The sequence below is a fragment of the Aythya ferina genome (genome assembly GCF_964211825.1).
Source record: "Aythya ferina genome assembly, chromosome: 2".
Taxonomy (NCBI): Eukaryota; Metazoa; Chordata; class Aves; order Anseriformes; family Anatidae; genus Aythya; species Aythya ferina.
Genome location: NC_140297.1, coordinates 116,696,390 through 116,840,568, shown reverse-complemented (window position 1 = coordinate 116,840,568; position 144,179 = coordinate 116,696,390). Strand labels below are relative to the sequence as shown.

Below are 144,179 nucleotides of genomic sequence, written 5' to 3'. Positions count from 1 at the left end.
CTTCTCATTAAATATATATATATATATATAAAATAAAACTTGGAAAAAAAATATAATGAAGAGAATGAAACTGATAAAAGCTCTACTGTAGTTTTCACACAAAAAATGATTGAATAAGCAGAGTCTTTGTCCTGTAAAGGAGACAACTTAAGGTGTTTACTTTGTGAGGAAAAAATATGAATGGCTGTTCTTTATTTCATTCAAGTCAGGAATGGAGCCATCAAATCAAATTTAGTGTGAACAAAATCAAAACAAAAGGAAATGATTCTTCATGCAAAATAAAGAAAATCTCTGAAATATCTCCCTAAAGATGATAAGGGTGTATATATATATATAAAAAAAATGGATTCAAAATAAAGCTTCAGAAGTTTTTAGAAGAAAGATCAGTAAAGATTATACTATAGACAAACTACTCAGAAATGTCAACAGAGATGATCTGTTTTCCCAGAAAAATGAAAATATTTTTTACCTTAGTAAAGTAAACCTAAGAAATATATTTAGGTTTTCAGACAAATATTAACATCTTTTTGTCTTAAAATAATTTGGAGGTGTAGGCAGAGTATTTCAGATGCACAGTCACAAAGCTTTGAGAAAATTCATGATCCAGTGTTGTCTGACTCATCTGGGATATAAGCTTTTTGGCTGACCTGTCTCTTATGATCCATCACAGTACTTCTTTACGAACACGGTAATATGAGAACATAAAGACTTTCTACAAACCAGTTTTCCAGAAGGGACTGCCAAAACAAGGGACATTGATATGTATTTCTTTTTCTATAAAATATTTTATTTATGTTAATGTCAGTTTTCTGATTTTTGTGTGAAAAATTGTGATTTATGTTGTTTAAATCCTTGAAGGGAGCTAAAGAGAAACATGATCATGGCTGCCTCCTCCAGCCCCAGACCACTCTTGTCCATCTTCTGGGACCCAGCACAATGCCTGGGGTCACTGTCAAGCTGGGTCCCTGTCAGTCTGAGTCCCCTTCTACAATTGCAATTATGTCTCCAGGTATCATTATTGTAGTTGGAACCTAATTAGACTGTCTTTTTGGATATTCATTTTTCCAGTGTCCCTTCTACTTACAATAGATGTGCTGTTTTTTTTGTCAGGGAGATCCTAACATCTGATCTCTTTCCTATTCCTCAACCTCTTCCTTGTTCTGCCATCTCCCTCAAGCCTTGATCCCTAAATGGTGCTTGAGCCCTTACATAAGCAGCTGCTAATATTGTTGCATTTTGTTTCCTTGTTCTTAGTTTCTTCTGTTCATTCTCTTTCTTTACGATCTCCTCCCTGTAGTTGTATACTTTATATAAATCTCAATCAATTGAGATTGATTGTCAGGTAATCCCTGACATCCCATCTACCTTCTGGAACTTTCTTCTAATATCAGGTGCTGATTACCCCACAAATAAAGTGATAGAGGTCATGCTATTAGCCTCATCCTTTGGGTTCAGATCTGTCCATTTCGAGCCACCTAGCACGATCTTTCATAAAAAGCAGACAGATCCTCAGTTTTACCTTGCACCTCTTGGTATAACTTGGCAAGGTTCTTTGGTCGAGATATTCCATACTTAATTACATGCAAGATTAGCTGCTGATATTGCTTAATCATTAATCTCCCTGCATTTGTATTTGGGTTCCAGTTGGGTTCCTGTGTTGGCATAAATTGCCCCTGACCATCTCTAGCATTCTGCTTCTTAGTCTCTTTTCCTGCTTTTTCCTTAACAGAATCACAGAATTGTCTAGGTTGGAAGAGACCTCCAAGATCACCTAGTCCAACCTCTGACCTAACACTAGCCAGTCATCCACTAAACCATATCACTAAGCTTTACATCTAAACATCTTTTAAAACCTCCAGGGATGGGAACTCAACCACTTCCATGGGCAGCCCATTCCAATGCCTAGCAATCCTTTCGGTAAAGAAGTTTTTCCTAATATCCAACCTAAATCCCCCCTGGCGCAACTTTAGCTCATTCCCCCTTGTCCTGTCAAGAAACCTGAGAAACCTTTCTCTTTTCTTCTGGAGTGAATAAATTAGCAAACAATACTTGAATATCCTGCCAATCTGGGTTATGATTTTCAATAATCATCCTAAAGGATCAATAGGATCATTTTATAAAACGAACCTAAAGGATCATTTTATCAGGATTATCTCAATAGGACCCTCCAGATTGCCTCCGGTTCATTAGGTCTGATGTTGTAAATGGTACTTTTACATATAATAGTGATCCATCTGGCCCTACTGCCAGACGAAAAGGGGCTGAGATTACAGGATGCTGTTGTGCTTGAGTCTTTCCTGACACTAGGCTAAAGGTTGCATTACCCTCGTCTAAGCCACTCGTAACACTCTCTCCATCAGGAGCCACCAGCATCCAAACATCCTTTTCTTCATCCTGTAGCTTCACACATCTTTTCCTATGCCGCATGTGGAACAACATTGTGAAGGCTTCTTTATATCATCCATCTGTTGAGGAATGGTTAAGTGAGGTGGGACATGTGAATGTGGGGCAATTGGCAGGCAATAAGCTAATAAAGTACCGTACTTAGCTTACATGGATCTGGGCACGTACGCAGGTGGCTGAGAGCCAATCAGGATCAAGAACACGATGCCCTTAGGCGATTGGATAGACCCCCTGGGGCAGGACGGTAGCAACTGCATAGCGCGGGAAAGTGTTAGCCAATCCTAAGTTTAGTTTAAGAATGTTTACGAGTTTCGGAATAGATAAAAGGCGACTGAGCTATCCATTAAAGTTGAAGTTCACTGTTCACTCATATTGAGCGTCTGTGTCTTCCTCCCGTTGACAACAAATGGCGCCCGAACAGGGACAGATCTGAACGGGAACAGGGACTCGGCTGGAGTTGAACCTGCGAGCCACGGTTGGACGGGATACGGGGACCGGTCCTGCAACGCAGCTCAGGAGGTGAAAAGGATTAAAAATTGTCGAATCCCCGCACCCGAGGCCTGAAAGGCGAAAGGGACGAAAACTTCGAATCCCCGCACCCGCAGCTCGGAAAGGGAGTCCTCGCACCCGGGACGAGCCCATAGAGGGTCCCGCCGGAACGCGCCACCGAGGTCTTGCAAAGGCTGCAACGGTACCGACGCATATAAAGGTATGGAGAGGCAAGCGGCGTATGATTTGCTCAAATGCTTTTTAGAAAAGCGAAGCACACAGTGTATATATTGTAAAAAGGAATTGCCAGAGTTATTAGCTTGTGGGGTAGCTAAGGGTTGTTTTTTAAATCCTGATATGGTGTTTGAACAAGCAGAGTGGAGGAAGTTCGGGGACAAACTATTTGATGAGGTGATTAGTGATAACAAGGTGGCGAGAAAATTAACGAAGCCATGGAGGGCGGTAACTAATGCATTAGCAACACACCAAGCTGAACAAAAAATAGCTGCTGCCATAACAGAGCAATTAGGATCATCCAGTCAGAATGGGGGGACTTCTGCTGCTTCCTCTACTCAACAAAGAGCTGAGGAACAGTCTTACCCCTCTCCACCATCATATAGAACAGTTATAATTCCACAGGGGACCTCGGGTGGCTGGGAAACGTCTGTACCCGTATCAGGGGAAGAAGAACCTTCACAGCCACCGACAGCCCCACCCGCACAATTAGAGAATGGAGAAAGGGTGGGTGGGGAATCGGGAACAAATTCATTTTCGACAAATCCATTTAAATCCAATTTACAGGGTAGGGAGGAACCATTCGGGTTGTTTATCGATCGAGTAGCAAATGCAATACAAGCCGCGGGAGTTCCCGATTATCTTAAAAGCACTATATTAAAGCAATGTGCACTCCAAAATTGTAACCCTTCAACTCGAAGTATATTAGCTACATTGCCGAGTACTTGGACAATAGAGGAAGGATTGGAAAGAATGTCTCAGGTACCTGTAGGTCCACAGGCTATGTTAGTAAAAGCAGTAAAACAATTAGGTGACAACATGAACGAGCAGTCTAAAGTGCCTGCCGCCCTTGCACCTTTGCAAACCCCCGGAGGACGTTCTAATGGCCGAGGATCGGCACCGCAGCGCCGTTGTTTTCGGTGTGGTATTGCGGGACACATCAGACGGGAGTGTAAAACAGAATCAGTGTGGTGCCAGAACTGTCAATCAAATACTCATAGCACTTCGGCATGCCGACGAGGTGCGTCGGGAAACGGCCGGAGCAGCGGGAAGAGCCGCCCCGCGACGACACAAAAAGCGGCTTTTGCGACAACGGCAGCAACAGCACCGGCACCATCTGCAGCGGCTCCCTCTTTCTCCGACCAGCCACCAGAGGGAGCCCCGGCCTGGATTGGGCAACAGTAGTCGATGTGACTTTATTGGATTCGAGACCCACCAGGGTAAGGACAGGAGTTTTTGGACCAATTATTATTAATGGTGAACCTGTGGGAGCTCTATTAATAGGGAGATCGTCTGCCACTGTGAATGGATTACAAATATTAATTGGACTTATTGATAAGGACTACCTTGGGGAAATACAAGTTATGGTTTCTGCAATGTTCCCTCCAATTCATGTGCCGCAGGGCACAAAAATAGCACAATTAATCCCATTGCCTCATCTTGCTGAATCGTTAGCACCAGAATCTGGAAAGTATCGAGGACAGGGAGCATTTGGCTCCACGGGAAAAGTGGTGCTATTGACACTTGGTATGCGTCAAAGACCCCGACAAAAGGTCGCTGTGTGCTTAAAGGATGAGAAAATACAAATTGAGGCATTGTTGGATACTGGTGCTGATGTATCGATAATTAGCACAAAAGATTGGCCGTCACATTGGCCTACATTTGAGTCTAGTGCCACGGTATCAGGAGTAGGAGGTATGATTCTTGCTCGTTGATCACCAGTGCTGCAATGGACAATAGGTGATATGGTGGTAAATTGCAGTGTATCCATCTTATCACTGCCTGAGGGAGTACAAGCGTTAATAGGGCGAGATATCCTTGCCCAAATGGGAGCGGTTCTCACAACAAATCATCAAAATTTTTAGGTGTGGCCATTGCTCGGACTTTCCCAATCCCACTTAAATGGAAAACTGATGAACCTGTGTGGGTTGAACAGTGGCCACTAAAACGGGAAAGTCTTTTACATGCTCATAAATTAGTACAGGAACAGTATCAACAAGGGCATCTGAGACTGTCAACAAGCCCTTGGAATACTCCGGTTTTTGTGATTCCCAAAAAATCAGGGAAATACCGTTTGCTACACGACTTACGAGCAGTTAATAGTCAAATGTGTGCTATGGGAGCACTGCAACCTGGGTTACCTAATCCTGCTATGATACCAGAAGGGTGGAAATTGTTAATTGTAGATCTTAAAGACTGCTTTTTTACAATTGCATTACATGAAAATGATAAACAGAGGTTTGCTTTTACACTCCCTGCCATAAACTGTGAAGGGCCTTGTCAGAGATTTGAGTGGACTGTATTACCTCAGGGCATGCGTAATTCACCTGCTTTATGTCAGCTCTATGTCGATGCGGCACTTCAACCAATTCGCCGCGCATGGCCCAAAACGATAATTTACCATTACATGGACGATATTTTGCTAGCCCAGAAGGAGATATTTTCCCTGCAACAGAAAAATGCTCTGGCAGCTGCTCTTAAACAAACGGGACTGGTAATTGCACCAGAAAAAATTCAGGAGGCAAGCCCCTGGAAGTACTTGGGGTGGAAAATTACAGATTCCACTATTCAGCCTCAGAAACTTACCATCCAATCGAACATCAAAACCCTCAATGATGCTCAAAAACTGCTAGGAGATTTACAATGGATTAGGCCAGTGGTTGGAATTCCAAATGAACTGTTGAATTCCCTTCGGCCATTATTAAAAGGAACCAACCCTGCCACAAAGGTAACATTATCAGAAAAACAGTCAGAAATATTACAACAAATTGCATCATTGATTACAACGCGTGTCACACATCGATGCATACCCGACAGGCCACTCGATCTTACTATTCTGTGTGGTCCGCAATACTTGATGGGTGCTATCACACAGCAAAAAATAAAAACGGGGGAGACGGGAGTGGAAACTGTGGTATTGGAATGGATAGCTCCCCCATTGCAACCCCGAAGAACAGTTCAAGATGTGTTATTCTTAAATGTCCAGGTGTTTTGTGTTTATTGTGTTATTTGAAAGTATTTATGTAAGGGTAAGGTTTTAAAACAAAGTGTTGCAAGTCACTTCACGAGGAACACAATGAGAGGCAATACTTGTTTGTTTGCTTATCATTCTAAATTATATTCTTGTGGTATGATTGAGGTTGTGGTATGATTGAGAGTTGGATGTGCCAGAGGCCTCTGGGTGTGCAAGTGTGCTCTGGGTGTACAAGTGTGATCTGAGTGTGCAAGTGTGCTGTGTACTGTGTTAGTGAGAGCGCATTTATTGCCATAGTACAGGCTGAAATCATAGGAAATTAGTCATTGTGTGAAGTAGCCACTTGGAGAAACTTAAGGGAACGTACTGTTTAAAACTTTTTGATCGTACTGAGTCAATGCACAAATCTATTACTTTCTTGAAAGAGCACATGAGAAAGAGTCAATATGGTATCAATCCTTTCCATCAATGGTTCACTGGTTTGTTTGAAACAGTGCATAGATGCTTACTGGGATTGATCAAGGAGGGACTGAGGATTTTGTTTGCTGTGGTGTCAATCATCATTGCATGTAGTTGTAGGGTTACTTGCAAAAATGTTATAAAATGTTATAGAGATTTTGAAGTGGTGCCGGAAGTGGGTGCCCGGTGGATCACTGCAAAGCGGACTGAAGCAGCTTTGGAGTCTGCACGCGCCGAGGACGACCAGGAAGAGGTTCCTGATAGTTATTCTGACGGTGACGTGGGCTGTGGCACCTCGATGACTATCAAGAGCAGCCTTTAACCACCATCAAGTGATTGGGTTTGGGTGTGTTACTATTGAGTTGTTGCTTACTATTAATTGTGTTGCCATTGAGTGCTTACAGTAATTGTAGTGTTATTAGGGTTAAGTTGTATAGTTGTGTTATGTTATGTATTTGACATCTGATGTAAAACCAGCCCTTGAAGAAAAGTCACCAAGAAAGGATAACAGCGACCATGGCTGAATTAATGAAGCAAGGGACTTTGGTTATGTTATCAGTTATAATAATGGCTGGACATGGTAATGCCATCTTAGGGAAAATTGACCCTCAGCAGAATATATGGGTCACCTGGGCTAATCAGTCTGGACAGAGCTCGTTCTGTTCAGTTAGTTAAAGAGGGACTTCGGTTTCTACTTATAGTTATATTGATTATCATTGCTGCATATGTAATCTTTAACTGCCTAACTAAAAAACTTGAGCAACTCACACAGAAGGTGTTTGTTGAGCAAAATAAAAACGGGGGAATTGTTGAGGAATGGTTAAGTGAGGTGGGACATGTGAATGTGGGGCAATTGGCAGGCAATAAGCTAATAAAGTACCGTACTTAGCTTACATGGATCTGGGCACGTACGCAGGTGGCTGAGAGCCAATCAGGATCAAGAACACGATGCCCTTAGGCGATTGGATAGACCCCCTGGGGCAGGACGGTAGCAACTGCATAGCGCGGGAAAGTGTTAGCCAATCCTAAGTTTAGTTTAAGAATGTTTACGAGTTTCGGAATAGATAAAAGGCGACTGAGCTATCCATTAAAGTTGAAGTTCACTGTTCACTCATATTGAGCGTCTGTGTCTTCCTCCCGTCGACAACATCCATCATTATCATTACATTAGAATCTGAAGTCAATAATATACATTTCTTTTGAGTCTCATGATCATTACTCAAAGTAAAGAATTCATCCACATAAGGTACCTCATCCCATTTACCTAACCTTCGACTAAATAAATAAATAAATAAATCAGCTGTATATAAATCAAAGTCTTGTTTTCAGGCTACTTTTCTTCTTTGTCCAGTTTGTACATCAGCCACCAAAGATTACAATATTCAATTATTTTTCTTTTTGTCAGGGGATCCCCTCAAAACTCATTCCAATGTTTTAAAACACAACCCAAAGGGGACTGACGGGATATTATAGATCCTTGGAAACCCCTATCTTTATTTAAAAAGAATATTTTCAACCAAAATTTCATATCATCAGAATACCTATTCCCAAAATTTACCTGTGCACGCATATATACACGTACCATATACTCCAGTTGTCACAGTCAAGTACTTATGATTACCAATTAACCAAGATAAGCAACATCTCCTACAAGCATTGCACCATTGTGTCGCTTACCCACTGTGGCTCAGAGAGAATACTCAGAGTCCCCGATCAAAAGGTCAGTGCGCACTGGAGTCTGGAGAGCAGAGTCTCCCTTCCAGCAGGTGGTAAGTTGATCCTGGTAAGGCTTTACGGCTGTCCCATCCAGGTCACCAAAATCTTATATGAAAAAGTGGATCCTTTTACCTAATGTGCAATTATCCAAAAATCCAATTCATACACTCCAGAGAGATATTGCTTTTATTGAAGCCTGGGTGCTCTGTGGATTCTCCTCAAATTGTGCTCTGTGTGTTTGGCAAATAGCACGTCTGTGCATAGATAATGTTCAGTGGACTTGGATGCACCCTATTGGACATGCTTGAGCTCCTGGTCTTGGTACAGAGAAGATCAAATAAGCACAATGGGGATCACAGTATGGTGATCCTGCCATAGTTCACAGTATGGTGAAACTGCTCCTGCATGAACCCTTGATAAAAACAGGCAAAACCAGCAGGCCTGTGATCTCTTAGAATGGATGCTCTTTAGTGGTTCCTGCATCCCTACTTTTGTGCCTCCACTTGGGTGCTGCTTTGGGCATCCCCCAGTTTATAATGAGAATGAACCTACTCTTTGCATTTTATACATTAGTCTGTGGTTGTTCCTGCCACCTACCTGTACTGACTCACACAAATACTTACCTCTAAGGAGGATCATTCCAACCTTAGAACAGATGACAGACATTTTGCAGTGTATTCCAAAGCCATATGATAATTTTCCATTAGCAATCTTTAAAGATATTAACTCATTACACCTTGACCAGATACCCTTAATGGACAGGATGCTCTCCTTCTGTGTACCTGTAGAAAATCTTTCTTAGAAAACAAGTCCTTCTCCAATAAGTTCTGTCTTATATCTTGGCAACATGTAGAAGTTAGACTAAGCAAGACCTTAGAAAATCCATGTGAAATTAAAATGTTTAATTATTTAGTTATGGGAATAGCTATATTCTGTTGTAAACTGAACTGATATGACTTTTAAAGCTTTATTTTCAAACGGAAGTGAAAGTATTCAGTGATGATATTTTTCTGTTGCTGCCTTTTGTGTTTCGATGGATTTCTCTGTTGTCATTGGATGCATCCATCATTAACACACAGAAACAGAGCAAGTAAAAATTGATTTCACACTTGATATGCAACTACAAATCATCAAACTAGATTTAAATACAAGTTCCCTAATAATGTTTAAATAAGTCAAACTGAAAATTCAGTCAACAAGTATAGCCATACATTTAAGGGGAAAGAAGATTTTTTTTTTTTTTAAAAAAAAAGAAAAAAAGATGTGTTTCAAATCATGAACAATTAACCTTCATATAAAAAAATAAATGGTAAGCAAAAATATCCCTCACAATGCATAACTAACCCTTACTTAAGACTTGCATACAACAGCATTTCACAAATTGTAAGTCAAGCAAATGGAAGAAAACTATTGTCAAGTAAACTAGCAACGAGATGAGATGTAATATAATTTTCTGTTGACTTCAATAAATCAACAGATTTAGGTGAATTTTTACATAGACAATATTTGGAGGTAAAGGTCAGAACTTTTATATGAAATTGCTTGTCACAGAAGTGTAACAATAAATAAATAAATACAGGAGGAAAATCCATGGTGGTGTGTTTTTTTTATTATTATTAAAAATACACTCCTTTTACTTTTTACCTCCTGTCATAGCTGTGTTCCCCACTGCCAGAAGCAGAATGGCTGACATAGCTATAATTAATAGGATTTTCTTCTGTGCTCTTGTTCTTTAGAACAAAGGAACCACAAGGAAGAAAATAGAGAAAGTAAAATAATTGACTGACCAATCTGTTGTGCCAGAAGAACCCACAGTTGAGCTCTATTACTATAAGTACATTCACTGAATACTTTTACAGTCTCTAACTGAAAATGCATAAACATGTAAATAGTGAAATGTGGCATTTGTATGATTCGTCTGAAAGATATGACATGGAAATTCATCAATAGATTAAACAAAATAGATGTAGAAGCTAATAAATAGAAATTAGCGAATGGAAGATAATTTATATCTGCCCATCACCTGAAAATGCATCATCAGCTATCTATAACTTTAATTGATTAAACCTCCACAGCTGTGATGTGATTCACCAAATAAATACCTACAGTGAAGGAAGACTCAGTGGGCATGGGAAAGGGGGATGTGAACATGAATAATCACATCACAATAACTCAGGGAGTAACTGACCACAGCTGTTGCAATGAAGCTGACTTTACCAATACAAAGGGGAGCAGAGGGGAACCTTTGTTTCAGGTGAACAGCTATCAACAATTGAAGGGATCAGCTACAGGTGTAAATGTTTCTCCTTGAGGTGGTTAGGAGAATATGAATGTCTCCCTGAGTATAGGGGCAGTAAATATGTGGCTCAGCCCAACAAACAGTATAAAAACTAAATGAAAAAAAAGCATTCTGTGTAGGGGAGTGTAACAGCAGGCTTCAGTCCAGGGATGTATTGTTGATGATTGGAATGACTGGCATCATGATGGTGAGTATATAGAGACCAGTAACAGGAATCATATTTGTGCTAGGGTATAGCTATGTATTTTGATTGCTGTATTGTGTTTGTATAGTGATTGCAGTATATTACTTTGCCACTCTCCCAAATAGGAAAAAAAATTCTTCTAAAGGGTAAACTTGGTATCACTGATTACATTCTCTGTGAATGATATATCTGAGAGAACCTGGTTAGAGGAGATTAGACACTGACAGTTACTAGCATTTTACAATGTTCTCTGGGTTGAAAGGCTATCACTTATGGATTGAGAGATTATTGTCTATATGCTCAAAAACTATTTTAAAGACATACATGAATTCAAATAAGATAATGTTATTATGAAAAATGACTGGTATCACAGGTTATATCATCAGTTAATAGTACTTAGTTCTGGGAAATACTGAAAGTTGTATTTAAAAATCATGTAATCAAGAATCTGATTCTGTAGTCACTGATCCTGTGTGTTAGGGTGATGCAAAACACACCATAGAACCAGACAAAGCTTTTTCTAGACTGCAGTAAGGTGTTTAAGTTCTATTTGTCCTAACTGAAATCAGTGCCCCATGAGAGGGAGAGCCTATACCGTATTACACTTCTGTGCTTCCCTGGTTTAAAAACACTCTCATTGTGGATACCTTTTCTCTTAGAAAGGCAGATAGTGGAGCATGAAACACCATCTTGGACAAAGATGCTGTCCTGCACTGTGGCATTAAGTGCATAGGCTTAATGAGATGAAAGATGTTGAAGAATGGCCTCAGGAAGGGAATCTTGCTGAAGCTGCCCATGAACTTCAGTGGACACTGGCTCAGATGCTGACACATAATGTTGTGCTGCATACTCTCTCAACCAACTAAAACAGGCTACATTTTCTAATGGATCTCTTTGTCAATAGACAAAAATATTTTTTGAAAAAAATAAGGGCCTACCCTGCTTGAAAAGGATCCAGTACAGAAATAAACAGTTGTAATTACTTTCTTGGATCTTATAACTGTGGTCTGATCACACTCACTAGGCTTATTCTTTCTTCTTCCAGGAGGCTGTCAAGTATTTTATACCAGGTTCATGTGAGGGAGCACTGACTGATTAAGAACATTACATGCTCTTCTCTGTAAGTTTTGTTTGTGTTTTCCAGGGGTGAGAGGAGCCTGACCATTCATGTTTTATCATACAGCTGTGTTTTTATTGATATCCCAATATGTTTTTTATGCTTCTCTTCAAATAGGAAATTGCTTACATAAATCATTATACATTTAGAAGGCTACTAACTGGTACCAACTCATTTGTGCACGTTGCAGACTATTGTGTTAGTGTTTGATCTGACAAGAGAAGCTTTGAGTCTCTGAAGCAGCTGCTTGTTAGGAACAACCATAGCAATGTTATAAATGAAGTCTCAACTCAATCTGAATTTAGTAATATTTATTAAAGGTATAAAAGGCAAATAAACAGCGCTGGGTATGCGGGGAGTCTATGCTCCACCAACACGCACAAACGAACATCAAATATTCTAAATATATAGAACATTGCTTTTACATACTAAATCAAAGTATGCCTATACAATCAGAAAAGGTAACAAACAATCCTTTAAGTTCCATGACTTAACAAGTCTCCATTTTCCATTCCTTTTGAACAATATGTCTTGCTTTAAGTTGTCAAGCAACTCGGCCTTCAGGCCTTATGTATCCCGTTCTTCCTTGATCGAAGAAAAGCATATCCATCTCCTTTTCAAGGCTAATAGGGCCTGGGTCAAAAGGTACATCCGAGTCACTAGGTGGCAGCTTTACCCCCTGCCCCATGATCCCCTGCTCCTGCATGGGCTCCTCTCCATGGGATGCAGCTCAGGCCCGGGGGCTCTCCACAGGCCGCAGCATCCTCCAGGCCATATGCACCTGCTCCACTGGGGGCTCCTCCACAGGCTGCAGCGTGGAGATCTGCTCCATGTGGGACCCATGGGCTGCAGGGGGACAGCCTGCTCCACCAGGAGCCTCTCCACAGGCCCCAGAGGAACTTCAGCTCTGTGTCTGGAGCACCTCCTGCCCTTCCTTTGCTTACCTTGGGGTCTGCAGGGCTGTTTTGAACTCCTCACTCACCTGGTTTCTGCTGAACAGCATTTTTTTCCTTTTCTTAGATATGCTCTCAGAGGTGCAAACAACATCACTTACTGGCTTGGCTCTAGGCAGCAGTGTGTCTCTTTGGAGCTGGTTAAAATTGGCCCTTATTTAACAGGGGTCAGCTTCTGAATTCTTCTCACAGAAGCCACTCCTGCAGTCCCCACACTACCAAAACTTTGCCACGTAAACCCACTACAAGCTCCCAGAAAGATGATGCCTTAAATCCTGGGGTTTAATGGAGGGGAAGTAGAGTTACTCTGGCCCCTCAGGTACTCCTGTTGGCCTGTGCACAGGGAACAGACAGAGTGAGCTCTGTAAGATTCAAGCCACCTTTTCTCTCTCCTGTCAGCTAAGGGACACTTAAAAGTGGTCCCCAAACCTGCGGCTACTTCCCAGACACCAAGTAGAGAGCAGAGCTCACTGAAGAGCTCCTGCCTGAAATATGCTCAGGCTGCTTCCCTGCATATCTCCCTGACAGGAAGAGGAGAAAAGGAGGCTTTCCCTTCCCATTCCCCAGAAAAAATGAGCCCATGGTGAGGGCTGGACTGGACAAAGTGTTCACTGGGACCAGTGCAACCAAGCAGTGTCAGCAGCAGTGTCAACCACAGTGGGGCACTGCTCCCCACCACAGGAGCTGTTGTCTTTGTGCCCTTAGTGATCAGTGTGGCTCTTTGCTTTGTAGGGTGTTTCCTTTCATAGTTTGACCTCTGTCCTTTGAACAATTTCCTGTCTATCTTACATTTTCCTGTTGGTAGTCTACACGCAGTATGAGTATACTAAGAATTATGATATAAAATGTCATTTGGATATATAGCTTAATAATGCTAATGATCCAATTCATTTCTGTTTGTTAATAATCATCCACTGTTCATTCTAACATGATGTGGTGTTTCTTTTATCCAGTTTTCATTAGGCTCTGATAGACTTTCTGAAGACGTGCACGTATTATCAGTCATATGTCACAAGTGCTGGTGTACTTCTGCACAGATGTGAGAGCTACAAGGAATACTTTGAGTTATAGAAAATAACATAACTGATCGGGACACACCACACCATCCTATTTTGAGTCACAGATGTAATAGCTGGAGACATTGTCCTTGACAGTTCAGGATAATTTTATACGAATTAAAAGAAGCATTCTAGTTAGAGGGATAAAATTTAGCCAACAACATTTCCTTCCTACCTTCAAATACACATAGAGGTATTTTCTGCCAATAAGTATTTGCAGTATTACATTACTACTTTTTTAGCTTCTTCACTGGAAATCAGAAATAGCTATGCTTCAATGATGGTAGATGACATGATGTTTGAGTTTTATAAGTTGCCTTGGGGTCCCGTGAATGAGAACTTTATAAAATGTCAAAAAAAAAATCTCCTAGCTATTTGGGCATTTAAGAGTAATAGGACTCTATTAACATTTGTAGAATATTATTCAGTATTTTTTTAATCTTTGTTTATTCTTCAAATCAGTGGTTGTTTTTTTTTGTTTGTTTGTTTTGTTTTTTTTAGGGTTTCTGCTATCTTTCTTCAGCCCAAAGGACTATTAAAATTATCCATTAGTGAAACAGCAATATCCTCTGTGATCTACTACATATCAGAAGAAATGGGTGGCTGTGATTATAGTAGAAACATTACATGAAAAAATTGCCAAAAATATGTTAATGTGCTAATTCTGAATTATATTCCAGAATTCTATGAAGATAAATGTATATTTTGTGTGTGTGTGTAAGACTTTTGTCTAGACTAGAAAGAGAGGCATTAAAAAGTTGTAAGTATATTTTAATTGAGAGCTGTTTTTAAAAGTGTTAGTATCTAAATACTGAAACCTTCAAAAGCAATTTCAGTGCCTACCAAAACAGATTCTAATGTTTATATTGATTGTATTGGGATGAGAGGGGATGCTTGCAAAAGGAGATTTAATAGATCTAAGAACAATAAAGTGAAGTTTCAACATGAACAGGCAAACTAAAAGCAATGCTATTTCAACCAGTTTTTCAACAAGTGTAAATATATTTACAAACATTCAACCCTTTTGCTGTTCTATCACATTTTCTTTATTTAAAATTGTTTATAGAATTACACCATATGAATAGTTTTTATCTGCTGATTTTGGATTAATCATTTACTGAGACCATTGGAAAGCAGAGTTTGTCAATACTAACAGTGGTATTTTTATTCTCCTGAATAGATAATTGTGAATTTTAGAATCATGCTTTAAATACTTATTCCTCAGTATTTTTTCCAGTCTGGATGAAGCAGGTAGGGATAGACGTAATATAGAGATGAACAAATAATGATCATTGTGTTGTACCAAAGTAGCACTGTCACTGTGGAGTAATTTTAAGGAGTTATTTACCTTAAACAGTCATGTAAAGGAGGAAATGAGGAGATAAATCACTTAATTAAGTTTTGTGAACTATTGTGAATACAGTAGAGTTTAGACTTCATGCATGAAGATATATTCACGCATGAAATATATCCACATAGTGTTGTTATAAACACAAAGTAAAATATATTATGGTTCCTCAGGTTTAAATAAAGGCTACATTGGCATGAAGCAAATAGAATAGAATCTTATAGCAAACGTATTTTTATTATTATTTATTTATTTATTTTTGAATAAGTGAGATTTAGTGGCTGTAAAATATTATTTGTATTTGAAAGGATGCATAGGTGTGTTTCCTTATACTAAAGATGAGCTGGACTATGTGCTTTTCTTGAATTTATGGAATAAACTACAATTTTGCTGTAGTCCTCAGCTGGCTTATATTAAAATAAATATTAATAGAATAAACCTTCTGTGCACATCTGCAAAAGGCAAAGAAAAATTACTTTATTTAATATATGAGAATGATGTGGTATGCCTAAAATCATAGCTTGTTGTGAATGCATAATTACCCTAAGTAAAGTACAGATGATCTATAAATTATATGTTCATGCCACAGAACAGCTTGTGGTTTTGCTGTTTAAGATGGGCGTGTGACTGTGAAAAGGGGACTGGCAGCTGTAAAACTGAACATTATTTCCCACTAAGTCCATGAAGCTGGTGAGGTTCCAGTAATCTGAGAGCAAACCCAACCCACATTATTTTGTCCTTGCAAAAAGGCCTTTCTTCACAGCTGACAGCAGAACTGACACCTGTCAGATCTGCTGTGGGATCTGTGGTCTGCACCAGGTGAAGTTGCTCCTGGTACTTTATCCTCCTGTTCTTATTGACTGACGCAGATGCTTTGGCAGTTAGCCCAAGAGATGAATGCTGCAGGCCTGAAAGGGCATAAAACTTAAGAGAAGTACTGCCAACTTGCTCCTGCCTCCGTTTGTATCTTAGATTGGAGCAAAGTCTGTGCAGTCCATCTTGGTTCACTTTTCTGTGGAACCTCAAGGGTTATTACTTAGCCCCAGGGGTTGTTCTACCTAATGTTTCTTTTATTTCTAGTCTTTGCTTCTCCTCTGTTAACTACTATACTACAATCTTATTATTTTCCATGAACATCATAAAGCATTTGGGAGGGCAGATGATATAAAGTGCAATGAAAAAATTGTGATACAGCAGCTCCATCTGCATAGCACAGTGAAGAATAGGAACAGATGTGTAGCACAAGCACATTAATGCTGAGGACCCAGTGTCCATGCTGTGTGTGTGTCAGGGGAATTTATACTGAACTATGTCTATTCTGATCCCATGGACTGTATGTTCGTTTGTCTCACTCATCAAGGTGAGTAGAAGAAATAGGATGGTGGAAAAAGAAGATTCAATGGAAGAACAAAGAGCTTTCACAAGAAACAGATTATGTTGATGACATGTAGCTAAGCAAGCTAAAGATCCACGCCTCAGCTTCTGAACTCCTGCTTCCAGGCATTCACCAATCACATTTATAGTCGGGTGTCCTGTAATAGATTAAGGAAAAACTAAACTCTTCAAAATGAGTATAGTTTAATCTTCATTTCAAATATAATTTTTCTGACTACTATGTTGGTCCAGTTGCCTCAGGGGGCACTTTAATATTAATTTCCAGGAAAGTAAACTAAAGAGTCTTTCCTATTTTGGCAAAATAGTTTTACTGAATGTCTCATGTGGCGGGAGTCATCTTTAATTGCTCAACATCTCTCTTTTTCTATTGTAGTTATGTTCAAGCTTGTCCATACCTGAGTTATTGTAGAGAGAAATTTCGCAATTGTTGTTCTTTGAGAATCCTTATTGTCATAGCAATTTTGATGAGAACAAATTAAATCATGTTGGTAAAACATGTTTGGACAGTGAGAGGAAACTGCCTTGTAGCCACAGAACAATATTCAGTAATAGTGATGATAGTAATTCCAGTGAAGTAGGAAACCTCATGAGCAGTTTTATGAAGCTCAGCTTCCTTTTTAAAACAGGTTGCATTACCAAAATAGAGACTGAAAATCAAGTCAATGTAAATCAGATATTTGTACTTCTTCTGATGGGTGTATAGGTAGAAGCAATACTTTTAAATGTATTTCTCTTCTCTTCCCTTTTTTTCAGAAATTTTCTTCAGCTAGAAATTCTAGCATTTTGAAGAAGTTGCTGAAATATGTGTTTTCTCTACTCATTCTCTCTCATAGCTTTTTTCTTTCCTGTGTTTGCCTGGAAAGGAAATGGGAGTGTCATTAAAATCTAAAAGAAAAACTAATTAGAAATACTGCTTTGAGAAATTGAGTTTTTATTTCAGAACATGAACAAGATTAAGTTCCTTCCATAAATGTGAATAATTGTAAGGATTATATATATATGTAAAGTGATATATATATGTGTATATATATATATATAAACTCAAAGATGTGGTCAGTATAATATTACTTTAAAAAAAAAAAAAATTGGCTTGAAAATTGTTTACAACAACTCATATTCACATGACCATCACCTACATTTAAGCTAACCACTTTTGATAAGTGCCTTCTGCCTTGATTTAAACTGCTTTTAATATTCTCTTCATTCTTCATATGATGCTATCAGTTACTCCAGATTCTGCACCTACAATGTCATCAAAAGTTTTCTGTGCTTCCCTAGTAAGTTGTTTACCAGTTCCTGCACAGCTATAGACTGACAAGTTGATCCAGAAAAACAAACCCTGTTTTCCATGTGCATTTGAGTTTCACAGCCTGGGGTAGATATGACCTTGACTTAAATGATATCAACAATTTGTCACTTGTTTATTTTATAGTATTAAACCCATCTCCATTCTGCTTTACTGCAATGAACCTGTCTTTCTATGCAGAAGCCACAGATAAATATGGTAGCTGTTGCTGGAGGCAACTAGAAAAATATTAAATCACCATGTAGCCACTCTAAATTTAATGAAATGTGGCAAGAATCCCTTGAAGAACCAGTCTCCAGGTGGAGACCAGTGATGAGTGGCATCTGTCATCTTTGTCAGCGACATGGACTTTGAGTGCACCCTCAGCAAGTTTGCTGACAACAAGGTGGGTAGTGTGGTCGATGCTGCAGGGAGGGGATGCCATACAGAGGGACCTGGACAGGCTTGGGCCCCTGTGAACATCATGAAGTTCAACAAGGCCAAGTGCAAGGTCTTGCACCTCAGTAAGTGCTATTCCAAACAGAAACAGGATGAGAATGGATTGAGAGCAGCCCTGAGGAGAAGTGGGTACGATGGTTGAAAAATTGGACGTGAACTGGCGATGTACATTTGCAGCTCAGGAAGCCAATTGTATCCTAGTTAGCATCAGAAGAAGTGTGACCAGCAGGCCATGGGAGGTGATTCTCTCCCCCTACTCTGTTTTTGTGAGGCCCCATATAAAGTACTGTATTCAACTCTGGGACCCCCACCACAAGAAGGACATGAATCTTTCCATGAGTTCAGAGGAGGATCAAAGGGATGATCAGAGGGCTGGAGCACCTCTCCTATGAAGTTGGATTTGTTCAGCCTGGAGAAGAGAAGGCCCTGAGGAGACCTTAAAGCAGCCTTCTAGTACCCAATGGGGGCCTACAGAAAAGCTGAGGAGGGACTCTTTTTTAGGGAGTGTAGGGATAGGACAAGGGGAAATGGCTTTAAACTAGAAGAGGTTAGATTTAAATTAGATATAAGGAAGAAATTCCCTTCTATGAGGGTAGTGAAGCACTGGAACCGGTTGCTCAGAAAAGTTGTGGATGCCCCATTCCTGGAAGTGTTCAAGATCAGGTTGGATGGGGTCCTGAGCAACTTGGTCTAGTGGTAGGTGACCATGCCCATGATAGGGGGGTTGGAACTAGATGATCTTTTAGGTCCCTTCCAACCCAAAGTATTCTATGGTTCTATGATTCTGTGCAATATTCATATAGAGATAATTTCTTGCTGTGTCAGGCAGAAGAAAATGGTTTATAGTAGATACCAGATCTTTCATTCCTTAGACAAGTTGCTGGGTCATAGAGTTCCTACATTGGGCAACAGTGGCACAGTCATAGGAGCATTATCTACGTCGACATTTTGCTCTGGAGCATTTTGAAGTGAATGTCCCAGTCATCCCCACTTACTGCATACTGATGCAGTTCTCAGACCAGTTTTGGTACCAACAGACTGGATTTGTTTAGGAGGAAACTCAATCCAAAGCCCTGCTCTCTGTGTTCATCAAACGTGCTCATCGCCCTTAATGGCGATAGGAAGCTTCAACTAGAGAGCAGCCCTTTGAATAGCAACTAATCACAGGAAAGGGTACATTCAGGTCAAGCAACCAGGCTAAATCTTTACTGAGGTCACCTGAAACCACCCTGACCATCTTCAATGTATAAGCAGAAGCCTCAGTACCAAGTGCTTTAACCTGCTGAATCAGTATTAGTGTGCGATGTTATTTGATAACATAGATGTAGCCTGAGATTCCTACAGACCCTTCTGGATTAGTCTTCTGGGCTCTGGTCTCCTTGTTGTGGAGCGAACAAGGAGATACTTGAAAATGCACCTTATGCTAGCAATTTCCAGTGCTGTCTTGCAATGGCCTAGCTGCTGGATTATAAATGAGATTTACAAAAGGGAGGGATTGTTTGTAACCAAACAGATTTATGCAGAAGAAAAATAATTTCCATACTCTACTTCTACATCACTTCAGCTTTGTCCTGCAATAATTAACTTGTTCCACATTTTACTTGTGCAAAAAGTTTTTTTTCTTTTTTCTCGTTATGATGCTTATTTATCAGTGTTCTCTCTGACTCATTCTCTTTAAATCAAATTGTATGGAAATGCTTGTTAAGGCATAAATGTAGAATGATTTGCCTATTTATGTTGCAATGTTCATCACAGTACAGGGCACAGACAGAAAATAAATATTCTATATTTTCCAAGATGGATGTGTTGACAATCAGTTGTTATTCCAGTACTGAAAAGAGTCAATTAATATGTTTATCTTTTATCTAAATTTCAGTGCAGCATAACACATTGATACACTGTGATTTGATCAATGTCTAAGCAATGTTGTTTCTTTTCTTTAAGACTGGCTTTTACAGTGTTTCTATTCTAATCATGTTCCTACCATTAATGAAACCTACCATTAATGAAACCAGCTGGCAGTTGTAGCTGTGGTCCTTGTAAACAATAGCAGTGCTTCACTAATGGTTTCATGCACAAATCACAGGGCGGAGAGTTTTCGGTCAATCAAGTCTCTGTACCCACAGATCTTTATGTACATAAATGCGTGTGAAACTGAAGTCACTGCCTGACACTTTGTTACGAGGCTACAGTGGGAAACAACCACTGCTTCCAGGATCAGCTGTTTAGACGGATTATGTCTTTAAATCAAATTGTGCTTTTCCACCACAATAACAACTGCTCAAATTGTAGTTTATTTTGTTACAATGCCTACCCTGCTTTCTTTCTAACACAAGCAAATGCCTCGGAACTACTCAGCTTGACAAATATTTACAGGGAGGTACATCCTCCCTGCTAAACTCACATCAAGCAGGTTTCATCCTGTCTATCTATTTTCTTCCTCTTTTGCATAGGTATTAAGATGTGTGTGTATATATCTCTCCCCCCTTCCCCCCCCCCCCCCCCCCCCCCCCAAAAAAAAAAATAGGAAGGCATAGAAAACACATTCCAAAATTTGTGTTTGTCAGAAGAATGGAATTGTGGTTTACTCCAACAAACTGTCAAAGGAGACTTTAGTGTCAAATGACATTCAGAAGTGAGTTCCAGCCTTGCTGTAACTTTACCGAATTTCAGAAAATATAGTGCTGCATTTCTGGCAGGTATGCAATGCATTGCTGGCTGGCCATGCTCTTCCTTGGGCAGCATTGCTTTTCTCTGAAAACCTATTTCCAGAAACACAATGCAGGCCTGGCATGTTCTCCTGGACTTTGCACCTCCTGCTGTAGCTCAGCAACCAGGGATAGCTTGCCAGGACACTGAGCTGAGAATGGTGTGGAGATGCACACCCTTGCTGCAAGGAAGGATGCCAGAAATGAGCCAGATATTGCTGCTAGAAACTCTCATTCCTGCCAACAGGTCATACTTGAATGAGAGTTTCAATTGGCCTGTTCTCTCACACACTTCCTATCTGAATAAATGAGTACTATCAAAGGAGTAGTTAGGAGCACTTTTGTAAGCGTTTGATTGGATACTTAGAAAGAAATGCATGTTTCTCCAAAAGTGATGGCTCAGAGATCTTTCGTGTTGTTTTTATACTTTATTCTGATACAGGAAAATAAAATAACAAACAAAGGGCATCAATCCAAGCAGAAATCAAAATAAACTTTGGCAAAATGATATAATTTCAAGGAGAATGGTTAGGCAACTCTCAGTGTTTACACCTGACCATTCAATTATGGGCAAGACTTATAAATGAACAAATACACATCTATTTGTAACATCATCTGGTCACCATTTTTTCTGGTAAGAAAACCAGGCTTTCTTTTTTCCTGATAATCACGTTACAGACTGGTGTGATCCATGCTATACGGTCATCAGTACACAAAAAAAATAAGATTGAATATAGCTGTCTTAAGAAACAATATCATTAGGTAGAAGAACATAATTAGATAGAAAAATAGTTGTCTTTTTTGTACTGAATCTATACTGCACACAAAGCTTCATCTTTATCAATATGTATCTTTCTCCCATATAATTTCTTTAGGATAGATAAAAACAATAATGCTAACACTGCAGAGTGAATAGCTGTCTCATTATGTTACCTCACATAATGTTATGATCTTCAAATTTTCATTTTGATATTTCTATTTCCTTCATCGTTTTTAAAGTGTAAAAGATTGTGTTGTATAAATGCTTCCTGGCTTTTTGAAGCACTGTGACTCTGTAGTTGTCGCTGTCATCAGGTTATTTCAAGTTGTGAAGAAACAACTAAAAAATTACTTTCAGTGACATATACAGCCACTGATCATCAGCAAAGGCCCTTTTGTGTTACTAGAGAATTTAATAGTGGCATGGGAAAATTGTGTATCCTTTGTTTATCATCTAAAGGCTTTCTGTGTTTGCTGCATGTTAGTGTTGTATGTTTTTTTTCCCCTTTTTTGTTGCTGATGTAGTGACGGATTGAGCTGTGCACAAAACAAAACCCAAGTTATATCACAAAAACCATGTGTTAGGGTGGCAAGGAAAAGTTGCCAGCTGCTTTTGTGTTCCAGCGCAGAGGTGGAGCATAAAACTTCATCACATACTCCTTGATCTGGTAAAATTATAGCCTCTTTAAAGTGGGAAGAAAGACTTTGGTCTTTATGGATCTATTTGATCTGTTAAAACATTTATGTGATAAGTTTGTAGTGGCTTGGTTGTAGTTATTTGAAATGGCTTAATTACAGGGTTATCCAGCAAAGCTACCTGTACTTAAAGAATTGCACAATGCTTCCTTGTTTGCCCAAGAATGCTTTCAGCCACTGAAGCAGATGAAGATTGTGTGCCTTGAAAATGTAAATTGTTGGGTTCAGATGGAAGTTTTTTTTGTTGTTGTTGTTGTTCGTTTGTTTGTTGTTGTTTTTCCCTAAGAGCCTAATTACTTTTAGTTCAAAAATATAATGCTTTCTTAGAAAGTGATAATTAAAAATAAATAAATAAATAAAAACTGTCTCCTCACACACACACAGTCAACCTGCTCAAAAGTTCTGATATCTGTAGTTTTTTAAATAAAATCTTGCTTATCTACTAGGGATTAATTTGCTAAGGGTTGTGTGTTTGGATATTGGATAAAACATGGTCATATCTGTCATATTTGATCAAATAGTGTCTGATTTCCATTCTGCAGATAACTTGTTCATTTTCTGATGGGTAGTATGTAAGGGATGATTTGTGAAGCATATTTCATGTAATAGTCCTGGAGGTTGACCAGGGCTTTTTCCTTTCAATTGTCACTGTAACCATGGGCCTTATAACTGAAGTTAGATACACAGGTGAGATTCATCCAACCAATGAGAAGCCTTTGTTTCTAGTTTAAATGAATCAAGGCCAAAACTCTCTTAGTAGTCTAAATCTCTGCTAACTATACATTCACTGCAGGATAATTACTTCATTTGCTTATGCTAAATTACTTGTTGTTTGCTTAAAGTCCCTGCACTGCCTTTCCTGGTGTGCAGGTAGCCCACACAAATGCAGATAGCACAGGAGCTGAACTGGAATACAAGTAGAAGAAGAGAGGGTAAACTGCAACAGAAATGTTTAGCATATGAAAAGGACAAGCCTTTTGGGAGATAAGAGATTATACTAATATATACAGAGAGGCATGTCCCCAGGTGAGAGCTGAGAACAAAGAAAGCAAGGGGGAAGAGAGAAATAGGGTAAGAAGGGAATCTAGAGGCTAAAGCTAAAGAGGAGAAGTCCTAAATTAGCATGAGGAGTCTGTGCTCAGAGAACAGAACAAATTATTCTGGGAGTTGTTTGAAGCTAGTACTTTGGGATTGCAGACTTCTTTAAGGCACTTGCTGATGGAAAGCCATTGTGTACAGAGTTTTCAGTGTATTCCGGCTAATAGAAGACCAGCAGATGTTTGAAAACTGTACAAAACAACATATTGCTTCTGTACATCTCCTTGCTTAGTTTTGCTCACCATCAATATTATATGGGCAGATTTTAATCTGGAAAATCTGATTTATACATATAAACTTTGTGTGTGTGTGTCTGTGTTTGGTATTTAATGCCACAAATTTGTCTGAAGACATTACAGATTTCAGAGGTTTAAGTGAATATTCATGTTTTTCCACTTGAAGTGCCGCATGATTTATAGTCCAATAGATATACTGAAGGATAATAGTTAATGAATATTTGGGTGGAAATCAACAATACTTCATGGGAAATCACAAACTCTCCTCTAAGAAAGAATATCTATTAGTATTGTAAAAGAAAGCAAAACCCATGACACAAGATGGATTTCATGGTAGCCTTTTTTCAGTGTAAGTCTTAAGTGCATTAGACAGGTTGGTCCCCTTCTCATATCAGGTACTTCACTGTTCTAGTACCACAGTGTTTTGAATAAAAATAAAAATAAAAATAAAAAGTAAAGAACCAACCCTTGCCTTGCATGCATTCAAAGGACACTGAATAGGATTAAAAGAGCAAGAACAACACCTTCTTTAATAGCCTTCTGATAAAATAAATATTTGCCCCTTCCCCTCCAAGGAAAATCATTAAATAAAGGGGAAAAAAAAAAAAAAAAAGATGCAGCTATCTGTAGGATACACCATTTATATTGTGGTGCTTAGGTGTAGCATCAATTTAAATAACCCAGCTCAGTTTCAGGCCTTTCTTCTCTCATCTTCCTCCAGTTTTTCCCCAGCTTAATTGTACTAGCAGTCAACACCATGGATGTACCAACTGTCCATCACACAGATGTGGCCAGCATACAAATGCTGAGCTCAGTGCTCTGACCACTGCTGCTCAGTGATGTATCACGGAGTGCCAGCACGTAAAGACCCACTGCAGACTGTCTGTGTACCCACACTCCCCGTCCCCTTACAGGTATTGCCTGCAGTGACCATGAGATGGTGGACTTTAGCAGCCTAACAGTAGGGTAGAAGGCAAGAACATAACCCTGCACTTCAAGAGAGTAGACTTTGGCTTGTTCAACAATCTACTTGGTAGAGTCCCATGAATGGGATAAGGCCCTGGAGGGAAGAGGGGTTCAGGAAAGATGGATTCATATTCAAAGATTACCCATCCAAGTCCATTCCGGTGAGTAGGAAGGCAGGCAAAGACAACCGGAGGCCTGTATGGATAAACAAGGAGCTTCTAGGAAAAAAAAAAAAAAAAAGAAAAAAAAATACAAAAAGGAAGCATACAGAAAGTGGAAGCAAGGACAGTTAACCTGGGATGAATACAAAGACACTGACTGAGCATGCAGACATGTAGTTAGGAAAGTCAAAGCCCTAATGGAATTGAATCTGGCAGGTGACGTCAAAGACAACAAAAAAGGTCTTCTTTAAGTCCAGAAATGACAAAAGGAAAAATAGGGAAAATGTGGACCATTTGCTGAATGAGTCAGAGGCCCTGGTGACACAGGACATGCAAAAGGCTGAGGTACAGTATCCCTCCTTTGCCTCAGTCTTTACTAGCAAGGCTGGTCTTCAGGAATCCCAGGTCCCAGAGGGAAATCTGGAGTGAGAAAGATGTACCCTTTATGACAGAGGATGACATTAGGAAACACTTCAGCAAGCACAAGACACACAAGTCCTGGGACCCTGACAATATGCGTTCAGGAGTGCTGAGGGAGCTGACATGTCATTGAAAGGCTATTCTCAGTATCCATTGACTGATTGTGATGACTAGAAGTGCCTGAGCACTGGAAGAAAGCAAATGTAACTCCTATCTTAAGAAAAGAGCAAGAACAACCCAGGGAACTACCAGTCGATCAGCCTCACCTTGAACCTTGTGAAGGTGATGGAGCACCTAATCCTGGAAACCATCTCTAGGCACACAAAAAACAAGTTACCAGAAGCAGTCAGTATAGATTCACCAAGGGGAACTCATGCTTGACCAATTTGATGAACTTCTACTATTAAATGATTGGCTTGATAGAGGAGGGGGCAGCAGCAGATATTGTCTGTGTTGTCTTTGGTAAGACTTTTGATACTGTCTCCCTTAAGACCCTCAAGGAGAATCTGATGATGCTCATGAAGTATGGACTGGATGAGCAGATATTGAGGTGGATTGAAAACTGGCTGGACTACTGGGTCCAGAGGACAGTGATCAGTGGTTCAAAGTCTAGTTGAAGTCCAGTAACTAGCAGCATACCCCAGGGATCAATACTGGTTCCAGTCCTGTTCAGCATCTTCATTAAAGATCTGAATGATGGGACAGAGCATACCCTTAGCAAGTTTGCTAATGACACAAAACTGCAAGGAGTGAGTGGTGCATGAGAAAGTTGTGCTGCCATTAAGAGGGGCCTGGAGAGACTGGAGAAATGGGTTGAGAGGAACCTTATAAAATTTATTAAGGAGAAGTACAGAATCCTGCAACAGGGGAGAAACAGTGCCAGGCACCACCACACACTGGGGCCCAACCAGCTAGAAATCAACTTTGCAGAAAAATAGCTGGGTGTTCTGGTGGACACCCAGTTTGAACATGAGACAGCAATGTGCCCTTTCCACAAAGAAGGTTCATAGTATGCTGGGCAGCATTAAAAGAGTATTGCTAACAGGTTGAGGGAGGTGATCATTCCCTTCTACTCAGCACTGGTGAGGCCCCACCTGTGGTGCCAGGTCCAGTTCCAGGCTCCCCATTACAGCATATACATGGACATCTTGGAGAGTCCAACATAGGGTCATAGAGATGATGAAGGGACTGGAGTACCTTTCCTGTGAGGAAAGGCTGAGAGAGATGGGACTATTTAGCCTAAAAAGAAAAGTATTGGGGGGATCTTACCAATAGACATAAATACCTGAAGGGAGTGTGCAAAGAAGTCAAGCTCTTTTCAGTGGTGTTCAGTAACAAAGACAGGAGGCAATGGCCCAAACTGAAATACCAGAGGCTCCCTCTGAACATCAGCAGACACTCTTGTGATCGAGCACTAGCCCAGGTTACTCAGGGATTTTGTGGAGTCTCCATCACTGCAGATACTCAGAAGCCATCTGGACATGGTCCTGGGCAAGCAGCTCTACGTGGTGCTGTTTGAGCAGGAAGAATTGGACCAGGTGACCTCCAGAGTCCCCTTCTAACCTATACCATGCTGGGAATCCTTTCCCCTGAATCCAGGTAACAAAAGCTGACTGACCACTGGTCTGACAAAACCTACAATATTAATACCCTATACCTTTAGAACGGCTGAATCTTAAAGTATGGGTTATCTGCTGCCATTAGATTATCTGAAGAGGTTTTGAAAACAGGCACCATGTATTTTTGCAATTCATCAGTGAGATGACAACACTAACACTTCATGATCTTGAATTCACCCTGTGTTCCGCGATTTTATAAGCATTAAGAAAGCCCCCCAAAACAACTGGACAGCTGAAATTCACTACTACTCATGCTGCAAGGACAAATACTCCTAGTGTTACAGTAGTATAACATCATAAAAACACATGAAAATTTAAAAATCCAATCTACTGCAGAAAGCTTCATGTTTATCTTCATAGACTAATTCACGTACAAGAAATGAACAGTTTTTGTAGAAGTTCCTTTTATTTTGAAAAAATTATTAATCACTGTTGTACAAAATATTCCTAGAACATGATGTTAAGATATTGTTTACACAACTAGATGATTTGGATGTGATCTAGTTGAAGAGAACAAATTTTCACAATTTTTAAGGTGATTCAAGACAACAAACAGTGAATCATACAAGTGAAATATTTCAAAATGTAAGTTTTATACAAATCTTATTTGGTACTTAGGATTTATAAACTGTAATGCTTTATGCCAAATTCCCATTCACATGATTAGAAGATAACACAGAAAACAGTATTTTTACAGCTCACTTTTTAAAGCATCTCAATTACCTTTCTACTCTTAGTTTTACAAAAATAGGTAATTAATTTTTAAGACAGACAAGTGGGTTATTCCAACTTTGTGCTTTGTTTAAAAATAGACAAAAAATGAATATAACTAATTATGATTGTTGAAATGTAAAAGAAAAAAAAGAAAATATATCTAATGTAAATTTGAGTAGAAAACATTATTTTGCTTTCAATAAATTACTGCAACTCCAGAGCTGGACAGCTGGCAATCATCTACTTAAAATAGCCCATTAAAGCTCAAATCAATGTAGTCTATTCCTTTCAAATAGCACTACTAGTATAAGGAAAGAAACCATATTTCTAGAGGTTTCTCTATACCACCCTCAAGTAATTTTCAAAAGGAGTGCATTTCTGTTATTTATCTTAGGTCCTTCTGAATTACACGATGTTTATAACTAAAAAAATAATAATAATAAAAAGGGAGGAAAAAGGATATTAACATTACCTTAAAAAGTGTATAGCCAATAACTGAAGATATAAGACAAGAAAGAATTAAGGAAATCAGTAGGGGACAGATCTTCACCCAGAATGAATCAGCACAGCTCCACTGACATCAGCAAGGCCATCCTGACTTGCACCAGCCACAGGTCTGCCTAAACATACAGCAAAACTCATTTATGTTAGTGATAAAGAAGAACAGTGTCCATGGAAATAGTGTTAACATGTTTTTTTCAGAATATAAGCTAGAACACCTTGTTTCTCATCTATAATTTTGCTCTTGGTGACCATCACTCTTACCACTCGCTGGCAGTGAAAGTAGTTCATTTCCAGTTTCAAAAAATAAAATACATTTAATGTTAATAACCACGATTTATCTTACCATAAATAGTCTGAAGCCCATTTACAGTGTAAGGAAGAAGGTTTTAATATAACTAATTTTTTATACTGTTACGGGTTTTCACTGACCATAATCTGGAATGAACTTGAATCACTGGAAGTCAGCAACAGCTGTGCACTGAACTTGAGGGTAGCGAGACTCTTTGTTGTTACAAAATAATTCGTCTTACACAGAATAAGCTACAGTAAATTTTTAAGAGCATCTCCCAAAGGCTTACGTTTACAAAGCAAATCCTAAAAGCAGAAATACAGATACAGAAATAAGTGATTGCACAAGTTTGTCTTTCTCATAGGCAGGAAGACGTTCTTTTAAGGCACAAGAGAATTCCCAGAGTGCAGAGGATGGAGTACTTAACCAGGAGTGCAAATATTAAAAACATACAAAACTTGGGAAGCAGAGGCTGAATTCCAGAAATAGCTTATGACAATAATCAGCTCACACTACTGTCATATGCAATACATATTACAGAGTTTTGTGTATATATATATAGTGTATATGTATGCTTGATCTAGTAAAACAACAAATGGGATTCAGATGATTTCTGCCAGAGATCTGTGAAAATGCATACCTCTACAACCACCACATAATATGCTTTAAAGAGACGTTTTATCCTGGTGTTATTTATGTGTCTCAAATAGAGCTATCTTTGAAACATGTTATTATGCAGTACATGCTCAATCCATTTGGGCTCTATCTTCTGTCAGTTCTACTTATGGAAAGAAAGTCTCATGACATCCGCAGCTAAAGAAGTAAAAAAGGTAGTGGTAGCTATGCTGGACAAAACTCTTGGCAATGTTCATTTCTGTAATGATACCATGTTAAAACTCACAAGAAACTGAGGTACAAACTTATGTCAAGTAAACATGAGACTTGTCTTGTATTCATGTAAAGTACAATAGTTACCCCCGTTTCCTGATTTTTTTCATCTCTCATTTCCTTATAAGAAAAATATATACTCGCATACAATGCTGATATCCTATGTGTTGATGCCATAAATCCCTTAGGATAGCAAGTTTGATGGGTAGCAACCCATTAGGAGAAAAATATATTTTTGAATAATATTTTACATATATACAATATATATATATTTAATTTTCAATCAAAATATAAAATTTTATAATGTAATCATTGGTTATTTTTTGTGTGAAAAATGAGAAATATCTCATATATATTTCATTCATCTATGTTGAAAATTAACAAGGTATTTGATATCCACCAGTAATATTTTTGGTTTTATTTCTACAGAATTAAAAGAAAACAAAGAAACAGTGAGTGAAAAAAGCTTTCCTTCTCCAAAGCTAAATACAATAAAATTTTGAGGCTGAATCAATCATAAACAGCACTAAGTTCTGCATTTTAAGCAATCACAAAGAATAGGAAATGTAATCTAAAAAGAAACTAGCATTACTATATGAACATAGTCTAAAGAAAAAATGGTTTGAATCCCTTACTTTTGATGGAATGTGTCTAGTAGAGACTAAAAAAATCTACTATACATTTAACGTAAGAGTTACTTACACTCTCACCACTCTAAATTAGTTTTGATAAACCTCTCCCCCAGAAAACAAGCAGTGGAAGAATCTGTTGCATTCAATTCCAAAATACCCAGTATCACAAAAGTAGGACTTATTTACAGGTTTTTTTTTCAGCACTGTGAAAGGCACATTTATCTTTTAACACATGTTTCTGCCAATGTCCTAAACTTAGGTTCCAGCTGATCTAAGAAGTCAAGTGCCTCTTCTTCATGCTGATCACTGCAGCAGCCTACAGAACCAGCCAAGGATCCTTTTCCTTCATAGTTATATGTAAGGAGATAATCTTCAGAATGCTTCTGTTCTTCATCCTGTCTGCATAGGTGCACCTTCTGCATAGGAAGAGAACACAGCTTATTATTTTCTTAAATTGTTATCCTAAACATATTGCATAAAAATAATTTCTTTTGATTTACCTTTCATTGATTAATTTTTAATCAGAGTGTGTCCTCTAATGGATTCCTATATATAAAAAATGCACATGATTGGTCTATATCATTAAGACTATAGAATATAAATATTTAATAAAGAAATCATTTCTACTAATCACATATGTAACAACAATAGAGGAAGAACCTGTTTAAATAGCCTGTCAAACAACTAAAATCCACTCAAAATTGAATGACTGGCTTACATTAACTAGTTAGGCAAGTAGAGTTTCTGATCTCCAAATCATGGGGTAACTACATTTCTAATGCTGTACATACATTCCTACATAACTAAGATAAATATAAGGTCTTAAATTAGTACAGAGCAAGGAGTTAGAATAAAAGCAAACTAAACTCACAAAAACGTGAGTAAGGCTAATATTATTAATGAAAGTAAATACTCTAGTGTAATACTCTAGTGTAAATACTCTAGTGTAATAGCACACTGCTTATAGTTTAAGCCAAGAGAAAGTCGTTTATGCTTAAGTCTCAAAATATTTAAAGGATGACTTTTTGAAAGTCATATTCCAAAATGAGAGGTAGAGAATAAAAAGAAAAGAACAGCAAACAACACACACACACAAAAAAAAAACCTTTCTAGCCCAAAAACATGTCTTCCTTGAGAAGTCTGCATACACTGATCATAACCTACACTCCAAAAAACTTAGAGAGTCAGAATACTTACTTCACCTAAACGAGGGTGTGTGAAATTATGCCATTCTGAGTAAGAGTATCTACATGTGTCCATCACAGGCTGTCCTCCTCCTCCTTCTTTGACTGATCCCAGAGTCTGATGTCCACCTCCCCTGACTGATTCCAGGGTATGACCTCTTCCTTTTACCATTTCAAATGTTTGTTGATCTCCTGTTTTTATTCCACATCCTACTTGATCAGCTGTATTTTGTAGAGGAATTATATTGTGATCCTAAAAAAAAAAATAAAGTAAAATAAAATAAAAAGAGTGATAGTGGAGAAACCTTTCATTTGTTTTTATTTCTATTGCATTTGTAAAATTCAGCAATTGGGAACTGTCAATACTGAAAACTCAAGTTTTTAGTTTTGCACAGTGACATTTTGAACAAAAAGCCATCCTTACCACTTTATACATAAAAATCAATGGGTAGTCTTTGGAGAGGGACATTAGGACAAGTAGAAAACAATAATCTGCAATTAGATATGATACGAGACCCAACAACTGAATCTTTATCCTGACAAAAGACGCACTATAATCCATATATGTTAGTTTCTCAAAATATCACAAAATAACACTTGGTTTCTAAAGTCAACAACCTGTGGCCCATTAAACCAGATATATAGTCATATTCATAAATTTCATTCTATTTTATTCTACGTTAAGTCTGCATACCAGATGAAAAATTGAAAAACTAGTATGGGATCATATAAATTAAAGATTATGCATCAATTTATAACAGCACTACATTTTATGCTTCATAGGCAATAATAAATTTGACATTTGTCATAATTACGATAGTTTGTCTTGGTTTCTAATGTAAGCTAACTCAATGTTTCTTAAAGTAACCTTTTTCTGAGGAAGCAAAAGCCAAGGAGTGAGGGACAGAGAAGGGAAAAATTATGAAGAGGTAAGTCCTTGTATATGAATGCAGACCTGGGCTGGACTATGTTCATGACAGACTGAATCTTGAAACAGTTTAGTCACCAAAAGCAAGAACATATTTTGTGGATGTGGACTGTTCAATACTTTTGCCACTGACTCAAAAATCAACTATACTTGGGTTCATTTTTGGGGGGAAAAGTAGAAATCGTACTTGTGAGACCTAAAGTAATTATTGGCTAAATTAAAAATTTCTTCTCCAAGGAACAGCAACAATGTTTTGTTATGAGCACATATTCAACATGGGCCAAAGAGTAAACTTCCATCTCATTGTTGAAAATTACAAGACCAATTAAAATATCCACCTGAAACTTCCAACCAATCGGTTAAAGTTCAGAAGAATTATTAACAGCTGAGGGTCCTGGAATAACAACCACAGGATATCTTTAAATATATATATGGTACAAACGATTGCCTAAAGTAAGAGCTTTCAGAGTCTGGTAAAATAGCAAAGCACATCAATGATTCTTGTGTTCATTCCATATTTCCTTTACTAAATCATATATTTGCAAACCAAGAATCTTCATTATATCTTTCTACATCGAAAGAAACAGACAACTTACCATCACCTCTTCTCCTGGAGCTTCTGTATTTGAAATGATTAAGTTGTGATTGGCACAATCGTCAGTCACATGCCTGCGCATTACCCCAGAGCCACAACAACCACAGATTGTAATCAGGATTACTGGAGAGGAAATAAGGGAGGAAGATACTCTGAACTTTACCTCAAAATGGTATCTAATTTTGTTTGAAAACTAATTTTGTTATATTAATCTTTTTAAATGCTTAAGCATGAAGTATCTTTAAAAAAGACAATCTATAATACTTCACTCTAGAGGGTGGTGAGGCACTGAACTGGCTCTCCAGAGAAGCTGTGGATGCCCCATCCCTGGAGGTGTTCAGAGCCAGGTTGGATGGGGCCCTGGTCAGCCCACCACCCAATGCCACCCAGTGGGTGGCATCCCTGCCCATGGCAGAGGGTTAGAACTAGGTGATCGTTAAGGTTCTTTCTAACCTAAGCCATTCTATGATTATATGAATCAAGTTTGAGTTGGGCATCCTCAGGTAATTGTAAAAATGAAGTGTTTTGCACTCAACATTAAAATAAGAAGTATACTTACACAGCAAGAGTAATGATCCTAAGATCATAGCAAGGATGGCCCATACACCAAGAGTAACACTGCTGGAGCGAAAAGGCATCCTTTCACATTCACTTGGAACAACACAGTTACAGTAGTTAACTCTTATTTGGGTGACTCCTTGCTTTCCTGATCTATCAGACACAGTTACAGGAATAGTGTATATTCCAAATGGAATATCACCTCTTGGTGAAAGATACACAGACTTTTCTGTAAAAAAGACAAAAATAATTATACTGTTAACAATGCCTGAAACTCCAATTACATTTACTAAAAAAGACTGTCAACGCCATTTATTAGAAGCACTTCCAGTAGTGTGATTGGAACAATGCAGATCCCCTTCCATTCTTTATCTCTGTTGCTATATCCAATGGGAATAACTATATTCAGTGGGAAGTGAAATCCATTTAGTGTGCTGCTCTTCTTAGTAAAATATCTGGTCACTAGTCATTGTTAAAGGGGAAAATATAATTTGTAAAAATACATACATCAATTATTATGTACAATGATCTTGTACATAATGGTTATTTTATGATGAGTTACATGAAATTGTACATCCCTTTTAATTTCTTTTTTTTTTTTTTTTTTTAATTTGCCTAGTATAAACCTTGAAACTTTCAGATGTCTTCAGTCTCAGACTTCGCTGTCTTTTGCCTTTCACTAGTGCATGTTTGTCTAGACACTTCAGAATTGGATCCTTTTCAGGCTAATTATCTACATATGACAACATGGTAGCAAATATATATGCTGCTCTTGATGCTCATCTAGCACCCACCAGGAAACCACTACCAGCTATAACTTTGTATCAGTGAATTTTAGGGAACAGTTAATTCTTTTCTAGCAAATCCTTCATCTATTTCTATGAAAATACTTAAAATTAATATAAGCATATTAAGAGAGATAGTAATGTTTGGGGGTTGTTGTTGTGTTGTATTTTTGTTGTTTGTTTGTTTTTTAATCCATCTCTGTTTCACCTAAAATGTGCTGGCTGTCAGCAGTAGTGAGGAAAAAAAATGGCTCTAATCAATTTGAGGTAAAGTTTCCATTTCCCAGTCCTTCACTGTAACAGCAGCCTCAAAAAAGCTGTACTTTTATTTGGAGTATTGGCTATTTCATTGTTAAATTCTGTACAAGTTATGAAAGTATGAATGTATACTTTCTATTCCAGAGGTGTTTATCTAATTTAATACACTGATTTTTGTTCTCACACACAATCTTTTTACATCACAATGTCAGACAGCAGCTGATTTCTGACCCAGGTAAGCTGAGGGGGATCTCACAGTCCACCCAAGGCAGATGTCCCACAGCTGCCTCTGGCAACCTACAGCTAACTAAGGAGGAAGTCTCATACCGTTGTGTCGTGTTATCTTCCACGAGGAAGCCAAGTTACGGTCAGTCACGCGGTATACAAAAGGCATGCTGTAAGAAGCAATATCACCATCCTCTGCAGTGAGGCAGATAGGTTTTCTGTCTCTGCACATTATATAATCAGTTTTAATTATTCGTGGAAAATTCCTGTTGCAAGGCTGGATGACAACTTGCAGAGTTCCCGTGCCTGTTTTGCCATCTATAAAATAAACGAATTAAATGGTAAAAATAGTCAAACATTCATTCTTTTATTTATTTCTAGTCCCAATTTTCATGACTATCATCAACTGTAATATCCAGGTTAAGAACTAAGGTGGAAAGAAACTACTGATTTAGCCAAAAGCAGATAGGAACTTCTCATAGCTTTCTTTTGGCTGCTTCTGCAGAGTTCTTGTATTTGTTTAGGAAGGAACTCATCTTTTCAGGTGACAGGGAAGAAAGTGCTGCAGCCTGTTTCCTCCTATTCATGTGTTGTCCTCAAGTAAAACTCTGCAACAATGAGTAAAGGAAGGAAAAGAAACAGAAAAGACAAAGCAGCTAAAAGAAAGTCTGCAGCTGCACGTTCATGAAGTGTGCACTTTTATGCAGTTCAGGATCCCAAACTGAAACTCCTTGACTAGCTTTGAAAATCATTTACTTTCAGCAGTGTAATATGGTCACAGTTAAATGCACCAATGTGTATTGGTACAAAGAGAAAGAGCTATACAGAAGGAAAAGGTTCCAAAGCTCCACATCTTGTGTACGTGGACAGAACATACTTTATTGTTCTTACATATCTATGTGGGCACGCATACTGTCTAAAAGGAGTCTCATCCTCCTTTAGGACAAGGACCCTAAAAATACAGGGTCAAGGAGGCTAAGCCAAACTGAGAGTCAACAGCTTATAATGAGAGTAATTTGTAAGAGCTCTGCACCTCAGCAATATATAATGTGAACAGTGTTACAGAACATAGACCTACTGAGGAAAAGAGCACAGTACCACATAGCAGCGAATACAATTTTTCTTAGTTTCTTTTAATTTAAGGTTTCCAGAAAGAAGACACCAAGAAGAGGAGAAAACAGAGTTTCAAGGACAACTTATTTTTGAAAAATTCTCTCTACTTTCTCTGTTGTCAACTTTATGGCTATCACATGCCATCAGTTAAAACAAAAATTTAGTCATGAAACGAAAGGAATACAATCGTGTTACTAAAACCCCTCTTTAAGTAGGAGCAGATAACTCGAAAATACTGAGAATTTGCCCTGTTTTCTTATATGTATGACCTGCTGTATAATATTCCCTAAGCATTTGATAGTCATCCCAAAGGCAAGACAATGCACTGGATGCACCTCTCACCTGAACCAGTATAGTTGCCCCTAAGTTAAAATTGCACATAAACATCTTTTACAGGCTAAATATAACAGTGACAACATTTAGTACTCACTTCTGTCTATTGCGAGGACTGTGATATTGCATTGACCTCGTTTCATTTCTCCTAGATCTCGGTCCAAGGCTTTAATGGTTCTGACTTCACCTGATTTTTCATCTATGTTGATCCAATTACACTGTCCAGGTGCTATCTTGTAGCTGTTAAGAGTATTTTTTTGTGTGTTTAGGTAAGAATCTCAAATACATATACACATGCATATATTTATACCTATATACACATACATACATAGATACAGGTATTTATGTTCACACACACATGGCATCAACATTCCCACTTCTTGTATCCCTCCATGCTTTACTCCAAATAAACTAGAGATAACATTGTTTCATACCAGATGCCTTCACTATTTCCAGTTTCTGGATCTTCTGCTAGGTATTTCCCAATACTTGTCCCAACCTCATCACATTCGCTAGCGTCCATGCGGAAGAAACAGGGTTTAAACACGGGCCCCTCATCCACATCTAAGACATTCACTACAACAGTGCTGGTGCTCTGGACAACTTGTTGTGAATGTGGTGCCAGCATGTAGGGTGCCTCATTGTTGACCGCAATCACAAGGATCCTTTGCTTGGCGCCTTCATAGTCCAGACCCTGAAACACAGGTTTTTTGTGTGTGTTTTTCCTTCTTTCAAGCTAATACTAAGATGGGCAGTGTTTCCACAGAACAGTTATTAAATAGGTAAAACTGTATGACATTCATTTACAAAAGACAACAGCTTCTGGAACATCCAGCTTGAGACACAGTAAAGAGATAAGATTTAAACAAGCAAAGAAACCCCAAAGTTCTAAATTAGTCAAAGAAAAGGACCTGAGGAACTATCCGTAATAAGGTAAGCAGCATCACTATATATTTTTCAGATGAATACTCTGCTAGTGAATCACAAATAGAGTTTACATAAAAATTAAGCGTGGCCTGAGACTTTTTCCTCCCATACCTAACTGACCATTATTTTAGGCTATGAATATCTTCTTTCCAGCACAAGTCACCACTTTTCTTGTTAGTACCTACATTTATTTCCTAATAAGAGTTCACCCACTTGAAATGTGTCTTAACTTGTGGGGCTCATCAGTCGGTATCTACATATGTAATTCTCCAGACACTACCTCCAAGGACATCTTATGCCAGTAAACCTATTTATAGCCTGAAGTTACAATACTCTCTGGTCTACTACAGAGTTACACCAAATACATGAAATTTCAACTGGATTATTATATTAGTAGTAGTAATAGTAGCAGTAGTATATTAGCAGTAATAATAGTAGTATATTAGTAGCTTAGCCTTCTGACTTACATGTTCAAATGTTAATATTAATTTTCTCTGCTCCTTAGAAGATACCTGCTATTGCACAGTTTTAACAGATAATGAAAAAGAGGCACTAAAAGACAAAAAGTATGTGCTGGATTCCAGGTAGAGTGGTCCTTCTATCTTACATCTGCAAAGTACCAGGTATAAGAGTAACTTCTTACATGTACATGGACTCCTTTGCAACCCAAAAAAGCAAACCTAAACTCACTACCTAAACTCATGCAAAATAAAGCATGGATAGTTTTAAGCCAAGGTAATAAGTTTAATCAACTCCCAGAAAGAACAAGGCTGGAGGAGGTGCTCCTCACTCCCCTCTTCAGCCATGCTCCCACTTCTGTTAAAATCTCACCTGTGAAAAATTCTTCAGTTACATCCCTAAGTCTCAACAATTCAAACTGCAGAATCAGGAAAAAGCACCAAGCTCAGCTGGATAATAAAGCAAAGGGAGACTTTTGATTTCTGAACACAAAGAGGAATAGTCTGGAAGATGAGCTATGCAAATTCTGTCAGTTATGTATTACACATGAGCCTCATTTGCAGTGTGTTCGTCTGCTTAGAATAGAGTTCAGAATAGGAGTAAAGCATGATATGCCTGATAGAGATATTTTTTGAATAAAAATTAGTTCTAGGTTATTGGTTTTAAAAAGTAACACCTGAAGACACAAATTTTGCTCTAGCAGTCCCATTTTCACTTACCTTAACAACACAGAGTATTCCTTCATTTGTGTTTCTGTCTGTTGTAATTTCAAAGGAACGATCATCATTTCCTCTTATAATTTCATATACAGCTGTGGAGCCAGGTGCACCAAGTTCATCAAGATCAAGAACAGAAACTCTCAGTATTTCTACATTCACTTTGTTTTCCTCCACTTGTGTTTCATACTTGGAAGTATCAAAAGAACGAAAAATCAACTTAAATCAGAAAATGCCATTCTACAATTCAAGAGTGAAGACAACTGTATTTAAACCTTTAGACCACAATCCTGCAGTTAAACCTAAGGAGCCAATTTACCAAGCTAGCATGTTGACTTTGTACATTTCAATGTATTACTGTATTTCCCCCATACTTCCCTTATACCCTGACTGAAACAGGAACTCTATCCAGGCAACATAGCTCTCTTTTACTTCCCAGCTATCAATGACATAATGAAGCCTGGAATTCTCCTTCCAGGAATGGTAAATTAGCACAGCTCACTTGTTTAAAATCAGCTGCAGATGCTAATTTGCGTACAACGTCATCAAGGCACAGCATTAAGAAGAGGCCATGGGTTATGGTTCATACCAGCGTCCCACAGCACTTTAGCTGTATATATGCTTATTGAGATATAATCTGTCCTAAAAAGGGAAATTAACCTAGCAATTAGGCCCTTAACCTAGGCCCTTGTTTCCTCGGGGACAGAAAAAATAAAAAATAAAAAAAGAGCTAGCAATTTTTAAGTTAAAATGTGAACGAAGGGAAGATAATTTAGATGGCTGCAGTAAGCAAAGACACAAGGCTGATTTATAGCTATTGTTGAAAAAGAAGTGGTTCAAATACTATTCATGTATAGAAAAAGAGTTAGAATAACAAAGAAATTCTCAATGAAATCCTTGCATCTACTTCACTGACATTAACAACACACAATTAGCCAAAAGCTGGTCAAAGATAACTGGCTCATGGAATGCTTCAGAGTGAATCTGTCCCCTTCCCAAAATGGTTAAGTTACAGGATTTCTAAGATAACATATCGCAGAAGCAAATTAATTAATAATGTTTGTTTTCTCCCAATAAGGCCGTTGACTCACAACAACTAATATAGCAATAGGTCTAACTACCAAATAACACAACAACCATGTTCACAAAGTTCTGTGTTGGCATGAACTGTCTAGGGGCACTAGGCATCATACTTGAGGGAGTGCCCATGGGGATATTAGAAAGGTGGTATGTTTTTATATATTTTACTCTTTACATGCACTTAATTTATGAAAACTTACTTGTATCTGTTTAAAAGTTGGTGCATTGTCATTTGTATCTTCAATTTTAATGACAACTGTTCCTGTAGTGCACAAACCAAAAGGTTGACCTCCCATATCTCTCACTTCAACAAATAAAGTGTATGTGGACACCAGCTGAAAAGAATAAAAGCATACAGAAGTTTGACACGTTTTTTTTTTTAATCAGTTGCACACAGCAATAAATGTTTTATTCCTGTTCCCCAACTCTGCTCCAAACTCATCACTGTCCCCTACAAAATATGAGTTTGCTTTGGAGCTATTTTCCTATACTTCCAAAAGGAAAAAAAGTAAAATATTTTTCAGTGGCTAAGCAGCACTGAGTTCGGCACCTGTCACTAACTTGTAAGCTATACCCAGTATCAAAGCTCCCCACAATGGCCACAGACACCTTTGTTTTCCAGTATCTGATGTTTTGGAAGACACAGATGATGTGCTTTCATCCCCTAATCCATCCTCCCAATCCCTCTTCTCTCACCCTCCCCATTGGTATGGCAGTTTTCTCTTGGATTTCCAACTTATAAAGTGCTTCAGTCCATGACTGCTTTTCATTAAGCTTCGTCACCCTGTTATTTCAATGAACATTCCTGCAACCAGCCCGTTTGGGATATATTATGTAGAGGGAGGGTGCCCTCAGCAGTTCCTACAGGACCACTAATAAGCAGCCCACTCAAATCAGTGACTAGAATGGCAACAGCAGAATGATTTTCCTTAGCCTTACAAATACCTGAACAACCTAGGGAAGCTGGAGCTGGACACAAAAGAGGGAGTTTGAAAGTCAAGAGAGTAAATCCAGTTCTGAATAACTGGAAGTAGCATTAGGTTTCCTGGGTGGAGAAAAGAAAGCTCCTGTTCCACTTCATAAGTTTATCTTTAAAAGACAGGTAGTGGACTCATTTTTGAAGTTTTCTTTCCCTCAGTAGTCTCTGTGACCCTAGCAGTCATGGTGATATTCATTTATGGCATTTTTCTCTTGCTAAAGAAGCTTAGTGATGTACCCCTGAGCATACAATTTTGCAACTCACCATTAAGGCGAATTTTCGGCCATGAAATGACTAAGCGTTCCAGAATACAATTATTTTTATCCTAAAAAAATATATGCCTGCACCCATTTTCTACTATGTCTTATCCAAGAAATATTGTTTTGAATTACATGTGCCTGTCAGTTTTTCTAATGTAAACACTCACATGACCTTTTATCCACAAAACATTGAACATGATAAAAACTAAAATCTCCTCTATCTTCTTACTTGAAAGTTATCTGATAACAATAAATGGTTTGTGCATATGTTTTGAGAAACACTGTATTATTGTTCAGGTTTTATACATCAGAGATATTTCTATTGAGTGCAGAATGACAGACTACTTCCAGAAAAGATGGATCATCTACCCTGTAAATAACCAAGGAACACCTCAAGTGGATATTGACTGGGAGGAAACATCAGCCATGGGATTCATGAACAGAGAAAGAGTAGGAATCCAGAGACAGATGCTTGGTGTCAAACAGGATTAGCAGACAGTCCCCTTGCCAAGTTTAGCTAGAAAACAGTAGAAATGCAGAAAGATTTTGGACCAGCTCTGTTGTAAGCTTTGGAAGCTCCTCAGAGAGAGAAACACAAACGGTAACAGAAATGTTTTATCTGATGATTCCCATGACAGGAATTCAGTTTGAAGTTAGCTGTGTGCACCAGTGTTCACAGCTAAATAAGCTTCAAAAAAAATCACCTCCCGATCCAGCTGTGGTGATAGTACAGTAATGACACCTGTTTCACCATGTAATGAAAATGCTGGGATTATTGGTGGGTTTTGTGACACAATGCGGTATCTCAACAGAGTATGCAGAGTTGAAGGCTCATCTCTGTCTTCTGCAGTCACCGTTCCAACAATTACACCTGTGAATACAACATAGCAATTTTAAATTCCAGAAAAATCTATAAATAGGCAAAAATTATTTGAACAGATATTTATGTCTAAATAGTATCGCATCTGTCAAATGAACAGAAAGAATAATCAAGAGAAATATTAGAAGCCTTGATTTCAGCTAGAGTTTCTGTCAATGACTTCTAACTGAACATCCCAAATACGGATGAAGAGGAGCTGCCAGGGAAGGTGAGGAGGAAGTTCAGTGATCTCTGACACAGTCCAAACTGCAGCACCGCCCCTTGGGGCTTGCTGCTCTCCTGCATCCCCAGCCCGAGTGGTTCTAGACTTCATTTTGAAACCGTAACTCACTCAATCAAAAGTGGAGGAGCTCAGAGAAAGAAAAGCAACTGGTGCTTTGGGCGTGAATGTGAAGGCAGTTTGCCTCCTCTGTAAAGCAAGTTAGACCCCTCTTCACTCTGCACCCCTAGTCTAAGAGATGGTGAGGAATGGTAAAACACTGTTTTTCCATTACTTGTTCTCTATACCCCACCTGTCTCACCACTTTTCTCCTCTGTTAAACTGACATGTGAAGTCAGCAACAGGCAAATCCCTACCTGTCCATGGGTACGGGCAGAAACAAGCCTTTCATGTGTTATCTTCCCCTCCCTAACCAGGAAACATCCTACCTTAATTCAACACATTGGATACACACTGTAGGCTTATTCAAAAGTGTTTTAGACCTTAGAATACTGCCAACATAGTTTTTAACAGATAAGTTTCCTGAAAACTGTTTTGTTCTTTGTGATCTAAACATTTAATGCAGAGCAGCAATTCTGGATAAAATGAAATGTTTTGAATTTCTTAACCTGCTTTAAGAACACCGAATCATCTCCGTTTTAAAGCATTTGTTTTACACATTATTTTTCACTATTATTGAGATGACATTCTGAAATCTCTAATAGTTAAGAAATCGTGGGCTGCCCTTTGAAAATTCAGCCTCCACTGTAAAGAAACACTACTCAGGAAATCCCACTGAAAAATGTCAGTATCACATTGGTACTTAACTGAGCTGAGTAACAGTGAATGTGTTCACCGGTTTGAAACAATTCTTACCAGGCTTGGAGTTCTCAGGGACACAAAACTCAAAGACATCCTGTGTAAAATATGGAGCATTATCATTGTCATCCTCTATCCTGATTGTATGCACAAGTGGTACCTCTGGTGAATAACCATCTGGAGTGCTTGCAAAGCAAATGATCTGTAAAACAGAAATTCAGTAGTTCACTTCATACTTGAACACCATTTGGTATTATTATACTTTCAGTTTGGTGGAGGAGTCAACAAAATGACACAGTGTCATGCACACAATTCTCAAGACGAGACTCTTCAGCCACATGGAAGGGGAAGTGACCAGTATGTAATGATGACAGCTGCACAAAAACTGTAACTGCTTCCCAATCTTTCACCTTACTAGAAGTATTTGAATCACTTTCCCTTTCCCCCCCCAACTTTGTCAAACATCTTTTCCAAGTCTCCTGAACACAATTTTTTGAGGTGTCTATGAAACAACATCAGCGTTACCAAAAATTTAGATGCAATTACTACTATTTAGAATAAAATCAAGAATAGTAATAAATCGCCATACTTTGATGAAATGCAATAACAGGTATTGCAAGTTACCTCACTATTGAGAAGCTGTTTATTTTTACTAACTGCCTTCTTACACTTCTCAGCCAGTAGAGAGAGCAGTGTACCTTATTAATAAAATACAAAGACAGCAGCTTGAGAAAAACAGGCTCGAAAAATATAGCTGGCTGGAGTTTGTGATCTGTTTCTTATGCAGACCTTTTCTGCCCTCCCTGAAAAACTCTGGGATAACTTCAAATTCTTCCCAGAAGTGATGTAAATGCAGTAGCTCACTGTCATTACTGTTGTAATTAGAGTTTAAGCAGTGAAAAACAAAACTCCTCTCAAGATCTACATAACCAGATATTTGTCACTGGTTTCCTCTCTCAAAGACCAGAGATACTACTCTAAACAGACAGCTAACTATAGATCTAGTCTGGTTTCTTTCTCCTCCATATTCCAACTTTCAAACATGTGCATGACAGGAAAAAAAAATTATACTTAACACAATTTAAGCCTATACCTGGAAGCTTGGATACTGTTCGCGGTCTACTGCACGAGTAGCAAAGATATTTCCAGTTTCTCTTTCTATGTAAAACAAACCCTTTGGATCTTGATCAATTCCCGGTCCACTTGCAGAATAATAAATGGTGTAGTTCTGAGCAGTGTCTGACTGGACCTATGAAGGATGAATTTTTAAGTGGAAAGGAAAATGTCAGCATCATTCTCATACATTATTCCTCCTTTTCATGATCACATATAGCAGAAGCATGAACTTTTCAAAAACAAAAAAATAAAACTTAATTTACTTCTACTTCTTTATCATCTTAAGCTTCACAGAATAGAACAGCTCGCCTTGTGACTGCATTCCTTTATAATGCGGGTGCATGAGAAGGGATAATTAATTCAAATTTAGAAATTGTTCAGCATTATTGAACAATTAAAGAAACAAGTGTGCATAGAAAAATCTAATTTTAAAATCTACTTTCTCTAGAATGCTGCACGTACAAGGCACATTCAGATACAGACAGCTTCTTATTTTGTCTCTGTTCAAAAGATTTTGGTTTCAGTGCACTCACTGAGAATATGGCTTATAATTACTGAAGAAAAATTAAGGAAGAAATAAAGAAAAGGAAAACAACCTATAGCACAGTCCAGGGACATGCCAATTCAGATAACCTCTTTGCATCTCGTTACAGGCACTGAGGAGGTAACATCAGCAGTTATCTACTTGTAAACAACCCCCTCCCCAAATACTTTCCTTACCTACCAAATGCCAGAAGTTAGGAAGATAAGATTAGTAGAATGATTGCTCTGTACAGACTCTGTTATTACACTTGTCTCTACACATCTGCTACCAGCCACTCTGTAATCTAGTGAAGGCTAGATGCATCCATGATAACTGTAGTTCTTGCATTTCTCTTTCACGCCTACTTGTTTTCTTACTGTAAGAATTTTTCCTAATAGCATAGGCCATACTAAGTCTTAAATTCTACAGGTATACATCACAAATGCCAAAAAAGGATATAGACAAGTAGGTAAAATTTTACCCCCCATGTCTATGCAATCTTTTTCTAAGCACTGTTTTGGGATTTTTTTTTCTTTAAATTACACACTTCATTGACCTCCATGCATAATAGCTCTCTTCTCATAGTATGCCTCCTCCTTGTTACAACTTTTACACATTTCCAGTTCATCCCAACTACTACGATCACAAGTTATTTAATGTATGAGATCAGAAGATATATAATGGACAGAACAAGATGGGTGTAATAGCAAGAATGGCATCAGTGGAGAATAGAAGACAGCTCACTTCATTCTTCATAAATCATAACAGTCACATAGAAAAGTAGCTTGTGCCATAGAAGTAGGATCCATCTAAAATATACCTGTTGAATTTGTAGTGGGAAAGGTCCAAGTGAGTTCTCCATCATAACAGATGGAATAGGGCCCCACCTTCTTTTGGTTCGCTTTAGAACTGTATCTCTAGCCTGCCTGGTCTTCTGTGCCTGGTTCTAGAAGATAAAGATATATGAATATACTCAACTGTGTACATTTTTGCCCAACTCTTGTCCTTGCTTTTTCCATCTCCCCACCATTTTTCCCCACTGACCATTTGTTTTTCCAAGATCTTCATTCCTCCTGTAGCATTCTAAGAGGATTTTCATTCATTGTAATAATTTGCACAAATAAAATCTGCTTGGATGCCTCAAATATGGCTTTTAAAATTCTTGGCATTCCAGATTAAGCTCCTTGATAGCATCTCCCATTTCAGAATGGAAGTCTGTTGATTTAACCCACACTGTAATCACAACTGCTACCAAAAAAAAATTAAAAAAAAAAAAAAAAAAAAAACACAGAAGAGTACTCTGCCTGAATTCTAAAAATTCATCTACAGCCACCCAACGTCAAATTGTACTCTGTAAAACTGCACCCAAATAAAGAAGGGACCTTGGAATTAGAAGCCCACCTTTTTTTCATCCGTCACCAAATTGACATGTATTTTCTTTTCTACGTGTTTTTGAATATCTTCAAGTAATATAGTAAAAGTCCTTTTCTCATCAGAGAAAGAAACAGCAGATGTGGTATATACAGAGCCATCTTCCAGAACTTTGAAGTTCCCATCACTGGAACTGATACGTTCTGCAGACTGAAGGCACTCGTTCAAATTAACTGTAAGAAAAGAGACGTAAACAATAAATGAAATGATAACATACCTCTCGAAGTGAAAAATCATTCACTAATTAAAACTTAAAATGATATTTACTGGCATTTGGAGCTTTTTTAAATTAGGTCATTCGTTAAGTAAGCACCACAAATATAGATTCTTGCACCCAATTATGCACTCAGACTTGACCAAGTTTACTTGAATTTCCACTATTGCATTCATAAAAGTATCTCCTAAAGGACATGGATGCTTCATGCCTATCTTTCAAAAAGACACCATTTCACTGGTGGAATTCTTGAAGCATCAGAAATAAACTTATACGTTTAAATGCAGTAAGCACTGCAGACACGCTCATTAGTGGATCAGTAGGTATTATATTTGTCTTGTGCTCCATGCCCCACAAAATCAGTGAGGATGATTAATTAATGCAAATTCCCAATGGAGCTATTACTTCTTGGAAGCTCTGCCCTCAGGAGGAAAGCACTGACTGGTTCTATGTGATTTAGAAGTCTTGGGAGGACAAAGGCCTTTAAATTATGAGGCAGACTGATCAGAGAGATAAGGACTAACTCTAGAACAAATGATTGACATTTTTAAAATATATGCATGACAGAGTCCCACAGGGTTGACAGGAAGTACCAAGTAAGGTCAGCATGCTTCCTTTTTTTTTTTTTTTATTCAGTATTTTTATTGCATTTGCTATAAACTTGTGGCTTGAATAAATTTTAATACACTTCTCACTGGTTTGACTGAAGAGTGTAATTCTTCACTACAGTTTGAGGGGAAGGAGGGGGGGGGCAAAATCAGGATAATCATAATGAACTGCAACAGCACCGTCACACTATTGCACTAAGTAATAATTATTTGGCACCCTAAAAAAGATGCAGGCCAGAGGTCCAAACTATACACAAATCACCCTTGCAGAGTACATGGAGGTATTAGTGTCATGTTTTCCAAGTCAAATATCTTTTTCCTTCTCTTAATAAATTCCAAAGTGCTCTGTGCGTGTGTGTATGTACAAAACCAAAAGGCTTTAAAATAAAGAGAACTATGTACTAGATACTTCAATACTTCTTCAGTGGTATCATAGTATACTGGGTCTTGTTACAAAAAAAAAAAAAAAAAAAAAAAAAAAAAAAAAAAAAAATTGGGCACAAAAGCCAAGTGATTCCAGGTTAGATTCAAAATTTCACCCTATGTATGCAGATGATATTTCTAATAAAAGAAATTTCATTTATCTTTCAACAATGCAAAGACTGATGGAAAGTATAATTTTAAATATGGCTTTTTTTTTTCTCCTTTCTCCCTCTTCTTAAGCCTTTCTTTTAACTGCAATACTTCCTATAGTATTGCAGCAGTGACTCCTCTCCCTTGCCAATCTGTGAAAAAAAAAATAATATAGTATTGCACAGAATTATCACCCCCTCACTTTAAGGTACATATTATAGCACTGCTGCACATTAGAGCACTGTATTTCCAAAAATACCAGAATGGAGATTTTGTTTGCGATCATTATGTGAGTCAACATTATGCTCAGTATGTCATACCTTTGTGGGATCTTTTTCTTTACAGTCTCTTGTCTATATCGCATAAGTCAGAAACATATAAAATCTCTTAACAACAAGAAAAATCATGACTCATTTCGTTGTCATGCTGTGATCCCTGATATCAATGCAAAATGTATTACCCTTTCTTAATAAATGTTTAGGGAATGCCATTCAAGCTATATAGCCTTCATTAAATATTTGGAAAGTTTAAGTTCAGTGTTACGCAATTTCTTTCACAACACTGTAATAAGAAGTTTTACTTAAAATTTTCATTTATTTAAACAGAGAAATATTGAGAATATGCAAAAACTTAAACATCTGTGACCTTTAAAGTTTAACAGGAAGGTCAATAAGCTTTCAATTTTAGAGCTAAATTTTCTAACCACTTGTATTATGAATAACTACAAATGTACTGGTTTTGTTCTTTCTGTAGGAATTTGCGGCATGCACTTCTGCTCTCCTGAGACTGACACAGGGCACCTCCGCAGCCTCAAATTCAGTCTCAGGCAGCACAGGACATAACAGCTCCCCCACCTTGACTTTAAAAGCTGCCTTTCAAAGACCGGAAAAAAAATGAGATTGGGTGTTTTTTGGTGTCCCCTTTGCCTCTCTATCAACTTTACTTTGACAGACCAACCCAGCCAGCCAGGAGCACTCTCCCAGACTGGTGTGCATGCAGGATACCTTTCCAGCTCGTCTCCTCGTGTGCCCTGAGCACCCCACCACAGCTGAGAAGTCACAGCCGTATTTCACACTGGTAACACAGCAGCAGCTTCTGGGTGCTTTGGTTGTGTGCGTTGTCTTATTTTTTCCTTTCCCATTATACAAATGACTTATTGACTTCTTCATATGACTCTGTGGTTTATAGGTACGCTTTGGAATATTAAGCCATGTATTTAAATACTAAGCTTAAGAACTCCAAACTTTGAGAACATTAAACTCTCTCATTCTAGTTTTAAAGCACATACTGCAAGCTGACGATAGCTGTTTACACAAAAGTCAAATGGATGCGAAGAGTCAGTGTTCAAACCCGTAACAAATACAGGGCGTATCCTTCATAAAAAGGCTGATCCAGCTATTTAACAGCCTGTCCAGTCATCCATTCATTCCATTAAACAAGAAAAAAAAAACTCTTCTACTGTGAACAGCCTCTCCAGAAAAGGTACAATCCTTTATTGTTACGATGGGCATCCTGCAGTTTCTCACCTCTGCCAACTAATGTGCCAGCCTCTAATGCAGAAGGAACATGAAAAATGACTTTCTTGCAAGCATCACAGCATAAACTCAATACCTAGAAAACAAATAACAAAGTTAGGAAAAAGAAATAATTACATGATATTTTGACTAATAACTACTGTTACTGAAGCTGCCTTTGTTTTGTTTGTTGTTGTTTTGTTGTTGTTTGTTTTTTTGAAAGAGGAGCTAGAGAAAAGATCCAGAAAGCACCTTTCAGCCAAAAAGACAGGTACCATGCAACACAATGGTGTTTTTTTTCTAAAATCACGGCAGCACTGACAGCAGCGAGACTTTTCTTAGACAAGATGTCGCCTACTTTCCTGTAAACATAAAGTACAACTGCACAGTGTGCTTCCTCCAATAGCACTCCTGGTCAATTTAGGTCCAAAGCCCCGGAGCGTTAAGGTTCAACCCATCTAATTCCATCTGGAAAAACCTTGCCGATGCCTAACATTAAAGGGACAAGTGTCTTATTAAGACCACATGACGACACTTGCACTTACATATCGCTTTGCATCTTCAAAGTACATTCTAAACTGGTTAAATCTAGCTTCAGCAATTAGATATGACATAAATAAAACACTGTGCATGACAGCAGTCCACTCCCATAAAACCAGTTACAAAACGGGGTCCTCCTCAAAATTCAAATGATGCATTATCCAGATAACCAGAACTTCTTATAAGAATCATAGAAGTACAAAGATACTCCTCAGCACAGACTAATTTAGTCCTGACCTCAGATTCCGCATGTGTGGATATACACCTTCTGTCTAGTTTTTATCCATATGTTTAAATTTTTAATCCAAAAATCACACAGCCAATTAAACAAATAAAAAGAAAATGTAAATAAATATATTCATCCTTTTAAGCACATTTATTCTTTCAGGATGAAAGTCTAGCAAAAAGGAAATTCAACTTTATTTTGCACATCTTTTTAGGATTAAAGGTATAAAGAAATAAATAGCTAATGGAAATTCTGAAAATGAGTTATTAATACTTAAATAAAAAGATCTTTAAGGGCATTAGCAATCTTTACAAAAACTAAGATCAGGTAAAAGATTGAGTTTAAATGTGGAGTGTAACGATTGCATTAAAGCAATTTAAATGCTGTGTCTGCATAATAAAAGCAGTTTATACTGTTTCTTACATATATATACAAAGAGATAAAAACACGTATACACACAACACTTTAAACATCCTTGCTTATGTCTTCGAAGGCATTTTCCTTATTGAAAGATACTTAATAAAACCTTCTCTCCTGATAGCTACTGTTTAAATCTATAAACTATTAAAGTCATACAACTTCACTACATTGTTCTAAGATATTTCCTGAATCAGTAATGCCAAGGTAGTCTGATGTCAGTATGAGGAGCTGCTGGAGTTAAACAAACTTAAGTAGTGGATATTTGCGAATATCAAGATATAAGGAGATGCAAGGTAAAAAAAAAAAAAGTTGTGATGTCCATTCACTTTATATTAAGACGACACCTTAGGTTTTTTTTAGGTTTGGGTGTGTGCAGGCTTTTTTCCCCCCTACTTGACAGGGGAATTTCGTCTTCTTTTCAATTAGATGAATGAATAAACTCATTTGGGTTTCTTTGGGTTTTATTATGAATAACTTAGCAAGGCAAGAACGCATACCACATCTGGAATAGTAACACTCATTAAAATGTACATATCTAATGACACAAAAATAATAAAATCAGTGATTCGATGCTACTGATTTATTTTTTTTCCAGAGCTCAAAGTACTCTCTGCCTTCGTTCTAAGAACGCAGTGATAATAAAGGGGAGGGGGGGGGGGGGGGGGGGGAATAAAAATTACTTCCACTCATCCATAAAAGAAAGACAGTCATAAAAACGAAATAAAAATTAACTCCGCCGCTCTCTCTCCGGCATCAGCCTGTCGGCAGCCGGTTCCTGCACACCAACCCACGCAGAGCAGGGGGAAGGCAGGCAGGGGAAGGTGGCGGCGGGGCGCTGGGGGTCCCGGAGGAGGCGGGGGACGGACGGACACTCGAACCAAACCGAGCCGTGCCCAGCTTTCCCCCCCCACGAACCGACCGCACCAGTGCCTGCAACCGCAGCCCAGTTCCATCGCACTACACCGCAGCCCCAGCACCTCCCCCCTTCCGACAGGAACCCCAGCCCCATCCCAAGCCTGCAAGGGGCTTTCAGAGCCGGAACCGTCGCAAAGCCCCGTGCCAGCCCCTGACCCACTCACCAGGAGGCCGAGGACGAGGCTGGGGACGGCGGGGGCCATGCTGGGCTGCGCTGCGCTGCGCGGCGGGGCGAGGAGTGCTCGGCGGCGGCGGTGTGTCTGCGCGGAAAGCCGTCTCCCTCGGTCCCCTCCCGTCTGGCAGAGGAGCCGGCCGGTGGGGAGGGTGGGACCGCGCGCGGCAGCGGCGACTTTAATTACCTTTTTTTTTTTTTGTATCCCTCCCTCCTTCTCTTTGGGTAATGCCCGTCCCGGGCACGGCGCTGGGACACCCCGCCCGGCCCCGCCCGCCTACCTGCGCGGCGTTACGCGGCTTTGTCCGCGCCCCTTCCCTTCCCTTCCCTTCCCTTCCCTTCCCTTCCTTTCTTCCCTCCGCGCTCGGCCCCGCCTGGCCGCGGAGCAGCGCGGAGACGCGCCTCGGGGAAACTCGGGTTGCAAGTTGTGCGCAGATTGCGCGCAAGTGGCTCCCGGCAGGGCTGCTTGAGGATTTCTAGGCGGTTAACTTTTTTCTTTCCGGACGGATTTGGCTTTCGTCTCTCTCCCTCTCTCCTTTTATTATTTTTTTTTTCCTATCTCTTTCAAACCAGATGAGCTCACCTGTTGCAGGCGTCTTTTCCGAGCGGCAGTTTCACAGAATGGCCGAGGTTGGAAGGGACCTCTGAAAATCATCTAGCCCAACCCCCCTGCCGAGCAGGATCACCTATTTTCACCATTTTTTTCACCTAGTTTCAGATGAATGAAAGAAATTTGGTTGCGCACTGCTTTCCAAGCAGTATGGATTTGAAGACTTGTCAGCCTGAGCAGGAAGTTGTGTTTCTTTTTGTTATTATTATTAATCTACCAGCAATAAAGCACTTCAAGAAGGAGATTAGGTGGATCAATAGAAATGTATGAATACTTTTTTTTTTTTTTTACATTCAAATGCACAATTGAGAATAAAAAAAAAAAAAAAATCTTTATACAGCCTTTGCACCATACAGTTTCTCACTGATTCAAGCTAAATGAGGGGGGTCGATGACCTGATAGAGTCAGGAAGTGTAAGAGACCACTGATAACGTGGCAAGAAGGTATGGAGGGACATAACCATCAGGAGGTTGAGAAGTGCTGGAATGGCTGAAACAGCAGTATTGTTCCCCTTTAGTCGTGTGGGTAATCCATAGGGTACATGCCTATGGATTGGTTACAAACAAGTGTATCCCAGGTGTGAGGTGGATTACAACAGTTCCGTGGGTGTGGGGTGCTGTGATAGCCAATGCATGATGCTAACAACTTTGTGCTGCAGTATCCCATGGCATGGCACGTTGACGTTGCAGCTTGGCCTTGCAGATGGTTGCACCATAAACACACAGCATTGCACCAGGCTCCATCATACAGACTCAGAGGAAGCAGGGGAAAAAATGTCTGTGATGTTTTCATTTATTCATTTATTTTAATTTTGTGTGTGAGAACTGGTAATGCCTGATCTCTCTTTAGAATCAACCTTGTGTCCCTGGCCTTCGGTTAGCTTCACCTGGTGCATCCCCACCCCAGGCACTCCTATAAGCACACAATAAGAGCTGGCAGCCCCCTGGAATCCAGAGCACTGCACACAGCCATTCACTTTTCCATGGCGGGTTTTGCAGCTAGGTGGGAAGTGCTAGGCTGTGAAGATTGCTAAACATTTTAATTTATTATGCTCCATTCAAGTAATTGTGGACATAGAAAGGGAATGAATGTGTCTGGACCTGCAATTATTTCCAAACATAGTAATTGGAATACTAGCCTTGTGGTCAGAAATTAGTTTCTTGAGCTTTCAATTCTTTCTTTAGTGTCAGTGTGGGACAAACCCACATCTATCAGAGTAAGTACCCGGAGTCGGATGACCCAGACTGTCTTTTCCAAAGCTCTAATTAACAGCCTTAAAACTCTGGCCTGGCTTCATAGCACTCTTGGTTTCACACTGCCGTATACAGTTCTGCCCTTGCAGTAACACACTGGACATACAGCTCCTGCTGTGGTTGTCAGATGTTTGCTGGAGTTCAAGGGAAGAGCAAACAAATACTGGCAGGAGAGATACTAGCAGAACTAGCAATGAGGTGGATCATGGTAACCTTAGCTCAAAGCTGTTGGAAATGTCATATATGACTGCCTCCTTACTCTTCTTCAGCATCATTTTACAGCCACTGCTGGAGAAAGCACAGCTGGGCTGGGTAGGACTTTGGGCCTGTCACAACATGGCCATTCATGTGCTCCTGTAATTCTGAGAGCTTCTCCCTGAAAATCAGGAGCCTTTCTCTGTGTCGGTAATGTCAAAGTTGCTCTGCTGTTCAAAAATCCAGTTGGAAAATCCACCCAAGGGAGTAAATGTCTTTTTGTCACAGCATTTGCAGAGTCATTCATTCCTTCTTCATCTCCAGGAAGCATTTGTGCAGTAGAAAGGCTATATGAAAATGGGCTGACCTGCCCATCAGAAGAACTGTATTGCGTAACTGCAGTAAATCCTTACCCCATTTGCTAAGTGTCTGTGAGTTTATGGACACATTTCAAGGCTTTGGTTTGAACGTGAGGAATCCAGCATTCAGCTGGAGTGCTGAATTACCTTTCTTCCTCTGCAGAGCTTTTGACCATGGATATGCATGGACGTGCTTGTATTTAAAGCTCCCTGAGTGCATTCTTAGGGCTAGAGTCAAAGAACAAGAACACGAGGGGAAAGGTGATCCTTATTTCAAGCTACTTTGGACACAGAGGCCCCACAGATACAGATGTCTGCAAACAATCACATTACTTCAGGATGACTCCTCTGACAGTGAAGTCGAACTTTAGCACTTTAATAGCATTATGAGTCATAGATTTGGAGAAAAAAAAAAAAAAAAAAAAAAAAGAGGGGAAAAAAGATATAATGTAATTTGAATTGCTTGGAGCTCCTCTTGCTGCTTGGGGAATACTTATTAAAGGGTAGACTCAGTAGTCACATGGATATATACAAAATAGGGGAGAGTAATCAGAAAGACTTTTGTAGAGGAAAGACATATCTCACAAGTAAAACAGAATTTAATACCAGTAAGTGGATTGCTAAGTTTTACCTAATTAGCACTGGAGGGTTCAAAAAGTTTGATAAAACCCATCACTAAACATGCAAGTGAAAATTGCAATAAGAGGAAAAGTCTTCCTACGAATAGTAGTTGGTTTAAAATGGAGAAAAGAAGAATTAGGTTCAGGCAGTAGGAAAACATTGTCAGGTGGAACCTGAGCTTTTCTACATATTCATAAACAATGTGGAAAAGGAAATTAATGGTAACACAGTAGCAGTAGAAAATTAACCATATTAATGACTGCCTAATACCAGGCTGACTACACAAAGTTATGGAAGAATATTACTGTACTGAATGAACAGGCGATAAATTGATAACTGAAATTTCAAATTCGCTAAGAATATATTTTGGGTAGTTCTCTGGAAATACCCTGAGCTCAATGACCAATGTCAATCAAAAGGAAATAAAACAGAAGGAATTATTTGGAAAGACACAAGATAAATGTTTATGTTCTTTTATGTATTCTCTGTGACCACAGGTACATTTATATACTGAAAATAGTTTGCAATTCTAGTTATCCATTTCATAAAAAGAGTACTAGAACCTGAAAAGGTATAAACAAGAAAACAACAAGAAAATATTGCAGTTATAAAGACTAAGTAGAACAGTATTCTTTATCTCAGAAGTGAATATGATGTTGTATACAATTGGTAAAGATACAGGGAAGATAAGTTTGGAAGGACTGCTTACTGTTTCTCACAGTCCAAGTACAAAATTAATTGGACCATGGGTATTAAAAGCAGTGCCGCCTTTGGTTCAGAAAGTCATGATTGTTGGAAGCTAGATGGGTATGTATCATGTGAGAAACATTCAATATGCTCTGCTTTCTACTCTTTTGCCAAATACCAGCTACTTTCTGCTGCTGAAGGCCGCAGACCATTGGGCCAGACGAGCAAGCTGGTCCTCATTAATTCCTAATGTAGTTTAGAATAGTTTCATGGCTGACTGTGGTCAACTTTCAGTGCTTGGAGAAACAAAGTACTGGGAGAGCATAGAGGTCACTTTACCCTTTGCAGCGACACAGTGAAATTGGCTAGCCGCATAAGCTAGGACCTGCAGTCAGATGTTCATGTTGGAAGCATTCTTGAGTGTGAAATTTGCCTCTGCTGTGGAACACCACAGGAGAGAGAGGTCCAGTATATTTCAGTCGGGGGGGTGGTGGTGGTCGTGGTGGTGGTATTTGTTATTGTGCATAGTCAACAAAATGTACTAAGTGTTCTTAATTTAGGTCAGGCATGCTAATTACCCTAAAGGTGTCTGAACAATAAACAACAATGACCCTAACTAAGAAACTAATTAGCTTTGAAAATTTGGCTTTCTTAATCATCAAAGAAGATTGGACAGAGCTCATCCTTAATTTAGAGAATAATTACTATCAGTGCTCTGAAGCTTTACACATTAGTCATTCTCACAGAAGATTGAATGGGTTGAAGGGAGTCACTCTCTGGAGCCTACAGTCCCATGCTTTTACACTCATCTTTTTCTTCTAATAAAATGCAAACCCTATGAAAGTTTACATAAAATCTATTTTGAAATTGCTAAAAGTTTGTCTAAATTTTAAGTTATATCAGCTTTACATCTCAGAATAATATAATTCAGCTTCTGTGCTTAAACTAGCTTTTCTTGTTTGCACTTCTCATTATAATTCTTACACAAAAAAACACTATTTGCCTAACAAAAGGTGTACTTTTTATGATCTTGAGTATACCCATTGTCACAGCAGATCTTGATTTTCACCTGCATTTTTTTGGAACTGGGAAGTAATCATATATTTCATTGTGATTTTTCAAACAAAAGCTACATAATTTATTTACCATTTAAGTACCTCTTCTTCCAGATATATAAGTAAAAAATATTTTTAGAAATTTATACATTTCTAAATTAAATAGTTTTTGTTTTAATAAAATAAGCTTAAATAAAGATAACACATGATTAATTTACTTAAAATTACATGGACCTATCTAATACTTGGATAAAAAACTTCAAGTGAAATTCCAGAAGAATAGTGTCTCCCATGTTTTGAAGCTCAGTTCAGTTGGAAGTGAGAAATACTTCCAATTCCTCCAATCTACCTCCAAGTGACAATAAAAGGAATAATCAAGGTGGCTGGGAGTTGTTTTTTTTTGGTTTGTTTGTTTGTTTGTTTGTTTTTCCCTCATGTTCAGGCCAAAACCAAGAAGAAAAGGAAACAAAGAATTAATGTTGCAAGTAGCTTCTTCTAAATTATATCAGAACATTGGTCCACATCAAATTAATTTAGATGGTATGATCTAGACAGTCAAAGACAAATAGTAGCTATCAGAAGAACTAATGTTATTTATAACAAAATAATCTTCACTATTATCAAAGTATTTGTTTTCCAGAAGTGTACACACTCTGTCCCAAACTGCAGGAAAAAGCATAAATAGCTTTCAGCACAGAAATGCCTCACTGTGAAACTTACTGTTGTTTCTCAGAAAATCTTAAACTATTATTCAGGGGCATTTGAAAAATGAGTGGAATCTTAAAAAAATTATTGGGAAAGGAAGAAAGAACTCAAAATAGAAATCACAGTATGTCACTGCATAAATACATGGATTTACACTTTGAATACTCTATACTCTTCTAGACATCTCAAAAAGCAGCTACTAGAGGCAGAAAAAATACCAAGAATGGAAATAAAAATGATTTATTTTCATGTACTGAAACTAAAAGTAGTATCAGCTGTGGGAGGCAGTGGGTGGAAGAGGAGACAGATCTGCAGTTTCACAAATGACATATAGAGAAAAAAAGGGAAGGATTAGTCACAGTTTCTTACAAGCTGAAAATTTGGAAGGTATTGAATGAAATGATCAGGCGATTGAAATAAAACAAATGAAAGCAGGCACTGTTTGCACAGCAAATAATCAAATGGTGTCATTCAGAGCTGTGTCATATTATGGAGGACAAAACCATATATATATCAGGAAAAGAATAAGAAAAAATAACATGGAACATTGGTGGTTGCTAGAGACACTGACTTTGAAATACTGCTTGGCAGAGATGGAGAGCGTACAAGGAAAAGACCACACTACACATGCTTTACTTCTTATACTATCTCCCTAAATATCAGTTACATTCTGCTGCTGGAGATAGGATGAATTTTATGGACTTTCAATGGGATGTGGTAGAGCAGTTTAATTTTCTCTCTTCTCATGAAATATGTCTGCTGAACTTTCCTAGAGATTTCACAAAGATGAGGGTGATAAGACACAAAGGGGATTTCTTACTTTTTGAGACTCCTAAGACATATACAAAGTATGGATTTAGTTGTGTATCATGCTTACTTCTCTATTTGCCTAGTTACATGCTAAGAAAATTATTTAAGGAAGTAGTATATCTAAGTAGAAAAAAAAAATTGAAGCATAGCAGAATGAAAACAGGTCATCAAACATTTTTTTTTTTTTTAAACAGGAATTATTTGTTCTGCATGGCTTTATTTAGACTTACATCAAAGATGTGTAATAAAACTGCATAGGAGGGGCTGATGGGAGTTGCTTGAGTATTATTCATCACACATTTTTTTAATGTACTGTGTTTACTAATCCTATGATTCCTTTTTACTCATGTCAGGTATCAAAACTGAAATTTTCTGTATCCATATTCACTGCATGTAAGAGAATTATTAGGTAGGAAACACTCAGAGAAGAGATTATTTTATAAGAATAAGAACATTCCTTAATGCAACAGAGAGTTTTTATAATATCCTATTCCAATTTGAGTATGGGTAGAAACCTCTGTGGAACTATAAAAAAAAAATACATACTAGTCTGAGTTACAGGAAATTTTAATCATCCTGGATACAGTTCTGAGCCCAAATGCTAACAGATTACAGTAGTAAGCAATAATACTATGATAGCAGGTCACATATTGTTAGGAAATACCAAACAGATTTCATTACTAAAGTATCAATGAACTGTAAATACCGCCAGGCTATGTTTACTTTAAAAGTTGTGAATCTTAATATTAGATCAGGGAGTAAGCAGGGAGAAAAACTGTTTGAGAAAGGAGTCTTGGTCTGAGTGATCACAGATAGGTTCAAAACTGCCACAACGGTTTCAAGTGCAGGGTAGGCAAACAGGTGGATAAATAAAGCTTCAGTTTTCAGAAGACCAAACTTCGACACTGCAAAGCAACTAAGAGGCATCCATGGATTGAAATGTGAGAGTATCACATGTAAAGAAAATTCCGATAGCCTGGGCTTGAGTGGCAATTTCTTGTTACTTACAAGACACTATAAGAAATCAGGGTATTTACAGAAATGAGAAGGTTATGGTCTTCAGCTAGAAAGTGCACAAATATAAAAGTACAGTGAGAATAGTAAAATGTCTGTCTGGAAGACGTATTCTGAAGACACTGATGGAAATAATAAGGTTTCTTAGCATGATACTATTCACACAAGCAGGGCCATATCCTGAGGATCAAGTGGAGATTATGGGATAGTATACACCACAGATCACAATACTTTGCTCCAGTTTTAATAGGAGAAATTATATGTAGGATTAAGGAAAGATTATGCAACAAAGATAGGAAACAGAAATTGTCACATGCATACTGGGTACAAAAATAAGCATGTGTTTTGTGAAATCTGAACATCCTGGACAATGTCCAGTAGCAGTGATTTTAAAAGAACCTACAGCCTGAGGAGTGATACTTTACTTATTCCCATTAAGAACAGTAGGTATGATAGACATATCTGAAAAGAAAAAGTGGGCTATCGGAAGAGTAGTCAAGAACGTGGAGATTAAATAATGTAAATTCAAAGTGATTTTGGTAAAAGTAAATTATGACATGTAATAATATATCTTTCTTTGATGTCATTTAGATGGGGTCAGCACAGTGGATTTAGTAACCTAGATTTAAGCAAAACATTGATTCAAAGTAATTAAAATTAATATCAAAGGAAGAAAAATTAAAGGGGAAATTAAAATGAGGAATATTTAATGATTAACATGATAGCTAAAGGGAAGACTATGATGAGATACACTGAAAAGAGAGTTGTCCAGATGAACAGAGGAGAGCAATGATATTTTCCAAGAACCAGTTTTGCTTAATATTTTTATTCATAACATTGCTTTAAAATAATGATGATGATGATAATAATAAAATTAGATTGTTTGCATTAATAATCTATGGTATGTATGATGCAACACTTGAAAAATCCTGCCAGTGATGATAGGAACAGGTGGTTCACACATTGTAAACTGGAATTACAGAAGAAGGATAAAAATGACATAATAGAAAGCAATGCACATAGAAACTAAATACAGAAGTTTTATTCTAAATTGAAGGCTTATCAACCAAAGTTGGCACTTCAAGAGTGGGCACTAGATTTACTGGCAGGTCTCAGGAGGACTATTTTATCTAGAATATCAGAAGGTCATTTTAGGATGAACTATTTCCAGTAAAAACCAGGGAATTATAGTATTATGGTACGTAATGTTATCAAGACGTTCTTTAAAAATGTCATGTTAAGTTCTTACATCTATGCTCATAGAATAATATAAATTTGAATTGAATTTGAAAGGCTAATATAAAATAGGATAAGGTGTTTCAGAAGGCTCAAAGTCTATTTATGTTATCAAAGTGGAAGTTTTAGAGGTGTTAAGATTTCTTTTAAAATTTCATCTGGATAAACATTGGAGCTGGAGAGAAATGTTTACCCATAATAAACTTATGAAAGGCATTGGTTGTACAAGGTCTGTAACTTAAAGACGTTTTTCAATGACTGAAACTTAAGATGTTTTTCAAATGAAGTAAAGCAGGCAAGAAACCTTAATAGGTTAAGTATGATGATTGTGAAGTTTATGAAGTGTTTTACGGATGGTTACTTGCTTTTAATATTCTGGCAGTATTTGTTGCACTTGATTTTATTATTATTCCCAATTAATCCCATGGATCTTGTATTCGCTTAGTTTTTGCATGAGACAGGAAGAAACTTTTACAAATTTTGATGCACAACTTTGACTCCAGAGGATTTATAATTCCCTTCCTTTGTAGACTGGAATGTATTAAAGATTAGCAACAGGCAGGAATAAGATATCATCAGGCATTGGATTTAGAAGCAGAAATCAATTTTCCCTCAGATTCCAGTATCATAAAGCCTTGTTTTGGAATTCTTCCTTTATTTTTTGCTTTTTTTTTTTTTTTTTTTTAATAATGCGTGATATTTTATTTCTTTGGATCATTTAAGATTATTTCATGCTCTCAATCTTTATGGTGTCAGAGGCCAAAACAACATTTTCTCTCTCCCTTAATACAGAGAATATGCCCTGAGACATGGCTTTATGCTAAAAATCTAAATTTTTTATAACAAATTTCAGGAATTTTCTGATGTCCTTCAGTGGAAAAGCAAGGAAGGTTAGATGAAATACAGTTTCTAATAGATTATTCTGCAACTAATATTGTAACTACAGACTGTAATGGTGTTTTTCACTGTGATGACGGTTAGCTAATTAGAGTTTACAATACAAATGGGTCTCTGCAATGCTCTACTGCATTTTGAGGCAAACACAGCTTTGCTTTGAACACCAAAGACAGACTTTGCATAGTTTTGATTATTTTTATATAATTTTGACCAAATATATATTATGTATGTCAGATAATAATATTTTATCCATTTCACATCTGATATTGATATTTTTCATCTTTAATATGCAGATACCTCTTTCTACTTAATGCTGAAGTTTTGGATCACTACTAATCCTGTCTTACATATATGACACTACATTGTTTCATTAATGTAATTATTAACAAATACTTTGTTGCCAGTTTTGTGCAGAGAGATAAGTTTACAAATTGCTGTTTTCATGACTGGCTCCTGAGAAAAGCAGTACTCTTCTTTATGTTACTTCGGAAGGTTTTTTGCAGTCCTGACCTGGGATGCTCAGGGTGCCAAACCTAAATGTGATGGTGGGCTGTGCTGCAAGACCAGCCCTGAGGGTGACCAAGGTGGCTGGGAGTACCTGGTTGCCTTCTGCAGTACGCCCTTTGTTGCTGGCCTTTGTTTTGATCTCCTGCCCTTCGTTGCTGCCTTTTTTTTTCTGATCTCCTGTCCCTTGTTGTTACCCTCAGAGGAACTATTATTTATTTGCTTCCTAGCTAGCTAGGAGCTGCTGAAGCAGGCAGCAGGCTAGAAGTGGAGAGCTGCTGTAGTGGTGTGGGCTTGTTCCACAGCTGTGGTTTTAGGGAAGACAAGGGGATGGCTGCCTAAGCTCTCTGCTCTTTGAAGTCTGGCTGTGCAGGTCTCGATGGTTAGGACTCTGCATGGCTTCAGGTATGAAAACCTGTCCCTGCAGCAGTCACTGGCAAAAGCCCAGGAGTTTACACCTGGACTTCAACTGTAGCATTCATTTGGTGAAACACAGTGATATGATAGAGCAACTCAGAGTTTTCTTAGCTCCCAAAGCCACAGAAAGTCAAGCCTAACAGGACAGATTAAGCAGGCAACCAAAACAGGGGAATGGGATTTTGTGAATGTGATATTACAGCCATAATACAAATATTGCTATGCTGTTCTGTAAAATGATACTGCTCATTTTCCTTTAATATTCTTTACTGACTAAATCATACTCTTACCTCCTGATTGTTCTTTCCCTTTGTCTCCCACACCTTCCCTTTTACCTTCACCTTCTTTCTGATTTGCTGGTGATACCACATCAGGCAGGGTATGTCCTTAACCCAATAGTAAGCCATGTTTTGCTGACATTTTTACAACCAGAATATGGGAACCATAGTTCATGGCTCTATATGTTTTCTGGACATTGCTTAAAAATTTATTAGATGCCTTAGAATAATAATAATGATAAATAAATAGATAGATAGATAGATAGATAGATAGATAGATAAATTAAGGACATAAGCCATCTGTCTTTTAGTCTGGTGCAATTTCATAGAATCATAGAATGGGTTGAGTTGGAAGGGACCTCAAAGATCATCCAGTTCCAAGCCCCCTGCCATGGACAAAGACACCTCCCACCAGACCAGGTTGCACAAAAACCAATCCAGCCTGACCTTGAACACCTCCAGGGATGGTGCATCCACAGCTTTTCTGGGCATTCTGTGCCAGTGCCTCACCACTCTCTGAATGAAGAATTTCTTCCTTATATCTGATCTAAATCTACCCTCTTTTAGTGTTAAGCCATTCCCCCTTGTTCTAGTACTTCACTCCCAGACAGAGTCCCTCCTCAGTTTTCCTGTAGGTCCCCTTTGGGCACTGGAAGGCTGCTATAGGGCCTTCTCTTCTCCAGGCTGAACACCCCCAGCTCTCTCAGCCTGTCTTCGTAAAAGAGGTGCTCCAGCCCCTTGATGATGTTCATGGCCCTCCTTTGGACTCACTCAAATATGTCCAATACATATTTGTATTGTGCATCTATATATACATGAGATATATACATTTATAGATAATACATTCATTTAAGTGGATGCTTATTTGGACATACAATGTAGAATTAATAATGTATTGTTAAGGGAGCTTTTAGAATGTGGATAATTGTAGAATAATTTCCAGCTGAAACATTACAGTGAATATTAAGGCATTATTTTTAACAGGTAAAACATTTAACCTACAAAATTTCTCTTATAATATTTTTTGTTTTCAATACACTCAGTATAGCAACATGGTAACTAATATGGTACATCAATAAAATAGAAAAATATACAAAGAAGGTAATAGAATAGCAAAATTATGATGTGGGCAGGGAAGGCTAAGAAAATTTAATATCATAGACCTAAACCAAAAAATGTATTTTAACAATACAGAGTTTAGATCAAAATATATCAGACAGGTAAAACAAAAGAACACTGTTGAAATACAACAAAAGGCTAAAATGACGGTTTGACATTGAAACCTTGCCAAAACAACTATTGTTTAACTCCACTTAATGAATCAAATACAATTTGTTCAGGCAAATTAGGGACTCTGGTTCAAAGTTGCATGCTATTATTTTTCTGGTAAAAGATTTGGCTATGTTCCTACTACATTAGTCTATCTTTCAGACTGGTTTGTGGGGAAGACAGAACTATAATCTATGCGCATATCATTGAACTGTAGACATGATCTCCAGTTCTCTTTCCTGCATCATCAGGTCAAAACTTTTCCTTTAAGGTAAAGTTTCCTAGAAAGTGAGCTCTCTAAGAGAAATTTCAGTATTTTTTTACATGTTGGTAATATCAAAAACAAAACAAAGCACACAAACAAAAAAAAAACTTAGCAATTACAAATGAAAGCCAAAATGAAAATGAGAGAAAAACATTTGGAATTCTCTCTGGAAACAGAATTGCCCAAGAATGTTTTGGTTTGTTCTCCTTTCCATTTCTGTGTGAATTGATTATATTATACAATTATTTGGACAAAATTACAGAATTAGTTTTACAAATGAATCTTAAAATGCAAGCATGTGTTCAAATCTTATATATATATATATATATTATTATTATCTTAATACTATCAAAACATAATCATTTGGAGGCATTTATATACATGCCAGAAAAATAAACAAATATTTCAGACACAGGGAAGAAAGCAGAATGACTAACGAGATTTTGAAAATATTACTATATCTAGTACTAGTTTTGTAGCTATATTGTTTTGTAATTCTATTACTACATCTAGTACTACTCCATTTAATACTGCAACATCTGGTCTGTTTCTGTGCTCTGCCAGATACAAATATTCTAGGGAAGGGTATCTATAGATGTATTAAAGAGAGATGTGCAAATAGTATATAGAAAATAAAATAAGTGTTGTAGAAGTGTAATGCTGTTGTAGAAGTGTAATCATAGAATCATAGAATGGCTAGGGTTGGAAGGGACCTCAAAGGTCATCTAGTTCCAATCCCCCTGCCATAGGCAGGGATGCCATCAGGTTGCCCAAGGCCTCGTCTAATGTGGTCTTGAACACCTCCAGGGGTGGGGCATCCACAGCCTCTTTGGGTATCCTGTTCCAGTGCCTCACCACCCTCTCAGTGAAAAATTTCCTTCTACCCCTAATCTAAATCTCCCCTTTTTTAGTTTAAAATAATTTCCCCTTGTCCCGTCCATATCTGATTGAGCAAAGAGTGGCTCTCCATCATTTTTATAAGCCCCCTTCAAGTACTGAAAAGTTGCAATGAGAACACATGACATCCATTAAACAAGCCCCAAGTCTAAAAATAGTCATTTGCATTCCTTACTTAAAAAGGCCTTTCCTTCAGCAACTGTGCCTTGACATTTTCATTCTATGAAATTCATATATTTTGGAGTCTTTTTTTCTCATTGGTGAAGGTAGCAAATTGAGAGGTCGGCAGTCCTGCTTTTGAAGTGCATTATATTACAGCTTTTATCTTTGGTTAAGAAACAATTCATGATGTTCCTGTGGCTGATGCTGGGAAATCTGTGCAACAATGACATGCTTCTTAATTTTGTTCTCAGATAAATATTAGGATTTAATCAGTTTACAAGGACATTCTCTAAAATGTCCTTGAATATGCCCTCCAGTTGAGAACAACATAAATGCATAAATGCCAAGGGCTTACTTCCTGCCTCCTCCCTGCTGCCCCCGCAAAAAAAAAAAAAAAAAAAAAAAAAAAAAAAAAAAAAAAAAAAAGTTAAAATATGCAGACACGTACAAAGGATTTCTGAGAAATATAAAATCTGGAAAAGTCTCTGTGCGGGGGACCAGGAGTTTTGAAGGGGCAAGGAAATGAGGGTAAGTAAACAGATCACTGTTTAGCTCAAGGAGAAGAATGAGGGAACAGAGAGTTTTGAGACAAAAATTCTGATGTCCTGCTGAAACTGTGCAGGATGGTTTTCTATTTCATGTATTCTGTAACAGAAGGTTGCATACACTCCTAAACTGGTAATTTTGTGATTTACTGGTGGTGTGAAAGATCCAAAATAGACACACCTTTCATTTTACAAGTACAGTTTTGACTTCTTACAAAATGTTCCTTGCTTTCTAACTTTTTTTTTTTTACTCTTAGCTTGTATGAACTTCCATAAATATGTTAATATTACTGTCATTAGGTCGATCCAATTAGTGTAAATAGGACGTAGTGTAAATAGGACGTAGTGTAACAGGAATAGGAAATAGTGTAAATAGGAATAGTGTAAACAGGCAAAGTGCCTGTGCCCAATGTGTTTTGATCAAATGCCATTTAGAGTTGCTGTAAGTACAATTTAACAGAATAATGGTACCAATGCAGATGACAGCTTGAAATACATGTACCACCAGTACTTTACTTCTCTTGGTACTACTCTTCTGTGGGCATCTAGAATTGTTACAATGTCACCTAAGTATTCAGAGTCAATCAGGTGGAGTCTTGAGACCTACATGCATTCTTAGTGATGTACATAAAGATGTATTGTATTACACTGCATAGCTTGCAGGGAATGCCATGTAATGTTCTGGCATCCATGCAGTCATATGGGTGACTTCACTGGTGTTTAGGACATCTTAATCTCTTACCATTTTTTTTACACACAAGAGTAAATGTATGATAATTTTTATCCAATGGTTGTTGTTTTTTTTTTTTTTTTAGTTGCATATGTTTCTAAGTTTTGCAAGTACTTACTAGGCAGTTGGCTTTAAGAAAGAGCAAAATAAGCAGGTGTTTATGGTGAAAAACTTCTGGGACAGTGTAAAACAGACTTTGTAAGGAGCAGAGGAAATGAGTGACTGTACTACACTGCATACCTGTCCCTCCCTCTATAACTCCATATGGGAGGATATGGGAAAGGGCGTTCCGGATTTTTAATCCAATCATCTGATGAATGAGGAATTTTCAATGAAAAAAAAAAAAAAATGGAAAAGAAAAAGAAGGTTCTGGGCCTCTCTGACACTTTCTACAGCTTCCTGAATCTTCCACATCCTGTCCCAAGCCTCTCCCCATCTTCATAGCCTGGACAGTCACTGAGCTATTCCAGACCCAGAATCCATGCAGGCCTTTCCTCTTCCCTTTGACACAGCTCCCTGAGTAACTCATGTATCTCAACCCTATCTCATCACACACAGGTGATAAAGCCCTCAGCCTTCCTACCCTGTCAGATCCCCCATGCCCCACCAAACTCCCATTTTCCCCTATCGTATTCCACTTGCATGTGACATGCCCTATGCCACCACTAGGTTTTGCTTCCATTGCTGAGGTGCCCCAGGCCAGTTCTATAATTAGTTTTGAGATATATGTGCCCAGATATTTGTTAATATCCAGTCCTTACACTGCTGTAAGGAAGATGATTTATTATCTCAAAACAGCATTCATGAATGTTTTGTGGTTTTTTGTTTGTTTTTTTTTGTTTTGTTTTTGTTTTTTTTGTTTTTTTGTTTTTTTTTTTTTCAGTTACCTGACAGTTATGAAAAGCTTTTAATTCTGCTGTGTGTTGATTTGAAAGACTGCCCAAGAGTCTTCTACACTATAGATACTGAGGTCTCATTAAGACCTGAACACGATATCACAAGTTTCTTCCTGCAGAAGGGTTTAGTGGTGAGGGGATTCACCTTTGTGGGATGCATTTCTTTGCTCCCAATTACTACTAGCCTTTCCTAGCAGTCTCAGCTTATTTTCCTAAATTAGATAGGATGAAAACAGGTCATTATGTCTCCTGCTTTGAAAAAAAAAAAAAAAAAAAAAAAAAAAAAAAGAAAGAAAGAAAAGATACTTTTACTTTAGTAACATCACTTTTACTCTTCCTGTCACTTTAAATGGAATTATATTGTATCCAGCTTTGAAGCTCTTTTAATCTTCTACTTCATCATTGTATTTGTTGCTGTCCTGTTATTTACTCTGACCCTAATGTGGTCTAATATTTGCATTTTTGCACTACTCCATGCATTTCCGTGACAATTTCATGTGGGGCTGGAATACCATCTTCAAATTAGTAGAAAACAGCCTTTTCTGTTGTGAAGGGAATTGCTGGTTAGAAAGGGTCAGGTAAGCAACTTTTCTCTCTTCTCTCTGGTAACAGCAACAGGACCTGAGGGAACGGCATGGAGCTGGGACAGGGGAGGGTCAGACTTGGTGTTAGGAAAAGGTTCTGCACCCGGAGGGTGGTCAAGCACTGGGACAGGCTTCCCAATGCAGTGGTCATGGGCAGAGCCTGACAGAATTCAAGAAGCATTTGGACAACACTCCCAGACATGTCATCTGATTTTTGGGTGGTCCTGTGTGGAGTCAGGAGTTGGACTCAATGGTCCTTGTTGGTCCCTTCCAACTCAGGATATTCTATGGTTCTATAACTCTAGGTAAATTACCCCTGAAGACTTAAAGTTTTCTTTAACGTGGACCATATCAAAACTGTATGTGAAGGAGAACATAAATTACATAAAAATAGAAGGTGCCCATTTGTTGAAAAAATATGATTCAACTACACTTGTAGTGTCATACTATTTCCTGTCAAGTAATGATTTACAGAAAAAAATCACAGAATGGCTGAAGTTGAAAGGCACCTTTAGGGATCATCTGATCCAACCCCTGTATTCTGAGTTTTCAGTTTATATTCAGAGTATTCATACCTAGAGCAGGTTGCTTAGGACTGTGTCCAGTTGGATTTGAATATCCCCTAGGATGGAGTTTCCACAACCCTTCTGGACAACCTGTTCCAGTGTTTGACTACCCCCAGAGCAAAAAAATATTCTTCTTAAGTTTAAGTGAGAAACTCATGTGTTTCAATTTCTGTTCATTGTGTTTTATCCTGTAAGTGGACATCACAGAGATAGCTTGGCCTAGCTTCACTGTCTTTCTTCCTGCAATCAGTTATTTACACACGTTAATAAGATCCCACCTGGGAATACTTCACGCTGAAGTCACAGATTTCTCAGCCTCTGATTGCATGTCAGATGCTCCTAGCCCTTAATCAACTTTGTGGCCCTTTTCTGGACTCTTTGACCTTTGGCCCATTTCTCCAGCCTGTCCATGCCCCTCTAAGGACAGCAGGACCCTCTAGGAGTGCATCAATCACTCCTACCAGTTTTGTGTCATCTGCAAAATTGTGGCAGGTATGCTTTATCCCATCAACCAGGTAAGTGATGAAGATGCTAAAGAGCATCAGACTCAATGTAGTCAGCTGAGGTACTCCCCTAGATACTGGACTTTGTGCAGCTGGTTGCAACCCTTTAAGCCTAACTGTTCAGGTAGTTTTCAGTCCACCTCGCTGCCCACTTAGCTAGTGCATACTTCCTCATTTTGTCTGAGGACATTGTGGGAAACAGTGTCAAAAGCCTTACTAAAGTCAAAGCAAACAATATCTTTTTTTTTTTTTTTTTTTTTTTCTTTGTGTGTGTGTGTGTGTGTGTTGGTTGGTTGATTTTTCCTTCCTTGTCCAATGAGCTGGTCACATCATCATAGTTGTTTACCAGGTTGGTCAGGCAGGATTTCTCTTTCATGAATCCATGCTGACTACTCCCAGTTACCTTCTTGTCCTTAATATATTTGGATATGGCTTCCAGGATTATATGATCAGTCACCCTCCCAGGCATCAAGGTTAGTCTGACCAGCTTCTAGTTCGTTGGATCCTCCTTCTTGCCCTTCCTGAAGATAGCAGTAACAGTTGCTTTCTTCCAGGCCTCAGGAACCTCCCACAATAGCCACAATTTTTCAAAGATAATCAAGTGTGCCTTCACAGTGACATCAACCAGCTCCCTCAGCACTTGATCCCATGTTCAGTTTAAATATTTAAATGTTCCATAACCTGCTACTCTTCCACTGACGGTAAGCCTTCCTGGCTTCAGACTCCCTCTGGTCTCAGGGATGTATGATTCCTGAATGCAGAACCAAAGAAAGAAAGGAAAGAATAGGAAAGAAACTATTGAGTTTCTTTGAGGTATTGAGTACCTTGGCCTTTTTCATGTCCTGGTGTAGGAATTACACTAGAAGAAGCAAGTGAACAGAATTTTCCAATGCAACATAGCAGAGTTAATTTGAACCTCAGACAGACAGAAACTGTGAAGAAAACATAGTCAATTAAATATATATATATATTTACTTTTGTAAGCAATAGTAATGCATTAGAACAAAGTGCTTGAATCTTATGGTCACATTTTGGACACACTTTAAAAGCTCCAATAATTATTTGAGAACTGGCAGATATTCTGCATTATGAAAGATTTTTAAATATCAGCATATTAAAAAATAAAAATAAAAATGTTTGAAGACTCAGGCTCCTAAATAAAGACCATAGACTTTTCAAAGTATATTTAAGCATTAATTAAACACAAATTACTGGGCTTACTGATAGTCAGTAGAAGACACAAACTATGATATAAAAAGGTCAAAAGAACAGATGATGTAGCAGTTATTTCTGGCATTAAGTTCTCTGAATACTGAATGGAGATTGGCTGTTCCTTTCTGTGTATGATTATAAAAAAGAAACCAACCTTACGAACCTTGAATGAAATTTTTAGTGAAAATTGAAGAAGAAACATTATTATGCTTGGCATAATTTCAGTAATATTTAACAGCACATCCTCCTTATTTTTGAATAAAATTTGTGCAATTCTGCAGGCATTGGTAATGTTTAACGCTGCATTTAATCAGTGAGTTTGAGTGTCCACAGTAATTCCTGCACTTTTGGCCTGTTGCTTGTCCAAACAGAAAAATATGTAGCATAAGGACATACAAAGGGCTGCCACATACACAGGTTCTCTTCCAGTCAAAGTCAGGACACAGAGGAAAAGGGATATTAGGGTGATTTTGATTTTCATCAGGACATGCTTGAGGTTTTCTCTTTGATGTGGTAGCTCTCCAGAGTCTCACAATATGTGCTAGAATGTACATAGAGTTGTCATACTACTTAAAACTGTTTTCAAATTGCAATATAAGTATTCACCTAGTAATAGGGAGTAGGAGATTTTAAATAAGCTCACATATTTTACTTTGCCTATTATCTCCAGACTGTTTACATTTGATCATTTTTTTCCTATATTTACGTTATAATGCTCAAAAAAACCCACAAATCTGCAAATATGTGCTTGAAGAAAAATAAATAAATAAATAAAGCCTTGCCTAGGGAAACGCTTTGAACTTGGAATCTCAGTTCCTGGCTTTTAGGAATCTCAGTTCCTAATTTTACAGGTGGTGAAGACCACATGTACTAAGTTCCTGCTGAGATAAATTTCCTGTTCCGCAGAAGTTTCCACAAAAGACCTTGTGATTTCTAAAATGTGTTGTGTACCATTTAGGTAAAATTATAACCCCATAAGGATTTTTTCTTGTAAAATCTGAAGGATATAGGTTGCATTCACAAGAAATGTCAAAACTCTTACAATAACAAAGTGATTAACATATGAAGTGCTTATTTAATCACTGCGTTGATCAAATCTTAGTCTGTAACAGGGAGAGGAAGCTGACCAGGTCCACCTCATCCACGCTGTGTTGGTGATACATTAATTTAATATCACCACCTTAAGTAGCTTATACACACGCACAAACAATTTTCTTTCACTCAGTGCTGCTCTTTAATGTTACTCAGTTTTACATGCTTTAAATGAATAGGTGTGGTTGTTTCTTTCATTTTTGCTAATTCCCTTGCCATGTTCTGTTTAAATTATTCCATTTGTAAGCATAGACAAGTTCATACACGCATGTTAGTTTCAGCACACATTTAATATTTATTAGTTTAGATGGAAGATGTCCGCAAGCTGAAATATGTTTCAGTGTAATTAATTCATACCCTTTCTTATAATCAGTTTGATTTTATGTATTTTTATCCTTTCTCTCATTTGATCTCTACTTTTTTTCTGATATTCAATAAAAAGAACATCTTACTTAAAAAAATAAAATATTTTTATTTTTCTTCTTGTGTTACTATATATAAATGGTATTAAGAATCTTATCTTTTATCTTTGTTGTATTATTGAATTGTCTACACAGAATAAAAGTGTTAGCTCATTATGTGTAAGTTAAGCAGACCTGAGTTCCCATTATATCAGAATATCATATACTATCTGTAATATTGCCAGCATAGTATGACCTATACTATATATTAGTGTGTGTGTATATATATATATATATATATATATATATATATACATGTACACTAACGCCAGTATAGCATTGATCTATGCATACAGAGACCAGCATTATGAGAGCACACAACTGTATTAATGACATGTGTTCTCCATGGCAAGACAAACCTTCCTGGGTTCTTGAACCTTGAAGCTTTTTCTCGAGTTCTTGTGTGGAGAATTAAACTGTACAATACACCAAACAGTTGTTTCTTCACATTTCAAACTATAACATAAGCCATCATTTTCAGTTCAACTCAGAAATGGAAACAAATATTTAAACAAATAACAGTCCTACTTACATGGCCAACTCTACTCCTTGGAACTTCTAATAGAAATTTAAATATTTGTAAATTAAATGCAAAGCTGCCTATGATCTTGTTTTGTGTCTTTGTGCTCACTTTTTAGAAGTGTAAATAAAAACACAAAGACCATTGCAAAAGAGTACAATCCTGCCATGAGTGTTTCTTTCTCATTATATAATCAATAACATCTTACGGGGAGACATTTTTCATAATTTTCCATTTTAAGGAGCAGTAATGAAAGTATGCTAATCAGAATGCATGGAGGGAAAAAGGAAATAAAAAGTGAGTAACTGATAACATGGTGCTGGATTTATAGAACTACACAAACAACTGGCATTAGAATATGAAAAAAAAGGAAGAAAGACAAATACAAAAGTCAAATTCATTACACATGTTGTAGCATTCAGGTGTACAAGTAGACATCCCCAAAGTGACTTACCAGCATTACTGCTATACTTTTATACAACATATAGGAAACACATTTCCTCACTCACCCACCTACAATAAGTAAGCCTATATCTGTAGCCAATAAGTTTATAACACTTTAATTTAACACTTAAGAAGTCCTTTTTCAGTTAAGCTTACATGAACTGTGCATCTAATATACATGTTTTTATTGTCTATTGCATACTGATATGGGTATTCTGCGTGAAAACAGCCTCAATATAATCTGAGGCACCTGTACTGAAACTGAAATTGAAATTCAGTTGTTAGTACCTTTAGAAAGATTAGTAATTCTTTCTAATTTCTCAGTAAAATTAATTCATGAATAATTTGAAATGTCATTAAATATATTGAAACTGGTATTTATTATAGAATTCATAGCATTGGACTTATTCAGACACACACAAACAGAACAATGGACTCCACCAGCCTCACCAGCTGATGGTCAACGGAGGCCAAAACATTTATAATATCAACTTATTCAATTGTTGATATTCATGGTGCTTGAATTCCTCACTTTTATCTACGTTCATCTTTACTCTCCAGCCCTCCAGTCTTTCCACATCCTTTGTGCTCCACCCAATGGCTTTGGGGAAGTCCTCTTTCATGTTTTCATTCTTCAGGGAACCACCATCCCTCTGAGGCTCTCATTATCATAGGAGAAGAGGTTGCTACTCAGTATGGCGTACAGTGAGTCAGTTAAACTGTGTTTACGGACTTTGCAAAGATAGCATTTTTTTTATTTTTTTATTTTTTTTAACCTGTAGGACAACAGTGTGTTTAAGTCAGCCTCCTTCCTCATTTTCTCCCCTCCCAGTCCTCTCCCTTCCCATCCCCAGGGCTTAAAAGGCTGACCAAGCTTTACAGGACACTGCCAGAAATTTATGTAGAAAATACCTAAGGAATTAGAGTAGGGATAACAAGTGTAAAAGAGGAACAGGAGGGTAGAATTGAACTGACAAATGGGAAAGAAATTCAGAGAGGAGAGAAGAGGAGTAAATGCAAAGAGGAAAGAAGATGATAAGATTGGGCAAGATGAAGTAAAAAAAAAATAATGAAAAAATGAAAGAAGACTGAAAAGAATATGAAAATATTAAAATAACTAGGAAGCAGGAAAAAGGAACCATAGAAAAATAAATCTACATTTTCAAGTCAGTTTGTAAAAAAAAAAAAAAATGTTTTCAATGCTGGAAAATAAATAAGTATTACTTTCAGAAACATCCTTTGACATAAGCTAGGGGGCATGATTCACATAACCAGAGATACAAAATCAACAAGGAAAGATGTAAAAGGCACCCCCCCCAAAAAAAAAAAAAAAAAAAGTTAAATAAAATGGAAAATAGAGGAGGAGTAGCATAGGCCTTTCTAATGTTTGTTCTCATCTCCTTTCCCTACTAATGAGCAGTCGCTCCCTGAGCAGGGAGTGTTTGGCTAATGGCGTCTGAGCCCCAGGGCAGACAGGAGTGCCTCACCTCACCCAGTAGCCAACACCTCTCCCCATTTCGGGAGTGGTATTCACAAGCTAGAAACAGGCTTCAGGAGAATACCAGTGCACTTCCAGAAAGAACGGGTGGACAATTCCATACCAAAAGTTGTGTTGCTTTCCTCTTCCAGATGAGGAGAGGGAAAAAAAAAGTGGCTGCAGTGTCAGTGATACAGATCAAAAAAAAAAAAAAAAATCTAAGCACTCCTTTCCAGTGTGTGTTTAGTGTGTTTAATAAGCACCCTTCTGGAGCTTTCATGCAACTGATGTGGAGAAGCCCTTTTTGCTCATCAGCTGTGCTGTTCTCAACTGGTGTAAAGCTACTGAGCTTAAGGCAGTGACTGCATTTTTGGCTCATTGGAAATCACAAGCAAATGGAATTCTTCTGCTGGCTAACAGGGCAACACAGAATTAGGCCAAAACAATGGTTCTGTGCTATTCAGCAATCTCACTGATTTAGACCTAACTAGTCTTCATTTACAGTCTGTAATTAGGTAAGTAGACATTGAGGAAAACAAAGTTCAGACTAGAGACTTTTTGGCTCATTTGCATAGAAGGCAAATTCAAGTGCCTGTACCCTGATCTGGTACATGCAGAGTTTCTTATTAATGTGGCTAGGCAAAAAAATAAATAAAACAAACACCCCCCACCCTCCCCAATATTGTACCAGATGGGTTTTCTCACATCATTGCTTGATCTTCTTGTGAACATAGTCACATGACAAAGTCAAAATCAATGTGTACCTCAGGTATATATGGATGTGAGTGAATCAGTTATCTCAGCACTGTGCAGATATATATTGGTGGTTCACACAAACTTTTATTTTTTTGAATAAGCTATACCAGTTCCAAATACTCAGTTCTTTAACAGCAGAACACCTTGACAAAACTTTATAAGTGTATGATATCGTTTATTCAAATGAATTCTAAAATACGTCATTTTAAAACAATAGGATGTATTGTGTACAAATGCATTCAATTGACAGAGAGATGTTTTGAACCAATTTAAGAGAGTTGCAGCAAGTGATATTCTTTCTGATGAGTTCAGCAATGCAAGCTCAGTCATGCCAGTTTGGTGAGAAAGCTGAACCTCACCCAGCTGTGAGATTTTTCACTGGAACCTCAAAGCATCATGAGCAATTACATCTGAATGTGGGCAACAATTATAGCTAAAACAGCAAAATACTTGGTATGGGTGAAAAGCAATCAACATAGAGTTAGCTTAACTGTTGTGCTGTTTGTATTTCCTCACCCCCCCCCCCCCAAAAAAAAAAAAAAAAAAAAAAAGTAATTTGTGTGTATGTGAAATATGCCCAGCCTTTGCATGGGATTGCTCCCCCATGTCAGAGCCACCCTGGCTTCCCCTTGCAGGTGAGGCAGAGGAGGGCCAGCACAGCTTGTGGTAATGGAGGCAAACACACCTCTGGTGCAAGAACAGCTGACTCCTTAAAAGAGATCCTGCTTGCATGTAAACAGTCTGCTCCACTAACATTTTCAAGAGCTAAACTTCTGAAAAACAGCAAGAAGACAGAGTTGCCAAGTTTTCCTGTTTCTGAGGCTTATTGTGATGTGATCCAGTGGTAGAGTCTTCCTCCAGGGAAAAATAAATAAATAAATAAATAAAAATTCTAGTTATGCTTTTTTACGACACTTAAAAGAGACTTCCTGCAAATGCTGAGTAATGTGACTCAAGCAGATCTTTGAGGGCTGCCACATTTCCAGTGATTAATGATTTCAATAGAGTGATTACCTACTGTGACCAGTTAAGTCCTTTCTTCGAGGTGCAGCTAGGATATTTGTGGGAAATTCCCAAACACCTGTAATACACTTGGCTGTCTGCCAGGGGAATCGTGTAGATACATAAAACAAATGCTTACAGGTCAGCATCACCAAAGTAACCAAGACATGATAATGAGAAGAATAAGAGCAAAGCAGTTATGATTTTGACTATTTAAGAAGCATGGTCAGAATTAAAGAAGCTGACTCAGTGTCTATTTCATTTACAAGAGTCTTCCAACTTTCACTTCGTTGGATCATCTTTCACATCTTTGAATACATCAAGTTTTCTTTTTTTGTTTTCTGTGTAAATACATAGTGTCATGCATACTTGTCTGACAATAAACTCAGTGTATTTGTAATAAGAATGATTCATTTGTAATATATATATATGTTCATAATAAGCATTAAGTTATATTCCTTTGAAATTTGGAACTGTTCAGTGTACATTCACTTGAATGACTTACAAATGTGAGTAGTATACTATTATCAAAATCTCCAGATAATGTCAAAACTGGTAAACTCCAGTTTTACATAAAAATCTCAAATGTCACTTCAAAATCAGAGGGTATTTCCTGTTGTTTAGTTGCAGGAAGAAAGTGAACAAAAATGATTAAAGATTAGAATTATAACAAAAAGCTTTATTTAAAAAGACTTCATTTTTTTTTTCATGATTTTTATTATTGTTGGTTACTACTGCCATTATTTTAAAGTGCTGTTGTTATGCAGCATTACTTGATAGCAATAAGCTTCAGTGCAAAAATAGACTTCTCAGTACATATTTTCGGAAGATATCTTCTATGTCATATGTTCAGGTAGGTATCATTATAGTATTCGTGCATTATTTGACACTTATTAGTCATTTGACACATCACTTATAGACTTTAAAATAGATGGTTTCTCCTTTAATTCTAAATTATCTTTTAATGAAAGAAAAAAATGCATATCCAATTTATGGTATGTATAGAAAAAGAATAGTTAAAATCTGATACTGAATACAAAAAAATATTCTGATTATATATTCACATCAGATACACCACAACCACTTGCCTTTCAACCATCTCATCAACTTCCATCCCTGTCAACTTTTTATGAGTGAATATCTTTCCATTCTTTTTTTTTTCTCCTAACTGACAAAATGAATAAGCTTTATTCCCCCATCAATAAAAACCAGCATAATAGTTATATAATATATATATGTATTATAATAGTCATTCAAATGTGTTTATACTTATACTGTAGACTTTAACAAAAGAGAGATGCAGATTAAATATCTGGCAAGTCTTTTCCTTAAAAAAAAAAAAAAAAAAGAAAAAAAAGAAAAAAAGGAAAAGTCTGTATTATTATTATTACTTATTTTGGTACCTACAACATTATTTATGTTATAATGATGATAATAAGCATTTTACCTTCACAGAAATCTGTCTGCTATAGTTCAAGATCAAAGGAATGATAAGAAAATGTGCATGAATTTATATTATTTCAACACATAATGCAAAATTATATTTTTTATTAATTGGTTAATCACTATCTGCTTTCTCCAACTACCTATTGTTTATGCTTGTAAATTAAGTAACTTGTCTTTAGTGCTCTGAAAATGTTAGTGGCTTGAAAATAATTTATGAGGACTAAATCATTACTTTTGCATGCCCTAAGGAGAGTTTTCTGTTTATAAATGATGAAGCTCAAATAAATAAATAAAAAAACAAGCAAACAAATAAATAAATAAATAAATAAAGTTAAATATTAAATTTCTTATATTCGGTATTTTCTGAAAACAAAATGATGAATTATTATTATTTGACACCCAATGACCAATTCAAAGCACTCATAACAAGCCACAGCTAAATCTGCTGGCTATAGATGTTTCAAGAGTGTGTACATCTTCTGAAGGCACACTTCAGCTTTTGGACATGGTTTACAATTTTAATTTTTACAAGACAATGTTTTTCATACCCCTAAAGGTTTTTAAAAGATTTTGCCAAGGAGCATTTGAACAATTAACTTAATTAATTAATTAATCAGCTAAAGAAAAAGGACTTAAAAATATATCCATCATTGTTAGTCTCTAAGAAGTATGAATTAGGTAATTATACACTGGTTAGATGAAAATTGGGCTTGCTGTTTTCCAGAGGTGCCCAAGCACACTATGCCAAAGTGAACTCAAAAGCAGGCATGTTACCTGCTCCGTGGAGCACTGGCCTAAGCAGGACTGATCACATATAGTGTCCACAGCAGGAGACCGAAGCAAGAAGGCATGTGCCTACCTAAAATAAATGTGGGGGACTCTAGATCAATTTCTTTCTCTGTCTTAGGAATTTCAAAGCCATGTTTTTCCCTTTCCTCTGCAATTGCCCTAAATATTTCCTGCAACTCCCTAAAATTCACCTGCAATTGCTTTAGCTATTGAGGTTGGGTCTCTGCTTGGCAGAAATAGGTAAAATAAGGAAACATAAAAAAGCTTAATGGTTAAAGAAAGCACTCAGAGTGTCTTAGTTCAAGATGTTCTGTGCTTTTAACTAAGGATTATTTGCAACTAATATATTTCAAGTAGTAGTTATGAGCTTGATGTGGATTACAGAGCTTGACCTTTGGGAGGTAATGATCCCCTCTGACCTTAAAATCTGTGCTAGCTTGATACCTTTGAATGAGACTCATACTCCTGAATTTCCAGAACCCTTTTTTATAAACCATGTGAAAATGTAGTATAATAATTCATGTTTTAATGCCTTGTTGTTGAGACTGTTCTTGATTGAAATGGATCCAAGACAGATTGCCACTTTTTTCCTATTTAGTTGGGTTTTAAAATTGCAGTGTAGATAAATTGAAATTGTGAAGGAGTTTTATTTTTATTTTTTTTTTCCCACTGTCAACAGAAGTCCCATTTCTTATATATTCCTTTTCTTGAAAGAAATGTGCCAGTAACTGACTTTACATAGTAAATCTATCATGCCAAGACTTATTGAGCTAAAATTTATGTCCTTACAAATTCTATAGAGTTAAAAAACTTCATAAGTTTTACTTTTAATAAAGTATAAAACGTGTTTATTAAAATTTTGGAGAACTGAGGTTTCCCCAGTTTTCAGTAGGTTAATTGTTTTGGAACATGAGAGAAGACAATGTGAAAAAATATATATGCTTTTTATTGGGTAAGAAGGAGCAATAACATATAATTACATGCTCATAAATACTACATGCTTTCTTTGAAAGCTTGTTCCAGTGTCATGTGTATAGTTACAAAATCTAAGATGTCAAGGCCATTTTATTGCAAATAACCAGCCCACTGCTATGGAAATAAGTTTGTTATTGATGTTTCACATAGACTTCAAGCCTGCACACATGCAAACTTATACATAGTAAAAAGTATAATTTATACTTTTTATATGTTATATATGATGAATATTAATGTAATTTAAATTCAAGCACACTCTTGTCCTCTAGCTTTGAAAGCATATCTTCACATGCTGAACTCTAAGTCATTGAGATTACTAGTAGTCAAGTTATGCACATCATTAAATGTTCTTAAGTTTAGGTCAATTTTTATTTTATTTATTTATTTTTTTGTTAGTGAATTTAAAAAGATTATTTAAATATGTTTAGCAAATATTCTTATATTGCATAACATACATAGATGCATATTAGAATAACTTGTGTATATAGTGATAGAGAGAATCCATGTTGAAATATCTGCCTTTCTCATCCTGTCCTGAATCAAAAAAATGAGTAGTGATGAAAAAGTTTTTGGAACATAAAGCCAGAGTACCTGAAGGTCACAAAGGGTCTAAGGAATTTTGAAATTAATTGTATTTCATGTCCATATGAGTGGTGATAATAAAAGTTAAGGTATGTTAAATAACATTCTGAAATTAGGCATATAGCTCTAAGCTGTGTTTTTCTTTGTATTTCCTTTTTCACCTTTAGAGAAATGTGAATATGTAAAGAAGTTTATGGGTATCTGCCATGTTATGGTCATTTGCAAATTAAAGATTGCAGGCAAAAAGTAGCAATTGTTAATAGATTTTCAATTAAAAAATATGCAAGTAGTTAGACATTCAATGCAATACTGAGAGGAGTATTTAATCCAGCAGCTTTATTTGATTGCCAAGAACTTTCTAATGGTGCTTGCATTTTAGAAAACTATTGCCACATTTTCTGAGTATGGTAAATTAAAGCAGATAGTTTTGTTGTTAGTATAAGCCAGGTCGTTGGAGATGTTATGCACAGCAGAAAGCTTAGAATTTCCTTTTCCTCTAACAATGAAGTCTGGATACTGGAGCAGATAAATTAAAGACATTTTAAACATTCATGAAAACAAATAATTAAGTATCCAATCTGTTAATTTTTGTAGCAGCCTCCTTTATTTTTCTTGTAATGAGAAAATTCTCTCTTACTACCTTACTGACCCACACTGGTTCTGCATTTAGTCAAATCACTGGAGTTCAGGAAATGAAGTCAGATTACTATTTTACGCTATTCTTTCTTTTCATAAGAACTCATATATTTGATTGTAGAACAAGTAAGCAGTTATCAGTATACTAGTTTGGATCTTTTTTTCAAAAAAAAAAAAGAAATTTTATGCAAAAGTAGTCTCATATGTTCCCTGATCTCTACATGGTAGGAAGTAAAAATGGCCTTTGAGTTCTTCACTCACCACAGGAGGGAACACATACATGTGTCAAATACTAAAATGAAGTATGTTAGAAGTTGTTATGATAACAGTTTGGGGGAAGTAATGATCACAAGTATGAAACAGAACCACACAGGAATATCTGCTCTATCCCCAAGGACAGTTTCAATTTATTTCCCATTTTTAAAGCAATGTTATAGCATGCTATGTATTAAACACTTAAATGTGTGTCATCATGTTATGTAGCTGTATACGCGGGATGGACTATCCCATCACAGCAGGTGTATAGGAATTATGTCCATCTCAGCAGGTGTATAGGAATTATGTTTGAAAAGGTGTCACCTTTCACAAAGGTGTCCTATCCTTATAAAAGACATCCTTCAAGCTGATAGAAAGGTCTACCTGTGACTGTAATGAAAAATATGTTTTTTTATTGTATATTCATATACAACTGTTTATCTTGGCTATTAAAATTATTGTAACCATAGTCCATAGCAGTCCATTTACATCAACACTCAAATGTACATATCAACATACTCACATGCATAAGACTTACACATACACAGCAGTGACTAGAAATTTGTATACGAAATTGTCACATTATACATCAAAATGCATATTAAGATTAGTTTGTGACACATCTACTAGAATTGTTAAAAGGCTATTTTATCCAAGATCTGTTAAATATTGGATTCAATTAACTAGCATCTCTTAGAATATCTGCATGTATAGGTCAATTTAATAAATTACTAATCTATATAAGAAATGTATTGTAGTTTTGGGAGTAATAACATCAGGTTGCAAGAAAAACAATCTTAAAAAAAAAATTGAATCTTAAGAATAATAAATACAGATATATTTTTTGCACTTTTATTCTATGAATCAAATCTGACAGATATGCAGCAAGAATTTTACCTAAGAAAGAGATAAAATTAAGTTTTCATGATTTGCCCTGTTTCTTGAATTTTTGGTTAGTGATTGGTTTCTATTTACATTTTCCTGGTCATATATTTAGCTGTTTGTTTTGTACAAATCTACGATCTCATCTGGATCTAGGATTCTTCAAAGGAAGTAGGATTGTGACACTAAATTCAGAAAGTGTAGTCCATTCTTTCCATCATACTAACAGTGGCTATTTAAGTTTTAGATTAAAGAATATATTGTTTCATCTGCTTAAATGTGTACAATTTTCTGTCTGTTTTTCCCCATTTCTCTCTCGTTCCCCACACTGATTTTGTTGCACTTCTTATTTCCTGCTCTGGCATGCTCAGTGCTCTGTCCCCTTGCAGGTGTAAGTCAGTAAGCAGTAGACTTGTAGTCATTCTCTTTTTTTAATAAATTGAATATGATATCAATGTAAAGATGAAATAAGGCCAAGACATGATGGTAGGACTTGCTGATTTAGAAGGTCTCTTCCAACCTAGATGATTCTATGATTCTGTGATTCTATGATGATTTAAAGGCTAAATTATTTTGGCAAACACTTGTTCCTCTAAATTGTTTCTGAGAAAGGATTGCTTTTCACTGTGTAGAGTCTGTCAATGGACTTGTGCTTTATCCAAAAAATTGGCCCTGTGAGGTTCTTTTAGAGGATGTCAGAGTCTTCTCCTCATTGAAATTTCAGTAAATTTTCTTTGACTTTGCCAATATTTGACTGTGACTTTGCCATTCTTCAGATGAAGGAGTATTTCAGTTGAATGAGCTCCTTTCACTTGATACCAGACATGATATTTCCTTTTACTGGAAAATTAGGATTCCGCTTCTGCAGATGCCCAATATCCCGCTATCTTCCCTGGTGCTCAGGGTAATCACTCTACATATTTCAATTAGACTAATTATGGTTCCAATCAGCTGTTTGGGAATGTGTTTTGATAACTCATAATACAATTCTGTAGTATTCTCTAAACGGAATATTTTTCCAGAGGTCCAACATAGAACCAAGCTTATTAATTAAATCAGACTGTGTTTATGTAAAAACAAAGGTAGCAGCCACACCTTCTCATGGGTAGCAGTGCATCTTCCAGAGCCCCTGTTTCAGGGAACAGACATTCATGTGAAATCTGAACATGACTCACGTGCTCTTGCAACTAACTGGATTATTCATCATAGGTGTAGTCACTGTACAGAGGCTTGTCTTTCCTCTCACTTCTGCAAGACCAGATTTGGAAATAGTAATGGTAGTACATACATGCCAGAAATACTTTATCAGATATTTTAGATTTGTATGAAAATTTCAAATGTTGTAGTATTTGCTAATTGGGTTCAGTACTTTAAAGGCATTGATCTTTTTGTTTCACAGCAACATTCAGAAAAATAACTAGTTAGCTGCTGTATGGTTTCAAATATTAGATCTGCAATCTCTCACACATCTCTGCTTAAAAGTTCCAAGAGACAAAGCAGGATCAGTGACTCCTATATTACTTTCATTAACTCTCACAAATCCAATTTTATTCACAGATTCGTAGGGTCTACCTAGACCTACTTACACAAGACTAGCAGTACAGATGTTTTCCTGTTTAATATGACTCTTTGGACAACCTACAAACCTTTTACTATATATGCATGAGATCAAGAGAGAAAAGTTCTTTGGAAAAGCTGCCATAAAATTCCCATTTAAATTATAATCTTATTTCTCAAGTGCTAACTGTGAAGTCATTACTCATTAATCAGCAGAAGCACACAACCTAGTAAACAATCCGTGTAAACAACTTCTTAGCTAGGAAACATATCTTCTTTTTGCTTAAGATAGAAATCCTTTTTTAAAAAAAAAAAATAATCTTATTTATACTTTTTCTTACTCAAGTAAAATTTGTAAAGCATCTTTATCTCATGCACATTGAAGTACACTACTTTTTAAGTAAAGGACACGTAGAAAGACAACTTCCCTTAAAAGGTCTGGTGATATATGTAATGGTATTTCCTAAATTTTCTAGGCAAAGTTTGTTTTTCAATGCTTAAATTCACAGCCAACAACCCCCCAAACCTAAACCCAGCTTTTCTATGTTGTTATAAAATTGCACAGAGGAAAAAAAAAATAGGTAACAGAAATCTCAAGGATTTTTTGTGTAACAGTAGTCCAGTGGCTCTTTCTCCCTCATCTTCCTTCCTGCTTGCAGGGTCGTGTGTTCATCAGCTCATATCTGTGGGCTGCCCCAGCCCCATCTGCCCCCAGCTCCCTAGAAACGCACCCTGAGGTCCTTGCTTTCACTGGCATCAGACTCCCCTCTAGTGAGCCTCAAAAGAGGTGACAGAAAGTGATGCCATCTCCTGGCTTTCTCCTATATGCCTGTTCCCCCAGTCACTGTGGTGGAAACTGTGCATCGCTCTATGCTTAGTGGGTGTATTTTAAAAAAAAGGGGGGGGGGGGGGGGGGGGAAGGGGGAGACAGGCATATGGGAACGTCCTGTGTATGTGTGGGTTCATCATGCTAAGATTTTTGCTTTTGCTCTGGTGGAGGGAGCCCAGAGTTGCAGGGCTTTTTGAGGCCTATAAGAATGGTCTCTGACCATGGAGACTTGGCATATTTCCACAGTTAAAGCAACAGTCAGTTTCAGCCTTGTTTAATTAAGACAGAATCTCTGCAGGATCACATGAAGCATATTATTTATACATAAGTATGAAATCAGAGTTCGGACTGGATTAGAAAGTGACCTGGAGAAACTGCATGTGCAGGCAAGGGTTGTGTTTCTTGGCAGGGAGCTGAGCTCAGTGTAGAAAATGACCCTTCCATTGGTGGTTTTTATTTTAATTAACTGCAAAAATGGGAAATAGTTATGAGCCCATTTAACTTTATTTTTGAAACAGTTCATGTTGTTAAACAAAATACAGAAGTTGCGTGAGTATCTGCTTTTATGGATATTTTATCAATTTTGCAGTGACTTATTCAACTGTTTGCTGTTGCTTTACCACTACAGCCTCATAGAAAGAGCTTTGGTTCTTGAGGAACATACCCAGGCTCAGCTGGAGAGCAGTAATGATGTTTAAGGTCACTTGTCAGAACTGGGGCGTATGCTGCAGCTGTGCTTGCTCCTCCTTAGCCCTGTATTTGAAGCACTGTCTCTGCCAGATTCATAGCTTCATGGGATTATGCTCTGGGGCTGTCTTAGCTTGTTTCAGTTTGCTCAGGGGAAGAGACTGTACTTGTCATTTGGCAAAATGGATATTGTTTGTCTTTATTTCCAGATACATTAATTGAATCCTGTGTTTTCTTCAGCATTTCTTCTTCACTTTTCATAACTTTTTAGTATTTTTTTTTCCTGGTCTGATTTACAATAGCAACACAGCTTATTTGAAAAACTGTAATATATATATATATTATTTATAATAATCATGTCCACTCCACTTTTTTTTTTTTTTTCCTACAGCCACAGTAAAGACTGGAAAATATTTAGTATGTTATATTCCCTTCCTTTCATTGGCTGCAGTGTGAAGTAAACACAATGCATTTAATGTGTCTTTGTCTATCCTCTGGAGTATATAGACTGAGTGATGTGCTGTTGGTCATTCTAAATTATTTCTTTGTGGTTTTGGTTTTCACAAGAATACCAAACTCTATTAGACAATGAACCTCTTTAATTATTAGCTGAAATATAACCTTTCCAACCATAGTCTGAGTCGCAGAAGACAGGCACAATTTAAAAAGTGTCTTTGTATTTACTTTTTCTTCTGTTTTCACAGATTATTTTAAATTCTTTTCATCTGCACCTTTCTGAGGACAGCTTTGTTAAAATTTATAATATAACAGGTTTCTACTTGCTTCCATGATAACAACTGCATTTTGACCATGACAGGTTTTTTTTGTTTGTTTGTTTTTTAAGAGTTAAGCTTTATACTTAAGTCCAATCATGATTTACAGTTATGTTATTTCATAATGTATTTCATTCAAAGTATCCAAAGGAAGTAATAAAATAGTGAAAATCAAAAGAAAACATTACAAGTGTATCTTATAATCTAATACACTGTAGAGCATTGCGTACTCTTTAGTCAGCCTGTAAAAGTAACAGGATAGGTATATGCTTCTGAGTGTATTTCTTCCATTTCTCCTACGTTTCCAACAAAATAAACTTCAGGATATTGCTAATTATAGTTCAGTATTTCTCATAACTAAGGGATTTCCTTTCTTAATATCTTTATGCACTCTTAAAATTAACCTGAAATGATACCGTCAAACTAGCAAGCTATATATTTTGTTTCTTATGTTGCACAACACTTTTGACATTGACTCACCAGACAAGTTAGGTGCTGCTACCACAAGTATCTTGAAGATAATCTAAAAAAATAATTGAAATCAGTTGCTAATCCTGAGAAAGTATGAGACTGTAACCAGAAAGAAATCACAGAGGCAGATTTTCTTAAAATCAATTTGTTATATGGGTTTGTAAAGTAAAGCTCTGAAGTGATACTTTAAAGTCAGAAATGTTCTGACAAAATCCATACAGGGAAAAAAAAAAGAAAAAAGAAAAATAATGAAAAGAAAAGAAAAAAACAAACAAACAAACAAACAAACAAAAAAAAAAACAGGAAATGTGATCAGTGATAGATCTTGAGCTGAAAAGAAATGATTTATAGCTGCTGCATAAGCTAGCAGTGCTCTAAATGCTCAAGAACAAGTTCTAGCTGTCACAGCAGGCAGCTGGTGGCTGGGCATGTTGCACTGGAACCTAGGTGGCCCTGGCAGCAGGGGCAGGGTTGCAGAGTCCCATGACCAAGTTGTTTGGCAGATCCTCTGTGGCAAAACCTAGCGATGTAGGAGGCAACCACTGGGACAGTGCTCTTGGGACAGTGGTGTGCTTTGAATATGTGTGGTCCAGACACAGCCTTATTTGCCCTCTTCTAGGTAGGGATAGAGCATGGATTCACAGCAGAGAGGGCTCATGCTGGGGCTAGGCAGCACACAAGCCCCACCGTGTGCTTACTGGGACTTGAGTAGGACTGCTGCAATTTCAGTCCTTCCAAGGGGAAGGGATAGAAAAGTGTGGTTTGTCTGCAATTACCACAATTTGGCCTGCAGGTTGAAAATAGAAATGGTTAGATTAGAACAAATTAAAACTTGAGTCATGCACTCCTTTCTAGTTTTTAGCATGGTAAAAGCTATAAGCTCAGGAACTAATTTGCCAGCTCAGTTGCAAACAAAAAATGAAAGAAATTTAGGGCACAGGAAGTCATTGTTTTTAGATGGGAACAGCTCACTCCTTGCCTTCCTTGTTTTGTGAAGACCATTGGAACTGGCCTCCCCAAACCTTCCAGATGCTCAGAAAACCAAATTCTCTCAGAATAAGATTTTGAAGAAATTTTCATGCTAATATTTTTCCTTGGAAGAAGCTCGTTCTACCTGTTAATAAAGTGATCTTTAAATCTCTTAGTAAATCCCACTTCTGTCAGTTAACCTTTTTGACCTCTTCTGTCTCCTGTGCTTAATCCTTAAATTGTCAGTGTTGCGATTGTTCAAACTAGGTTGCAAATTTCTCAGGGCGGGAACCTTGTCTAAATTTGTATTCGTAAGACACTATCCACATACACTGCACCTACGGCACTATATAGGTAGTAATGAATTTTCTGAGTGAATAAGAGATTTATCTAAAATTCTTTTTTAGAATACTTATTTAAAATATATATATATATTTAAAGTTTACAATAAAAGTTATGATTGTAACATACATGTTACTGATACTAAAGATATTTTAATGTTATTTCTTTTGTCAGTAATAAATGGAATTCAAATTTAATAACTGGAAGTACATTCACTGTAATTAACATTTATCTTTCAAAAGCGTTTATTTTACTAATTGTGTTGCCACTGCCATAAAGTAAAGTGTTATTTTTATAAAAATAAGTAATTTTTAAACATAATATGAACTTCACAGAGACAGGAAGGTATTTAAGTGCCTTGCTTGAAAAAATGCACTTACTGTTGTTGGTTGTATTCTCATGTATACACAAAATTTCAGTGCAATTACTCTGAACTTGCACTCTATTTTTAGACAGAAACATGTCATGTTTTTTCTTAGGAAGTCTCTGTCTCAAAGATTGCTGTAGGCTGTGTGAGTTTGCTAGGAAAGTACCAGTATGTACCTGCCATGTTCTTATATGCTTCCCTGGATCCATTATTGGCCACTGTCAACAGGGAGCTGGGCCAACTGGGCCTGTGGTTTTGTTTGGTACAGTTGCTTTTATAGCTTTAGATGTCTGTGGAGGACTTAAGCTCATCCTACGCAAGGCACACCAAACAAATTAAGGCAATACAACTGTTGTATAATAATCATTCCTGATATTTTTGCAAGCACCAAAATGATTTAAAAGACTTCTTTCCATAGAAAAAAGCCTGGAGATACTCTTTCAGTCTTATCTGACCTTCTGTAGCAAACCTCACTGAATCTGAATCTAATCTCCCTTTGCAAATGAGAAACAAACTTCACTGAAATGAATGGAATGTCATAAAACTAGATTTTAAATTAGAATTGGACCAATAACACTGCTTTAGAGGATTGTCACACAGCCGATTTTAGAGACCTCTTCTTCACCTAACTGTGAAGATACAGGAATCCAGGTGTGCTGGCTTCATTTGAGATTTTAGCTTGAAATTAATGAGAATTTAGTTTCTTATTCCTACTTTTATTTTTTTAATTTTTTAATTTTAATGCAACCTAATTACAATTCCGTAAAGATGTACAAACTCCAACGAAAATCACAAAAGAGAAACAGAGTAGTTCCTCCAGCAGAGGAACAGAGAGGGAAAACTCATGCTGTTAGAAGCCAGAGATCCTGTATTTCATGGGATGTACCAGTTTGCACAGTGCTTGGCAAAGTTTACATAGCATTGGTGAAGATCTGCTGTGAGCTGTAATATGGGGACAATGCGACTGCCAGAGTTCAGTTTCCAACTTGTCCTGAGGGCTTTTTATGCTTATATATGCCCCACCTGAAAATGTGCTTAACTAAAAGGCTAGTACTTACAAATGACATTCAGTCAGCATTTTCACACGATTAACTTGCCAATTAAAAATGGGCTTGGTACTGCGTGTAGAAGTTAACTTAGATACTCCTAGCTTGGGCAGAGAGTTGCTTTCAGGCAGGGTGAGGCCAAGTCTGATTTTGTAGGAGGTGTTGTGCCTGCTTTGAGAGAGACGCTGTGACTCCCTGGGGAGCTGGCACAACCTCAGCCGAGGACTTGTTGCCCTTGGCCCTTTTCCCGGCATTGCAGGCAGAGGCAAGAGCACTGCTGGCAAATAGGAGTATGACTTGTCCCCAGTGAATGGCAGTTTACCGGGGTTTCTTTCACTTCCCCTGCTCTTACTTGGTGCTACGTATAATGGGTTCAAAAAAAATAATAATAAAAATAATAATTTCCATCATTTTAAAATCTTTAAAATAATTACTATGGGCATAGCCTAATTATATGTTGGTTCCACTGCAAGAGGAAAAGTATATGTGTCTGGAATTTGATGACTGTACAGCTCAAGAAAAAAGATTTACAGTATTTTAAGTATATTAATTATATACTTTTATATTGAGAGGAGATAGAAGGCATCACAAGATGCTTTTCCTCTAGGTGAAGTAAAGGCAGAATAAAACAGCTACTTGTCCTTGGAAAAGCACATCTGTGGTGGTTTTGGATGTGTTGTTGGATTGTGAGTTTTTTTGTGTGTTTTTGTTTGTTTGTTTGTTTGTTTTTGTGTGTGTGTGTGTTTAAGGGGAAAATGCTTATCTTCGATATTACAAGCATGAACATATCTGGAAAATAATAAATTGTTTTGGTGTGATGTACATATAAAATACACATTAGTATGGCAACAAATTGGATATTAATTGAATCTAATTAGACTTATGCATATGACATTGTTAAATTTGTCCAAATAATTTTGATAACTGAATAAAAATTAGATGTTTGTCCTTTACACATATTATGTCTGACATTTGGTTTATGTATTTATACATTAACATGTGAGATGTTGTGACATAGAGGGTTACCTTCTTGACTTCCCTACATAATAATGAAAATTAAAATTTCTGGACAATCATAAAACAAAGCTTGATTATTTTAAACAATTGCAACAATTAATTTTGGTCTGTACTAATATTATGAATTAGTCTGAATAATAATGAGGAAAATTATATTTCCCTATCACTGTTCAAATCAAATAGCAATACAAGTTCTCCCTGTGGCACCTGTGTAGATATCACTCGTCAACACCTCCTACTGTTTGTGATAGCTGTTAGGGCCTTATCTTCTGTACAAGATGAAACTTGATTCATTTACATTTTCCCTTTTCAAAGTAACAAGTAGTAAAAGCCAGAAAATCTCTGAGATTTTTTTTTTTTACATGTTCCCTGTCTCTGTCATTCATGCCTTTCTACTTTAAGTTACACATAAAAATCAGATTTTCTAAAGGAAATAAGCTGAGAAGGAACTCCCTGCTGACTTGTCTCTGACCACATGACTGCATTTGCTTTGTTTTGCTTTGTTTTGCTTTGCCTAACAACATTCTCCAGAGCTTTTCAGTGGAGGGATTACATTTTTTATGTTTTTGTAGCATCTTTGATGCTATTAGTGCTCCTGTAATACAAATAATCAATAATATTTATGTGATTTAAATATCAAGAACTATATTCTATAATATAATATATTCTAATCTGTATTCTAATAAATATTCCAGACAGTAATTTTACTACTCTCATATGGTATATTACCCCTAAAGGTTACATTAAACTGTGGAAAAGGTCCATACCATAGAGCTTTAAAGTTCCTCTTTGGCTTTTTAGGCAAATGGTAGCTCTTTTGTTTACATGGGATTTTCATTCTGCATACCCTGCCTTGCTGTATTTGCTATTTTAAAATAATGTAAATAATTCATAGAGATAGAGGTCTAACAGCAGCAAGTAACATTCAGTGTCAACTAACACAGATTAACTCATGTAGAAAGAAACAAAAATGAAAAAAGTATATGTAAAACCTGCTATGGTGAGGGGGCTCCCTGCAAACCATCTTTCTCAGCTCTCAGCTCTGTTGTTATGATGATTAAAGCAAAAATGAGGTCCTTTAATTTTATCTTTGTTGACGACAAAATTCAGAAGATGAATTTTGACAATTCATTACATTCATTACAAATTCAATAAACTGAGCTGGCAATGTGCACTTGCAGCCCAGAAAGCCAGCCATATCCTGAGCTGCATCAAAAGAAGCATGGCCAGAAGGTCAAGGGAGGTGATTCTCCCCATCTACTCTGCTCTTGTGAGATCCTACCTGGAGTGCTGTGTTCATCTCTGGGGCTCCCAGTATAAGAAGGACATGTAACTGTTAGGGTAACTCCAGAGGAGGGCCATGAGGATGGTTAAAAGGGCTGGAATACCTCTCCTATGAAGATAGGCTGAGGCAGTTGGAGTTATTCAGCACGGAGAAGAGAAGGCTCCAGGGAGACCTTATAGTGACCTTTCAGTACCTACAGGGGACCTACAGGAAAGCTGGGGAGGGACTCTTTGTCAGGGATTGTAGGGATAGGATAAGGGGGGGTGGCTTTAAACTAAAAAGAGAAGGTTGCCAAGAGAAATTGTGGATGCCCCATCCCTGAAATTGTTCAAGGCCAGGCTGGATGGGGCCTTGTCCAGCCTGATCTAGTGGGTGGCATCCCTTGCAATGGCAGGGGGTTTGGAGTTAGATGATCTTTAAGGTCCCTTCCAACCAAAGCCATTCTATGATTCTTTGATTCTAAAAGAGTATAGTTTTAGATTAGGTATTAGGAATAAATTCTTCTCTCAGTGGTGAAGCACTAGAATAGGTTGCACAGATGAGAATCTGTGAATGCACCTTCCCTGGAAATGTTCAAGGCCAGGTTGGACGGAGCTTTGTGCAGCCTAGTCCATAATGAGTTGTCCCTGTCCATCTGGGGGGGGAGGGGGGGGTTGGGGTGGAACAAGGTGATCTTTAAGATCCCTTACAATCCAGGCCGTTCTATGATTATTCTATGATGACAGACTGCAGAAGGCAGATGCACAACCATAGGATGCCTGTTCTACAGTTAGCTTCTGTTGGCAGAGGTCTCTAAGTGAATGGTGGTGAGCCTATTGTGTCTCAGCATAAATGCTTTACCAGACTTCTTCAGAGAGCAGGATTTTTAAATCAATCACAAACTTCTGTGTTAACCATTCCTTCCTGCAGCAAATTTCTCCTTCTGTCAATAGTTGTGACACTGTCTTTCTTCAGTCAGTCTCCATGAAAGACCCATTTACTGACCACTGTCAATGATGTATCTTTGGTTTGTGTATCCAGTGATGTAGACTCTGTGTTGTCTTGAATATTTGATTAGTTTGCAAGACTCTATAGCTAATGCTATCTCAGAGACATGTCTCAGAGACGGGTTAGGAATGATACTACACACCTCGTGCTTCAACTTTTTCAGTTCCACTTAAAATTGGAACCTCAATCTGGTAAGCCATCCTATGCTAGCTACAGGCCCACAACACATTGTGAAAGACCACGTTTTACTCCTTTCATGTGTAACAAATGTAACTTCAAGATCATACAAACTTGACTACTACCTTTTGTTTTGAAAATGTATTGGTAAGCCTGGAAATGAACAAGAATAGGAGAAAAGCAGATCACAATTAATTTAAGATAACATATGGTAGCAGCAATATATTTCTATCAATATTGATTAAATAACTCAATAAGACTACTGAATTGTTTTTATAGGAGCAAAAGAGTGTCAGGTATTTAAAAAGCACTCATCATCTGCCTGACATTCAAAAGTCTGACACACTCAAGGAAATCTTTGTCCTTATTGTCTCCAGACTGAGTAAATGGCATTAAAATGGTCAGCCCAGAACAGACTGTCATAATATAAGGCTACAAAAGACCTTGACAGGGTCAATGAGTCGAGCTCCTTGTTGCTGTAAGCAAAAACGTCAGAGGTGTTTTTTCTACAAAGTTATCAAGTTCCCATCTCCTAATAATTAGATGTGTTGGTTGCTGTCCTTTAATTATAACCTCATTGACACTGCAGGAAACTGATCCTTTCTTTGTTTACATTGTTTTAATTCACTGGAACATAGTACAAATTTGGGTGGAACATGCACAAGTTCCTCTCTTTCAATTACTGTAATAAACCTCTCCTAGTACTTACTGTAACAAAATGTTGTTAAAATGTATGTTACAAGACCAGAGGATTTCTGTTATAATTTATGGAAACAGTATACAATCACCAGATAGAATATTTCTGTAATAGGAATCTGATGTGTTGTAATACAGCTTTGTAAGACTTTGAGATTTTGTTCTTAATATTAAATAACTTCTTCACAAATCACTGATGATACTTATGAAACAAAAACAAAAAACATCATTGAGCCTAGATATAAAACAGTTGTTTTTAGAGGGAAACTGTCTTACCAGGCTGGAGGAAGCTGTTTCTCAGAGGATCTCCGTCACACTAATAGGCAGCCCTTGAAGAGTCCTCCTGGCTAATGTTAGGGAAAAGTGAGATTTACAGTATATAAGCACTATTTTTTCATCTCTTTGATTTTCCTGTTTATATATATAGTTTCTGATTGTGAGGGTAAATAGAAGTCTGAATTTAAGAAATCAGAGTTTCCAAAAGGAAATAAATGTCAATTCTGATTTCAATGAGGCTGATTTATTAAGTGTGTTATATTCCAAAGATTTACTGGCCTGGAGCAGCACTGGACTTCAACTATGTGATGGAAAGGGTATAAAGCCTGACAGCCTCGAGGTGCTTCAAAGTGACCAAAAGAGACAGAGGCAAAGATTTTCCACTTTTGGTTTCCGTTATTTAGTGCTCTTTCAGGGAACTTTCTAAAACAGAGGTTCAATGATCTGACTTATCTTACAGGCAATATCACTTAGCTTTGAGTTTCTTTCTTCCTTTTCACCTTAATCCATCTGAGGGAAGGGGAAGTTTCCGTCCCAATATTTTTATTTTTTTTATTTACTCAGACACATTTATTCCTCATTTAAAACTTTCAGAAAGGTTTGGTCACCTATTGCCCTATTTTCCATAGTACTTTTCCTAAATCATTCTCACTGTTTTTCTTTCTCTCAACATTTTTCTATTGTTCCCCATTCCCTTTTCATGTTAAACTCAGGATCCTTCAGTGCTAACAAGACTTACCCATCCATTTAAGTCTGGTTCCCTTCACTCCCTTTCATGCACCTGCTTTACTTCACTTAATCACCTGTTTCCTAATCGATTGCTTTGTCTCTTTTTGATGTCTTGCTGGAAAGTTCTCGTACTCTTTTCCATCAAACTTCCTCTTGTAGAGAGAAAGTTTCGCCTCTGACTTTGGATGATACCTTCTCTTTTTCCCTTTTCCCAAAGTCACAAATCATATAAACTGCTGTTTTCATTGGTTTGCCTGTGAGTTTTTTAAAACAATGAAACATCTTTTTTGATTGAAAAAAAAAATAATTGGATGTTATAACATTTGGTAGGAGAATATGCTTCAAATAAGAGATATTTCTGTGGCTGGGTTTATTCGATGACAACATTTTTTCCTGTTTGAGAGTTTAAGGCAGTGTGCTGTATTATGCTGGTTTGCTGTTCATTAATTCTGACATGATCAAAGACCACAAAAAAGGGTGAGGTAATATAGAAAGAAAAAAAATATATATATTAGAAAATATAGTTAATTAGATTTTTTCATTTAAGCACACAGAAAGTGTTTTTCACTGAGAGTGAATCCCCCACTTTGTCTAGTGCATTAATTTGTCACTCTGCATGGGGTATAAAGTATTACTGCTGAAACTAAAAGAAAGGTTATTTTCTGAGCTGCACAGGACACTCAGCCAAGCACTAAAACTAAAAAGTAACTCTAAGTTATGGCTAGGTACATGTATAAATAACAAAGCAAACTACCTGTATCTCAGAAATTCATAGCTGCATTTTTTTATCTTATCATGAAAGTTGTTGATGGACAAATCTTCATACAAGTTGAAGTAAGTTACAACCTTCCAAATAAAGGTACTCAGAAGTTTTGATTCCCTTTCTTGTTAGTTTATGTTGTTCTATAGTAAATAGGCTGGATCTTAACTTATGCTTTCTTTTTAGTTGCATAATATAAATGAACTACTAGAAAAGAACAGAAGTGACTCTATTATTAACATGCAATTTCTTTGGGCAGTGAAGAGCCCTTCCCCTCCAGAGCCTTCCAAAGAGGTTGATACAGGATTTTGTCTTATTTATTGCCCTCTGAAGCAGTCAGGAATCTCTGATTAGCCAAGCCAGATTTCTTTGATAGTTCATATTATTAATATTCATATGAATATGATAGTTCACGTGATAGTTCATACTGGGACTCCATGCTATGTAGCCAAATGACAGAATAAATGCCAAGAAAGGAAATTACATTGGTAGCATAGCAAAGTGTTAGAAAGCTCAGTTAATATCTCAAGTCATAGATTCCATTAATATTGAATAGATGTCCATGTATGTTTGCTACTGTTGAGTTTTAGTCACCATTACTGAGGTAAACACTTCCCTCTTCCGCAAAGAAAATAAGACATAAGCCCTTTCCTTTCATTTATGCCAAAGTGTCATAACTTTCTCTTTGACATCTGCTTGTTTTACTGGTTAGATTCACATTTGCTCACACAAACTTGCTTAGCATGAACCCACAAGAATAACCCAGTTATATTACCCAGAAAATGCCCGTGTATTTTGTCCCCTTTCCCATCCCAAATCTTCTAATATATATGTATATATATATATATATGAAATCTGACCACAGAGATGATGGTAACCATCAGTTTAAAAGTACTATCAATTTTGTAGTCTGTCTGAGCAGTACAGCATTCTGCTTGGAACTGAGGATTATTTTCACCTGCCAGATAAGTAAAGCAGATCCACAAGGACCAAATAAATACTTCCTCATTCAGTGTCTCATTGGGATCTGTCAAGAAATTGACAAGTGAAACATGTACTTGACAAGTGTATTTCATGATTCACACACAATTGCAGAGCATATTTAACTAAGATTTCAGGTAGACTAATCCTGTAAAAGAGGTCTATATAAAAATTAACAATACTATCTGTATTACAGGTCAGGTTCTTCAATCTATAATTGTCTGCTCTCCCATTCCTTATTACATACCTTGTGCATTTTCTTTCTGTTTTAAATGCATGGTAAGTGCATGGTTATAACAATTTAATGACTTTTTAAAATATATTTTAACATTTAATGTCATTAATGGCAAAAGATAATCCTGTAACATATTTTCATAGCAATCTTAAAATCTCTTAAATATTTTGTATCATAATGGAAGATGTGGTGAAAATATACATATATATTTAAGCTACAAATATTTTTCCTACTCTTATGTTTTCTTTCTTTCTTATGCAGATCACACTGTATTTATTCATACTTTATTTATACTCTGTCAGACTTGCTGCAAATGTTCTTTAGGAATTAATCTTGAAAGACAAGTTTATAGTTATTGGGTAAGTACCCCAAAAGTATAGATGCACTATTTGAATATTTTTTTGATGGTCAGGTAATAAGCAAATAGCATAGGAAGCATGCTAGAACAGACCAAGATAACAGACAGAGCAGGACACCAAGTAAAAATTATAAAAGTAGGTAGGTAGGTAATGATTTTCCCAAGCATTGCAACAGGCTGATTATTTGCAACTTGGGGAGTACATGAGCTCAGTGTATTCTGTGACCCTATAGATTTTACTTCCATGAAGTTCTTCAGTTTGTCCTTTGATCTGTACAAACTTCTAGTTTCTACAAAACACTGTCATTATAGTGACATCCTGCATGAAACAAACAAAAAAAAAATCAAAATGTTTTGAACCAACAATCTGCAGATTCATCTGATGTCACTGCTTCTACTACTGAGAGAGACAATGAACAACTGATGCCTATTCACCCTTCCCATGCCACTCCCCATATTTTATGGCTTTATCATATATCCCCTCAATTGCTAGTTTGCCAAGCTGAAGTCTCCTAAACTGTGTAATTGGAAGTTGTTCATACCTTTGATCATCTTTACGTCTTTTCTCTGGATCATCTACAGCTCTTCCATATCCTTTTTTGAGGTGGGAGGATGAGGACTGCACCGAACACTCATTCTGTGTAGATCAAGTGGGACCCTGATAATTAGAACAAATATTTCTCACATGAACTTGGGGTTTACATTTATCAAAACATTTAATTCTCTTGATTTCCTATTACAAGTCAGGATTTTAAATTCAAGATTGGCTAATGAATACTGCTTTTGGCATAGCAAATTAAAGTTTGTTTTTAAGTGATACAGCTCCCGGGAAACATATGTTTGCAAGCTGAGTTTGCCTATGCTGAAACCAGACAACATAGATCCAGTTCTACCTTTGAATGTTTAGATAATAATGACTCATGCTAATATAGGCTGTCTAGAACAGTTCAACTGCAGCGTACTAAAGAGTTTATTATAAAATATATTAAAAAGGGGCATATACACAAGTGAGTCACAGACCAGAGCAGTTCAACATGCTAACAAGCGATGCAAGTGAGATGTGTCATCCTAAAGGTGTAAATGCTCTGGTGATAGCCCAGCTGGGACCACTGAAAAGTATGGTATATGGTATAAGAAAAAGCAAGGAAGTCAGTGAAAGCACATGTGCTGAAAAAGGATACCAACCCTGTCTCTTTTCCATATTTGACATAGTTATTCAAAAAGTTATTTAGTGGAATTTCATCCCACACTTGTGGCAGGCCATTTATGAATGTAGACAGAGAAAAACTAGCCTGAGTCAGCTCTTTGTGTATGTAAGCAATGGAAGAAACAGATTCTTTTATTATTATTATTATTATTACTATTAATTTAATATAGTTCTGGTAGAATTATATTATTATTTTAAAATGTAATATATCATAGTTTTCCTAAGCATGATGCTTCAGTCAGCTAGGCTCCTCTTTCTTGAATAAAACCATTTGTTGCTTATATTTTACATGTGTATTTTTACTTCAGGCATTACTGTGTTTCTGGGATTTATTACTGGATATTTTACAAAATTAAAGCTGTGGCATGTATTTTTTACTACTTTCCTCCAATGGTACATAAGCTTCTGTTCCATATTAAACTTAAAAATTAATTCAGAGATTCCAAAGTAAACACATTTTAATGAGCATTCATTTATTTCTGTGCATCACTGAGAAAATGAAAGCAATGAAAAAGATGACACTTCAACACTATGACTGAAAATAAGAATAACACAGTGTAGGGATGCTTGAAGTTCACATTTCCTATCATGAATTTCTAATTTGGAACATTTGTTTCTTTTACCATGCTGCTATGACAACTAGAGAATTTCCCCCTTCTGTGTTCAGCAAGAAAGAAATTAAAAGTTCAGCTAATGCTTGGTTTTCCGTATTTTGGACTGGTGAATTATCTACAGCTTTTTAGGAGAGTTAACACAACCATCTCATTATGAGATCATATCCTGTGCCTGAGAAAATTTTACCAAATCAGTACAATTCTTCAAAAATATGTAGTGTCAACTAGAAAGTTTTTTTCTGAATAACTGTATAATATCTTTTAAAAAAACTCTTGAAATCACACTGAAATTCTAGAATATGTAATTGCTTACAATTTTTAAATGTGTAATGGAGACTTACACATCTTCTGTGCTGCAGTTTCTTTCCTGCAGAACAGGTTTGAGTTGTCATGAGTACTCCACCCATGCGTATATGAAAGATTAGCAATGAAAAAAAAAAAAAAGAAGAAAAAAATTTCAAAAATATAAGCTAGAAATAAATTAGTAAGTATAAGTCATAAAAGTCCACTTTGCTTTGACAGCACAGAGTCATGCTGCTTGAGCAGAGACAATGGAAAATGCTTTGAATCAGCAAAAAACCCTACTGATTTTCCCTATGTGCTTTGATGATGGGGTTATTTGTTGTACAGAGTTCAGCAGCTACATTATTACATCAAGTATTTCTGACCTTCCAAGAGAGACATAAATTGACTGAAACGAGTCAGGATTACATTTACTTCCCAATTCATGTACAAGTTACATGGCTTTAGAAGAACATAAATAACACTGCGCTAAGAGCTGTTGAATGTGTTGCAAGCAGATTTTGCAAGATACAGGAGTCATGCTGGAAAAGCTTGTGATGAGACAGGACCTACGCAGAGAGTTGTTCCTGGGAGAAGAGCAGATAACATTTGCAAGCTGTATGTGACGCATGGGGTCAACAAAGAGAGAAGCCATGTTGACGTGCTCCAAAATTTGAGACATCTCCATGAGGGGACAGACTGAGAGGGGGACCAAAAGAATGAGTGAGCCTTTACTCAGCACGTGTGATCTGACAGGTCTGGTCAGGTTGTAGATAAATCCTTTGAAACTGCAACATCCTTTTAAGGAATGAACAACTGACAATAAATGTATGGGAGGTACCACGTTGGAATCACACATCTCTTCCTTGCAATCAGTTCACGGCAGTGTGGCACAAGAAAGGGCTAGCCATAGTCCAGTTCTATGTAATGAACAACAAGACAACATCTCTTGAAGTTATCCAGCAGTGTACAGTGTGAGGGCTATGAGAATACTTACAATCAGACCTGTAGACTGATGCTCAGACCAGCATGACCCTGGGACTTGACTGTACCACTGAAGTCCATGTGGGTTTGGCAACTGACTTAGCAGAGTTAGGAACAGTTCCTAACCACCAGAAGTAGAAGAAACAAGGTCACATAATACAAGCTGTGTAAAATGTGGTTACCTTCATTTTTTTAGCCACTTCACCAGCAATAGACCACACAGTCCTTTAAGTCAATGCCTAATCTTCTTATAGTATTTAGAAATAAAGCATAAGATCTTACACAAGGATCCTGAAGAACCAGCACTTGAACTGGGGAGCAATATAAACTGCCTACTCAGCAGTATTTAGGAGGGAAACGTAGCGGTTCATCATTGCCTGTGAAGAGGATTAAGAAGCCATCTATCTGCTATTTGAATCTCATGTTCAAGGCAGATGATTAAATCAGTCCTTTCTCATAAAATGTGAGAAGATAGAATTTAATCCAGACATTTGCAGTACTCAGGCTGCAGTACTTCCTCTATTTATAGCACATATGCATTTAAATTCATCTTCTGCCTCATTTCTGCACCTCTCATGAGAGTGCCCAAGTTTATTAGGGGTTAACTATCTGCCAAGAGAAGTTAAGAATGGCTCTCCAAGAACCTGTTGTCTTTCCCACAATGCTGGGAGTTGAGAAAAACAATTTTGAATCCCCATTTCAAAGAACATAATATAAACTGTAAAAGTGTTTATCAGTAAATGGAGATGACCAACTCATCCTGTAAATCTGTGTTTTGTATGCCAAGAAATCTCTTACATAGACTTCAAGTAGTACCTCACAAAGCTGACTCAGGGTTTCTCAGGGCTGGATCTTGTCCTAATAACTTGTCTTTAACTCTTTTCCTCAGTCCTTGGGGAGTCTCAATGACAGAGGTGCAAACAACTTTTCATTACATATATTTGTAGCACTGTAGATTGAATGTTTTAAAAATATTGATCTATACATGATTATTTATTTTTACTAAGTGATTTCCAGTGCCTTGAGCATATTGAGGCTATGTTCATACTCCTTCACAAACTCCTGTATAAATACAAACCTCAGCAGGAGCACTTAGACTGTAATATGAACCACAGTTCAGCAGTTTTCTTTTGGGGAAAATAAAACAATAACAAGGCTATGATGTTTCTGATGTTTGAGTTAGCACATGGGGCCCATTAACAAAAGGAGAGAAGGGGAAGTATCATGATGACAAGAAGAATCTGCTCCTATTGCCATATTGCTAGCTATCATACAGCTCAGTGCAAACCAGTTGTAAGAGATTTGAAATCTCTAAATCGTCTCTTGCTTTCTATTCCATAATGTCTTTATGGGCTTGTAGGCCTGTCCCTAGAGGAAAAGCCTGCACTGATTACAGTTCATCTATCAGCTGACACACTCTCCAGGACTTCTGATATTGTTGTCTAAACCCTAGGGATCTTCCTTTAAAGAGGAGATTCCTCCAGGAAATTTAGACCTGACCTTAGCAATTCATATAAATGGGACATATGGAAATACATGTCTTTGTTAACCTTTTGCCCTCCAGTGCACAACATAATGAATGCCACAAGAAAGACTATGAATTTGTCTACACTGAAACTTGTTATTGACTCTTAGAGCCAAGGCACATCAACAGCCATTGCCCATCTCTACCTTGTCTAGAAAGCAGTCTCATCACATCTTCTCAGTTTTTCTTCTCATGGAAAACAGAAATGGAAGCATGTGTATGCAGAGAAGGGAAGGGAGGAAGAAGTCTGGGCAAGAAAGTGATGGATCGCTGATGCTGGATTTCCTATTTTTAGGTATGTCCTTGCAATGATTTTTCTACGATCCCTGAAGGATAGAGCTGAGCAAGGATTACACTAAAATTCACTGGTGCTTCTAAGCTCAGACTAGGTGGTTACTAGTGTGAGAGGAAGGAGAACAAGACAAGGTGTGGGTTGTTGTTGTTGTTGTTGTTTAATATACATATACATATAGGAAGTCTGTGTTTGAGAACTGATCAGAAGTGTCAGTTAAATTTCTTTTTGCTGGTCACAAGAAATCTGGAATTCCTTAGGAAAAAAAAAAATATTTTCTGTCCTCCCTTCCTTTTGTCTGTTGATTATTATTTGTCCATACTTTTAAACATTTACACACCATTGGTACTATTTGCCATATTTTTGTTGGTTTTCATTTACTAACTCTGAAATCGGTGTACTGGGCACTCATGCTTTTAGATAAAGGAAGTTGCATCCTAGATAGATTGGCAAATTACTTACAGCTACAACCAGAAAAGGCTGTAGGGGAATATTTGATAATTTATGTGTCTACATGGGATCTCCAAAGCCTCCGTCACTTGTTGTCTGCCCTGACAGTAGCTGCATTCCTCCGTCATTACATTACCATCAATAAAGACCTGTCGGCACCTAAAAGTCTGACGCGAGGACTGCCTGTAATACCACTAAGCTTTTGTCATATATGTGCCTCCTGTCGTTTGCCAAACAGGGAATTGGGATCCAGGGATGGCTTTAGGCTTAGGCAAAACAGGAAACTGTCTAGGTCAGTAGGCTGCCAAGTAATCATAGTGCTGGTGGAGGCACTACTGCCAGCAGCAGTTTTGTGTGGGTGCCAGAGGAAGGGCATCAACATTTCCAGAAGTTGGTTAGGCTCAAGTGGCTGATCCTTGCCTTTTGCTTGGAGCATCTCGTATTGTTGCTCCAGTTGATGATGTCTTAAAAGGAGAGCAATTGCCTAGCCCTTTTCCCCACAAGCCACTAAGGTTTAACACCTGAATTCCAGGATTCCTTTCCAGCTTTTCTAATGGTAAGAAAGATAATGTCACAATAAATACCCCAAGAAAATATGTTAGTCACTGATATATCAGAAACAGTAAAAAAATCAGTCTCTGTAGTGAAATATGGGATAGCAATTAAGGACCAGACAGATCATGTCACATTTATGGAGGATATCAGTAATGATCAGAAGACCTTTAAAGGAATAGCAAAAAGATCTGCAGAAGAAACTATAGGACTAACTCAGTGGATGAAGAATACTGCAAGGAAGTGTTTGCACTGTGAGGTAGGATATTTTACCTGTACAGTCCTTTTTTGTACTGTTAGGCAAACAGAAGGCCAAGAGTTTGGTAATGTTCACTGTGGCTTGGTAGACATGGAGCAGATAGAAAAATTCATCAGCATTTAAGGGGCAGCAAACTGTTTTGAGCACAAAACTGAGATGACAAAAGAGACCAGCTAAATGATTTCTGTGGATTTCAAGCTCATTGCCACAAGGAAAGAAGATTGAGGGTAGTACTGAGATCAAGGAGCTTTTGATTATTACCATTGTAGTATTACCAGCATTATGAGAATAAATGTGTCCTTCACAGAAAGAGGGACAATATTTCATGTTTGTAGAGAAAAGAATGCACTGCCTGAAATATATATACATATGTATATACATAAATTTCTCACAGATCTTAACAGTACAAAAATCAAATTCCACATACTAATATTTGGTTTGTTTGATACAATATATACTATATGGTACATTTTTTACTTACAATATTCCACATATAATGAAAGAAAAAAGCAAGTAAGTTTTCATGTTCCAAATATATGGTGTTAGATAACATGGTGTCCTAAGTAAGCTTTTCTTCTTTGTGTGCTAAATAAATATAACTCTAAAGAAATAGAATGTTACTATAGAATAAGCAACAGTATAGTCAGTTTCAAAAACTATTTTAGATAATGCTACTATTTTTTGTCAAAAAAAAAAAAAAAATATATATATATATATATATTCCGCTATTACTGAGCAATTTAATGTTAAATGAAAGCACTTTGGTATTTTTCTGTCATATCTTCAATGGACAAAAATAATTCTGAATGTATGTACACATATAAATATTTAGGACATATATTAAAAATAGCTGTGTGGTGATTTTTTGTTTGTTTTGTTTGTTTGTTTGTTTTTAACATTTCTTCAGTTGTGAATAAAACCTGATTCCCAGATAAATACTGTTTGTGCAAATTTGGAAAAAACATAATAGTAATACCCTTCAAAAATAACACTGCAAAGAAAAAACAAAACAAAACAAAACAAAACAAACAAACAAACAAACAGAAAAAGTAAACAAATTTTCAATATTAATATCAAGAAAAAAGTTTAATAAACAGTCTTTTGATTGGCAACGAGCTCGTATTTGTTTCTTACATGGAAAGGTGGTAGACTCTTTTAAAGTAGGATGAATTAAAGTAATGATTTTAAAAAAATCAGAGGAGAGAACTCACTGAAGTTACTAATATAAATACAAACAGAAAATTAAAAAAAAATATATTAAAACAAATTATTAAAATAAATTTAAATGAATGGTTGAGGGAAAAAAGATAAATCTTAAAGAAATTGTATTATTGACTTACAGATAATAATCCAGTTTACACAGCTTCCCTTGGGCCAGTCTTCTTGATAAGCAACACCAGATATGTTTGTGAATGTATTTTTAAGAAAACAATGTCTCTCATAAATTATCTTTAAACATAGCAATAGCAATTAATCTCATTCCCATGCCATGACTTATACCATGACAATTTTCATTCCACATAGCAGATTTTTACACCTTTTCTGTTCCATTCATGGGTGTTACTTTAATTGCAAGATTATTTTAGATGTTTGTTCTGTGTTCACTGGTGCAATGTTTATTTCATCTCTTTCTCTGGGGACAGCATACTTTTAATTATTCTTCTGGTGTTATTATGGTCAATAACTGCTCACATCAATACATCACACCCTCTAAAATCTCTCCTCATGTTATGCTTTCCAGTCTCTCCACAGTTAACAGGGTAATTTTGCAAACTTTTCCCAGCCACGATATCTCTCAGAAAACTTGGAAGCATATGGGACAGCCTTCTAATTTGAAGGCACAAAAATGCTCAAAACACGACTTTTGCATGGTCAAGGTCATACATACTTATGAGACAACCTTGTTCTTTACGTTCTTTCCATAGCTTATCTGAGTTTCCTGTTGTTTTTATATGCAAAAGTGGTGTCCCTTTCTCTGGACCCTATCTGTCTAGCTTGGGTGATTACAGATCACCCAAGCAGGGACCATCACAGATGCTGGAGAAGCTGTAGGACCATGGAAATATACAAGCCTTTCCACCACATCAAGGTCAATCACTAAATGTTTGTTTTCTTGTTTGGGGAGAATTCTGTTGTTGTTTCTGGTATCATTAAGTTACTTTTGAACTTGAACAGCTTACTATTAAGCTCATGGGTAGATCACAGAAAAGTCACTAACTCATAGGTATTTATATAATAAATGTATATATAGGAGGGGCAGATAGGGGTAGAACATTATAAGCAAGTGAAACAGTGTTCAGGCACAGTGAGATGCACACATACTACAGCTGGTTTTATTGGAAAGGAAGAAGAGAGCCAACTGGTGATAAACATCAAGAAATCTTGCATGCTTTCTCACTTGTATTCCCAGACCCCAAATTAATTATCAGCAGATCACATTTGTTTGTTTCACTTTTATACCTAAGTAGACAAAGTAAAAATGGTAACTGTTTTGAACAAAGAAAAAATTGTTAAAAATGCCAGGTTAATACATTGTTCATGAAAGGAGAGTGAAAGTAATCCTAAAGACAAGCATTACTGGATCTTCTTCACATGGTCATGCTGTTATACTTATTGATGGGCAGCCATTAATCTCGATATGAGATTAATTGCTGTTTTGTGTCTCAGTTCATATGTAGCATCCTTCATCTGAAATTTCCTTGAAGTATCTCACAGGATAGAAATATCTGTATCCAGTTCTACAGGGAATGAAAGTACAGAGCTGTGAAGTGATTTTCCCAAGGTTGCAGATTCTGCTGGAAGAGCCCAGAAATAGATGCAGGTCAATTGGTTCCTAGTCCTGCCTTCAACCCTTTGCTGATTTGACTTATTAAAATATTGTTTCAAGATTAACTCAAGCCAAATAATTTGGCTGTGTTGTATATGGCAGTCTTCATTAAAACTTACTTTTCAGAGAGTGCTAGAGAGAGAAGCCCTGATGAGGGTTTGACAGGGAAGTGAAGCATTAATTGAGTCATCAAGGAAAACATTTTAAAAGTCAGCATCAAGGAACTGATGTGATGGTATGGTTATAGCCAGCATCTCCTTCCTGGATTACTTCTTACCCACAGTCCACAGTGCTATCCATTTTGGAAACTCCATCCCTGCCCTTTGGGTTTCTGTATCAGGGATGGCCAAACATGTAGTTTTTGTAATATGAATGCAATTCACGTGCTAGGGCTGCTCTACCAAAAAGCAGGATGGTGTTGCTGTGGTAGTTTCTGTGTACCCAAAAACCCTGGTAAATGGAAAAAGAAAAGGAGCCATTGCTGCTGTGGCAGCTCACCTGTGGGCCTGCCTTGTCCAGCAATGGGGCAAGGCGCTTGTAGAAAACCCCTGCACTCTCCACCTTGAGCTCCTTCAGTTCTCTCACACATATACTTAAAGCTGTGTGGGTCTGGTACAATTTGTGGGGTGAGAAAAAAGGGTACCTTTACTTGAGTCCCTGCTGGGCCTTCTCCAAGGCACCTCTGGCAAGGGCACTGACTGGTAGAGTTGGACTTTCAGGGTGCCAGCTCAAAGCACAAGAGAGTATGCTGAGCCTGCCCATGGAGGGTAACAGGAAATTTCTTTTCTGCTATTCCTTCCACTTTCCATCCTACCTGCAATGAAGGAGAAAGGAAAGGGTACAAAAAAAAAAAGAAAGATTGTCTGGGGTTATGATCTCACTTCTAAAACCTGGTGTTTGCAAACAACTTTGATTAGACCAAGATCTAGAATTAACTGTATTTTGCACTTATTCCAGATGCTTTACACAAAATCTATTTTACATATTATTCAATATAAATCTGCTTGAAATGTAATTGTATACACAACCAGGGAACTTGCAGAAATACCTAAATAATATAATATATGCATAATATAAGGGGAGTCCTTACTGTGCAGCAGAACAGAAATCCACAGACTAGTGCTGAACTACCAGTGTTAAATGCAGCAGTGGCACATTGCGTTCAGATTAAGTAACTGAAAAGAAGCTATGCTGTTTCAACACCTTAGAGTTTCTTCATGGTGGTATTATGTGCCCATGAACACACGTAGAGCAGGCATCAATGCACATGCTGCATGGCATCACACAGATGTACTTATAAGTAGTTTGGAGTTCTTTAATTGTTTTGGTTTTAATTTTAAACAATACATTGTCCTTGTGCTAAATCAACTTTGTGGAACATTCTGATACATAAAGCAAAACAGTTATTCACTTCTATCAGGAATGATTCATTATTTTGTAGCCTAGGTGCAGAATATTTTAAACAACTAGAATCAGCAATTATTTCTATGACAGATTATGGGTATTTCAGGTATCATATATTCACAACCCAAGGAGAATGTTTAGAAGTGAGAATTTGGTCTTTTGGAAGTACTGTGCAATTATTTGTGACATGAATAAAGCAGTAATGATAAAAAAGTAGTAGACACTTTCTGAGATGTTTGTCTGAATGTCAAATGTGACCTTGTTTTGATTTCTCTTTCCTTTTTATGTTTGTCAAGGACAATAAATTTATCCAACTCAGATAATTCAACTCAGGACTCTCCAACTATGAAAGCTTTGGTTTCAAGGTGCAATAGAGTTGCAAAGGTTTTTTGTTGTGTGTGTGTGTGTTTTTTTTTTTGTGTTTTTTTTTTTTGTTTTGTTTTCTTCACAATCTTATTTGTTTGAAATAATATATTGTTCTTGTTGTTCCTCTTTGTTGCAATCATTCCTTTCCTTATTCAACCAGTAACAAATATTTAAATCACTGTAATTCTTTAATTTCTATTAGCTTTGGGCTCAAAAGTGAAGGAGGAAGAAATGGTCTTAAATCAGTGTGATGACTGGGATGGAAGCAAGCCAGCAGGGACTTTGGGTTAGCTTGCTGGTGGACATGCACACCAGCTGTGCCCAAAATGGGAGGTTGGACACCTGGGATGTACAGTAAAATCTTGAGTTCTTCCAGCTCTCAGCTACTCAAGCTTCATTACATATGTCCTATGGCCGTTAGCCACATGGCAATTTTAGAAAGTCATCGGTAGAGTCTTTGTCTTACTGCTGAGTGTAAATCTGAATAATTTTCCAGGCATGTGTAGAGGTACTTTCATAGATAAAATATTTATCCAAAATGAATGACAGATGGTATTTGCTGTGTACTTTGATAGGGTAGGTGATACATCTTTCCTAAAATCCACCTATAACTTCCAATTGTACAGAAAGTTAACTCAAATAGATAATAGATCCAATAGCAGCATGAAGTTATGTTTTCTTGATAAAGTAAAACAACTAACATAATACTAGGTCCTGGGCAACCTGCTCTAGGTGACCCTGCTTGAGCCTTGTTGGACTAGGCAGTCACGTGAAGTCCCTTCCCACATCAACTGTTTTGTATTTCTGTGACTAGAAAAAGGTTCTACTTTTAATGAATTTATCATTTTGGCACATATCTCTTTCACTCTTCTTTTTCATTCACTCTTTTAATAACTTACCGTGAATTTCTTCTTCACGGTGAGGGTGACAGAGCATTGGAACAGGCTGCCTAGGGAGGTTGTGGAGTCTCATTCTCTGGAGATATTCAAGGCCTGTCTGGACGCCTACCTGGGCAGCCTGTTCTGAGGAACCTGCTTTGGCAGGGGGGTTGGACCCGATGATCTTTCGAGATCCCTTCCAACCCCTACAGTTCTGTGATTCTGTGATTCTGTGATTCTGTGAAAACAATTAATGACATTCAAATAACTCTTTCATGTCTTTGCATAGGACCTGATGAAACGGCTTGAAGCTGCGATGGGGGCAGTTCAAACTGGATATCAGGAAAAGATTCTTCACCAAGAGGGTGGTTGGGCACTGGAACAGGCTCCTCAGGGCAGTGGTCACAGAACTGGGCATGTCAGTGTTCAAGAAGTGTATGGACAATGCTCTCAGAGGGTCTGATTTTTTGGGTGGTCCTCTGGGGACCCAGGAATTGGGCTCGACGACCACTGTAGATTCCTTCCAACTTGGGATATTCTATGATTCTATGATATCTTCCTCAAGACAATACTTGTCATCTAGAGAAGCCAAGCTGAAATACCTATAGAAGTACATGCTATTAAAAATATGATTTATAACCTCCATAAAAAAATATCACTTATTTAAGTACTGACTCCATTTTATTTTGATATTCTTATAATATTAGGCCAGCAATGTTCCAATGGTAAGAACACTTAATAGTCACCTTCTTCCCATAATACGAGCCTTACAATTCTCTTGGGATATTAAATTTGAGGCGGAGTCTGTCAGGTAATGTCTATGGGTTCTCACTGTGACTTGCAAATATAAAGACAGAATCCATAAAATGTATAAATAACTGTTATGTTTATCTCCTAGTTAAGTGGGAATAATAAACGTGTGCATGAATACATTATTCTTTTCCTCTGTTGAAATATGACCTTTGATCTTTGGTAAGTACTCCCACATGCACACCACAGTGCAATGATGTCACAGAGGATGGTGTAAAGTTTCTCCCTCCTACTGCTTTGATGCCTATAAAGCCCCTTATTTGCCTGCACAAATATTTTTTGCATGTTTCATAATTTGTTTTGGCATATTTTGCATATTTTTAGTAGTAATTTGACTCCTTGTCCTTATGCTTTAGAAACGTTTATTCAGAACTTAGGGTACCTCCAGAACACCAGCAGAAGGAAAGGAAATAAAAAGCACTTTCTGCTACCCATGCCTTTCACAGGAAGGACTGCAGACTTCACCTGATAAACCTCTGGGTAGGTAGACAGCAGAAGATGGGAAAGGTTGAGATATAGGAAGGCAAGAGAGTGTGACAGAAGGGGAAAACTGGGATAGTTCTTTTCTGAAGTGATGCAGAAACCAGGCAGGGGATCATGAATCTAGCCATGGAGTCATACTGTCTTTCCTGGGCTGATCCATTGCAATAGAGCTGACAGATAGTAAACAACACTACATGCACATACTAATTAAGAAAGTACTCCAGTGTACTCTAGACAGATTGCTACACATCAAATTGTTTAGCCTTGTCCAGGGGTAACTGATGGATGAGGGTAATCACAAAACTTTGCATGTCACTGTGCATGGTCCTCTGGTGTCCATGAGGCTCCTCAGCATCTGCTCATCTGAGCAGACCTCAGGGTCTTACTGTGGTTACCTACAGCGTCCAGGTTCCTGTCCAATGTAGATGTATGGATATGTGACTGCCCAGTCCCACTAGATTAAGCTGGATTCAGTTCCCAAACTCTTGTTTTTTCTCACAGCCTCAAAGTCAAAGGCTGTGTCAATCACAGAATTGTAGAGGTTGGAATGGACCTCCAGAGATCATCGGGTCCAACCCCCCTGCCAAAGCAGGTTCCCTAGAGCAGGTTGCACAGGTAGGCATCCAGACAGGTCTTGAATATCTCCAGAGAAAGAGACTCAACAGCCTCCCTAGGCAGCCTGTTCCAGTGCTCTGTCACCCTCACTGTGAAGTTCTTTTTCATGTTGGCACAGAACTTCCTATGATTCATTTTGTGGCCATTGCCCCTTGTTCTGTCCACACAAACCATTGAAAAGAGGTTGGCCAAATCCCTCTGTCTCCCATACTTCAGGTATTTATAAACATTGATAAGATCCCCCATCATTCTTCTTTTCTCAAGGCTGAACAGACCCAGGTCTTTCAGCCTTACCTCATAGGGTAGATGCTCCAGGTCCTGTATCATCTTTGCGGCCCTCCATTGGACTCTTTCCACGAGATCCCTGTCTTTTTTGTATCAGGGAGCCCAGAACTGGACACAGTACTCCAGGTGAGGCCTGACCAGGGCAGAGTAGAGGGGGGGGATCACCTCCCTTGACCTGCTGGCCATGCTCCTTTTTATGCACGCTGGAATCCCGTTGGCTTTCTTAGCCACCAGGACACACTGCTGGCTCATGGTCAACCTGTTGTAAATCATATTTACAAGGGGAAGCTTGATTTGGGTCAAACAGGTATACTTTACACAAGCATTAAAAACTCATCAATCTTTATCAAGAATAAGAAATACATACATATCCTGATAAACTAAACTGCCAGCTGCATGTTCTTTCATGTCTTGGCTGATTGCTAGGCAGTCACATTTAGGTCCAAGACCCAGGAGATGTAAAAACACTTTGCCCTTTCTCTTTTATGAATGCTTCCCAAAACAAAGAGCCCAGCCTCATTTCAGCAGGAGATATTAAGCTCTCTTACCCTCAGCTACTGGTGAGATTCCATCAATACAGTCACTTTACAGTGACACTCCAGCATCAATGTTCTTGGAAACCTCCCCCAGGTAAATATATTGAATTTCCTTTCCTTTGCTAGGGTTCAAACTAGAGAAAAGCGAGTATCCCATTCAGAAGTCCAATCATTAAAGGCATTCTTCTTTGGCTTCTGACAAATAAAAGCACTAGTAAAATGTAAAGAAAAAAATGTAATTTCCCCTGAGGAAACATATAGACAAAGGAGCCACACGTGAGCCTGGTAGTCATGTTGCTTAATGTGACTTTGGAAAACAATTAGGCACAGTACTGAAGCACGAGAAGAATAGAATCATATATTTTTTTATTTTTTTTATAATTCCAAATATTTGAATACAAAAAAATGTTTTAATTTTAATGTAATTAACTTTTCTGGAGCTGCTGTATCGGAAGCACAAATTTATTCTAGTTTCAGTTGGGGGGGGGAGTGAAGGGGGGCATTATGTCAGTTTTACTTAGAAAGACACTCCCTAATTTATCATACCATAACCAAATTAAGCTTGAGAACTACTAATCAGTAGGTGTCTATTATACAGCAAAGCATTAGCCTTAGCATGTACAATGCCTTCGGCATTCAACAGTGCATATACTGGAAATAAGAATTCCTTTGTCATTTGGCCAGGAAAGCAATTATCTTCATAGTTCATGGTTTGAATAATAATCAGTTAAAATAAGGTGTGTCATCTGCAGAAGCTCATGAAAACATTAACTTTCTGGTTCTCATTTACCAGCTTTAACTCCTTAAATACTTCCAAAATTCCTGAAAACACTGTGTGTTAATATAGCCCACAGTTTCTCTTTCTGAAGTCCTTTTTTTTTTACCTCCTCTCCCTTCTGAAACACACAACTTTAAAAGAAAACTGGAAATTTCTAGTTGCAGTTGAAGACTTTAGTCTACAGTATTTCTCCCATTCTGATCTTCTATCTCTAATTTCATGTATGCATCTGTGAACTATGCTTGTTCCAATCTTTTCACATGAAATCTTCTCCTTGTTCCTATTTCCATACTAGTTTAACAGACATTTCAGGTCATATCTCTGAGCCAGGCATGGCAGTGTGCTCTAGCTCACCTTAGGGTACCCTCAGGAGGCATTGTGTCCCTGAGAAGTTCTCTGCAACCTCTTCCTCTCTCTGCTTTCCCTTTTCGCAGAGGAAGGAGTGATTTATGTGCTGTGTACAACAACAGTAGCAAATTGTGTCATCTTGTTTTGCTGCTTTATATGCTGTTTATTTAGAGTTATTTACACTAAATAATGTAGAGGCTATTATAAACACTACTTATTTAGCATTTACTTAATCCACACCCATCCAAATGGAGTTACCAGCCATACAATTTATTATAGTCCACATGTATTAGAGCCCAAGGTCAGGAAAGTTATATCTAACCACCTTGCTTAACATATGATACAGATTAATCTAGCCTTTTACTACTAGATACTTGAAAAAAAAAAAAAAAAAAAAAAAAAGTATCACTAAAGGTAGGACATCAAGTGACAGATATTACTTCTATACATGTATATTTTTCAGTGACTTGGTTTTACTGAGCAGAAAAGAGCTAATAATTAATATAGAATAGCTAATAGTCCATGATTAATTTTCAGACCACCATCCATATGAAGTCTCATAACACTTTGTTTTTTAACTAATGGAGATTGCAGGTTGTCATCAAAATCTATATTAACAGTCCAGTTGGTAAGAGACCTCCTAATCCCTCTCGTTAAAACCATCTTAAGCATCGCATCATTCAGAAATCTTACATCACGTGCAAAACCCAAATACTTAAAATCAAGTAAATGATACGAAAATCAAGTATTTAAAGTATTTAAAGTTCTTATTTATTTCAGATAATGTTATTTCTCTATCTATGCCAAGACTCTGATCAGATGAACCCTTAGTCTGATGGTTCAAGCCACTCTCATGTATCTGTCCCTCAGATTCCAGAACTCCTTTCTTCTTCAAGCTGATGTCACTTTAAACATCTGTTTTGACAAAATGATGAAGAATCTTTCTGAACTTACTGTTTTCTTTAGGATTACAAGAAAACTCTTGTAGAAAATCCATCTGTAGCATAATGAGGAAAGCATGTACATAAAAACTGTTATTGTACATAACTATATGTACATAAAACCTGAAAATTAACAGGGTTATTATTATTTGAATTACTTTATTGTTGAACTGAAAAAAATAACATAAAGATACACTGGTCTTCTAAAAAATTATGGATAGTGCCATCCAAAAGGTAGTAATATAATATTTTCCCAATTGCATAGTGCATGGATCTCAAGCTTTGGAAATTGAGGAAGAAATTAATTCATTGCTGAAAAGGCAGGAAGAGTTCTTTGTGATTTTATAATCTGGTACAAATAGCCAAGATCATGCACAAGCTGACCAAAGGGGAAAATCACACCTGGAATCAGAATTAGCTAAAAAAAATGTTACTTATTTTATTTGAACTTTATCTTTACCCTCTTGAGAAAAAAAAAAATATATATATATATATATATATTATATTATAATATATATATATAATATATATATATTTATATATATAAATATATATTATATATATATTATATATATATTATATATATATTATATATATATATAATCATACAAAGCTTTCTTATTGGTATCAAAAGTATTAAGTGCATTGGTATTCCAGCACAGATTCTATCTTCCCAAAAGGCTGAATAATCTTGTGAAGCCACAAGACACAGAAACAGTTTCTGTTTTCCTATTCATGGGTGTTATAACCACCTAATAAAGTTAAGTGGCTAAATATTGTTTTTACTGAGGAAGAGAGGATACTTCCCTGCCTAAAGAGGAAGCCAGTCTTTGGTGGCCTGTAGCCATACCAGAGCATCCTGTCCAGTGACCCAGTCAACCTGTCTCTGTGTAGGGATAGCCCTTAATAACCAGACACAATATTTTATGGCAGGTGTAGTTTAGTGGACTAAACACAGCATTAAAAGTCCAGCCTTCCTGATCCTAATAAGAGCTCACATAATTGCTCATATATATTTCTCTTTCCTGTAATAAAGTATCTGCATCATGAAACAGGCACAATGACACCTTCCTTAAACACATATTTAATTGATTTGTTGATGTTCGCAATACCATTTGAGGATGAAAAGCTCTTCAGATGTCCTCTTGTGTGAAATCATTACTCGTTCCTGAGTCAGACTGAAATTGTATTATCTTCCAAGAGAATTTTCACTCAGAATTTCATATTGTATTGCTAAATTCAAATATTCATTCAAAATGTCTGGTTAGCTTTTTTATCTTTTGAAAACTCCATGTGACAGATGCTGGTACTTTCCAGTACTGTGAAGTGATTTCTAACAAGTAGATATACAAACACCAGAGCAGAGAAGAGAAAAATGTCGGTATTTCAAATGAGAGCAGAGGCAGGCAGAACCAGTATCCCCATAATCTCTACTGTTAGAAAAAATACTCTATTAAAATTTATTATTGAAAACTATTTTCATAAATGGGCTGCTACTATTGAGAAATAATGTTAATGTTTTCTACCAAGTTCTTGCTCAAACAATTGAGTGAAGATCCTGAACGGTTCAGCTGTACAATTAAAAAAAAAAAAATCCAGAAGAAAATGTTGAATTGATTCAGAGCACTGTAACAAGAAACAGGATTGTCCCTGATACTTCTGCTTTAAGTTGCTGCCCATGACAGAGGTGGTTTTTTTTGTTTGTTTGTTTGTTTTTTTTGACAGACTTCTTGTGGTTGGTGACTCATGAACAAATAAAGGTAATTCTCTCTTTCAAAAAAGGTCTCTAAAAGACATAGTTTTTAAGCTATGGTGATAGTTGGTGCATTCATAAATGAATTACCTTATATTGTTGTAAGTACTGCAACGTTTCACATATTGTGGTCATGTTCACAAAAAAATGTTTTTAGTAAGTTTGCTCTTCATAAAGTTAAAAGTTTCAGCAGTGCCTACAATATTGTGCTTTTTGCCTGTTCACTGCAATTGGGCTTAAATAGAGGTCAATGTAAGCTAAGGTCTTGGAAACTCCTGTCTGCTTCTGGGAGATAAAACTACATTCACATATAACTGCAGTTGGTCAAATATCTCATAAAACTGGTGAAATGGTTTTGGGTGCTGCAGTGTGTCATACAAAATAGCTGAGCTTAGGTAGTGTCTTCTCTAAAATGTCTACAGGCCAAAAGATAAACCTGCTAGACAACTTTCTAAGGCGGGGACTTTTTGTGAATAATTAGCCCTGAGCAATGAAACTCAGGAGCCACACCTGGGTTGAATCTTTGATCTGTCTTTATACAGCTAGAACCACATTATAGAGTTTATTATCCTGATGTTGCAGGCGATAAAATCCTTACTCTTGCATCCACACTGTGTGTATGTGCATGCCTATATCTCTCATATATATATATATGTATATATGTATATATATACATATGGTAACAGTAGATACTAAGGCTCCCTCTTCAATGTAATGTTTCTCCATTGTTCATTCTGGTGTGGTTTAATCATTTATATGATTTGTTATTTTTTCTTTCTTTCATGTAAAAGATGAAACTCAGTGACACATTCTTTCTTGATAGCATCAGTTTTAAGAACAATATGTACAATAATTATTGTGCTGACAGGGAAGGATCTGCACCTGACCTATTTAGCAGCTACACTTATCGAAGACCGTAAAATGAAATAATCATTTATAACATACACATATATGTATTTTTAAAATGCCATTATTTTAGACAGGTTTTATTAAATAAGAAAAAGGGTCAGGCAGTCTCATGTATCTGATCAAGCTATGTATGGTCTTTACTGGATACTCTACATGAAAAAATGAGTTGAATGATAATCAGTTTCTCCTCTGTTTTAATCCTTGATTCACTTCCAGCTCTATCTGTGGCCTCGGGCAAATCCCTGAGCTCCTCTGTCTATCTTATACATGCCATAAGAATTATAATAATATGGAATTAATTGGTTATGTGTTTTCCATTTTGGAGATTATTAGCCTCTTTCTTCTCTTGTTTACACCAATGTAATATCTCAATTTAATGAATTTGTGGCTGTACAATTTAGAGAAATTCAAGCCCAACTTCCACCATCATACTTATTAATGCTTCAGCTCTTGTATAATTAAGTTCTGCAAGAACACTGAGGAAACACCAATGTTACAAAAATTGTCAAGAATAAAATACTTTGATTCTTCCCTATCTATATGTTCAGCCTGGATAAAAGAAGGCTCTGGGGAGACCTCATTGCAGCCTTTCAATACTTAAAGGTGTCTTATAAAAAGGATGGAAAAGGACTCTTTACTTGCACAGATAATGACGGCACAAGAGGGGATGGTCTTAAACTAAAAAGGGACAGATTTAGACTAGACATTAGGGGGAAATTCTTCACTGTAAGGGTAGTAAAGCACTGGAACAGGTTGCCAAGAGAGGTTATGGATGCCCCATCCCTGAAGGTGTTCAAGGCCAGCCTGGATGGAGCCTTGCCCAACCTGATGTAGTGGGTGGCATCCCTGCCTATGGCAGGGGGGTTGGAACTTGATGATCTTTAAGGTCACTTCCAATCCAAGCCATTCTATGACTTTATAAATAGCTGAGGGGAGTGTGTCAAGAGAACGGAGATGGTCTCTTCTTGGTTGTGCTCAGCAACAGGATGAGAGACGATGGGCACAAACTGAAGCACAGGAAATTCTGTTTGAATATGAGAGGGCACTTCTTTATAGTGAGTGTGTCAGAGCACTGGAACAGGTTTCCCAGAGAGGTTGTGGAGTCTCCTCTGTAGATATTCAAAACCCACCTGGATGCCATCCTGCACAACGTGCTCTACGTGATTCTGCTCGGCAGGGGTTTGGACTAGATGATCTTCATAGGTCCCTTCCAACCTCAGCCATTCTGTGATTCTATGATTCCCTCCTGTGTAGTAATCACTCCTTCTATTGAATACAAAATAAAATAAAATTGCATGTCAAGTATGTATTAAAGCTCTAGGAAAGTTAGAAAAATTATTCTTATGCAAAATTACTAGAAAATCACCCACTAACTCAGAAATTCACCAGGCCATTCTGCATTCAGCTAATAAAATAAGCCTGCTTCAGTGGAAACCATTGTTGTAAATACTAACTTTTTGATATCTGTTGTTCTTTAGTGTACCTGTGTACCTGTATGAACTTGCTTCAGTCACACTTCTTGTGTGAATATTCACCTTTACTGAACTGATGCTGCAGGTGCCACTGAGAAGTAACTACCTGAGTAGTGGATAAATCATCAGGCAAGTATCTGTGAGCTGTAGCTCTTTCTTCTCTTTTAGATTGTTAAACAGTCAGGCTAGCTTTCACATTCAAATAGAAACTCAAGGTGAGGAAACTTTAATTTCATTTTGCTTTCACTACTGGCATATTCAAAGAAAAACAAGTTTTTACACATTCTGGCATTCTTTTGAAATTAAACCAAAAATAAAATGTTTTTGAGCTACAAAAATTTAGAATAATAAATAGCACTGCCCTTTTATATTACTCAGGAATTTCTTATACTTCTATCCCCATATAAATTATGAATATTCATGTATTACTTTTCACTTAAGCTTTTATGAAGCTATATCATATACACAGCGTGGTTTATTCTCTAACATAAGGTCTATGAAATTTCATATTAGGCCTGGACTAAATGTCTAAAAAAGAATAGAAAAAGAATAATACATTAAATTTCACCTTTGTTTGATCATTTTTAAGTAAACTAAGCAGTTTTGTCCATTTTTATCTTAAAAATCCTCCATATTCCCAAGGACAAAAACTGATCTTCCGATCCTGTTGAAGCCAGGAGGCCATGAATAGAAGAGCTTCCTTATTTTCAAGCTGCAGAACACGGTGAATCCTTCTCCTTGCACACTGCTCAGCAGTGATGGTTCCACCACACAGCATCCCAGGAGTGGGTCCTGCCCAAGGGGTAGTGGGGCCAACCTGGGATGCCCCTGGTGGGGGGCAGCCCCAGGTCCCCCTGCAGAAATGGCACACAGGAGGAGCACCTGTGACTTCACAGCTCCTGTAGTGCAATGTTTGCACTCTACTATTGCCTGGGCTTGTTGTGAGGGCTTGGACTCACAGCTGATTCTCTGAGAATGTCCAACAAATCTCGCATCTGAGTGAGGTTTCAGTCAAAACCTCAAGTAGCATTTGTTAACAGCAGTGTTTGCAGTGCTGTGGTTTCAACTTCAGGCTAAGAAAACGAACAGTTAATGGGCAGTAATTTTTAAGAGACTTGTAGGGAAATGTGGTTTTGTTTGGCTATATGCTGACTCTCATGCTGAGATATCAAGTAATGTGTTCAGTGCATGGTTTCTTTTTAAGACCTACAAAAATGCTTTTGGTCAACTGTTGCAGTGCTAAAATAATCCACTTCAGTTAGCATTTTAGGTTGGCATTCATGTATTCAAGAGCTCTAAAAATTTTGCCAATAGGGCTGGTGGCCATGGAAATGGAGGACTGCCTGATCTGTCTAAGGTACAGCTCAGAGCTAGGGTGCTGCCTGTCTCCTTATTAGCCTTGTTTCCAATCACAACACATGAACTGTCCGTCCGTCCTTCCGTCCTTCCTTCCTTCCTTCCTTCCTTCCTTCCTTCCTTCCTTCCTTCCTTCCTTCCTTCCTTCCCTTCTTTCTTTCCTTCTTTCAAGTCTCTCGTTTATCCTGCGGGTATGGTGTGCTTTCCCTTACATCAAGAATAGTTTTTAAAAGCTGTTACTACTCTTTCTCTCTCTTTTTTTTTTTTTTTTTTTTTTTTCTTTCTTCCTCATTTCCCCATTCCGTTAAACCTCCATCCTATACAGCTAGGCATTAGTATGGTGCATGCTGCAGCAAGAGCCCTGAATGAAACACAATTCACACATACGTACAGGGTGGAGAATGGTGATGCCCATCAGCAAAATAAAATAAAATTAAATAAAAATAAAAATAAAAAATAAAATAAAATCCCAGTGGGAAAAAATGAGAAACCTCCACCATCAGAGCAGATGAACAAGATAGTAGAACATGAACAAATTTCTTCCCCCTCAGATTTCTCACAGAGTCAGCAAGATCAGGCCAGCATTTGGCCGTTGTAATTCATGGTTGAGTGCATTAAGTGAAGCCGACATCGATTTTGGTGTAAGTTAGCATGCTGGGTTGTGGCCTACCTGGGTTGTGGCCTACCGTGCTTGAGAAACTGGTTCACACTCACAGCGGTGAGCTGCCTGCCATGAGCAGTGAGGTGGGGCCAGCCACCCTAGTACCGGCTTTCTAAAATGTCTCCAGACTTATTTTAGCGTGTCTCACGCTTATTTAGTGCTTCTAGAACTGGCTAAAACTAGAAAGTACAACAGGACTGAGAAAATACAGGAAGAGGAGATTAGGCTTTCCAATCTCAGAGTAAACTTTACTTTTCATTCTAAACAGAATGGAACTAGTTAAACAAGCAAAGCTGTTGTTTTGTCCCAGCCAGTTTGCCTGTCTGCAGGATTCCCTGTTGAGGCGTGGTTGTAGGCAGCGTGCTGTGGTTAACTAGGCTTCACAGCCCCACTGTATGTGCTCAGCCTGGCTGCATGCTGTGGGCACTTCATGAGAGCGCAGAGAGACGATCCCCAGGCCACACTTGAGGCAGCAGACGCGGGCCTCTCAGCATTCACAGGAGGCTCAAATTTCAGCCCTGTGCTGTTGGGAACAGATCAGGCACGCCAGGGGTGAAATATTTTAGCATCGTGCTGTGTTTGGTTTTCGTCTGTGGTTATAACCTTCAGACATTAAATACAGCATGCTCTTCACCTAGGTTACTTGAAAGAAAAAAAATATTTCTTGTTTGGTTTGTTGGAAAATGTGTATTTTATATATAGATTTTGTATGGCAGTGTAAAACAGAAATGCAACATATATGCGATATATATGTGTATAAATATTTAAATCACCATTATTATTTTAAGTGTAAGGATTCCTGCATTGGTAATCAAATGTCCATTAGATAAATAAATAAATAAATAAATATCTGCATTTATTATTAAGCATGCATTTTTTCCTCCAGCAATATATCTAAGTCTTTTTGATACTGAATGGGAATCCTTTCTTCCAGAAATATTTGTATGTAATCAGAAGAACAACAGCAATAATGTTTTATTGGGTCATTTAGCTCTGATAAAAGAAGCACCCCACCCACCCCATTCCTCAGGGTAGACTCAGCCTCCGTGCTTTTCCTCACCGGAGAGGCACGCAGACCCATGGCAGCTCCCAGTAGCACTGGGCTTGTCCCAGCCCACTGAAACACCTGGGCAGAGCTCAGGGCACGTTACACCTGCACTGTGTCCCCAGGCGTCACTCAGTCAAGTGAGGACTGCAGCCCTGCGTCAGATGTGCAGCGGGTTGGACGTTTGGGGTGACAGCTAGGGAAAAAGAGTGCTCAGCAAAAACACACTGGCAGGTTGCTTCCCTTGTCAGCATGATGCTAGCTTGGGCAAAAATGGAAATTCACAGGAATAATTATCAAAGCCTGTAGTTACTGCTGATGTGATGAGTAATATAGAGAAGATGATCATATCCCCTTGGCCAGCATATGAAATTTCAGTGCTTCTACAAATGCCAAATTGGTAACATTGTTACTTTTTTTTTTTTTTTTTAGCGGCCTTTTGGATTGTGCATGTAATACACAAATGTGTGATTTTTATTTTATTTTATTTTATTTTATTTTATTTTATTTTATTTTATTTTATTTTATTTTATTTTATTTTATTTTATTTTATTTTATTTTATTTTATTTTATTGCCTTGGTAGGTGTAATGTGAAAGCCCATCAAATTCTTTGGGCTTTTCTTCTTCCGAAGAAAATGGAATGTGTCTTCAATTTATTGTTGATAATAAAAACAGCTGACAAAAACCTATGTTTTTCTAAATAGGTAATGAATTGAAAAACAAGTTCACAAATGCTGTCCTTTGTGTAGCCTTTACATTGCTTTGTACACTGTTTTATGGTGTAGTTAATACTAAAACTTAGCCATTTAGAGTAGATAGTTCTTTGATCTATATTACCATTTCAAGTCTTTTGTTGTTGTTGTATGAGACTGTATTTGCTTCAGAAAACTTGTCAGCTGCTTTCTATTTAACATATGTCTACTGCCAGGTATTGAAAAGATAAACATGTTTGTATAAAATTGATTTTAGTATTTATCTGGTTACCATCCAATACTATCTCAGTCCTTATCTGTTGTTTGTTTATTTTTTGTCAGCCTCTAATTGCAGTTATTTCTTGTCTCAGTCTCATGGGACAGTTCTGAGGCTCAGGATGCTCTCTCTTTCAGCTCCAATCACACTATTCAACAAAAGATTTTACTCCAAATATTGCAGCACATTCTCTATAATCTGAAGCCAAAAATGGCTGATGTCACAAACATGACTAAAGAAGACTCTCAAGGTATGATTGATCTTAGGAGATAATAAACTGTCAAAATATTGTATGATGAATTTAGAATTCCATTCAATTACTAGGAAAAAAAAAAAAAAAAAAAGTTTTATTTCTACCTAAGAAGATATCTCAGGAAAGAGTTAATTACTAAGACTTCAGTAACACAATTTACATGAGAAATATTAGCTATTTTTCTCTTTATTACAGTTAGTCACCTTAATGCATAATAAACAATTTTGAGCCAAGAAGGACACTGTCATTCACACATACTATATAAGTATGATCTTGTAATATGTCATTTTCTGTATTAGTCATTTAGACAGGAAATTCTTTGGAAAATAAAAAGAAAGATGTCTTCAGGACAATTGAACTCCACTTGCAGTCCTTCAAAATGTTTTGATTGACAGACAAGTACTGCAGCTCAGTCAAAATGATCATCAAAATTAAACACTCTAGCTTCTGTAGTCATTTTTCCCTGTGGAAAGTAAGCAGAAAAATAATTATTGTCATAAAGACTTATACATATAATTGCTACTTCTCATTTTATAAATGACTGTAAAAGGAAAGATGTGGTAGGGAGTAATGAAATAGATAGTAACTACTTAATGACACCTCCTGCGAACAACTGTAAGCACAGTGGGCCTTGTTTACTCATCAATTACATCTTTTTACATATGAATAATGCTATTGATTTTTTTTTTTTTTTGAAACAGCTCTTAATAGCATTGATGGTAATGAAGAGAATTGAGAAACAAGCCAACTCACTATTCTTCAAAAATATTAATATGCATAATGAAACACTTTGGATTGCATACTGATTAAGTAGAAAGTAACTTGTCATGACTATTTTTCTGGCATTTTCTTGGACTGCTTTATTCAGTCAAAGCCAAGCAACAGGTAGTATCTTGCTGTCTACTTAAAGTCTGTATGCCATAAAGTTATGCAAAATCTCTGCAGTTCTCTAGAACTTGATGATAGACTTCATAATTTACCGTATTTACAACATACATGTATAAAACCACATCAAACCTAATGAAGACAACTTGCCCTGGTCACTGTTTATGTTTTTCTAATGTGTGTATCACTTTCCTGATAACAATTCCTTCAAAAATCATATAAAGTACAACTCAGATCTGAAACACTCGATTGCCTTTTGTTCAATAAAATGAAATCCAGGAGGAATGATTTAGCAAAGCAAATCTACCTCCAGCTAGTTTTGCCCACCCTTATCTCCTTTTTTTTTTTGCAAAGAGACAGATGAAAATAATACTCTGTAAATGAACATTGAACAGTAAATGTATTTCACCTTCAGAAATCTGTATTAACTGAAAGCTTTCTTACCAGTTTAGGCTTCCCTTTCCTTTTTTTTTTTTCTTCTTTTTTTTTTTCCACACACACAAGTGATTCAACAAGATTGTGTGTGTGATTTCCACACACACAAGTAGTCCATTCAACCCACATCAACACATACAAGCACAAAATGCAAGTTCAATTTTATTACTAGAAAACTTGTCTCTATGGGAACAAATTCTGTTCAGTGTAACAACAGTAAGTTTAGCTTTAATGTTATTCACCAGTGTATGTAGGCTTTAAATTTTAAAGGAGCAAGTAATTCCACCTGTATGAGTTATGTCAAAAATACACTGCTTCTGGATAAAAATACTTAGCTTCACAAATATGAGACATAACCAGGCAACAAATATGCAAAGTAAGCTGTAAGTTTTTGAAGATCACAAGCTGAATTGGATCCAAGGATTTCAACTACTGAAGAAAATAAAAATAGGAACAACAAAAATATTATCCTGATAACCCTGATTTACAAAGAGAAGCACTGTCTGTAATATGTACAACACAACTTTCTGACCTCCTAATCTCTGATAAGGCTTCATTTCATGTGGTCATTGAAAAGATGCCTATAGGTGATCATCCTACAAGAATGATCAAAGACCTGAGAAACTTGGCCTATGATAACAGTTTGAAAGAACTGGTATTGCTTTGCCTGAAGGATAAGAGACAAGGAAAGACACCATAACATTCCAAGGTGCCGCAGGAAGAAGTTGAAGTCTAACTTGAAGTTGAAGTCAAAGTATAAGAGGAGGAAAGTACTTTCAAAAAAAAAAAAAAAAAAAGGTGGGAGAATCTCTATAGAAAAGTAAAGTGGTCTGTGACAAAACAGACCCTTTTCCATTCCACTTATGAGCTTCTCCCAGTCCCTCAGCATGTGTGGTGTGCCTGCCTTGCTTTCCTTCCTTACCTTTACCCTCCTGAACCACCTCTCCCATCCCTTCTGGGGAGGCAGAGCTCCCTAAGAGCACCACTGGCCTCTCTGTGGTCTCCTCCACACAGGAACAGTCCAAACCACCATGGCCCTTCCTACCACTAGTCCCTTCCTTTACATCACCCTGAATTAAGGATATATTTTCAAAAAGCCTTGAATTGGCTCTCTGTGAAGGTCCTGGAGGACTTAACTAGTGAAATTGCTTTACTCATAGGACACCATAACTTGCTACTGTGTTTTTGGGGAAGCCTAAAGCATTATAGAAACATTAACTACTTTACCACTCACAACAGCATTTTAAATACAGTTATATGGTCAGTTTGGTTTTTAGAGGGAAAACAGATCGTGGGAACTGGTGCATCTTACCACACTTCTTCAATCACAGAAGCAATGAAAATTGAGGAAGAGAATAAAAGGTGGGAACTCCGGGACTTTGAGCCTCAGGTTCTAAAATCCTAATAGTAAATTCATCTGTCTAGGGAAAATAAATAGATAGATAGATAGATAGACAGACAGACAGACAGATATATTTAGCAGATTTACTCTCAGTAGTCTATATCTTCATGAATCTGAAAACTGGTCTGAAATGTTTACGAAGAAGAGACTTACTTCAAGTTCCTGTACATTTGGACTGACTGATTTCAGTGACAATTTTTTTCTCTCATTTCTAACTAAGCTTAGATTACCTGTTCATAATAAATTACTTTGTCCCTACTGAAACACAGTTTCATTCTCTACATCATAAAATCATTACTCATTTTTTAAAGAATCAAAACCAGACCCCACATTTATCTGTTATCAAATGCTTGTTAAACTATTCCACATTTTATGAGATTCATAAACTTTAAGAATATTTTCTCTTACCTATGAATATAAGATTAAATGTGATATCATTTTTAAATTTTGTTTTCTTTTAATCAGGCTAAATTACTGAACTACATCATATTTGAATCCTTTTTTTAGCTTTCAGAGAGATATATAGTGACTAGAAAACAAAAATGTGAGAAACGTATTTGTTTGTTTGTTTGTTTTGTTTGAGTTTGCTTGATTGCTTAGTAGATGCAAGAATCAATATTACTCCACATTTTGAATAAATCACACATTTCAGTCATGAATGCAACTATCTATACTTTGAACTTGAATTGCTATGCTGTACAAAATGAAACTTCCTCTGACAAAACTCTTCATTCTTCATTCTATATATGTATACATATTTTTATTTTTTTTAAGTGACAATGATTGCTCCTCTTGCAAAGTGAAAGAACTAAAGCGGAAGAAATATTTACATCCTGAAGATGATGGACTGGAGATAAAATTTCATCAAACCCTTCATACATTGGTTATTGGATACAGTGGTAATACTGAAATGATTAAATGGTGTTGAGTTAATCCACAGTACTGTGTAGAACAAGACAAATATTGTTAGCCTTTCACAGTTTCTTCATAGAATTTGGAGTAGTCACTGTTATCATCAGAAACTGATTAATAAGATATTTATATCTAGCTGCCTAGTTTAAATGCTGTGTTTTGTTGTTGTTGTTGTTGTTGATGTTTGTTTGTTTGTTTGTTTTGTTTTGTTTCTGTCTTTTCTTTATAACTCAGAATGTATTCATGTAATGAATTTGTCCTAAATTTCTCTCAGTGTAGATAGCCTCCTGATTAATGCAAATTGAAATGAAAGCAGAAGCACAAATAAAATTTTATCTGCATTTAAATTAGGGAATTAATGGTTTTCATAATTTATTTTTTTAAACTACATTTATCTATCCAAATCCAATAGAGTAGGTGGATAAGAGTATAAATATTTTAATGGGACAGTATTTTCAAACATGTCTCTTGATTCATTTCTGTATCACAAAGTACCTTACAGGGATTTCTCATTTTCTGTTGAACATAGAAATTAGCACTTACCATTGTAAAATTATTATTATTGCATGTAATTTTGAAACCAGAGCCATATTCAATGAGTTGTCACATTCAAGCTTTTTAGCACAACTTTCACATTCTTTATATAAATAAAAATAATCATTTATGAAAATGCAAACTTTTGGGTTTTTGGGTTTTTTTGGGGTTTTGTGTCTTTGCCATACGTTTCAAATAAATTCTTGTATAAAATATGGCAATTTAGAAATAATTATCTTTGGGTTTTGAGAAGACAAAAACATTGTACATTAACAACAAATGTTTCTTACTGTGAAAAGATACTAAAATAAAAATTATCATTCCACAGGTTTTCCAGCTGAACACATTCCATTTCCACCTTCATTCACACTCTTTCTTAAATTTGCACATCAAAAAGAAAGAAAAATGCTGTTACACCTGAGGTGTAATACTGCCACAACAAAAGTGGTGGTCAAATAAATAAATAAATAAATAAATAAATGCAATTTTTGAAAACTTCTGCTGCAGCCTTTTTGCAGGATCTAGAAGGAATCTTTGGTGAAGATGTGGCATGCATATATTTACACCATCAATTTACACATCATTGCTTGCCCTTGAAACTAACTCTTCAAACAGATACGTGTCTCAGGTTCCTATCAAGGCAGAGTGGTTGATGCCTGATAAAAACAAACAAACAAACAAACAAACAAACAAAAAACACTCTGGCTTGAGCAAGAAGTTAAATTGGGCTTTCTTGGATTTGTGGTGTAGCTCTGGGTGAAACACAAGCCCTCTGTGCCATAATTAATTTACCGGCATGCTACCTTCCAATATTATAGCAAGCCAACCTAATACTGCATCTGGAGTGTGCAATTCTTTTATGTTGTATTTCAAGCAGTTCAAAGCAAAGTCTTATTTTATGTACCTGTGTGTAATTATAAAACTGGGATCCTCATATGTTAAAAGCAGATAAAATCTGTGTGGTACACAAGGATATTACAAAGGGTTTTTCTTTGTTTTTCTTTTTTCTTCTTCTTCTTCTTTTTCTTTTTTATTTTCCTCTCTCTCTCTCTCTCTCTCTCTCTCTCTCTTTTTTTTTTTTTTTTTCTCCCAATAATTAACTTTTTGTTTACTATATTATCTAGAATAGGGACTGCGTAAGATGGTGACTGGCTAACAAAGAGTTACAATAGTATTCATGATATTTACATTTTTTCCCTTATTTTAATAACTTTAAAGTTATGATACACTGACGTCATAATACTGTATTATAAGATTTGTTTTTAAAATAATTAAAGAAATAATTAATTGTATTTCTGATATGAGGATAAACATCTTTCATAAGATGAAATGTTTTTCTTATGGCATATACTCATTTTTAGGAAATTTTCTGGAAACTTCAAAATTTTAAGCAAATTTAAAGGAAAATTACATAATAAAACATATATATATATTTATTTCAGATGGAACATGGCTTAAAGGATAGCAAAAGAATTGGGACATCTTTTCCTGGAGAGATTCTGAAAAATTAAGAAAATATTTGGTATGCTTTTCTATGTCAACTACACAGTTGCTAATAGCACTGAAGGAAGTGATTAGATTCAGTCATCAGTTCAACAGTCATCAGATATGGACAGTAAATAAAATGTAAAAACAAGTAATAAATTAGGTTTTCTCACATTCTGAATCATGTCTGGACCATTTTATCTGTGCTTTAATGGAAGAATATTTAATCACAGTCTTAACACAAAAATTTGCATAGTCATCAAGTCAGTAGCAAAACATTTAATAACAGTTTTTGAATATCCATCCTCTTCATATAAAGATCATGAATGATGTAAATTTTGATATCCATAAAGGATTTTATTACTTCAGAAACTTTTTCATCAGGAGGAAATTTCTCATTAAAATAAGATTTATAGAATAGATGTCAGCCTGTTGATCAGGGTCATCTCTACAAAAATTGGATCAGTCACAGAGCTGGGCTTGGTGACCAGTAAATTTTTAATTATTTTTACAATGTGGACCAGGTCTGATAGGTTAGAAGGATGTGAAAAAAAATAGTAAAGGAAACATTCAACCTTTGTTTCTAAACACCAAGGTAACTGACAGCCAATCCTTGAGATTTGTTGATGTGGGAAACTGTGTGAGATACAGCTGAATAAATGTGTGTTTACTACACAGACACAAAATGTTTGAGCTTAGACTTTTTTTATAGTCAGCAGAGATCTGGCCAGCAGTTGATGCATGTGTCTTATCCTAAACTAGATGCCTACATTTGGTCAGATTAATTTTGCCCTGTGTGGCACTGATCATGTTTACTGTACTTCCATTGAATACAAATGGTGACTAGGTGACACTAGCTCACCTGTGTGACTATCTCAGGTGCAGATATCTACATCACAGACACCAAAAGATGGATAAATTAATATTGGCCTGTGTGATATTGTAAATAGAGTTTTTGTGAGATTCATTCATATGTTACACAAATATAATTAAAGAGCCTGAGCAAGGAATAGTATAAAATAGACAACCATTTAGGTTGCTTTCTTGAAAACCTTTGGGACATATCTTTCTTCTTAATTATTCTTATTTATTTGAGCAGAAGGTGATACATATTCTTAATTATTTCTTCTTAATTATTCAAAGAAACAACTGAAATCACAATACATTCTTGCAAACTGCATTGATTACAGGGCTACTGTAATCCATATTCAATATGAATGATTATTAAAACTTTGGATCCTCTTTTCATTCCAGTGCAGTGCAGGATTTATTTGAAAAATCTCTGATAATTCAAAGAGATGGAAAAAATCTTCTGCTCATTGCAGTTCCACAACATTTTTTTTTTACCACAGCTGTGCCTCTAAGGCATGTTTGAACATCTAACCCTTCTGATCCATCTGGGAGAATATATAAACAGAGCCAGAGTAATTTAACAGGGGAGTTGCTTTCCATTACACATTCATAGAGTTTTTGTTATCTGCTTAACATGGCACACCCTTATCTGGTCCCTTGGCACTTCACTTGAACCAGCCTTAAATTGCCATAGAATTTCTTAGCCTTAGACTATAAAGGCTAAATTCAGAGATGATCTGTCAGATGTACAGGGAATCCACCATGAATCTTGAGTGGTTTACCCTGGCAAATTAGGTAAATTTAGATTACCTCTAGTGTTATTTCATCTCACAACTACAGTTGTTTCAAATTTACATAAAATTTAATTCCTGAAGGTGGCAGTAGCATAAGCAAATCTATATATACCCTTCAGTGCATGCAGAAATCTAGAATATGACCATGCAATTATGTGTTAATTTAATAGTAGTGCCTATGAACATGTATAGCTGAGAGTAAATTCTGTGCTAACATTAGGTTAGAGAGGTTTGTGCTGAGTACTTTCAGTGTGTTTCCCCTGAGCTGTAAAACATAACAAGTACATCCTTTCCCTTTGATGCCTTTTAGCAGTTCATACTACTGTTCTTCATGATTTATCATATGTATTGCATACCAGAAATAGTGATTTTTTTAACATTCCTGGTCTGTTTCTTTGTTTCACAAAGGTCATTTTACATAAAACACGCATAGAAAAAGGAGTCACAATACCTCTTCAAAATGTAAAATGAAATCTGTAGGGAGTCCCCATTTGTCTGAAAGTGGTTTTATTTGACTTTATTATTCATAGTTGCTAGCTGTGTCGGCGTAGGCTGGCTGGTTAGATAACAATGTGGGGAATAAGTTTCACCTACCCATGTCCCTATATGTACAGAGGCATGAATCACCCTTTTCTACATAAGCAATTTTTTAAAAAAAAATAAATAAATTTTAAAAATGCCTTTGATAGCAAACACTTGAGATTGTATTGAAATCGGGGGAAAAATCCATTAAGCTCAATGATTATGTGAGAATCTTTTGATTTAAGTAGACTGAAAAGTGAAAAAAAAAAAAAAAGCAGAGAAGAGGTACAGTCGACTCTTGCAAAGACCCTAGGACAGTCAGAAAGAGTCTCACTCTGCACCCGGAGGAATGTAAACTTGACTCCATCCCCACCTCCTTGGAAAAAGCAAGCTCTTCAGTGAGGGTAAGTCCAGCCTTTCACATTTGAGTAAAGCAGGGCAAACCACCCCATGCAATGTGGCATTGCCACAGAGAGGTAAAGCAGTATGCAGGCATGTTCCCTGGTGCTTCCTCCTGGAAGAAAGAATTTGCATCATTTCTTAATAATGGCTACACCTGAATGTTGCAAACTAGCCCTCAGTTCTTCCTTGCCATTATCTAGAGCACACAGCTCATTTTCTGGTTTAACAGGACTCCTTCCCTGCTGTAGCACAGGCCTCTTGTTGTGAGGCCCCTGGAGCAGAAGCCTTCAGGTCCATGATATGATGAGGGACCCCATGCCCTCTGCCTCTCCCACATCCTGCTCTCTTGGGGCACCCAGGAACTGGCTGGCTCCACAAAACACACAGTTTTTAATTAGAAAAAGGAGACAATATATCTTAAAATGTTGAAATAGCATGAATAATACTTACCTGCTTGTCACATGGTCTCCACATCGAAATCCTTTGGAGGGTTTAGCCCTGTCTTGCTCAGCTTTACATCTGTCAGTGATCAGACGGGTGGCGTGCTTTTTCCCTCATGGCAGAACCCAGATTCTCTGCATTTTCACATCCTTCGTCTTCTAATGCTTCCCAAACCTGACTGAACTAGTCTAAGCAAGTCCCACAGGGCAATACTTCAAAAGACTTTTTTCTCCTTCATTTTAGCATTACAATTTACCCTCATTATTTTCAGTTCCTACAGCAAGCATTCCCTGGTTTAACAGATAAGATGGGAAGACTTTAGCTAGCTCTGTAAAAATGTGTATGTAACCTCAGTAAAGTCAGGATTGTTACTGAATCTTATACGCTGCTGTAGCATCTGCAAAATTAGCATAATTGAAATGAAACAGTTAAAATGCTAACAGCCTGTCATTTTTATTGGGGAGTTCCTGATGCAGCTTCTTTAGAATTTCACTTTAAAAAAAAAAAAAAATCTGGCTCAAATGCAAATATTAGAGGTCTACTGAATTGCCTGTGGTTCCAATACCTCCAAGGCAGAATTAACTCATCTCTAGTGTGGTTACACTATAGCCGGTATTACAGCTGGGGGATTGTTTTCACCAGAGCCACTTTGCACTCCAGAGATGCTTGTAGACATAGAAAATAGGACATGTGTCGCAGTGTATCACAAAGAAAACTGGGGTGGCTAAGCAGTATTGCTTCAGCTAATGGCACACATTACTTACCTGTCATTCTGAATAATCATCAGCATAAAAAAATATAATTATTATACTTAGAAATATATATAAAATGAAGGGAAAAATTTGAATGAAGTGGAAATGAGGCCTATGACCCTCTAGTTTCTCTAAAATAAACTCAGACTTTTAGAAGAGCCCTGGGTGCATCAGCTGTCTAAATGGGACTGTGCCCATCTGAGGCAGGCTCCCCCAAGCCTCTTCTGAAGTACAGCTCTTCCTAAGCACCCCTCTTGCAGTGGCACTTTGTCTTCTGCTACTGTAGCCGCTCATCTCTGGTGACAGTCAAACCACAAAGGTGGGAATACCAGATCCCTATACCTCCTTCTTTCTTTCTTTCTTTTTTTTTTTTTTCTCTAAGAACCCATTTTCTCTTAAAAGCAATACTTTCAGAAATCTTTTTTCACAATTTCTACCTCTAGATTTCATCTGGGCTATGACTATAAGCCATAATTGCTTTGTCATTCAGATCTAGCTGAATGATAATAAAATAAAAAAATAAAAATAATAAATAAATGCTTTGACTAATTACTTGCTGTACAAAAGCTTTTCCAAAGGTTTATACTGATCCTTGTATTTTTAATTTAATTTAATGCTTTGCCTTTTTTGACATGACAGATAAATGCATATCACATATTTTGGTGAATGGAAATGAATCTGCATTTGGGAGGGAAAAAAAAGTCAATGTAAATTTCACACCTTAGAGCCTTTCCAGCATTGCTAAGTTAAAGATAAAAAGGTAAAAGGTTTTATGAAAATGTAAACAGAAATGTACAAAATCTTTTAGGCATAAATAGAAAGTTTCAGCATTGTATCTCATTGCTGTGCCTCCAAAACAAGTTGTTAATATTTTTCTGACAATCTGAAAGTAGCTGGAATTCATCGCAGAGATTTTCTCCAGTCAAATTATAAACAGCACCTGATGTTCAAAGACATTGGAAGTACAATGCAGTCTTCATATCAAAAATCTTTTTAATGCATGGCTGTGCTTGATGACCTAATGCATGTAAACCCATACTTTCAATTTATAAATATTTCATTTCAGTAACCTACAAAAACTGTGTGCTGTGTGCTACACAGAGGTTCACATGTCCTAAAGCATATTTGTACTTCTGCTCTTATGGACTTTACTCTGACAAAGCCTCCAAATGAAGTATTTCAATCATATCTGAATTTCCAATTATTACATAGATACCAGGCCTTCATGGGAAAACAAGGGCTTCAGAAAAATGGTTTTTAAATCAGGGTGACTTGGCTTGGGAGTTTACTTTGGCTTCTGTCCAAGGAGAAAGATTCAGAAGAGCCAATTACACCTCCACGCCCAGTTAGAAAGTCTGCAGGTATTAAGTTGTTTGTTAAGTAGAGTCATTGCGTTAGTAATTTTAGCAGCGTTTGTTCTTTGTGGAAGACAACAGGCTCTTCCAGATAGTTTCAAAACATGGCAGGGCAAAACTTGATCTTATTGAAGTTTCTACACATGCTTTTGTTTCTCACTTCATAGGTCTCCCCTACTCTTTTCGGCCAAAATTATTGTTACTATATAATTCTTTGTGAAACATCTTTAAAACAAATATTTATTTTATATATTATATTAAAATAATTTATTTTAGGGAAAACAAAAAAACTCACAATGTTCATAGCAGACTCCAAGGCATCATGTGTCTGTCTTCTTATGATCGTTATTATTATATATATATATATATAAAAAAATATGTATATATAAAACTCTTGTGAAAAAGTTATGCTACTTTTTTTTTTTTAAGAACAAGAACAAGAAGAAGAAGAAGAAAAAGAAAAAGAAAAAAAAAAGAGAAAAAAAAAAAAAAAAGAAGAAGAAGAAGAAAGAAAGAGAAACATGCTTGTACAAGATCAGTAAATCAAATAAATGCTCAGAAAAAGCTTCCTTAGACCTCTAAACCAAACATTTTGGGATTACTTAAAGCTGAAGCTCAATTCTGTACAGTGAATGCCTTACTATGTTTGTGTGGTCAGAAAGCAAGGATGGTCAAATGATTATGGTAATAATGTTTAATTTGGTCCTATAGCTAGTGTACTAGGAAAATGCTGTTGGAACTCCAGAATGAGTGAACAAGTCTAGAGCTGTCTACTTTCCTCTGTAATAGCAATGAAACGTCCCAACTGGTGTCACTGAAGTGCAAGGCTTGTTCCAGCTCACAGAGGTATAACTGAGGGTAGAGTTTAGTTCAAAGGCAGCTGTCTATACATGTACCCTACAAGCCCAGCCTGTTCCTCTGGCTCAGTGAGACTGCTCAGATGAGGAGGAAAAGCAGGATTTTGTTTTGCAGAGGGAAACATTGCTCCAATTCTAACCATATTAAAACACAATGCAACCCAGAGGAAGTCTGCTATGCAGGTATATGCAGTCCCTAGCAAGGGTAATCTTTCTAGCAGAGCACTCCAGTGCAATGCACTGCCCTCAATCTCTCATATATTATGGTGTCTGCAGACAGCTGGCATAACCTTGTAACAGATATAGCTGTGGCAACTGGACATGCAGGAATTGCAGGCACAACTCTCTCAGGCTTTCTTTGCCTTGCTTACTGCTGTGAAGTTGCTGTGCAGGCTCCTAGCCCCTCTCGAGGAGCTCAGCTGTCCCTCAGGCTCCATCACTGCTGCTGACACTGACTAGGGCAGTTTGAATTATGCCAGCTCTCAGAGATGACTCAACCTTCTCATGTCCATGTCTCTAAGCATGCTCAAAATCAGCATATTTTGACTCATGTATGTTTCCTAGGCCTAAAAAGGTTCTGCTGCCATTGCTGTGGATTGTGTGATTACTTTCCAAGTTTGACAGAGGTGAATGCCTCTTTGTTGGCTAAATTTGTAATCTGCAAATGATAAGATTTCTTTTGCCTTGTCATAGCTCTGTGGAATTTCTTGTAAATTCAGCCACAGCTTAGACACTAACTTGTTTTGCAAGCTATACAGAAATGGGCTGGTAACATACCCAAATGGAGCATAAGCCTTGAGGCTTCTTTTCCAGCCAGCTTTGAAACGATCATATGTTTAAGGCACTAAAAGGCCTGTGGAGCATGAACCTGATGGAATGTGTGGTATTCATTATCTCTGGAAGTTTACAAGTCCTTCTTGACGAATCAGAGCTACAAAGTGACAAAGTCCTTAACTCCAGTAAGAGATAAAAGAAGCTGCAGAGGAGGAAGAGCCTCTGCAGTTACACAAGTTGCTCAAATTCATGAGTTCACCAAACAAGAAGTTTGGTCCTTCATTTAAAATAGTGTCAGGGATGAACAATTTATTGGTCTTCTTGACTCCAGAATGGTTTATAATAATTGCTGTATAAAAGGACAGTATTTCTCATTTAATGGATAGGTCAAGCACAGAAACCAAAATGTAAGTAGATATCTGATCCTGTGTCAAAGAAGAGTGTAAAGAGAGGGAGCAAGCCACATGTACACTCTAACCGCAGAATCATCCTTCTCTCTTTTTAGGAGTCAGCTTTACTTTTGTGTTAAATGTCCACAAAGATCTACAAATTACTTTGAAGAGAAGACAGGAATGACTAATTGTGGCTAATACAGTTTTATTTGCAAACTATTTAGGAGTTAAGAACGATTTATTGATTTATATATTTAATTTTAACACAGTCAAAATGGCAATGGGATACAGCTCACTGCATATGCTGCTGAAGAATTCATTTAAACATGCAAAAGACAAATTTTAGAGTTGGACCTACCATGCAGCTTGCCTAAGTCATGCAACGTTGTTTCTATAGTCATATGATGTGGAATAACTTTTATAACCGTAGAAATATCTGTGGATTTCTTCAGAGTTATGGAAAGCCACCTCACCGTAGGCCTCTAACGGATGTTCTGACTTGTTAAGTGTTGTCATCCTTCACTCCCTCTGTAGTCACTGGGAGGAGATAAGTAAGTCCAACAAGTAATTCAGATTTTGGACGCTCTGATTCATCCTCTAGAGGTGATTTCATCTCTGCTGACTTAACAAGGAGGATGTGCTCCAGTTTGATTTTCCAGAGTTGGGTGCATAAAGCTAAGTGAACTAAATATTACTTCAGACTAGCCAGGGGGATTCTAGTGCATTTCTCCCTCTTTGTTTTCTCTTTTCTTCTGGAAACCAAATTACATGGGATTTGTATTCAAAATACCTTTATTCCTTTCCACAAATGAGATAGATCCGTGCAGACACAGGCTGGGGATGATATCGTTTTCTCGTAGGAGAGAGACAATAAGGATTTTTTTATTGTTATTTTCAATGGCACCAAGACTTTACCCCAAAGATTTGGGGAATGGTTGGAGCCAGCTAGCCTCTTTTCTCTTAGCCATAAATCTCGTGCTTCTAAGATTGTATTTTCCAGCCTTGATGGTGGACCTAGTTTAGATGGTGGAAGGAGAGAAAAACCCTCTTCCACCTCAGGTGCATTTGTTGTCTTTCTGGGTACTTCCTTCAGGGAGAAATATGTTCTTCTAGGGATTGCTCTCATGATGAAATTTTGCACAATGAGGAAAGTAGAAGGAGAGCAAAGCAGACTGTGGCCTGGCATGTGTGGGAATTACAGAACGTAGAAAAGAAATGGCATGGGTCTGTTTGAATACACAGACTAATGTCCCTTCATCAATCACTCTAACGAAGACAAAAAGTTGCTATGAGTTTTTGAATGATTATTGCCCACATCTCACATTCTGCCTTCTCAAAGTCTGCTGTTGATATAATGTAATCAGCCATAAATATATTTAATTGCAGTTAGATGCAAAGAGAAGGAAAACAGGGTGCTCTTGATTAAAAGATGGAGACTGCTTAAGTAATCAGAGTCTGATGAAAAGGTTTTGCAGCTGGCGATGACTTTTTCTAGGAAGAAAAGAGAGTTGAAATTAAAAGAAAAAAAGAAAGATTAAAAAAAATAGCTGTTGGAATGGCTGCTGATACCACTTATAATAGGGAGCAGAGAGGTCCACAGGTATTTTTGTGTGCCATAATTGCACGTATGAGGGGGAGATGTTGACATTAGCAGGCTCTTTAACTTCAGTAAAAAAGAAAAAGTCAAAGCAAGACTAAGAATCTGAAATCTGTATTCTAGAGAAATATGAGCTGTAAGCACTGTGCAAATTTTTCGTGTGGAAGTGTAACAAATATTAAGTGATGGGATCTCTGCTTACAAAAGCTTATGTTAAGACCACACATATCTCTGAATCATGTACACCAGGTGTATTTTCTGAAGTATGTACTCTGTTTCTAATCCATGGTAAATGAAATTATTATAATGGTCCCCTCTAGCCTTAAAATACATTAACCACTTGCTCTAGTGTAGCAACCTAAAACAGCGGGCTGAGGGAAGAAGGAGTTTATTATACCAGCTGTTGCCGCTTGTTCTTAAAACCACACCTCAAAGGAAAGGTGCTTGAGAGGAAATTGGTGCAGTAGGTTAATGAAAGGCAACAGTGACCAATACAAATAGAGGATTCAACTACCCTACTATGTGTACTCATACTATTTGCACCAGCAGTGGCAGGATGAGCAGTAGAAGGAAAATCTGGGAAATCACAGCTGAGGACAAAACCCAGGGTTCTTCCATTGGAGCTAGCGTATTGCCATTGCTAGTATTGCCATTCTTGTAGGACACAGGAAAATATATCAAACAGAAAAGCTTGTACAAATCAAACACAAAGCTTATACACTACAAAATACTTATCTGTGGATACTGCAAACTTTTCTGTATCTCCTCCTCATATATAAAAACTAGTTGAACCTGCCGTGTGTACATATCAAAGAAAAATAATCAAATCTGAAGACATTTTCAATTTATAGCAGAACCTACTTGAGAATGTTAATTTTCTTCCAGAAAAATTAAAATTTCAAGTTTATGACAACAATATATCCATAGATTTATAGTGGTCAACAGCAAAAAAGATCAGAAATAGTTATTTTTTTCTACTGAAGGATTGGCATTTTATACACTGTAAATCATGATTGAATTTTAACAGGATTCTTTAAAAAACTGTTTCAGCTCCTAATCTGTGCGTTTTCTGTAAACTGAAAAAACCGTTCACTGGGGAGACTGACAGCCTGCCGTTTTCTTTCATAGCAATTTCTATACCAAACTAGTGGCTGCATCACTGTCTTTCTCAGCAGTTTCCTAAATCAAGTTGTACCAGTAGAGTGAGGTTTCTTTATTACTCTTGTAATTTTTGACATTGTAACATTTTTGACAACTGTTAAGAAGGATATTAGGTTGTTTTAAAAAGTCTATTTCATGCAGAAAGAACCAATACCGCTTATAACATCCAAAGTTCCCCTATTAACTTATAGGTGCCTAGTCCCATTATCTGAAACATTCAGCATCATTTATTTTAATGTTGTTTTTTTCTTTTCTTTTTTTTTTTTTTATTTCTTATAGATTTTTTTTACATTTCTTGTTTTGTCTGTTGTTACTTTCAAGACTGAAATGTTTGAGCTTAGAGGGGTAAAAATATGTATTTATTTTCAAGAAAGTCTTCGTTGCACACTTCACAAAAGTTGAGGGTTTTTTTTTGTTTTCACAGTTTGCTGTTACCCTTATTAATACCATTACTACTAATACAAAACATTTATACAGTGCTGTAATTTTTATAAACAAGGCTAAAAACAAATTCTCTTTCCCAAAGAGGTATGCCATTAATTAACAAAAAGAGAAACTCAGATCACAGTCCAAAGGGGGAGAAGGGGTGGCAAAAGGGAATATCTGTTGTTAGCAGAGTGGCAGAGCAGCATCCCGTGCATTCCTGCCTCACTCCCAGTCGACCTGAAGGCAGTGCTTCACTGCAGCATGCCTATGGCTCATGCACCCTTTAAAGTTAGTTTGGCAGACTTGCACGTCTCAGGTACACAGCTGAAATGGTAGATGAGGCATTCTGACTTGCCAGAGTGCTGCTTATCGCCTTGGATGTGAGGTACAGAAACTGTTTATCAGTTTCCTGAGTGACTGGCTGTTTTCTTAGGTGTGTGCCTGTACTCAGTGCTCTATAAGGCCACACCTCTCCATTCTCACCACTCTCATTCCCTGTGTAATTATATGTGCGTCGTCATACTCTTGAGAAACCAAGGGGAAAACTTGCTAATATCATGACAACTTTTTTTTTTTTTTTTTTTTTTTTTTTAGGTTGAGGCATCAATTTTATATCTAACAATGACTAAGACACTTTGAGTGTTTAATCTTTCCTTCTTCTGACAACATCAGGAGTTATTATTCATTACAGTCAGAAAGTCATAAACTGCCAGTAATGATCATAATAATGAATTTTGTTTTCAAAGCAAACTGATTGAGTGGAATCCAACATTTAAAAACTTATAATTGTTCTTAACATCTGTCTTTTCCTTGGCTTCACTTTCTCACCCTATATGTATGAAGAAACCCAAATGGTTTTAAAGCAATTTTGAAACCCAGAGAGGGCAATCATTGTTCAGTGTTTTTTTGTTGTTGTTGCTGTTTTGTTTGTTTGTTTTTAGTTTAGAATGAGAGTCACTGTTCTCTCCAGGTCCAGGTTCAGTACATCCCTTGCTGAGAAGTATCCTAGCTAACTGAACTGATGTATGGAGTGTGAGGAATGATGGGGGAATGACCTCATGTGAATTCAGTGAAATAGTAAACAATTTAATGTTGTCTGATGTTACACAGGTGTCTCACTCATTGTTTGGCAGGTGCAAGCTGTTTATGCATTCTTATTATATTCACTAATTTGTGAATGTATGTTCATGAATGTATGTTCAAGTGCACTGTCATATATTATGCATGCATTAGATACACCAGATGATCAGGAATAACACCTGAAATAACTTGTGTGTCTTCCACAGCAGCAAGAAAGCCCTCCTAGAGGATACCAGAACAGGAAGCTCAAAGAGACTGTAGAGGTCTGAGGGGTTAAGATCCTAGGGAATAGCATCTGTCAGAGGAGGACCTACACAACATCTGTCCATCTGAAATAAACCTCCAAGAGACCCCTGAGAAACCACAGGGCTCATCACCAGTCCATGCCACTGGGAGTGCATTGCAGGTGCTACTGAAGAAGGGTCAGTTTTAGGTTTGAATGGCTTTAGTATGAACCTCTCTATCCAGAATGCTGTGCAAACAAAATTAGAACAGTATATATCTGCAGGTTTAAAATGGTTTTCTAGAAGCAATTTTCCCACATAAACCACCAGAAAGGGGAAAATAAGAGGAAATAGTAGATAAGGAGAATATATACTTTAGATTTTCTAGTATACTGAGAATGTATGTTCAAGTGACTTAAAGTAAGCATGAAAATGAAGTGTGTCCTTTAGACAAAATACACAGTGATCAAATGGCATCAGTTATTGTCACCCCACTGGCTTCATTAGAGCAAAGCTCCCCCACTGCTATAAGTCTTTATGCAATTTTATGGACAATTCTGTGTTGAAAGGGATGGGTCTTTCCTCTGTTTTCTGTGAGTTTGGAATTCAGAATTACATATAAAGGTGCATTTCCTGTGTAATTTACAAATTTTCACATCAATATTTTTCTGCTCTAAAAATAAAAATGTTAAGGTCTTTAAAGGGGAAAAATGACTGCAGGAAAAAAATATATATATTGTTCCTTGTTGAAGGCTAATCACTGTTTTTGTTATGTAAATGAAAGTCTCTTTAAACATGCAAGAAGACAAGCTGCTCAGAACTGGAAATGAATTAAATATTTGAAAATGACTGAATTTTATCATATAGATATTGTGTCTGATTTGGAACTCTTTTTTTAACCAACTAGTCAACTAGTTCTGACTTTTTATTATTTTTTTTTATTTTGAATCAAGTTGTGATATTGCAAAACTTCAGGAGAACACTTTGGAAAACTTTTACCTCTCAGGACTGAAAGCACTAGGTGACCCCAAGAAAAAAAATGAGATACTGCTGACTGTCTTCAGCAATAGTCAGCAGGGTTTCAGCCACAGAAGGCTCTACTGAATTTCCCTGCACCAGTGGACCTGGGCAAAGCTCTGGTGCTCCACACTGGTGGAGGGATTCTGAGAGCTGCTATGAAAGTAAAGAGATCTCTTCCCCCACAGCTTCCACATGTTTCATACTATGTGTCTCTAAGCAGTAAAAGAGCTTCATGGATCCAGAGTGGCTGGGGGCTTCATGGATCCAAACCCACTGACATCAGGGAAGTAGGCTGTAGAGCTGAGATTTGGATCAGGGCTCAGCTGGGGAGTCCTGTTGCAAAACCTTAGGAAAAGGCTAAGCTTGGAAGCAGCCTATATCAGTACGTCACCTGGAACAGCCATCTTATTTGAAAGAAGGATCTTTCCAGATAGTGCACAAATCCTACTTGTTTCTCACCCATCTCCACAGAACAGAGTGACCCCTGCTGTGGGCACAACTCAGACTCCCCAGTTATCCAGACTGACAGGTAGAAATGTATTTCTGTCATGCTTCAGGGGAGCAGGTTTTCGGTTCCCATCGCATCCATGTGAGCAAAGGAAGTGAGGCGAGAGGAACATCTCATCCAGTCTGAAGAAGTAGCCCATTGTCAGTGAGAGCATTGGAAACTGTGGCTGCTGTGGTAGGTGTTATATGGTAAAACTGAGTACACAAAAAGTAGTTTCAAGAAGCACATTAAAAAAAAAAAAATAACAATTAATTAAAAAAAATAATTAATGCACTAATCACACTGGAGAGCAATAAAAACAGAAAGTTTGTGAGAGGGGCAATGCCTTTCTTCCAAGTTACGGTAACCAAACTAGAAAATTAGTCTCTTGAAATTCAAGAAAAAAAAACAAGATTTATTTTGAAATGCAATACAGACACATGGATAACACAGAACTTTATAACAAACCTAAATCTCTGCATTGTATACACAGTTGGTGGAAATTAATAGACAAATCAGTATGTAAGGAGTATTTAAAAGGAGAAGCTTTAATAAATGCCAAAACTGCTGTTTGCTTGCATGGAATTTCAATTGCACCACGTAATGCTGGTAATTGTTTCCTTCTAATTAGACGTGTAATAGGTACCCAGCCCAGTCTAGATGTTCTTCAGCAACTTGTCTGAGATGTCTGTGAGCCAGATTGCAACAGGAGCTGACACAGGAACGATGGAGCAACACATGCAGTAAGCCTATCCATAATTAAGTGACCACTGCAGTACCTGCCACATCTTCAGTTCCTGCACAGTTTGTAACTCAGGCCTGAATAAACCTCATCTGCCTGACTAAAAGTTCACCACATGAAAGCACCAGGGCAAAAAGCATAAGGTTAAAAGCACATTAAATTTGATGTCCTAAGTAACCAAAAAGAGCCATCTCTGGAGGCTCATTTTTGAATTACCTTGAGCACATGACACATTACTGGCTATGTATATATTTGTGCTGCTTAAGCTAGGCAGGTGATATGAATCTAGGCTTTGGATGAATATAAAGGAAAGCTGATCCAGAAAGCAGGCCTGGTAGGCTAAGGGAAATGGGCTGCATCAGTACCAATAGCAGCACAAGCCAAATTTACTAAATGCTATTTATTCACTGGTGATCCACTTCAGGCTCCATGGGGATTTATTTATTGCATTTTAAATGCATGTAGTCTCCACCATCTGTTATTCTGTGAAGCATTGGCAAGGCCTAGCTAGGGTGACTGTTCCAGGTCTGCTGGTACTGTGTTCAAATGTAACTGTGGCAGCTCAGAAGCTGCAACTGAAAGGATGATTCACATAACTTAGGATTCAGTCTTCATCAATCTGTATTCAGTCCTCTTGTAGAGAACCGTCTTGCTCTTCTTGATTACATGAATCTGGGATACCCACCTCACCTACAGAAGCAGATTTTCTCTCATGGGACCTGTTCCAAAGTTCAGCAAACTCAAAGAGATCCTGTAAATTCAATACTCTGGGTCGGTCATTTTGCAGATGAAAGATGGAATCCAGAATGACTGGGAAGATAAAACTAGCCAATCTTAATTTCCAGCAGCACACTATATTCATCCTTAATGGTGCATAATGGCTGTCATTTACAGGGAAGGTTGAATCTTGATTAAAAGAAAAGTTCAGCTGCCATTCTTAGAAGGTATGCATTTCATTTTGTTGTGTAAGTCCCCATTCAGTAGGATGCCAGTAAGTGACATGGAGAAGATGACTAATGAACGACTACTTGCTGCTTCTCATAACAGGGTACATTCAGTGAAATAATCAGTCCTCATGTTTAAAACAACAGAAGGAAGGACTTTTTCACATTGCACCTAACATTACATAAATCTATGGAACTCATTGCCAGAGGATGTTTTGGTGGCATAAAAGTGTTAAAACAAATTAATGGAAGAAAGGTACATCAAATACAATTAGACATAGCCATATGGATGCAATTTCCAGCTCATGAAGTTCCTAACCACCAATGACCCTTTTCTGGGAGTTCCTTTCTGAGCTGGACTATTATACTAAGCAACTGCTGTTGGCCACTCTTGAAGACAAGCTGTTAGGCTAGAGGGAAACTTGTTCTGATTTCTACAGGTAGTGATGTGATGCATACTCATGTCATTATCTCTACTTAATACTTTTTATTCAGACATCTTACAAATTCAGCATAAAAGCACCGAAAATGCAAAGATCCCTGGCCAGATATAATACTTTATAGGCTTTGTTTGAGGCACAAGAAGAGTTTGGATGCTGGTGTTACTAGTGCTCATACAAAAACAGAAAATAGCAATGCTCTTGCACTAAAGAAGATGATGTGCAATATGTTATATAATTAAATTTAAAATAGGTATTACATTGTAGAAAACACTAAAATATACATTGTCTTTTTCCCAATAAATTAAATAAAAAATTCTGACATCTTAAAATATTTTTGGTGGATGATGTAGAAATTTGTGATCATTTTACAAAAATTAGTTGCTAAAATTAACAGTACTTAGGAATTCAGTATTTTCCATTGGTCACAATATATTGAGATACCACCATTCTCCCTCTTCAGAGGTAAAAGAAAGTAATCTTAATGTTACTCAGTCATTTCATGTCTAATGTCTAATTTTAAATAAACTACTGCATTAGATAAATATTTTTGCTTTGCTGTTGCCAATGGTGGTATTTTATTGATGTTTGCTGAGCCATATGATTTCCACTTTTTCATTGCCTCAGCATTCAGATGCAAGCTATACCACAAAGATCTGCTCTTAATAAAAGACATAACTTTAACATTTTAAATTTAAAAATTTAGCATTTAACATCCATCTCCTCCAAAATAATTTGGAGGGGCAGGGCAGAACCTAAAGTTATTATCAACGCCATAATGACTAAGACAGCAAAAACATCTAAGCAAACAGATACTTCTTGAGAGACCTGGTTCATACTTGAATGAAGATGGATTCAGAATGGCTTTTTGCTATTAGTCATGCGATCCACACAACAATCACTGCCTGAGCAGTCAGATCAGACAAGAAACTGCATGCTTTGCTCGTGGTTCACCTACCTGCTGTATACAATCAGTTGAAAAGAAGGGATCACACTCCCAATAGTGTCATGACAGCTGGTTAGTTAGTTTTATGGATAAGTAAATGCCTACTGAGCCTCAGCAAAGCAGTACATGAAGACTGCTGACCATGCCCTGCAGCACTGTGTACATATATCAGGTTATTTCTATCTGAAACCTTTGTTGAGATTTCTGTAATCACTTGCAAGCATTACAGACAGGTTTCCTTTCTCCCCTCCCTCTTCCTAGTAAGAAAGGGCAGTTAAGAGATTAGCTGTCCTCCCACCACATGTGAAGGCATTGCAAGGATCATCCACCCAATGAAAGTTCCTGCACCCTCTCTAGCTCCGTAGCAGTGTGATCAGGAGGAAGAGCATGCCTGTCTGTGTCTCACGCACACAGAGCTTGCAGGTGGAAACAGATGGCCAGAGCCGAATGTAGGCTCGGAGGAAGAGATATTATCAAATGGTGCTAGAAACAGAGGCAGGATGTGACACCATACCAGGTAGCCTGAGCAAGAATTTCATTGTTAATTAAAAACAGAAAAACAAGTGAGTATGTATGAAGTGATAAGTTTAAAAGCAACATGTTCTGAGATATGTCTGGTGCTAGCCAATGCAGATTAGGATGGGACAATTTTGTTAAAATGCCTTTTAAAACCTACAGGTAAAAATCCTGAAGATGTCTCCTCCAAGCTGCTGTCCAGAGCTAACACTCCTGTAAGAAGAAGCGTGCCATTGCCATTGAAGATGCCTGGCTTTAGTGCCACTCCTAACACACAGCCCTCCTCACACCCATCATCTTTATCAGTTCCTGTCTTCAGCACCTTTTCATCTGCCCATTCTGCTCAGCAGCTTTCCTTTGATAAAAGTGGGGGAAAAAAAAAAAAAAGAATTAAAAAAAAAAAAAAATGGAAGCACTATGCTTCAGGGAGGTTGTTTGCCTTTTGGTATGTTAAACAGCAAAGCTGGATAAAAATAGAACATTGTTCAGTATTTTAGACATCATGGACATTTTAGTACAATATATTTAAATTAAGATGGAAAGTTTGCTTGTGTGAATTTAGAGATTCTTTCCTGGCTCATTTGGGGCTGATCGTGGGCTTAGAAAATATATAAAATATATATAAATAAATATATATGATTCATATTCCTGGGGTTGGAGTGTATATATATGTATATATTTATATATATAAAAAACACATGTTTTTTTAGAATATACATCTAAAAAGTCCAAAGTATCCTGACACTTTTTTTCAATTTTTCAAGCTTATAACAGATTTTATCCTTGATGTGTAGTTCTCTGGTTCTTAAGTGACATGAGTCTTTGCATACGGTCCACTTTTGAAGACAGAACTTTATCAGGGTACGTGAGGTAACACTGCCATTCAGAAAGCAGCTTATTTTGAGGTAAAATGAGAATTTTTAGCTGCAGCTGATATCAAAAGGCTAAATGCACGTTCTTGGGGCTTCCTAGTGTCATCACTGTAGAAGTGTGAAATGTCAGCATAGATTTTTCTTTTTTATGTGAGAGAACAAACTGCAAAATTGAAGCAAATACCCCACATCTCAACACTGAAGTTCACTGAAATTATTCCAAAAGCCTAGAAAACAAACAAAAAAACAAAAACTCCTTACTATGTACAAAAGGTTAGCAAGTCAGCTGAGAGGCATGATGGCAGAGTGAGGAAGATAACTTTTTCCTTTATACTCAGGTATACTCTTGCTCTTCCACTCACCAACAGTCAAACGTGTTGAAAGTGATACCTAAATTTGCACCCTCTATAGAAGATTCACCTTCAAATCATATAAGTACAGAGGTTCATAATTTAGATTGCCAAGCCTATATTTTCTTTATTCTTTCTAGTGGCTGATGAAGTTAGATGTTTAAAATCATCTTATTTCTTTTGAAGTGATTCAGTGATGTTGTTACCCAGTATGGTTTTTTAATTAGCAGGTCTGATCTTTTTTAGCAGCATTACTCTGGTGATGCTTGGCACATTTGATAGACATGACACTTACATGTAGATGTTTGAATGTGATTTTACAAGCCTGTTACCTGGCAAGAGCTTTTGGAAATTTTGATTGAATCTGAGCCTTGATTTGACACAGAATCAGTTCTGGGTAGGTCTAGATTGCTCCCATAGCTTCTGGAGCTTCTTTCTTTTCTTGCTTCTTTGGCTTTTTTCTCCATCAAATCAAGGGTCATAGCCATTCTTTGTTCCAGCATGGAGGCTCTCTGCTTTATCTGTATACAGGATAGCTCATGAGATTTCTAATGGAATTTCAGTTAAACAAAATACACAATAAGAGCATGTTTTCTAATGAATATTGGTGTTTCACTCTTCATCCACTGAAAGGCCTAATCGAAACAATAAAATATAGAACACATTTCTTTAGAACAGACTCTTACATATCCATGTTTGTTTAGCCAGCCCAGCCCTACTATACCCAAATCCTAGTTTTAATTTCCCTTGCCCACACATACGTCCTGATTTGGCGTCTGTGTATATAATATAAACCTTTGACATGATTTAAATTCCAGAAATGGAATCAGATACCACTAATTATCTTTCATGTGATACTGATGTTTCAGAAAACTGAAATAAATAATTGAATAGATAGGAATGATAAAACTGTTATAATTTAATATAAATAGTAAGCTTTTTTGTTTAATGAGTTATAATGGCTGCAAGATGTCTGGAACCAA

The 144,179-nt window shown here is 37.2% G+C and overlaps 2 protein-coding genes and 3 long non-coding RNA genes across 6 annotated transcripts; 4 read left to right on the top strand and 1 right to left on the bottom strand.

The window, feature by feature from the left end:
* Positions 1–3,704: 3,704 nt before the first annotated feature.
* Positions 3,705–7,673, top strand: LOC311432728 (uncharacterized protein). The gene is made up of 2 exons (XM_084511208.1): positions 3,705–4,346; positions 6,713–7,673. The coding sequence occupies exons 1-2, from the start codon at positions 4,010–4,012 to the stop codon at positions 6,859–6,861; spliced, it is 486 nt and encodes a 161-aa protein (XP_084367334.1). The 5' UTR covers positions 3,705–4,009; the 3' UTR covers positions 6,862–7,673.
* Positions 7,674–10,469: 2,796 nt separating this feature from the next.
* LOC311432490 lies at positions 10,470–14,655 on the top strand. The gene is made up of 4 exons (XR_014690080.1): positions 10,470–10,761; positions 11,804–11,878; positions 13,782–14,079; positions 14,388–14,655. It is a non-coding gene; the product is annotated as an uncharacterized lncRNA (long non-coding RNA).
* Positions 14,656–27,423: 12,768 nt separating this feature from the next.
* On the bottom strand, positions 27,424–50,773 carry LOC311432404 (desmocollin-1-like). Of its 2 annotated transcripts, XM_084510834.1 has the most exons (17): positions 50,606–50,773; positions 48,353–48,437; positions 45,402–45,604; positions 44,821–44,946; positions 43,455–43,610; positions 42,419–42,563; positions 41,168–41,334; positions 39,425–39,559; positions 38,148–38,333; positions 36,477–36,736; positions 36,140–36,282; positions 34,699–34,914; positions 33,330–33,557; positions 32,772–32,893; positions 31,261–31,500; positions 30,564–30,609; positions 30,342–30,479 (listed from the first exon to the last, which is right to left on the bottom strand). In XM_084510834.1, the coding sequence occupies exons 1-16, from the start codon at positions 50,642–50,644 to the stop codon at positions 30,574–30,576; spliced, it is 2,487 nt and encodes an 828-aa protein (XP_084366960.1). In that variant the 5' UTR covers positions 50,645–50,773; the 3' UTR covers positions 30,342–30,479; positions 30,564–30,573. The 2 variants fall into 2 exon arrangements, with proteins under 2 accessions (XP_084366959.1, XP_084366960.1); XM_084510833.1 differs by lacking the exon at positions 30,564–30,609 and having other exon boundaries at positions 27,424–30,479; positions 50,606–50,772.
* A 13,532-nt stretch (positions 50,774–64,305) lies between these two features.
* Positions 64,306–137,627, top strand: LOC311432666. Its single transcript, XR_014690231.1, has 5 exons — positions 64,306–64,375; positions 115,319–115,441; positions 122,183–122,279; positions 123,094–123,218; positions 136,862–137,627. It is a non-coding gene; the product is annotated as an uncharacterized lncRNA (long non-coding RNA).
* On the top strand, positions 74,786–98,587 carry LOC311432582. The gene is made up of 2 exons (XR_014690149.1): positions 74,786–74,831; positions 97,086–98,587. It is a non-coding gene; the product is annotated as an uncharacterized lncRNA (long non-coding RNA).
* Positions 137,628–144,179: the final 6,552 nt, after the last annotated feature.

Bases quoted from the DNA above. Each gene is read 5' to 3' on its own strand.
- LOC311432728 (XM_084511208.1), top strand. From the start codon at position 4,010: ATGGCCGAGGATCGGCACCGCAGCGCCGTTGTTTTCGGTGTGGTATTG. The intron at 4,347-6,712 runs GTAAGGACAGGA...AAAATGTTATAG, and splicing joins TGGATTCGAGACCCACCAGG to AGATTTTGAAGTGGTGCCGG.
- LOC311432404 (XM_084510833.1), bottom strand. From the start codon at position 50,644: ATGGCCCCCGCCGTCCCCAGCCTCGTCCTCGGCCTCCTG. The intron at 45,605-48,352 runs GTGAGAAACTGC...CTTTTCTTACAG, and splicing joins TGGCACATTAGTTGGCAGAG to TTAATTTGAACGAGTGCCTT. The intron at 38,334-39,424 runs GTAAGTTTTCAT...GATACTTCCAAG, and splicing joins CAACTTTTAAACAGATACAA to TATGAAACACAAGTGGAGGA.